At 42.5% G+C, this 144,179-nt stretch overlaps 1 protein-coding gene across 1 annotated transcript; it reads right to left on the reverse strand.

The window, feature by feature from the left end:
* Positions 1-8,535: 8,535 nt before the first annotated feature.
* LOC129835301 (uncharacterized) lies at positions 8,536-92,471 on the reverse strand. The gene is made up of 5 exons (XM_055900891.1): positions 92,114-92,471; positions 91,590-91,940; positions 9,005-9,142; positions 8,811-8,860; positions 8,536-8,692 (listed from the first exon to the last, which is right to left on the reverse strand). Exons 1-5 carry the CDS (start codon positions 92,463-92,465, stop codon positions 8,549-8,551), a joined length of 1,035 nt encoding a protein of 344 aa, XP_055756866.1. The 5' UTR covers positions 92,466-92,471; the 3' UTR covers positions 8,536-8,548.
* Between the last annotated feature and the right edge of the window lie 51,708 nt (positions 92,472-144,179).

Consider the following 144,179-nt stretch of genomic DNA (forward strand, 5'->3'; position numbering starts at 1 on the left):
CTCGCTGACGGCTCTGGACGCTCATGGCTCGCTGACGGCTCTGGACGCTCATGGCTGGCTGACGGCTCTGGACGCTCATGGCTGGCTGACGGCTCTGGACGCTCATGGCTGGCTGACGGCTCTGGACGCTCATGGCTGGCTGACGGCTCTGGACGCTCATGGCTGGCTGACGGCTCTGGACGCTCATGGCTGGCTGACGGCTCTGGACGCTCATGTCTGGTTGGCGGCTCTGGCAGATCCTGTCTGGTTGGCGGCTCTGGCAGATCCTGTCTGGTTGGCGGCTCTGGCAGATCCTGACTGACGACTGGCTCTAGCGGCTCCTGACTGACTATCGGCTCTGACGGCTCGGGACAGACGGGCGGCTCTAATGGCTCGGGAGAGACGGATGGCTCAGACGGCGCTGGGGAGACGGATGGCTCAGACGGCGCTGGGGAGACGGATGGCTCAGACGGCGCTGGGGAGACGGATGGCACAGATGGCGCTGCGGAGACGGATGGCTCAGACTGCTCCTGTCAGGCGGAAGGCTCTGACTGCTCCTGTCTGGCGGAAGGCTCTGTAGGCTCATGGCAGACGGGCAGCTTTGCAGGCTCATGGCAGACAGGCAGTTCATGCGCCGTTGGGCAGACGGCAGACTCTGGACGGCTGAGACGCACTGTAGGCTTGGTGCGTGGTGCCGGAACTGGAGGCACCTGACTGAGGACACGCACTTCAAGCCTAGTGCGGGGAGCAGGGACAGGGCACACTGACCTCTCGAAGCGCACTATATGCCTGGTGCGTGGTACCGGACTGAGGGCACGCACCTCAGGACGAGTGCGGGGAGAAACAACAGTGTGCACAGGACTTAGGAGACGCACAGGTGGCTTAGTGCGCGGTGCCGGAACTGGAGGCACTGGGCTGGAGACACGCACCATAGGGAGAGTGCGTGGAGGAGGAACAGGGCTCTGAAAACGCACTGGAAGCCTGGTGCGTAGTGTAGGCACTGGTGGTACTGGGCTGGGGCGGGGAGGTAGTGCCGGAAATACCGGACCGTGAAGGCGTACTGGCTCCCTTGAGCACCGAGCCTGCCCAACCTTACCTGGTTGAATGCTCCCCGTCGCCCGACCAGTGCGGGGAGGTGGAATAACCCACACCGGGCTATGTAGGCGAACCGGGGACACCATGCGTAAGGCTGGTGCCATGTAAGCCGGCCCGAGGAGACGCACTGGAGACCAGACGTGTTGAGCCGGCCTCATGACACCTGGCTCAATGCCCAATCTAGCCCTACCCGTGCGGGGAGGTGGAATAACCCGCACTGGGCTATGCACTCGTACAGGAGACACCGTGCGCTCTACTGCGTAACACGGCGCCTGCCCGTACTCCCGCTCTCCACGGTAAGCCTGGGAAGTGGGCGCAGGTCTCCTACCTGCCCTTGGCCCACTACCTCTTAGGCCCCCCCCAAGAAATTTTTGGGTGGTACTCACGGGCTTTTCGGGCTTCCGTGCTAGACGCGTCCCCTCATAACTCCGGTTCCCTTCTCCGGTTGCCTCTGCTCTCCTCAGTGCCTCCAGCTGTTCCCATGGGAGGCGATCCCTACCAGCCAGGATCTCCTCCCATGTGTAGCAACCTTTCCCGTCCAATACATCGTCCCAAGTCCATTCCTCCTTCTTTTTCTGTCCCTTACTCCGTTTACACCGCTGCTTGGTTCTGGAGATTTGGTGGGTGGTTCTGTAACGGTTGTTCTCCTCCTTTTCATCCGAAAAGGAGGAGTATTGAGGGAACCAAGGCGCAGCGGAGTTTGAACACATAATTTATTAAAGAAAACACGAACTTGACTAAACTAACAAAAACAACAAACGGTGTAGACAGACCTGAACGACGAACTTACATTTAAACACGAGAACGCACGAACAGGGAAAAATAGCCTACACATAAAATGACGATGTACAACACAAACCGAACAGTCCCGTATGGTGCGACAAACACTGACACAGGAGACAACCACCCACAACGAACACTGTGAAACCACCTACCTAAATATGACTCTTAATTAGAGGAACGCCAAACACCTGCCTCTAATTAAGAGCCATACCAGGCAACCCATAAACCAACATAGAAACAGAAAACATAGAATGCCCACCCAAACTCACGTCCTGACCAACTAACACATACAACAAACTAACAGAAATAGGTCAGGAACGTGACAGTAGAGTCCTTGTCCAGGTTAGTGACAGCTGTTCTGATGTCCAGAAGCTCTTTTCGTCATAGGAAACCGTGGTGGAAACATAATCTAAAAAAATATTAAGATCAGCTCCAAATAATACAAAAAATAGCACAATTGGTAAGGAGCCCGTATAATGTCCGCTATTCCCTCCAACGACATTCCACATCAACATCAGCATTATGCACTCAGCATTATGGAGATAGATTGGGGATAAGGACCTGTGATAGACTAGAGTCCTGTCCAGGGCTAGAGTCCTGTTCAGGGGTTGTACTTGGACATCAAGTTGCCTCCAGCTACAGAAACAGGATATAGGCTGCTGCTCCGTTCCGGCTCGCAAAAGCCAAGGCTCATGCTAGGCTACCTCCTTTTTACACCTAACTAGAAAACCTCCTGACTTCAGAGTCTGGAGGCTGTTTCATGATGTCGACACAATGCGTCAATAATGAATGGGGCTGTGATTTTTACTGGTAGGTTCTCCTCTGTCTTTCCCAGTCAAACACCCGCATGGACAGCCACACACAACCCCTTGTGTACCCTACAAGTGTACCCTACGTATTTGAAAGAAAACCAGGACATTTTGACCAGAACATTCAACAGTTACTGAAAAAGAACAACCCGGCTTTATGTGTTGGTCTGTGACCATCTGACAGCGCTCCCAGTTAGAGGGGAATAAGGCAGTCCAAGAGTTGACACACACAGGAGCTTTATTCACACACAAAGGAGATGTACATGGGGTTGGAAAGTGGGAAAGTGGCAGTGGTTCTTTAGTAGAAGGAAATGAAAGGTAATGAGTATACTGAACATACGATATCACAAGAGCTGTAATAACAGTAATACAGGAATATTTAAATGGCATATAATCCCTGAACATGTTTACAGGTTACAAGCTGTACAGAGGCAGCATACATAATGCAACAATAGCTAAATTAAAATATAGTCATGTCCTACAACTCACTTCGTGCATGCACACCATCCCACATGTCAAAAGACATGATTGAGTCCAGCTTTTGTTTTGAAGGACAGAGATGATCTTGCTGCTCTTTCTGTGACTGCTTGAAGGAGACTGAGAGGGGGAGGCAGGAGTGTGGGATCTGGGACCCAAGATGACACATTGTGATTGGCTGACCCCACAGTGTGATAAGGCCCAGGGCAACCAATCAGTTTGGCTTTGGCCAGAGGTGTGAGGGGCCAGTTTACGAGGAGTTAGAGAGTTACAGAGTTTGTCCCTGAGAGAGGTCTCTGAGAATGAGGTGGTGTGCTAAGAGTCACCTGCAGGGAATTCGTAACAGTTACAATACTCCAGATGACCCATAGGAGGTCTGTTGTGCATAGAGGTGGAAAGGGGTTGAGAGCATCATTCGTGTATATGGTGGAAATTCCTACAGAATGAACAAGTCTATTGTATATCAGTCTCATTCCCTATCATTCACATAAATATCCATTACTAACTGAAGTGTGTCACCATAGAGTTTAGTAGGGGTCAGGCATTTACCTGGCTGGGTAGGGCTCTTGGCTGTAGCCTGGATACACCTTCTTCTCTAAACTCTGTAAACTAATAATTACCATTCAATAATTAATTAAACCTATGATTTTATAAGTAATAAGATACTGTGTGGGTCTGCATGGCAGTGGTCTGTGTTTTTAATTGTGATGGACGTGAACAACGAAGAATGACAGCAACTGACTGACACCACATAGACATCCTGCTGAAAACCACAGAGTGTGTAGTAGGCCAGCAGGCCTGTCCAAAGCGTAGATACAGCGTCATTTTGAGCTCACAGCAGACCAAAGTGTTCAGATACCTGTGAACAGCTCACTGAGTGCATGATGTGAGGGTGTGTTTAGCATGGTAACAGTAGGTTGTCTCTGCAGAAGCCCTCTGGACAAACAGTCATACAGGCAGTGGTGGAAAAAGTAACCAATTGTCATACTTGAGTAAAAGTAAAGATACCTAAATAGAAAATGACTCAAGTTAAAGTCACCCAGTAAAATACTAATTGAGTAAAAGTCTAAAAGCATTTGGTTTTAATATTCTTAAGTATCATTATTAAATGTATTTGCTAAAATATACTTAAGTACCAAAAGTAAAATTAAAAGCATAAATCGTTTCAAATTCCTTATATTAAGCAAATATTTTTAATTTACGGATAGCCAGGGGCACACTCCAACATAATTTACAAACAAAGAATTTGTGTTCTGTGAGTCCGTGATTCCAACAGATCATAGGCAATAGGGATGACCATGTTCCTGTCCTATCAGGAATCAAAGCCAGATGCAGTAACAACATTTAATGTTCCAACAGGGACAAGCAGAAGACAGGTCAAGGCAGGCAGAGGAAGGCAGAGGTACAGGTCGGTGGGCAGGCAGAGGTACAGGTCGGTGGGCAGGCAGAGGTACAGGTCGGTGGGCAGGCAGAGGTACAGGTCGGCGGGCAGGCAGAGGTACAGGTCGGTGGGCAGGCAGAGGTACAGGTCGGTGGGCAGGCAGAGGTACAGGTCGGTGGGAAGGCAGAGGTACAGGTCGGCGGGCAGGCAGAGGTACAGGTCGGCGGGCAGGCAGAGGTACAGGTCGGTGGGCAGGCAGAGGTACAGGTCGGCGGGCAGGCAGAGGTACAGGTCGGTGGGCAGGCAGAGGTACAGGTCGGTGGGCAGGCAGAGGTACAGGTCGGTGGGCAGGCAGAGGTACAGGTCGGCGGGCAGGCAGAGGTACAGGTCGGTGGGCAGGCAGAGGTACAGGTCGGTGGGCAGGCAGAGGTACAGGTCGGTGGGCAGGCAGAGGTACAGGTCGGTGGGCAGGCAGAGGTACAGGTCGGCGGGCAGGCAGAGGTACAGGTCGGCGGGCAGGCAGAGGTACAGGTCGGCGGGCAGGCAGAGGTACAGGTCGGTGGGCAGGCAGAGGTACAGGTCGGTGGGCAGGCAGAGGTACAGGTCGGCGGGCAGGCAGAGGTACAGGTCGGTGGGCAGGCAGAGGTACAGGTCGGCGGGCAGGCAGAGGTACAGGTCGGTGGGCAGGCAGAGGTACAGGTCGGCGGGCAGGCTCAGGGGCAGGCGGGCACAGAATCCAGAAAACAGGCAAGGGTCAAAACCGGGAGGACTAGCAAAGAGAAATAGAAAGCAGGAGCAAGGGAAAAACATGCTGGTAGACTTGAAAACGTACAAGACGAACTGGCACAGAGAGACAGGAAACACAGGGATAAATACACAGGAGAAAACAAGCGACACCTGGAGGGGGTAGACACAATAACGAGACAGGTGAAACCGATCAGGGCGTGACATGTCCTGCTAAACAGAAAAAATTGAACAAATACTTTTGGCTGTCAGGAAAAATGAATGGAGTAAAATGTACATAATTGTCTTTAGGAATGTAGTGAAGTAAAAGTAAAAACGACACCCCCCAAAAACGACACTGCATAGAGGCATACTGTATGTACAGAACACAAGAACAGGAAGAATTCAATTTCAATTGGTATCAGTTGTTTAAGTTGTTGACACAGGATGCTGTAGAATGGTCTTGTAAGTAATTATCTTGAAGGTTTTACTTGTTTGTTGGTTTGTGGTTGTCTCACCACTTTGGATAGACCTGGGTTAAATAGTAGACGGTTTGTTTTCTCACACTTACTTTAGGTGCACTTGATTTATCTGGCCTCCATTGCGCCGGTCAAGCTAAACAAGTGTACCTAAAGAATTGGAAAGGAAACTAACACTATTTTGACCATGTCATTCAACAGTTACAATAATCCAGAAGACCAATAGGAGGTCTGTAGTGCACAGAGCATGTCTTGTCTTGTCATCTACAGTATACGAGTGAACAGGGGTGGAGCGTCATGAGTATATGTGGGGGATACACCTACAGAATGAAACAAGTACATTTTAGTCAGTCTTACATTCCCTCTATGTAAAGATAGTGAAAACAACAGTGACACTACATAGACATCCTGTTGAAAACCACACACACACAGAAACACAGAGAGCAGGTAGGAGGGTCCTGTGTGCACAAAGCCAGGAGGCCCACCTGACCAAAGCGTGGATATGGCCTTGTCTGAGGCTTACAGAAGACTACAGAGTACCTGTGAACTTGTTCACTGTGTGGGGGTGGGTGTGATTGACATGCTATCAACACAACTAAAAGAGGACAACACATTACAGAGGAGAGACTCTTGAATAAATAGGTTGTTTCCCATACTTGTTCAACTACACACTGGAACTCAATACAAAACTACACACAAACACGAGTCATTGTCTTCGTCATATAGAGATCACTCTGCTACCCATTTTATTTTGAGTGATTGTGTGGCTCCTCCTGGTAACTAAGCTACACTTTATAATAACTTAGTTGATGTTAGTAGTAATGATCCAGGGATGATGACTAACTAGCCTGTTTGATACAAGTGACTCTATGATGCTGAAATGGATTTATAACATGATACAGATGTGTAATATGTATGTAATAAATGTATATATTACCTTGTTATAGATTCTTCACAGCCACACAGTGTCTTTGTTGTGCCTTTATTGACAGATAATATGACTACACACATGAGCTATCATAGGAAAGTCCTTTTTCTATGATTCTTAGTGAACAATTTGAACATTTTGACAATTCTAAAAGTTTCTGCCAACTCTAAAGTTAAAGCAGTTATGGGGACTTCCATGTACCCTATTGAAAGAGAAATGAAGTGCAGTACATATACATATTCACATTTTGTATTGTTTGTGAAAACGTCTTAATTACAATGTGTACATTGTCATATTCAGAGTATATTTTCAAACTCATGAAGAGATTGAGTTGTGATCTTAGTGACATGGGTGTGTTGTGGTTTTGATGCACTGAGGTGTGTGAAGACAGTGTGAGGTGAGGACTGATGCTCATGGCTGGGGGTTAGAGATTAGTTTAGGGACGTCAGAACATCACAGAGATCTGATACAGGATACAGCTTAAAAAGGAGAGTTTGAGACAACTGAAGTGCTAGTCAATATACAGTTGAAGTCGGAAGTTTACAAACACCATAGCCAAATACATTTCAACTCAGTTTTACACAATTCCTGACATTTAATCCTAGTAAATGTCAAAATAATATTAGAGAGAGGATTTATTTCAGATTTTGTTTCTTTCATCACATTCCCAGTGGGTCAGAAGTTTACAGACACACAATTAGTATTTGGTAGCGTTGCCTTTAAATTGTTTAACTTGGGTCAAACGTTTCAGGTAGACTTCTACAAGCTTCCCACAATAAGTTGGGTGAATTTGTCCCATTCCTAGTGACAGAGCTGGTGTAACTGAGTCAGGTTTGTAGGCCTCCTTGCTTGCACATGCTTTTTCAGTTCTACCCAGAAATGTTCTATAGGATTGAGGTCAGGGCTTTGTGATGGCCACTCCAATCTCTTGACTTTGTTGTCCTTAAGTCATTTTGCCACAACTTTGGAAGTATGCTTGGGGTCACTGTCCATTTGGAAGACCCATTTGCGACCAAGCTTTAATTTCCTGACTGATGTCTTGAGATGTTGCTTCAATATATCCACATCATTTTTCTACCTCATGATGCCATCTATTTTGTGAAGTGCACCAGTCCCTCCTGCAGCAAAGCACCCCCACAACACGATGCTGCCACCCCCGTGCTTCACGGATGGGATGGTGTTCTTTGGATTCCAAGCCTCCCCCTTTTTCCTCCATCATAATGATGGTCATTATGGTCAAACAGTTCCATTTTTGTTTCATCAGACCAGAGGACATTTCTCCAAAAAGTACGATCTTTGTCCCATGTGCAGTTGCAAACCGTAGTATGGCTTTTTTATGGCAGTTTTGGAGCAGTGGCTTCATCCTTGCTGAGTGGCCTTTCAGGTTATGTCTATACAGGACTCGTTTTACTGTGGATATAGATACTTTTGTACCTGTTTCCTCCAGCATCTGCAAGTAATCTGTCTGTAAACAATTGTTGGAATGATTACTTGTGTCTTGCACAAAGTAGATGTCCTAACCGACTTGCCAGAACTATAGTTTGTCAACAAGAAATTTGTGGAGTGGTTGAAAAACAAGTTTTAATGACTTCAACTCAACTTTATGTAAACTTCCGTCTTTAACTGTAAAGTACTATGCACATCATGTAATCAGGTTGCATTGTCCATCCATGCAAACTTACCAGTATAACTTAAGAATATGAGCAAAATTCAAAGAATAAATCTAAATTACAGTGAATTCATGTTTTATGTGATCTAAAATGCACAACAGTATCACAACAGTAATGTAAAATGAGTTTGACAAAATACAAGCAATTGTAACACAATTATAATGATAAAAACACAGTGTGTAACAGAAAAGCAATGCAAGTCTTTAACGAGGTAAATCTATGTTTCAGTCCATGTTTTGGCACCTCACCCCAGAGTACTCCGTGTCTCTCTCCATGGCGATACTCTGTATCCGGGTCTTTGGCTTCTTGTGGATGACATTCAGAGCAGCGTAATGGACCGATGTGACTGTGTCATCATCTTCTTGATCCTAAGAGGAATAGCCAAACAAATTCCAAAGACATCAGGAAATGACCTGATAATTCTATAGAAGGAATTGTTCACACTTAATCAAAGTCATAGAATGGTTCACTATAAGGTCTGCATACCTGGTTATGAGAACTGGAGACTACCGGACCACTTGGCTGAGGATGCATTCCTTTTCGATAAACATGAAGGAATCATCAACATCATCATTATCATCATCAGTATACAATGAATCAACCCAGTGTCATGACTAAAACATGTAATGTATACTGCACCAGCAGTTTAAGCATATATTGTGGACAATGATACCGCTTACCTCTGGACAGCAGAGAGGTTTTCTTGGTCATCTTATACATAACACAACCAAGGACAAGGACAATGATGAGGATGACACACCGACCCAACGCTACACCCAGACAGTACACCAAGAGAACATGGTCCTCCTTACAACCATCTGTGGAAATACAGACAGTGATAGAGGAGACTCAGGACATTTTGTTCAAGCAGGCATAAAATGTTAGAACATTTTAGAAATGTCAGAAATATCACTAACAATCCAGCTTGGTCCCATTCCCAAACAGTATCTCCCAACATGTGACCACAGCACAGTAGTAAATCCAAACATCAGAGATGCTGAGGTTCCTCTTGGGGAGGTTGTAGACACAGCTCTGTGCAGGAGACTCAGCCTCAGGGCTCTTCTCACACTGATTACTCCTGTCTCCATTGGTGTAAATGATTCCTGGAGGGGATTCTCCTGAGAAATGTCTGAACCAATAGACACTGTGTTCTCCTGCACACGTCTCGGTGTGTACAGTTCAGAGTCACAGAGTCTCCTGGCTGGACTGACTCAGACACAGACTGCTAGAGCACAGTCATGTTTCTGGAACCTGAAACTGACAAAAAGGTCCATTAACCCATAGAATTTCTAGAATATCACGGCAGCAAGTGTTTTAACTGATGATTTGTTAAAATAAAATCTCATCTGATTTAGAGAATAGCTCATATTTACACCGTATATCTCTATATTCAGATTTAAAAAACAAACTTTCTCTTTAACCTCTACAATGATAATTGCCCTTTCTCCAAACTCCATCTTACTGTTATAAAAGCTTCCACAGTAGTATGTGCCTGAATCTGACAGCTGCATGTCTGAGATCCTTAGGTGGTCTTTTCTTGGCCATTTTCCACTGAGGAGTGAGGGTTACCCTTAAACTCATGATAGAATGTTGCAAACTTATTGACAGTTGAGAAGAGCTGAAGTTTATCTCCCAAGGTTTGCTTGTACCAAGAGAACAATACTGCCTTGTCACTTTCATGAAAGCAGTGCAAAAACATGGTGTCTCCAACATTGGCTGACATGAGACCACTCTCTTGAGGTATGGATGAAGCCTCAGTTCCAGCTAGCACATCAACTAGAGAACATGAAAACATATTAACTATGCTATAAGTTAGCCCAAATATAACTTTAGATTGTCAAAGTGTCTGTACAACAATAATTGGACATCACATACTGCAAGCACAGAAATATAAAAGATTGACTTACCCATCTCTACGAGAAGTGGAAATATCAGACACAGTTCGATCATCTTTAAAGTAGTCATCCACTTCACAACTTGGGTCTTGAGTGGAAAGACTCTACCCCTATGTACCGCACTTCTCATTCAGGCGCGCCCATGTCCTTCTCATGTGTATAGTATACCTCTGTCTCACAGATCATCCTGGCTGGACTGACTCAGAATAGTTGTTTTGTAGGTAGATTCTGATCGTTATAGATGTATTACAATTAAAGTACTTATTATTGAAGTTTGGCATCCCTTATTCTGTTTACTACAGTAGCTGTGATAAGAGATTGTGACCTTTTTGAAACATGCATGCTAGGACACTGTCATTCACTAAGGCTTCAATCACCATACAGCCACTTCACCTCACTAAAAACATCTATGGAGAAAACACAGCAAACACAATACAGTAGTCTTCTTTTAGTGATCTCTCATTCAGGATTTACACTCAGTAGAACAGATGGATAGAATACCCTCCCATGATATTGTTATTGAGTAGGTCCATGGTTCTAGTGTCCTAAACATCACACTTAAAATCAGGGTTTGTGTTTGACTAAGAACTACTGATCACTAAGTCAAATTACTTAATAAATATCTATTTGTGTATTTTCACAGATTTCAGGCGACTGTGAATAGATAAAGCTGCCTCATCAAGAGTTGGTTCACTGTTGGTTATTAAAATGGTTAACTTGAAGAGCAAGTGGAGTATAGACTAAGTTCAGTATGAGAGCGGTAACAGCTCTGAGACAGCCAGCTGAAAACCACAGAGAGAGAGAGAGAAAGAGAGATAGAGAAAGAGATGGGGAGAAAGAGGGAGAAAAAAACAGAGAGAGAGAGAGACAAGTGTCCTGTGTGCAATAGGCCAGCAGGCCCTAACGCTGTGTTAGCTACAAACCACAGAGTACCTGATAATTGGTTGCTGTGTATGTGAGGGGGTGTTAGTGGCATGAGAAGAGAAAAAAACTGTTCATCCCTACAACTTAACGTGGAACTTACACCGTTTAAACTACTTTGCAGAAATGAAGATGCTGGTTCCTGCAATCTGCAACTTTTACACAATTAAACCAAGGTTCTAATAAATGTTTGTTTTTGCTCCAACACTTTTTTGGTGACTACATGATTCCATATATGTTATTTCATAGTTTTGATGTCTTCACTATTATTTTACAATGTAGAAAATAGTACAAATAAAGATAAACCCTTGAATGAGTAGGTGTGTCCAAACTTTTAAACTTTTAACTGGTACTGTATGTGTGGCATTTGTTTTGATTTAGATAGGACCATCAACATGCACCTGTATGGAAACAGGGGCAGCGGGAAAAAACGACATGTCATCTATGCACTTAAATAGCGCATGGTGTCACGTTCCTGACCTGTTTTCCTTTGTTTTGTATTTGTTTTAGTTGGTCAGGGCGTGAGTTGGGTGGGTTGGTCTAGGTTTGATTTTCTATGTTGGGATTTTGTGTTCGGCCTGGTATGATTCTCAATCAGAGACAGCTGTCAATCGTTGTCCCTGATTGAGAATCATACTAAGGCAGCCTGGGTTTCACTTGTGTTTTGTGGGTGTTTGTTCCTGTGTCAGCGTTTGGGCCACACAGGACTGTTTCGGGTTAGTCACGTTTGTTGGTTTTTGTATTTTGTAGTGTTTGTTGTTTTTCCATTAAATAATGAACTCTTACCAATCCGCATCTTGGTCCGATCCATGCTCCTCCTCGTCTGAGGAGGAGAACGACTACGACAGCCGTTACACATGGAGGACGCTGTGGTTTATTTTCATGCCAGCCAGGTAGGCTATACTCTTGCTATAAAGAGTAGCAATGTGCTTAATATTAGGAAGTTGAGAAATAAATATAGTAGGCCTAACCTATAGAAAGCAGATGGGATCTTTGTATTTTTATTAGCTCCATCACTCTGTTTTCTCCTGCTATTTCATAGCCTATAGAAATGTTGTGCAACATGAGCTCATGGGCTCTCATGAAGTGTTTTATTTTATTTTTGATCACATTTACATTGATGTCAGAGTGATTAGAGGGACAATAGAGTGCTGATTACCAGTTAACAAGTTTGGTAGGCTACTAATGACCAGCAGCATCAGAGCTTGGAAAAGCCTAATTACAGTGACTAAACAGTCATGTGGAATTTGCCTGTGTGGCAGTAATACAGTCACCGCAACTCAAAAGTACCTAAGAAAGAAAAGTTTCTACCAAATGTGTGAAAGCATAACGTCTGTTTGTTTAGTTGTTGAGTGGAAACTACTGACCACAGAGATGTTTGTATGAGGTGTGTGTTGTTTTCCATCCCTGTTCACACCAGCGAGGTGACACTGACCACAGGTCGAGTATTATGTAACGTAGGCAGCGAATGCAACAGATGAGAGTCTGCAGAGCAGCAGGTCTATTGTTTATGGATACATTCACTCTGCATTCAAATACATCAAGGATGCACTATGACTGAAGGAGGCCTACAAGTGCTCAAAGTGTTCAAGATGTTGAATAGAACACATTTATTGTATTTTTGAACATAGCCCACTAAAGTATTGTTATTGTACTAAACAGCAGACGGCACAAGTCTAGTCTAGATGTAGGTTGGTTTTGGCCAGGTATAAACAGTTGAAGTCGGAAGTGTACATACACTTAGGTTGAACTCATTAAAACTAGTTTTTCAACAACTCCACACATTTCTTGTTAACAAACTATAGTTTGGGCAAGTCGGTTAGGACATCTACTTCGTGCATGATACAAGTCATTTTTCCAACAATTGTTTACAGGCAGATTATTTCACTATATCACAATTCCAGTGGGTCAAAAGTTTACATACACTAAGTTGACTGTGCCTTTAAACAGCTTGGAAAATTCCAGAAAATGATGTCATGGCTTTAGAATCTTCTGATAGGCTAATTGACATAATTTGTGTCAATTGGAGGTGTACCTGTGGATGTATTTCAAGGCCTACCTTCAAACTCAGTGCATCTTTGCTTGACTTCATGAGAAAATCTAAATAAATCAGCCAAGACCTCAGAAAAAAAATTGTAGAGTTCCACAAGTCTGGTTCATCTTTGGGAGCAATTTCCAAACGCCTGAAGGTACCACGTTCATCTGTACAAACAATGGTACGCAAGTGTAAACACCATGGGACCACGCAGTTGTCATACCGCTCAGGAAGGAGACGCGTTCTGTCTCCTAGAGATGAACGTACTTTGTTGCTGAAAGTGCAAATCAATCCCAGAACAACAGCAAAGGACCTTGTGAAGATGCTGGAGGAAAAAGGTACTAAAGTATCTATATCCACAGTAAAACGAGTCCTGTATCGACATAACCTGAAAGGCCGCTCAGCAAGGAAGAAGTCACTGCTCCAAAACGCCATAAAGAAGCCAGACAAAGATCGTACATTATAGAGAAATGTCCTCTGGTCTGATGAAACAAAAATAGAACTGTTTGGCCATAATGACCATTGTTATGTTTGGAGGAAAAAAGGGGGGGCTTGCAAGCCGAAGAACACCATCCTAACCGTGAAGCACGGGGGTGGCAGGATCATGTTGTGGGGGGCTTTTTTTCAATAGGAACTGGTGCACTTCACAAAATAGATGGCATCATGAGGTAGAAAAATTATGTGGATATATTGAAGCAACATCTCAAGACATCAGTCAGGATGTTAAAGCTTGGTCGTAAATGGGTCTTCTAAATGGACAGTGACCCCAAGCATACTTCCAAAGTTGTGGCAAAATGGCTTAAGGACAACAAAGTCAAGGTATTGGAGTGGCCATTGATTTGATTGGGGCAGAACTGAAAAAGCGTGTGCGAGCAAGGAGGCCCACAAACCTGACTGAGTTATACCAGCTCTGTCAGGAGGAATGGACCAAAATTCACCCAACTTATTGTGGGAAGCTTGTGGAAGGCTACCCGAAACGTTTGACCCAAGTTAAACAATTTAAAAGCAATGCTACCAAATACTAATTGAGTGTATGTAAACATCTGACCCACTGGAAATGTGATGAAAGAAACAAAAGCTGAAATAAATCATTCTCTCTACTATTATTCTGAGATTTGACATTCTTAAAATAAAGTGGTGATCCTAACTGACCTAAAACAGGGACTTTTTACTAGGATTAAATGTCAGGAATTGTGAAACTGAGTTTAAATGTATTTGGCTAAGGTATATGTAAACTTCCGACTTCAACTGTATAGTCTGGCGGTATGGATGGAAATAGATGTAATGACTGATTGGTGAGGATAGAGAGGGATAGTCTCATCCCCCAGTGTTAGTCTGAGAGGCCCAGAGATGTTCATCTCAGCAGGTCTCGCTCATCACGGAGCTGCTCCTCCCTGTCACTCACACCACAGGAAGTGATGAGTTCCTCTCTGGCCCCTCCGTTACCTCAGACCACAATCATATTCTCCTTATAAGGCGACTAGCTGCTTTTCAGAATAGGGGGCTGTGATCAATGCAGTCATGACAGGAAATACTAAAGGGGCGAATAACATCATCACAAACAAAATTGTGACTTTTTATTAAGTAATCAATGTAATACAATTGTCCTATGCTGGGTACTTTGTCCTTTACAGAGTGGAAGAGGGCTACGGTGGCCCTGAGGTACAATGTACAGAAACTACAGAGATATTTACTGATCTACATTTCAATACATTTGATTTAACTACACATTCAATATAGGAAGATTTAAACTTGTATTCAAAGATATGGCAAACCACTTGTCCTCCTCTCCATCCTCCACTTTGTCATCTTGTCGCAGCATACACTACATGGGGGTCTAGCTCTTTCTCTCTTCTTCTCTCCCTCTTCTTTTTCTTGGAGGTGAAATTCAGGGCAGCATAATTCAGTGCATTAGTATCTTGGTTCTGTACATTTGGAAACAACATGAAATACAATTATAAATTACACTGTTTCTGAATTGCTCATATTTTCAAAATAATGTCACTGAACAAATAGCATTTACCTGATCATTTTGTGGTTGTCGTTGCGAATCAGGTCCTGAATATGATATAAAACAGATGAGAGAAGATATCAACTGATTCCATTGTAGTGTTCACAATATAACTTTGAATGACTCTTTCAATTCTCAGTATATAGTATGTCAGGGGTAGGCAACCCTGTTCCTGCAGTGCCACAGGTATTGCAGGATTTTGTTCCAAATAAGCACCATACCTGCCCAACTGAGCTAATTGATCAGTTCAGTGATTGCCTAAATTGAACACAGGTTGGTTAAATCAAAAACATGAGGTGCAGCAGCACTACAGGACCAGGGTTGCCTACCCCTGCAGTACGTCATGTGAAACATTTTCACTTTGTAATTGTAGTTAATAGCCGGCCCCATATGAAATGGACTCCATACCTGTGTTTAGTCTGTTTGCATCTCTTCTGACCTTGAGGACCAGGATGAGGATGATTATCAATAGAACAGCAGTTACAACACCCAGGATCACAACCAATAGGAGGAGCTTCATGGTTCCAAATTCCTCTATTACAAACAGATTTCAATTTTAATCAGAACTTTACAAACTTTCACCCCATTTGCTACCAATTCAGAATGGAGCATTCTCAGATTGCTATAAGATGCTGTTATACTTTATTTCTATTCTGTGGTACTTTCATGGTACATCATATTAATTCATTTCTGAAAGATTCTCACTTAAAATTACAGAATGAACATACCTTCTTCATAGTGCACTGTAGAGTCCTTGTCATAATGGTTGTGACCTTAAGAACATTTAGGTGAGTTAAATATTCTACTGTTATTCAAACTGTTATACGATTGTATTGTATCTCCAACATAAGTCAAAAATATATCTGATACTTAAGATAAATGTTTGTGCATTTGGTGTCATAGCAGACAATTTATTGAAAAGATTACCTTGGACCTTCAGGACAGTCGCATTGGTGAAGATGAAATAGTTATCCAACATTCCACAGAAGTACAGACCAGAATCAGCTACATCCACCTCTGTGATTTCGAGAAAGGTAGTTCTATTGATGATTAACATTTTCATATGATTGCCCTGAAATCCATTTTGATGACTAACAGTTGGCAGAGAGCTCCACATTGACGTGATGCACAGGGGTTCTGAGCTGTTGACTTGCTTGAACCAGCCAACGTGTCCCGGTTTTTTAAGGACATTGATGCACTGCAGGGTGACATTTTCCCTCGAATGGACCACCATTAAGGGTGGTGGAGAGACAGACACAACATGGGTCAGATCTGAAAGAGAACAAAAGTTACGGGAGAGTTGTGAGTAAAACGTATTCTTCATGCACATTATATACACACCTAAACACAGGAACAACTATGTGAGAGACCAAATCTATTGACGAATCACAAAATCTGAACTGAAGACACAGTCACTTACAGAAGCCGTAGAGGACGAGAGCTGGTATATATATGCGTTCCATTCTGTGTTTAGATCTACACTGCCAGACCATGAATGAAGGACTGAATCTTCAAATAAGAGAGATGAAAGTAATTTGTGATTATGGGCGGAACCTAATGACAACCATAGCTGCATACAATTACCAAATAAAAATTATCTTATCACTAACCACTGATGTTCCACTCTCGTATTTGGTTTAATAGACAGAATGATAAGATATTTTAATTATTATATAGGTTCCCAGAATTATCAATTGTAAATACTCAGAATTGATTAAATGAATTAAATGAATTTCAACAGCGCCAGTTAGTCAAACATATTTAGTCAACTTTAATTTAATAACCTTTGAAAAAAGTCTGGACGACAGTAAGTATTCCAAATCCAAATAAACTCAGCAAAAAAATAAAAATCCTCTCACTGTCAACTGCGTTTATTTTGTGTAAATGTTTTTATGAATATGACATAATTCAATAACAGACATAAACTGAACAAGTTCCACAGACATGTGACTAACAGAAATGTAATGTGTCCCTGAAAAAAGGGGGGGTCAAAATCAAAAGTAACAGTCAATATCTCCTCCTCATGGACTGCACCAGATTTGCCAGTTCTTGCTGTGAGATGTTACCCCACTCTTCCACCAAGGCACCTGCAAGTTCTCGGACATTTCTGGGGGGAATGGCCCTAGCCCTCCCCCTCCGATCCAACAGGTCCCAGACCTGCTCAATGGGATTGAGATCCGGGCTCTTCGCTGGCCATGGCAGAACACTGACATTCCTGTCTTGCAGGAAATCACACACAGAACGAGCAGTATGGGTGGTGGCATTGTCATGCTGGGGGGTCATGTCAGGATGAGCCTGTAGGAAGGGTACCACATGAGGGAGGAGGATATCTTCCCTGTAACACACAGCGTTGAGATTGCCTGCAACGAAAGCAAGCTCAGTCCGATGATGCTGTGACACACCGCCCCAGACCATGACGGACCCTCCACCTCCAAATCAATCCCGCTCCAGAGTACAGGCCTCGGTGTAACGCTCATTCCTTCGACGATAAACGCAAATCCGACCATCACCCATGGTGAGACAAAACCACGACTCGTCAGTTAAGAGCACTTTTTACCAGTCCTGTCTGGTCCAGCGACGGTTGGTTTGTGTCCATAGGCGACGTTGTTGCCGGTGATGTCTGATGAGGATCTGCCTTACAACAGGCCTACAAGCCCTCAGTCCAGCCTTTCTCAGCCTATTGCGGACAGTCTGAGCACTGATGGAGTTATTGTGCGTTCCTAGGAGAGAGTTACACCCGGTAACCGAAGACGGACCGTCATCAGAGAACTCGCAATCCGGTCCACGCAGAGACCCCCATCGGAGACCTTCAACACGTAATTACATCAATATATGCTGACCCATAAGAGCAGCAGTTCGGGACAAGTTTGGTTTTAAAATAAGCATAGCTGACAAATTCATCCAAGTGTGTTTTTCTCTCATGCACTCTCACTCTCTCTCTTTCTCTACCTTTTGAAATCCTAATTTTGTGTAATACGTGTCATATTGTGTTGGCGCACTAGGGACCTGTTTTATCGTACTAAGTTCTAATCAATAGCCTAGACTGTGTGTTTGTGTTTGTGAATCGTATATTATCATTTTAGCTTTTAGCAAATAAATAATCAACTCAATTGGTGTGGTACGGACTTATTTGGTGAGACTCGGGTTTGTGCAGATTCACGGATTATGAGACGTTCAGAATGAGACTGTAGAGGAAATTGATTAATTAGTGACTGTTGTAAAATTGATATTATGATATTTTTTGAGTTAATTTGGGAAATAGAAACTCAATAAGGCTAAAACTTTCCCATGGTGCCCCAGATTAAAGAGTTAATATTTGCCTGATTCATTTAATCACGTAATTATAAACCGTTAATAATTCGACGTGCAGCAGTCGTCACATTAATCAATACAACGTCACGACAGCCTCATCTTCCTGGCATCTGGGAAACTAAGCCGGGTTGGGGTAAAACACCATCCTGTGTAGACAACCAAGGTGGCCTATGGGAAGGGTAGAAATCAAATCAATTGTATTTATATAGCCCTTCTTACATCAGCTGATATCTCAAAGTGCTGTACAGAAACCCAGCCTAAAACCCCAAACAGCAAGCAATGCAGGTGTAGAAGCACGGTGGCTAGGTAACACTCCCTAGAAAGGCCAAAACCTAGGAAGAAACCTAGAGAGGAACCAGGCTATGAGGAGTGGCCAGTCCTCTTCTGGCTGTGCCGGGTGGAGATTATAACAGAACATGGCCAAGATGTTCAAATGTTCATAATAATCACAGTAGTTTTTGAGGAAGCAGCAAGTCAGCACCTCAGGAGTAAATGTCAGTTGGCTTTTCATAGCCAATCATTAAGAGTATCTCTACCGCTCCTGCGGTCTCTAGAGAGTGATGATCTTAATCACTTACCTTTGAAATTACTGACTAATGACTGACTAAGCATTTTTTAGGGCCCAAATAAAATATCAGTTTTTTCATTTTGAGTTAGGCTCTCAGCCTAACAGTCAGTCAAGACTGTTGGGCTGACTGTTTCTGTATTGTAAGAATTAAAACTAGATTTATATTTAAAATATGCAACAATTACTTCATAAGTCCTTGGGCCTTCTGAGCTTCCCAATCCTTAAAGGGGAGTGGGTTGTTAAGACAACAATATCTATCCTCTGAAATTTTTTCTTTTTATTTTACCTTTATTTAACTAGGCAAGTCAGCTAAGAATAAATTCTTATTTTCAATGACGGCCTAGGAACAGTGGGTTAACTGCCTGTTCAGGGGCAGAATGACAGATTTGTACCTTGTCTGCTCGGGGATTTGAACTTGCAACCTTTCGGTTACTAGTCCAACGCTCTAACCACTAGGCTACCCTGCCACCCCAAAAATGGCTACCCTGCCGCCCCAAAAATGAAGGCCAGGCTTTGGCTAAATTCGGACCTTTAGTGCATTACATTTGAAAGCATAGATCTTAGAAGATAAACACAATAGTGTCATCCCAACAGGATGCTCAGCTCTGTCCATCCAGTCTCTTGTCATCTGAGTTAGGTCAAGCCACTACAGGGGAACTTATCCTATCTTCAGCATGTCATCGGTGCATACTGTGGAAACCTTGTAATCTGATGAAATGCTAAATGAGAACGCAGACTATACAATGCAACTCAGAAAGTAAATCAACTCATATGAGAAGTGTTGTTCTACAGAGGTAAACTGTTCCACTCAAGACACAGGTTTTGAAGAAGATGACAGCGATCAGGATGTTCACACCACTGTGCACATTTTTTATTCATGGAGAGATGGGTATGTTTTATTTGCTTTTAATATGACGGCATGTTCAATATATATATATTTTACTCAGCCACGTTCAGCCATAGCCTTCATCAGGGAGTACAATGAAACAATGTATTTTGATTGACACTCATAGACACATTCCAATCTTATATTTTAATGTATATATAACAGTTAATATATTTGTATAAGATGTCTTTTCTTTAGTTGTAGTTCATGCACGAGCTGGGACTGAGCCCTCAGCTATACAACAGGAGAGTGGTCTCATGTCAGCCAATGTTGGGGACACAGTGACTTTGCAGTGATTCTATGAAGCGGCGTGGCCATGCATTTCTCCTGGTACAAGTAACCCTTGGGAGAAAAACCTCAGGTCATCTCAACCATCTATCTAGAAGTATGACAAGGGTCCTACATTTTATCATGAGTTCAAGGGTAAACCTTGATTTTAAGTGGAAAGCGGCCAAGAAATAAATCCCCTCAGCATCTCAGACATGAAAAGCTCAGATTCAGCAATGTACTACTGTGGGAGCACTCACTCAAATGTGGTAGAATTTGGAAAAAGAACCATTATCAATAGAAAAGGGACAGTACTGAGAAGAAATGCTTTCAATATACTTAAATTTTTTCAGGGAAAATTTAGATAGATAAAGAGTAGTGATGAGTTAGCCTAAGAAAAAACTTTTTTTTAAAGTGTCTTACAGGAAATATCAGGTATTCTCACAATCTGATGATTCTCTCATTGAGTAAGAACACTTGCTATGGAGAAGTTGTAGAATGTTAACAGATTTAATGACATATTTAAACCCTCTTTTCAGATTCATGCTCCAACAGCAAGACAGTTGTAGAGCAGTTTGTGTCTGAGTCAGTCCAGCCAGGAGACTCTGTGACTCTGAACTGTACAATACACACTGAGACCTGTGCAGGAGAACACAGTGTCTATTGGTTCAGACATGGCTCAGGTAGGGGTGTGGTGGTCATGACATTTTTTCAGCAGGTGATTGTCAAGCTGGTCTCGCGTTAATTGACTATTAATTAACATAAACACATTTAGCATCTCCTGGCTTCCACGCATAGACCACAAGCCACTTATTCGGACCTTTCGGACATCTACATTTAAAAAATACTAATAAATCCATATAATATAGCCTACACCATTACAATAAATCCATTATTTATTTTGGACAAGTCTAAAGAAACATGATATTAAGAAAATTAAGTCTATTTCAGAAGAACAGAATAGCATACTCTGAGTTGTCCTTGTGTTGAGCCCTGATCTGTTTGCTACACAAGTTCATTTAGCAGACAAGATTTTCTTCAAATTCCGTGGCATTATTTTATATTATCGTACAGTATGAAAAATGCAATTGAAAATAGCTGAATGAATTAGAAAGGATATTTTCTCCAAACGATTTAAGGGAGCGTGCACATGCGGCTATTCTGTGTTGAGCGGTTAACAAAGAAACAAGTACTCCTATATGGTTAATTTGTAGTTATTTGTGTAACTTTAGCTTTTTGTTTTGATTTTTAACCCTTTCATGCGTGAGTTCCAAATATCTCTAACGGTCGCCCCAGCGTGAGTTTTTTTTATGCACGTGATATTAGAAAGTTCTCTCCATTCCAGAATGTGTTATGTAACAGTACATTTCATCCGCGCTGCCCTCAAACAAAAGCACGCAGCCTGTTTTTATTTGTCAATTTTAAATTATTTTCTAATAACAGTTTGAAATGAGGTGTGTTCCGCCTCATTCATTCACATAAAAGTAGTCATTTTTACTTTTGCGGACCAATACATTTTTTTGACATTTCTGACCCGGACAAAATTCCCCAAACACTTCTCAATTGTTTGTGCAGGACATCTACTCATCTGCCGTCCTGCATGCACGTGTTCATATTATTCCACCTGTCGCCTGCATCGAAATCAACGTTGCTTTCGTTACCAATAATACCTTTGGAAATGTGTGCGTTTCTATCAAAGTGCCTTATTACGTTATAATAGTTTCTGCATGTCGCTATGTCGTTTCTACTGTAGCATCATGTTTTTGTGTATATTCCTTATAACCGCGGACACGCGATGTAACGTTACTCATTTCATAACATTTATGGTGTTATACTCAATGCTTAGGTAGCTAGCTGCATTCTCCTATTAGCTCTGGAAAACAATGCTAATTGCGTCAGGGAAGTATTAGCATGTGTTGTATTTTGAAGCTACCCTGGCCTTATGACTCCCAAGTGGCACAGCGTCTCAGTGCTAGAGGCGTCACGCCAGACACCCATCTTCAAATCAAGACTGCGTTTCTATCAAAGTAAGTGCCTAATTACGTTATTGTGTCGTGTTATACAGTTTCTACTATAGCTCACTGTGTGAATGGAGCATAATATATTTGTATTTATTCCTTATAACCGCGGACACGCGAGGTAACGTTACTCATGTTACTCACCTTTTATGGTGTTATATTCAATCATGCTTATGTAGCTAGTTACATTATTCTATTAGTTCTGTAAAACAATGCTAAATGAGTCAGAAGTATTGGCATGTTGTATTTTGACGTTACCCTGGAAAAATTAAAAAATATCTTATACCACTTGGTCGTTTTCTGAGTGCATTCCACAAAGCTGTTTATCATCCACTGTCCCCATTTTGAGGTAATAGTCAAGCACGCAGTCTGGTTTCATGTTTCTTTGTCTGGTTTGTTTCTCTCTCCCGTCAGGTGGTCCACCTTCCCCGTGGCCGACATGGTTGCTGTATGGACAGTGGAGAGGACATGGACGTCTCGTTTGTCATGCCACTTTACTGCCAGCTGTTAACATTTCTTATTTTGTATAACGGGTCATTTAGGATGGTAGTAGCGTTGATGAAATGCAGTCATAGCAGCAGAACTAGAAAGCAGTCTTTACTGTCACCAGGAATGTATACATTTCACTAATTGTGGTTGTCCCCCACTCCTGGCTCTCTCTTATCCTGTAGCTCCAAGGCATAGCGATTGGTCTCTACTATGTCTCCCACCAGCTCCTCTGTCAGAAACAACTTGAAGCACTCTGCCTCAGTTGGAAATGGCAAGGGGCGTTGCACTCCAGACTGGGACTCATCAAAGCAAACAGCAGGGCCAGGAGGGGTGAAACACCAGGGCCAGGAGGGGTGAAACAGCAGGGCCAGGAGGGGTGAAATGACTGGTGGCCTTCCAGCTACCACAGAACTCCTGTACTTCATCCACTGTTGGTATGCCTCCATCACCACCAGCATCTTCAAAGGGAACTGGGACTTTGTCAGTGGACAAGGGAAATTCAGATTCAGGGTTCTCAATGGCTACAAGGTTGGGGGGCAGCTCCTCACTGTCACTGTCAGAATCTGATTCCTGACTTACAGACTCATTGTCAGAATTATAAAAAATCTCCAGAATTTCCACATTTGTTTGTTGTCTCCTTTTGAAAGACATTGCTAATGCTTCAGCTCATCTCACTAGCTACATACATAAACAACAACACTGAATGGTTTAGAGAGGGTACGTGGTTGACTGCCGGCACGCGCCACTTGCATCAATAAATCACTATCAGAAAATGTTTTGTGTGGCAATTATTTGTGTATTTACGGTTTTATTCACATGTTTTCAAATCTAGGTGACAAATCATGCATTCCGATTCTTGCACAGATTGTTATGGGCACATATTATGTGTGTAAAATACTTTTTTGAAGGTTGTACTGATTATGATGAGCTAAGCTAATTCCAGCTGTGTAGTCATGTTTGTTGACATTCAATGCATTCTGGGTTCACGTAATCGTCTGTTTGACCAAAGATGTTATAACAAAATGAGGTGAGTAAGAGTTCACTCGTTTTTTGAGGACTTCCGGAAATGAATGGTGGGATGTGAACGACGGTAGACGACACACCCCTTCAACATGCAAACTATAAACAGACCAAACTCATCTCCTCTTCTCTTATTATCTTCGGTTTCTGTGAGGGAAAAAATGCATGGCTGCGCGCTGAAACTAATCGTCGGATTACTTTCGATTTCTAAAAAGTGCTTTACCTAATTATTTTGATCAATGGTGTGCTCACCCGTGATGTGATTAATTATACATAGTAATTGCTATTAGCTAATTCATATTGTAGTTTATGTCAGCCGAGAGTTAGAAAATATGACTGCTTGTGTTGGGTCAATCTTTCCTCAGCGCTAGGACAAATGTAGCCTACATTTTTCCGGTTAGGATGATTGTGTTATGCTATATATTCTTCTGTGAATATCTGAACATTGAATCCAAAAATAAACTGCTCACATTCTGGACATAACTTTGTAAGGACTGTGTTTGTGTAAATAGTTTCTGAAAAAAGTGTGGCCAGCTCAAACGCTGATTGTTGCGTCATTCGAAACTGGCCATTCTAAATGAGCGTTCTAAATGAGTGTTCTAATCACACGGGTGTGATCGTACGCTTCAGGGACCACTGTAGAACGATCACACCCGTGTGATGGTACGTGTGAAAGGGTTAATACATTCTAAGGCTGCATAATACAACTCTAATGATGATTTGAAAAAACTCGCATGAACAGCATGAGCTCTGCTTTGTTTTTTGTGCAGGCTGTACACACTTCATTAGTCTCTCATTCACAATTTGAAGAGCACTTGATAATGCCTCGAATTTCCCGTCTGCATCTCTTTTGTGTGGCCGTATTGACCCCTAATAAAATCCATGCCTTTTGCGGCCAGTGGCCGTTGTGCACTTGGGCTGAGTTTAATAATTATAATTCCCTTCTCCCGTCTGCGTGCCGAAGCACCTCTCACTCACATGGCTTTCAGTCTTTCTTACATGCTACAAGTGAAGACATAAACATCGGGGACGCAGGCTCATCCTGACATCCTGCAGGCTCATCCTGACATGACTCTCCAGCATGACAATGCCACCAGCCATACTGCTCGTTCTGTGCATGATTTCCTGCAAGACAGGAATGTCAGTGTTCTGCCATGGCCAGCGAAGAGCCCGGATCTCAATCCCATTGAGCACGTCTGAGACCTGTTGGATCGGAGGGTGAGGGCTAGGGCCATTCCCCCCAGAAATGTCCGGGAACTTTCAGGTGCCTTGGTGGAAGAGTGGGGTAACATCTCACAGCAAGAACTGGCAAATCTGGTGCAGTCCATGAAGAGGAGATGCACAGCAGTACTTAATGCAGCTGGTGACCACACCAGATACTGACTGTTACTTTTGATTTTTTCAGGGACTTTTGATTTGTCTGTGGAACTTGTTCAGTTTATGTATGTTGTTGAATCTTATGGTCCTACAAATATTTACACATGTTAAGTATGCTGAAAATATACACAGTTGAAAGTGAGAGGACGGTTCTTTTTTTCTGAGTTTACTTTGAAGTTACTCTGGCTGCACTTTTTGACATGACTGTAAGTTAGCAGTAGTTGGCTAGCTAGCAAGCAAGGGTTAAGAACGTTGCCAGCCAGTTTTGCAATGGAACATTAGAACGAACGACTGGTTCGTGTCCATAGATACAGAACAAAAACCCTGAACCACCAGCCGGGCTTGGATAGCAACCCTAGATTTCTGTCGGGACTGTAAAAATTATGTTTTTAATGAAAATGTCAATTATTTGAATATGTTGGTAACTACATATTAATTAAGTGATAATGCTCTCGAAGCCGGTGTTTGGAGCATATATTGGCACGGTTTGCAACAACACCCATGCCAATATATCCTCCAAACACCGGCTTCTCTGGAATTATCACTAAATTAATAGATCATATATTTTCTATTAGGCATGACATTGATAAACTTTAGACATTGATACACTTTTTTTGCAGAGCTCTCCTCCACAAGATTGTCAGGAGAATGTTTGTTACTATCAGGATAACAATGATAACAACCAGAACCAATGATATGTAGTTCAGAAATTGAAAAATGTCACACCCTGATCTGTTTTACCTGTCTTTGTGATTGTCTCCACCTCCCTTCAGGTGTCGCCCATCTTCCCCATTATCCCCTGTGTATTTATACCTGTGTTCTCTGTTTCTCTGTTGCCAGTTCGTTTTTTCCCGTCAAGCCTACCAGCAGTTTTCCCTCTGTTCGTCTCTCGATTGTTCCTGTTTTCTAATTTTCCGGTTTTGACCTTTTCTGTCTGCCCTGACCCTGAGCCTGCCTGCTGTCTTGTACTTTACCCCACCTATCTGGATTACTGACCTCTGCCTACCCTGAACCTGAGCCTGCCTGCTGTCCTGTACCTTTGCCCCCACCTATCTGGATTACTGACCCATGCCTGCCCTTGACCTGTCTTTTGCCTGCCCCTGTTGGATTAATAAACTGTAGAGGGTAATAAATATATATATATTTTACCCTCTGTCGAAAGGGTTGTACCTGGAACCAAAAAGTTTTCTTGAAAGGGTTATAATATGGGGACAGCTGAAGAACCTTCTTCTTAAGGCTAGGGCAGTATCTGGATGACTGACGTGCCCAAAGTAAACTGCCTGTTACTCAGGCCCAGAAGCTAGGATATGCATATATATGGATAGAAAATACTCTGAAGTTTCTAAAACTGTTAAAATAATGTCTGTGAGTATAACATAACTGATATGGCAGGCGAAAACCCAAGGAGAATCCATCCGGAATTTGTTGTTGAGGTCACAGTCCATTCAAATGCTTGTCTATGGGATATTCAAAGGAATTCCTCCCAGATTGCAGTTCCTATGGTTTCCACTAGATGTAAAGAGTCTTTAGAAAGGGTTTCAGGCTTGTTTTTTGAAAAATTAGTTAGTAGTTGTAGTTTTTCAAGGTGGTGCTCATTTGGACTGTAGTCTTGTGGCATGCGTGGATGAGGGCGCACACTTTGTTATTTATCTCAGGTATTGAACATACTACATTCAGGCTTGAATTTGATAGTTTATTTACATATTAGGTTACCTGAGGATTGATTAGATACGTTGTTTGACTTGTTTGGAAGAAGTTTACCGGTAACTTTTGGGATTGCTTATTCTGCACGTTGAACGAGTGGAACGGGTGGATTACTGAATCAAATGCGCCAACTAAACTGACTTTTTTGGGATATAAAGAAGGACTTTATCGAACAAAATGACCATTTGTTGTGTAGCTGGGACCCTTGGGATTGCAAACAGAGGGAGATCTTCAAAGGGAACTGATTTATTTTATCGCTATTTCTGATTTTTGTGACGCATCTGCTGGTTTGGAAAATGTTTTAATGCTGGTGTATGTGGGGCGCTGTCCTCAGATAATCGCATGGAATGCTTTCGCCGTAAAGCCTAATTGAAATCTGACTAAGCGGTTGGATTAACAAGAAGTTAAGCTTTTAAACGATGCAATTTCACCGGATGTTGTCGAGGTGGGGCGCCAGCGGAACGCCTAGCCCAAAGAAGTTTTAAGGTTCTAGACAGCATCTTTTTTTGTTAGAGTGCACTACCTTTTACCAGGGCCAATAGGGCTCTGCTCAACAATGGGTCCCGGTCAAATGTAGAGCTCAATATTTGGAAGCACACTTGTCATTTGGTTGATGTTGTAGGTAGATAACGGTTTTAGAAAATGGCAACTAGACCTTGAAAGTGCATGTTCTTACTGAACCCTCCTGTCCTCCTAAACAATGAGGACATGAAAACCGTAGGCTAGAAGTGTAAGAGGTCAAATTACAGCTGAGACATTTTGTTATCAACTTCATCTGAATCTCTCTGTTCAGAACAAATACAGAAATTGAAAAAGTGCATGATGACCAAAAACATCACAAGGCTCAACACAGGCCTTAGAAACACAATGAGACAAATGATCTGCATTGGTATCAAACCATAACAACCCGTTAATGTCACACTAATAGATGAGATGTGAACTCAAAAGTACCTAAGAAAGAAAAGTTTATTACAAATATGTATGTTTGTTTAGTGGAAACTTCTGACCACAGAGATCTTTGTATGAGGTGTGTGTTGTTTTCCATCCTTGTTCACACCAGCGAGTTGACACTGACCACAGGCTGAGGATGTAGTGTCTGCAGCAAATGCATCAGATGAGAGTCTGCAGAGAGGATTGACACCTGCCTCTGTACACTCAACATTAGAGCAGTAGGTCTATTATTTATGGATGAATTCACTCTGCATGCAAATACATAATGGATGCACTATGACTGAAGTAGGCCTACAAGTGCTCCAAATGGTCTTTATGGTCTTTTTGAATATAGCACACTAAAGTATGGTTATTGTACTAAAAAGCAGATGGTGGTGTGCAGGTGTACCAAACCCCAGGTGTCCAACATACACCATCATTGTATATATCATGCATTCAATTCAATTCAACTGTATTATGGTTTAGATGTGGCAGAGAGAGCGAGAGACAGAGAGAGAGAGAGGTGTGATGGGAATAGACAGAGATAGAGAGATACGACCTATATATTATTATATTATTTAATGACCTATAAATTATATATTATATAATTTCACATTTGAAATGTCTTTATTATTTTGGAACTTTTGTAAGTGTAATGTTTACTGTTCATTTTTATTGTTTATTTCACTTCTGTTTGTTATCTATTTCACTTGCTTTGACAATGTTAACATATGTTTACCATGTCAATAAAGCCCCATTTAAATTGAAATGAGAGAGAGAGCGAGTGTTGTGAAGAGAACAGAGAGAGCGTGAGAGAGGGTGAAAGAGAGAGAGACAGAGAGAGATTTCAGTGTTGTGAGAGCTGAGAGCTCCAGGTCAGTCTCCCTGTGGTTCATGTTGCTCGTCTTCAGCAGAGAGAGATAATGAGATGAGTTTACCACAGTGGAAAATAACTAGGCCTAGCAGTGTCACCACACATTCAATTAACTTCAGCAAAACAAGTATGATAACAACAGTAAATAAGTATAATAGTGTTTGTCTTTGTTTGTACTCCTCCTACGTTGTGCACAACTTTCTAGTCCAGAACCTGGTGTAGCTTGGTTGTGGGTTTGGTCAGGTATTTTTAGTCTGGTGGTATGGATGTATGGAAAGAGATGTGTGGCCTGATTGGTTAGAAGAAGAGAGAGTGTGGTTTAGATGTGTAGAGAGAGAGAGTGGTACAAAGAGAACAGCGAGGGTGGGGGGGGGGGGGGGGGTTGAACAGAACAACAGATCAATCAGTGTGGTGAGAGCTGGGAGCTCCAGGTCAGTTTTTGTGTGTTTCAGGTTGCGCGTCTTCATCAGAGGAAGAGAGAACGAAATGAATTTACCACAGCGGAATATAAGTAGGCCTATCAGTGTCGCTATTATACACACCAAGTATCCCAAAAAATGTTTTCACTCAATTTTGGCACTCAATTTTGCACTCAAATTTGCACTCAATTTCCTTTTAAATATACAGTACAGTACACTACCACAAGTATTATGAGTTTGGTTAAAAGCTCCCCAGTTTCTGGCAGTTCGGTCCCAGTTTGTGTCCTAAATCTTATTTAATTTAACAGCAGATACTTATATAACAGCTGCAATATTGAGAGCATCCTGACTGGTTGCATCACTGCCTGGTATGGCAATTGCTCGGCCTCCGACCGCAAGGCACTACAGAGGGTAGTGCGTACGGCCCAGTACATCACTGGGGCTAAGCTGCCTGCCATCCAGGACCTCAACAGGCGGTGTCAGAGGAAGGCCCAAAAAATTTTCAAAAACCCCAGCCACCCTAGTCATAGACTGTTCTCTCTACTAAGTCTAGGACCAAAAGGCTTCTCAACAGCTTTTACCCCCAACTCATGAATAGTTAATCAAATGGCTACCTGGACTATTTGCATTGTGACCCCTCTTTACACTGCTGCTTCTCTCTGTTTACCATATATGCATTGTCACTTTAATTATACATTCATGTACACATAACCAGATTTGAGACTGGGATCTTCCAGCAGAACAATGACCCTAAGCATACTGCTAAAGCAACACTCAAGTGGTTTAAGGGGAACATTTAAATGTCTTGGAATGGCCTAGTCAAAGCCCAGAACTCAATCCAATTGAGAATCTGTGGTATGACTTAAAGTTTGATAAACACCAGTCGAACCCATCCAACTTGAAGGAGCTGGAGCAGTTTTGCCTTGAATAATGGGCAAAAATCCAAGTGACTAGATTAGCCAAGCTTACAGAGACATACCCCAAGAGACTTCCAGCTGTAATTGCTGCAAAAGGTGTCACTACAAAGTATTGCCTTTGGGGGGGGGGGGTGAATAGTTATGCATGATCAAGTTCATTTTTTTTGTCTTATTTCCTGTTTGTTTCACAATAAAACATAATTTGCATTTTCAAAGTGGTAGGCATGTTGTGTAAACCCCCCCCCCCCCCCCCCCCCCAAAAAAAAAATCCATTTTATTTCCAGGTTTTAAGGCAACAAAATAGGAAAAATACCAAGTGGGGTGAGTACCACTCTCCATATTTACAAGCATAGAAAATAGATAGTGAACGTTCCTAACTGGCCCGAGTTACAGTTTAGATTTAAATCTGCTTGAAAATCTATGGTAAGACCTGAAAATTGTTGGATAGAAATTAACAACCAATTAGACAGAGCTTGATGAATTTGAAAAATAATAATTGGCAAATGTTGCCCAATGCAGGTGTGGAAAGCTCTTAGTGACTTAACCAGAAATACTCACAGGTGTAATCGCTGCCAAAGGTGATTCTAACATGTATTGACTCAGGGGGTTGAATACTTAACGAATCAAGTTATGTTTGTGTTTATTTTTTTGGAAACTTTTTACAAATGTTAGAATTTTTCTCCGCTTTGACATTAAAGTACTTTGTGTAGACGTTAATAATAAAAAAAAGACAATTAAATCAATTTCTATCCCAATTTGTAACACAACAAAATGTGGAAAAAGTCAAGGGGTGTGAATACTTTCTGAAAGAACTGTACAACCCTCAGTGCATCAAAACCACACATGTTCTATCCACACCTCTATATCTGTATGATAAACACAAGACAAGACCTTTGCTACTCAATTAGATGTTCAAACTATATATGTAAAAAATACTAACAATGCTAAAAACATTTAAATTCCCAAAAGCATTCAACAAGTGGGAAATATGCACATACTTTAACTACAATTTAAAAAAAACTTTATTTATACATTTGTCAACTCTTCCTTCATGAAAATCACAGCTGACACATGCCCTCAAAACATAACTTCAGTCAGTATCAATGTTCACAGTGCTATGTATTAATGCTTACATACAACAGGTGCATATACAGTGCTTGGCGAAAGCAAGTTTCATACTACATATAGTCTATTGATATTGGCCTTAGCTTTATCTATTTCCTGGTGGTGTAGATGATGATGAAGATGGTCAGACAGCAGAAGAGAACTGCAGTTCTAATGATGGAGAGAAGGACCAGGATTCTCATCTGTGGATCAGCAACTGAAATGATACAAATTCTCAGGCTAGGTTTATATTAGATGCTCTTCATTTCTAATCTGTGGTATTTTCATGGTACATCATATCAATTCATTTCTGTTATATTCTCACTTAAAATTACAGAAAGAACATACCTTCTTCATAGTGCTCTGTAGGGTCCTTGTCATAATCTTTGTGACCTTTAGAACAATTAGGTGAGTTAAATATTCTACTGTTATTCAAACTGTTATACGATAGTATTGTATCTCCAACATAAATCAAAATATATCTGATACCTAGAATAAATGTTTGTGCATTTGGTGTCATAGCAGACAATTTATTGAAAAGATTACCTTGGACCTTCAGGACAGTCGCGTTGGTGAAGATGAAATAGTTATCCAACATTCCACAGAAGTACAGACCAGAATCAGCTACATCCACCTCTGTGATTTCGAGAAAGGTAGTTCTATTGGTGATGAACATTTTCATATGATTGCCATGAAATCCATTTTGATGATGATGAACAGTTGGCAGAGAGCTCCACATAGATGTGATGCACAGGGGTTCTGAGCTGTTGACTTGCTTGAACCAGCCAACGTGTCCCGTTTTTTTAAGGACATTGATGCACTGCAGGGTGACATTTTCCCCTGAATTGACCACCACTAAGTGTGGCGGAGAGACAGACACAACATGGGTCAGATCTGAAAGAGAATAAAAGTTACGGGAGAGTTGTGAGTAAAACGTATTCTTCATGCACATTATATACACACCTAAACACAGGAACAAATATGTGAGAGACCAAATCTACTGATGAATCACAAAATCTGAACTGAAGATACAGTAACTTACAGAATCCGTAGAGGACGAGAGCTGGTATATATATGTGTTCCATTCTGTGTTTAGATTTACACTGCCAGACCATGAAGGAAGGACCGAATCTTCAAATAAGAGAGATGAAAGTAATTTGTGATTATGGGCGGGACATAGAATGACAACCATAGCTGCAGATAATGACCACAGTTACAATTAATCTTATCTCAACCACTGATGTTCCACCCTTGTATTTGGTTTGATAGAGAGAATGATAAGATATTTTAATTATAGGTTGTGGTTTATCATCAGAATGGGTTGCAGAATTTCAAATAGTCAGAATTGATCAAACGTATTTCAAGAGACCAGTTAGTTAATTTTAAGATAATAACCTTGAAAAGGGTTTGGATGACAGTAAATAATATAAATCTAAATATGTTCTCACTGTGATATTCTCCTCACGGTTGGGTTTATTTATTGTTGAAGGCAGAAGGACCTCCTGGAGTGGCTAACTATTGGCTGGATTTGGTGGTGGTATGCCAATAGGGGGCACTCTTTTGACTACACCAATAGATCACTGAATTTAGGAACTCTTGCGATTCGCAGGAGCAGTGACTTGTTGTTCACCCATAGTATACCTGTAACGTATATGCCTGGGGTCAGAAAGCAGGTACAGAAGGTGAGTTTAATACTGAATAGACACAAAAGAACAGACATAGGAAGCTTACTGAACGTGAGACAAAACAAACAACACCTAACGACAACTGAATGACAACTGAAGACTAAATAAAGGGGGAGTAATCAGGGTATTGATAAAGTCTAGGTGTGCCTAATGCTCAGGTGTGCGTAATGATGGTTGCTAGGTGTGCCTATTGAAGGGTTGCCAGGGCTGGTGGTTAGTTAACCGGCAACAGTTTATTAAGGGAGACAGCCCGGTGGAGGAGTGACGACATGAGTTCTCGGCGTACTCCGTCCAAGGAAGGAACCCGAACCACTCCCCCTGCTTCCCCAGTTCCTGGTTGGTCCTCTCCACTTGCCTGTTGGACTGAGGCCGGCACCCGGTTGTATGGCTGACCGTGACCCCCAGCTTCCCCATGAAGGCTCTCCATACCCGTGACGTGAATTTGGGGCCACGGTCGGAGACGATGTCCTTCGGAAGACCATAGTGTTGGAAAACCTGCTGGAACAGTGCCTCAGCAACCTGGAGAACGGTAGGGAGACCAGAGAGAGGAATAAAATGCCAGGATTTAGAGAATCTGTCCACAACAACCAGAGCAGTGGTGAAACCATCAGACGAGGGAAGAACAGTAACAAAATCTATGGACAGATGTGACCAAGGCGGCTGAGGCACAGGAAGGGTAAGTAGTTTCCCTGCTGAAGCATGCCGGGGAGATTTGGATTGGGTACATAGGGCGCATGAGTTGATATATAGCAACATCCTGCGCCAAGGTGGCCACCAGTAATTCTCTGAGAGGGATTGGATGGTGCGCATGATACCTGGGTGTCCAGCGGCGAGGGATGTAAATACCCAGGTTAACAGCCGATCTTTCCCCCCCATGGGGACGTAGATGCATTCTGGAGGGCAGGTAGTAGGAGCGGGTTCCCTCTTCAGAGCTTGGAGGATGTCCACATCTACATCCTAAAACACTGGGCCAATAATACGGGAGGACCGATTGATGGGCTGGTGGGCACTTATAGGCCTCTCAACCAGCGTAGAACCACAGGGTATGGGGAAGCAGGTCGTCCGACATCCTGGTCCCCGGGCGGTGATTTTCATGCTCGTCCATTATATGGTGGGGTTGTAATGTTGGAGCCCCAGGACGCCAAGGATTACCTTGTGTATGGGTGCGGTGGTGATGAAGAAGAAGGCTTTCCTGGTTCATGAGTCCCATGGTGAGGGTGAGTGGTGCGGTTATGTGCGTAATTGTGCCGGATCCCAATGGTCGTGTATCAAGGGTTGAGTGGCGAGGTGGACACCGGCGGTCCCGGAGAAGGTTATCCAGACAGATGGCCAAATAGATGAGACCGTCCAAGGATATGTTGTCATCTCGACATGTCATCTGTGTCTGGACCTGTGTCTGGACCTCCTTGCGCAGTCCACTGCGGAATAGAGAGTGGAAGGCTGGGTAGGCTGGTGGGCTGGCTCACTGTGACAACCCGTGGTAGGACCCTTTGATAGCCAGTCAAACTCACATCAAAGGGTGTGAGTTTGACAGGCCCGTGATGCTGAAAGGACAGCGACCGTAATACCAGCTCACTCCATGTAGGAGAGCGCACACTTTCTGTAAAACACATAGACTGATAGAAAGACAGCAGTCACACACAGCATGATGTTATAGAATAAGCAGTCCATTCATTAGGACATAATGAGCCAATAGGTCCCAATCATAAGATCACAAAAACACAACCATTAGGCTAAACATTTACCAATCGAAATGTACAACTATTTCTTCCCATTGCAAACATCATTATCATATTAAGCAGACACACTAACAAGCGATCTAATGGTTAAATGCAACAATGTTTCTAACTCATAGCACATTATTTTCAAACAGATAGCTAACAACAGCAAGCTGGCTGAAATAAAATAACTGTTCCACGCACAAGGTGATGATCATTTTGAAACAACTTCTTGTTCAAAGTTCATCTTGAAAAACGATTTAGCATCAACATCCTCTTTGGTAACACATGCTAAAGGAGCAACCGCCACAAACTATCCTACAACAAAAACTAGCTAGCTTAGACTGTGGGAAAACTACTGCTCGCTATTGCGTAGAGACCTGACGGCCTTCAAGAAAGGCAGAAGTTTCCAGACGTTTTTGTAAAAATGTGACTCGTTTTGGGAAACTAGGTGCCTTACTACTTCACAATAGAAGCATATGAAAGTAAACCATTTTTTACATCAAAAGGCTTTTTTTTGGCGGACATGCCTTCTGGAACATGAGAACTTTCATGTGCCTTAATAACAAACTTGTATGCCATCTGTAAATACGAAATAAAAAGGTTACATTACGAGTCGAGTTTGTTTAGCCACGGAAAAAGACTGTAATCTTCCCACTAGCCATGATTCGTCTGAGATAATGGATAGGCTGGACCTGCCGAGAGATGATTTTGGATTGGTCTGCCATGTAGCACTCTTCTGTCTATAATTTGAGCTGCTCAGTATGTGTAGGTAATCTTTTCTAACACATTGTTTTTTTTACTATATAACAAACAACTTTGATATTGTTGCTAATGCTCCACTTTCTGGAGGAACGAGCTTTGGAATCAGTGGAATGCCTGGTGGAAGCAGAGTATGATAGCTCAGGAGATGGAGAAATTTCAGGCGTTTGATTATGCAGAGGGAGTTGAAAAGAGAAAACACAAAGACTGTTGTATAAAACACTTGTCTCCGGATTATATCTTCAAACTACGGGCAACCATGACATCCATGACAGGGAGGGAGAAGCTTTCATCCATGCATACGGGTAAGAAAGTCTGGCTAGCTACATTTTCAGATATTATACATTTCTAATTTTGTCAGAAAGTAGTTTTCATCGCAAGTTAAAGCATACTGTTAGCTAGCTAATGTTACGTATATGATCTGTGTAGTAATATTATTCAGAGCCATTTCCATTGCTAGTTATAGCCTAATGTTAGCTAGCTAGATAACATTGAATCTAGTTGGTTAGCTTTAACTACCTAGATTCATGCAGGGTAGTAATATTATGAGTTGGGATTATGGTTCATTATATAGCTATCTAGCTGGCTTCATGTGTAAACGAAAGACTCCACTATGCAAGTAACCATTTCACTGTGCCGTTTACACCTTCTGTATCCTGTGCATGTGACAAATAAACCTCCATTTTATTTGATATAGTGTGTGTTTACCGGAGACAGCAATGTGAAGAACAACATGACCTGCACCAAAGTCAAATAGGGATATAACTTTAGGCCAGCGAGACAGTGACCAAGTTCTAAAATTCTTTAGTATAATGCCTTGCTTTTATTTAGTCACACTCACCACCTTAAGCGATTTTCTGTAAATAGCTCGCCATTAACTTGTAAATTAGGATCTTGTTGTAATTGTTTAATCGGGTAACAATTAAACATAGTTAGTTGATTAAATAAATATGTCATCAGATTAATGTAAGTCAAGCCACGACAGTGGAAACTTCTGACCACAGAGATCTTTGAATGAGGTGTTTGTTGTTATCCATCCCTGTTCATAGCAGCGAGGTGACACTGACCACATGCCGAGTTGTTATCCATCCCTGTTCATAGCAGCGAGGTGACACTGACCACAGGCCGAGTTGTTATCCATCCCTGTTTATACCAGCGAGGTGACACTGACCACAGGCCGAGTTGTTTTCCATCCCTGTTTATACCAGCGAGGTGACACTGACCACAGGCCGAGTTGTTATCCATCCCTGTTCATAGCAGCGAGGTGACACTGACCACAGGCCGAGTTGTTATCCACCCCTGTTCATAGCAGCGAGGTGACACTGACCACAGGCCGAGTTGTTATCCATCCCTGTTCATAGCAGCGAGGTGACACTGACCACAGGCCGAGTTGTTATCCATCCCTGTTCATACCAGCGAGGTGACACTGACCACAGGCCGAGTTGTTTTCCATCCCTGTTCATAGCAGCGAGGTGACACTGACCACAGGCCGAGTTGTTATCCACCCCTGTTCATAGCAGCGAGGTGACACTGACCACAGGCCGAGTTGTTATCCACCCCTGTTCATATCAGCGAGGTGACACTGACCACAGGCCGAGTTGTTATCCATCCCTGTTCATACCAGCGAGGTGACACTGACCACAGGCCGAGTTGTTATCCATCCCTGTTCATACCAGCGAGGTGACACTGACCACAGGCCGAGTTGTTATCCATCCCTGTTCATAGCAGCGAGGTGACACTGACCACAGGCCGAGTATGTAACGTCTGCAGCGAATGCATCAGATGAGATTCTGCAGAGCATTGACACCTGCCTCTGTAAACTCAACATTACAGCAGTAGGTCTATTGTTTATGGATGAATTCATTGTGCATGCAAATACATCATGGATGCACTATGACTGAAGTAGGCCTACAAGTGCGCCAAAGTGTTCAATATGTTGTCACGGCTCCTCCTCTGCAGTGCAGGGGGCGGTTCCTCCTGCAGGCAGAGGAGGGTCGTTAAGTGATTGGAGCCACCTGGGCTCAGGGTATAAAACTAATCACCTCTCCCTCTCTTGCTCTCTCTCTCTCTCTGCTCCTCCAGGTATGCTCATGATTTGTTTGTTCCTTTTTAGTTTTGCATAGTTTTCACTCAGTCATGTTCACACACACATATTCATGCACCCATGCACTTTACATACACCTTACATTATGATACATCCACACCTCATTCCTGTTTCTTAGTTTAAGTTAATAGTTTGTTTAATAATAAAGAACACTTTTAAATTGGCCTATACCTGTTGTTCGTGTCCCCTCATTTTTGTCACAGGCTATGAGCCGGCTTGTGACAATGTTGAATACACCTAATTTGTTGTATTTTTAAACGTAGCCCATAGGTTATTGTACTAAACAGCAGATGGCACAAATCTAGTCTAAAACCTGGGGTAGTTTTGGTTAAGGTCAGGTATTTATAGTCTGGCGTTATGGATGGAAACAGATGTGAGGCCTGATTGGTGAGAAGAGAGTGTGTGGTTTAGATGTGCAGAGAAAGAGAGAGAGACAGAGAGTGAGAAAGAGAGAGAGCGAGAGAAAGAGAGAGAGAGAAAGAGAGAGAGATGTCAACATTATACACACATTATTTTTTTATTGGTTATTTCCCTTTAAATATACAATACAGTACATTACCGTAAGTATTATGAGTTTTGTTAAAAGGGCCCCAGTTTGTGGCAGTTTTGTTGCAGTTTGTCTCCTTATTATAATCATATTTACACATAATGAGACATATTTCCCCAGGGCTATGTCATCTTTCATTAAAAAATATGGTACAATTCTGGGAATCTATTCTATAGTTGTTCTTTAAAAAAAACATTTATTCCATTATATCTCAGGCAAATGTCATGAGAGGCCCAGTGATGTTCACCTCAGCAGGTCTCATTCAACACTGAGCTGCTCATTCCTGTCACTCACACTTCTGGAAGTGATGCATTGCTCACTGGCCACTCCTACTCTACCTCAGACTCTAACCACGATGGCTGTCAAAAGGGGATTTTTGACAACTTGAAATAGGGGGACAGAGCACAACAACAGTCAATTATAAAACAACTATTCAGTGTATTACATTAGTTCTTCATCAGTGCTACACTGAAATCAACATGAAAACATTTAGACATGATCTTGTGGCAGTGTACACAACATGTTTCATCTCCATTATTAGACCTTTAGCTGTTTTCATATTCCTTGTCCTCTTCTGACTGAATCTCAACGCTGTGTAGTTTAGAGAGTCTGGGTCCTGTCCCGGATCATGTAGAAAACATACTGTATAATAAGATTACACAAATCAATCAAATAAAAAAATAATATATACAATCTAAAAGATAGCTTAATCTAAGTACTGTAATCTTTAGGTCATGTACACAAATCAAGTAAATATAACAGTTTATTCTCCTTGGCTATTTTGTGGTTGGTGTTGAGCCTCGATATCTGAATAAGTAAAGAATAATTTCAGTCAGTACACAAACATTCATGCAAACTTTTTGTCAGAGAGAAATATCCCAAGAATGTGTGCTTGTGGTTTGCTTTCAATTTACACTGTTTACCAAACATTACAAACAAGTTCATGGATTCTACAAGGTGTCGCAAGCGTTCCACAGGGATGCTGGCCCATGTTGACTCCAATGCTTCCCACAGTTGTGTCAAGTTGGCTGGATGTCCTTTGGGTTGTGGACCATTCTGGATACACACGGGAAACTGTTGAGCATGAAAAACCCGCGCGGCAGTTCTTGACACTCAAACCGGTGAGCCTGGAACCTATCACCATACCCCGTTCAAAGGTATTGAAATATTTAGTTTTGCCCATTCACCCTCTGAATGGCACACCAGAGGTCTCTTCACAGTCCCCAAGTCTAGAACAGACTATGGGAGATGCACAGTACTACATAGAGTTATGAATGCATGGTACTCTATTCCACATCAAGAAAGCTGTCAAATAAGATTTAAAAAACAAATAAGAATACACCTTATGGAACAGCGGGGACTTTGAAGAGACACACACAGGCACAGACACACACATACACACATGATAACATACTCACTATACACACTCTGGTAGTAGAGTAGTGGCCTGAATGTGTTGTGAAATCTATTGTGAATTGTAATGTCTTTCTCTCTGCATTGTTGGGAAAGTCCCGTGAATAAGCATTTCACTGTTAGTCTACACCTGTTGTTTACTGTCTGGGAACGGGACCAAGCTGGATGTTGAAGGCAGCTTACATTTCTTAACCTATATGCTGTTATTAGAAAGACATTAACATTACAGTTAATGATTGATAACACGTTTTCAGCTGCTGCCCAACGCACTATAGTGGAGTGATACAGTATATTTAATATCTTTCAGATGATGACGTTGATCCATAGATGACAATCCTGGTCCTTCTCTCCGTCATAAGAACTGGAGTTCTCCTCTGCTGTCTGACCATCTTCATCATCATCTACACCACCAGGAAATAGATCAAGCTAAGGCCAATGTCAATAGATTAAATATAGTATGTTACTTGCTTTCACCAAATCCCTGTGTATTCACTTATTGTATAACCTGTCTAGGATCAGCGTGGCGCTAGCGGCACACCCCCCCCCCCCCCCCACTGAAAAACCAGTGCCGCGAAATTCCAAAAATTTTTTTTTTAAATATTTAACTTTCACACATTAAAGTCCAATACAGCTAATGAAAGACACAGATCTTGTGAATCCAGTCAACATGTCCGATTTTTAAAATGTTTTACAGGGAAGACACAATATGTAAAGATGTACATCTATTACCTAAAAACACATTAGCATAATCCACCATCTTTTATTTGTCCACCAACACCAGTAGCCATCACCAATTCGGCTAAACTAAGATATTTATAGCCCCTAACCAACAAAAAAACTCATTAGATGACAGTCTGATAACATATTTATGGTATGGGATAGGTTTTGTTAGAAAAAAGTGCATATTTCAGGTAGATGGCATAGGTTACAATTGCACCCACCGTCACAAATGGAATAGAAAAACTACTTAGAGCAACGTGTTTACCTACTTACTAATCATCAAACATTTCGTAAAAATACACAGCATACATGAATCGAAAGACACAGATCCTGTGAATACAGACAATATTTCAGATTTTCTAAGTGTCTTACAGCGAAAACACAATAAATGACACAATAAATGACACTCCTGTAACATCACATTACAACATGCATATACAGTTTGATCGAAAATGTTTATATTTAGCCACCAAAATCATGGTTAGACAATGTGAAATGTAGACAAGCTGGTCAGAAAATGTCCTTGCGCCACTTAGACAGTGATCTACTCTTATACATAAATACTCATAAACGTGACTAAAAAATATAGGGTGGACAGGGATTGATAGACAATTTAATTCTTAATACAATTGCGTTATTACATTTTTTAATTTATCCTTACTTTTCAATACAGTTTGCGCCAAGCGAAGCTACGTCAAAAAACATGGCGTCCTAAGCCACTAAAATGTTTCGACAGAAACACGATTTATCATAATAAAAATGTCCTACCTTGAGCTGTTCTTCCATCAGTATCTTGGGCAAAGGATCCTTTCTTGGGAGAAATCGTCTTTTGGTGGAAAGCTGTCCTCTTGCCATGTGGAAATGCCAACTGCGTTCGGGATGAACTGAAAAGCGTGCCCAACTATTCACATCGTTTCAAAAATAAATGTCCCAAAATCGCACTAAACGGATATAAATTGCTATAAAACGCTTTAAATTAACTACCTTATGATGTTTTTAACTCCCATAACGAGTAGAAACATGACCCGAGTAATATTACCCCCTTCACTAATGCTTGGAAAAGGTGCGGGCCGGTGTCCTCTAGGCGCATGACGCAGCTCCAAAAGAATGACTAGCCTCAGGGTTTTTTCATTTGTAGGGCCTGTGAACGCGCAATCGACCCCATTGGAATCGTCATCACGTAAAGGCATCCAGGGGAAGACGTAAGAAGTGTCCGTATAGTCATAGCAATATCAGTGCCCTTTTAACTGACTTCAGAACAGTGGCCAACATTTCTGAAATCTGAATCCATGTCAGGGAAATTGCTGTAGAATGGGCTCTGTTCCACTTAGAGACAAAATTTCAACTCCTATAGAAACTATAGACTGTTTTCTATCCAATAATAATAATAATATGCATATTGTACGATCAAGGATTTTGTGGGAAGCCGTTTCAAAAATTACCCAATTAGCATAAATAGTCTAAACAGCGCCCCCATCCCCAACAGGATAAGCATGAATGAATAGCTCTGTGAACATTGATACTGACTGAAATTGTTCTGTTTGAGTGAATGGGTCAGAGGTTTTCATGAAGGAAAATAGTTGACCAAACTATTTAGATGACACCCAATCTGAATCTGCACTTTGTACTCTTGTTGAATACTTTAGGTTATGGGAAAGGCTATTAAGCTTGTTTGTATTCTTCACAAACTTTGCACATCTAACTGAGCAGCAGGGGTCTGGTGTTTATCATCCAGATGAACGGATGAAGAGAGGTGTGAAAAATAATGTGTGGTTTTGATGCACTGAGAGGTGTTGTGAGAGCTGAAGGCCAGTCTTCCTGTTGTGCTGGTTGTTTGTCTTCAGCAGAGAGAGGGTGACACATGATATGTCTATTGTCTCCATCTCACATTATAGTCAACCGCCCCTCAAATCACCCACGCGTTTCTACTTACACATGTTACATGGTGGAAAATTGACCAAGTTCTTTTTAGCAAGATCTCTTAGAAAATAAGGTTCTACCTAGAACCTAAAAGGGATATTCGGCTGTCCCATAGGAGCACCCTTTGCAGAACCCTTTTTCGTTCCATGTAGAACATTTTCAACAAATAAAATGTGTTGGTTGGGTGGGCAGAGAGAGACAGAGAGATAGAGAGAGATCCCCCAGTGTTAGTCTGAGAGGCCCAGTGATGTTCACCTCAGCAGGTCTCACTCATCACTGAGCTGCTCCTCCCTGTCACTCACACCACAGGAAGTGACGCGCTCCTCACTGGCCCCTCCTCTACCTCAGACTCCAATCATATTCTCCTTATAAGGCAACTAGCTGCTTTTCAGAAAAGGGGGCTGTGATCAGTGCAGTCATGACAGGAAATACTAAGCGGCGAATAACATCATGACAAACAACAATTTGACAGTTTTGATTAAACTCTAATTTTATTAAGTAATCAATGTAATACAATTGTCCAATGCTGGATACTTTGTCCTTTACGGCCAACTTATTAAAGAATAACCAAATCACTAATAAGCACAACAGAGAACTAAGCTAAGAGAGGCCAAAAGAGGCAACTACTCCTCTGTGGCCATTAAACAGTTGTGGTTTGAGTCTAACTCCCCCTCTCTAACCACCTCTGTACCACTGAGCTGTGTGGCCTAACAGAGTGGAGGAGGGCTACAGTGACCCTGAGGTACAACGCACAGAAACTACAGAGATATTTACATTTCAATACATTTGATTTAACTACACTGTCACGTTCCTGACCTGTTTTCCTTTGTTTTGTATTCATTTTAGTTGGTCAGGGCGTGAGTTGGGTGGGTTTGTCTATGTTTGTATTTCTATGTGGGGTTTTGTGTTCGGCCTGGTATGATTCTCAATTAGAGACAGGTGTGTATTGTTTGTCTCTAATTGAGAGTCATACAAAGGCAGCCAGGGTTTCACTGGTGTTTTGTGGGTGTTTGTTCCTGTGTCCTCACAGGACAGTTGAAGGTTAGTCACGTTTGTTGTTTTGTAGTTTGTAGTGTCTTGTTTGCTGTTTTTCATTAAAAGATGGCTTATTTCCCTCAATCCGCATCTTGGTCCTATCCATGCTCCTTCTCGTCTAAGGGGGAGAACAACATTGACTGCCTTTACAGAAACACCCACCACAACAGGACCAAGCGGATTGAGGAGAGAGAAAAGGAACTACAGCAATGGGGAAAAGAGGAATGGACTTGGGAGGAGATTCTGGACGGAGAAGGACCCTGGGCACAGCCAGTGGAGTGTCGCCGCCCCAAAGCGGAACTGGAGGCAGCGAAAGCGGAGAGGCGGCATTATGAGGCGCTTGCAAGGCAGAGTGGCTGGAAACCCGAGAGGCTCACCCAAAAATTTCTTGGGGGGGGGCTAAAGGGGAGTGTGGCGAAGCCGGGTTGGATACCTGAGCCAACTCCCCGGGCTTGCCGTGGAGTAAGAGGGCGTCGTACTGGTCAGACACCGTGTTATGCGGTGAAGCGCACGGTGTCCCCAGTACGCGTGCTTAGCCCAGTGCGGGCTATTCCACCTTGCCGCACTGGGAGGGCTAGGTTGGGCATCGAGCCGGATGCCATGAAGCCGGCCCAACGTATCTGGCCTCCAGTACGTCTCCTCGGGCCGGCGTACATGGCACCAGCCTTACAGGTGGTGTCCCCGGTTCGCCTGCATAGCCCAGTGCGGGCTATTCCACCTCGCCGCACTGGCAGGGCTACGGGGTCCATTCAACCTGGTAAGGTTGGGGAGGCTCGGTGCTCAAGAGCACGTGTCCTCCTTCACGGTCCGGTATATCCGGCGCCACCTTCCCACCCCAGCTCAGTACCACCAGTGCCTACACCACGCACCAGGCTTCCAGTGCAGCTCCAGAGCCCTGTTCCTCTTCTACGTACTCTCCCTATGGTGCGTGTCTCCAGCCCGGTGCCTCCAGTTCCGGCACCACGCACCAAGCCTCCTGTGCGTCTCCAGAGCCCTGGACGCACTGTTCCTTCTCCCCGCACTCGCCCTGAGGTGCGTGCCCTCAGCCCGGTACCTCCAGTTCCGGTACCACGCACCAGGCCTAGAGTGCGCCACGAGAGTCCAGTGTGCCCTGTTCCTGTTCCCCGCACTCGCCCTGAGGTGCGTGCCCTCAGCCCGGTACCTCCAGTTCCGGTACCACGCACCAGGCCTATAGTGCGTCTCAGCCGGCCAGAGTCTGCCGTCTGCCCAGCGGTGCCTGAACGGCCCGTCTGCCCAGCTCCGTCTGAGCCATCTGTCTGCCCAGCTCCGTCTGAGCCATCTGTCTGCCCAGCTCCGTCTGAGCCATCTGTCTGCCCAGCGCCGTCTGAGCCATCTGTCTGCCCAGCGCCGTCTGAGCCATCTGTCTGCCCAGCGCCGTCTGAGCCATCTGTCTGCCCAGCGCCGTCTGAGCCATCTGTCTGCCCAGCGCCGTCTGAGCCATCTGTCTGCCCAGCGCCGTCTGAGCCATCTGTCTGCCCAGCGCCGTCTGAGCCATCTGTCTGCCCAGCGCCGTCTGAGCCATCTGTCTGCCCAGCGCCGTCTGAGCCATCTGTCTGCCCAGCGCCGTCTGAGCCATCTGTCTGCCCAGCGCCGTCTGAGCCATCTGTCTGCCCAGCGCCGTCTGAGCCATCTGTCTGCCCAGCGCCGTCTGAGTCATCCGTCTGCCACGAGCCATTAGAGCCGCCCGTCTGTCCCGAGCCAGTAGAGCCGTCCGTCAGTCAGGAGCCGCTAGAGCCGTCCGCCAGTCAGGAGCCGCCAGAGACGCCCGCCAGTCAGGAGCCGCCAGAGACGCCCGCCAGTCAGGAGCCGCCAGAGACGCCCGCCAGTCAGGAGCCGCCAGAGACGCCCGCCAGTCAGGAGCCGCCAGAGACGCCCGCCAGACAGGAGCTGCCAGAGACGTCCGACAGTCCGGAGCTGCCCTACAGTCCGGAGCTGCCCTACAGTCCGGAGCTGCCCTACAGTCCGGAGCTGCCGTACAGTCCGGAGCTGCCCTACAGTCCGGAGCTGCCCTACAGTCCGGAGCTGCCCTACAGTCCGGAGCTGCCCTACAGTCCGGAGCTGCCCTACAGTCCGGAGCTGCCACTCAGCCCGGACCTGCCGGAGTCCCTCAGCCAGGACCTGCCGGAGTCCCTCAGCCAGGACCTGCCGGAGTCCCTCAGCCAGGACCTGCCGGAGTCCCTCAGCCAGGACCTGCCGGAGTCCCTCAGCCAGGACCTGCCGGAGTCCCTCAGCCAGGACCTGCCGCCCCTTATCCCGGTGCTGGTCCTTATCCCGGTGCTGCCCCTTGTCCCGGTGCTGCCCCTTGTCCCGGTGCTGCCCCTTGTCCCGGTGCTGCCCCTTGTCCCGGTGCTGCCCCTTGTCCCGGTGCTGCCCCTTGTCCCGGTGCTGCCCCTTCATTTAGGTGGGGTTAGTGGGAGGGTGGTCATTGGGAGGGGGATAAAGAAGCGGGGATTGATTATGGTGGGGTGGGGACCTCGTCCACCGCCAGAGCCGCCACCGTGGACAGACGCCCACCCAGACCCTCCCCTAGACTTTGTGCTGGTGCGCCCGGAGTTCGCACCTTAAGGGGGGGGTTCTGTCACGTTCCTGACCTGTTTTCCTTTGTTTTGTATTCATTTTAGTTGGTCAGGGCGTGAGTTGGGTGGGTTTGTCTATGTTTGTATTTCTATGTGGGGTTTTGTGTTCGGCCTGGTATGATTCTCAATTAGAGACAGGTGTGTATTGTTTGTCTCTAATTGAGAGTCATACAAAGGCAGCCAGGGTTTCACTGGTGTTTTGTGGGTGTTTGTTCCTGTGTCCTCACAGGACAGTTGAAGGTTAGTCACGTTTGTTGTTTTGTAGTTTGTAGTGTCTTGTTTGCTGTTTTTCATTAAAAGATGGCTTATTTCCCTCAATCCGCATCTTGGTCCTATCCATGCTCCTTCTCGTCTAAGGGGGAGAACAACATTGACTGCCTTTACATACACATTCAATATAGGAAGATTTAAATTGGATTCAAAGATATGGCAAACCACTTGTCCTCCTCTCCATCCTCCACTTTGTCATCTTGTAGCAGCATACACTACATGGGGGTCTAGCTCCTTCTCTCTTCTTCTCTCCCTCTTCTTTTTCTTGGAGGTGAAATTCAGGGTGGCATAATTCAGTGCATCAGGATCTTGGTTCTGTACATTTGGAAACACCATGAAATAGAATTATAATTTAAACTGTTTCTGAATTGCTCATATTTTCAAAATAATGTCACTGAACAAATAGCATTTACCTGATCATTTTGTGGTTGTCGTTGCGAGTCAGGTCCTGAATATGATATAAAACAGAGATGAGAGAAGATATCAACTGATTCCATTGTAGTGTTCACAATATAACTTTTAATGACTCTTTCAATTTTCAGTATATAGTATGTCAGGGGTAGGCAGCCCTGTTCCTGGAGTGCCACAGGTATTGCAGGATTTTGTTCCAAATAAGCACCACACCTTCCTAACTAAGCTAATTGATCAGTTTGGTGATTTCCTAAATTCAACACACCTGGTCTTCCAGGTCGGTTAAATCAAAAACATGATGTTGCTACGGCACTACAGGACCAGGGTTGCCTACACCTGCAGTACGTCATGTGAAACATTTTCTATGTGAGTGTAGTTAATAGCCGGCCCCATATGAAACGGGCTCCATACCTGTGTTTAGTCTGTTTGCATCTCTTCTGACCTTGAGGACCAGGATGAGGATGATTATCAATAGAACAGCAGTTACAACACCCAGGATCACAACCAGTAGGAAGAGCTTCATGGTTCCATCTTCCTCTCCTACAAAACAGATTTCAATTAGAATCAGAACTATACAAACTTTCACCCCGTTTGCTACCAATTCAGAATGGAGAATTCTCAGATTGCTATAAGATGCTGTTATACTTTATTTCTATTCTGTGGTACTTTCATGGTACATCATATTAATTCCTTTCTGAAAGATTCTCACTTAAAATTACAGAATTAACATACCTTCTTCATAGTGCTCTGTAGGGTCCTTGTCATAATCTCTGTGACCTTTTGAACGATTAGGTGAGTTAAATATTTATGGTTATTCAAACTGTAATATGATAGTATTGTATCTCTAACATTTAGCCAAAATATATCTGATACCTAGAAAAATGTTTGTGCATTTGGTGTCATAGCAGACAGTTTATTGAAAATATTACCTTGGACCTTCAGGACAGTTGCGTTGGTGAAGATGAAATAGGTATCCGACATTCCACAGAAGTACAGACCAGAATCAGCTACATCCACCTCTGTGATTGTGAGAAAGATAGTTCTATTGGTCAATAACATTTTCATATGATTGACCTGAAATCCATTTTGATGATGAACAGTTGGCACTGAGCTCCACATAGATGTGATGCACAGGGGTTCTGAGCTGTTGACTTGCTTGAACCAGCCAACTTGTCCTGGGGTTTTAAGGACATTGATGCACTGCAGGGTGACATTTTCCCCTAGTGTGGCGGAGAGACAGACACAACATGGGTCAGATCTGAAAGAGAACAAAAGTTACGGGAGAGTTGTGAGTAAAACGTATTCTTCATGCACATTATATACACACCTAAACACAGGAACAACTATGCGAGAGACCAAATCTATTGATGAATCACAAAATCACAAGAACTCTTGCGATTGGCAGGAAAAGTGACTTGTTGTTCACCCATAGTATACCTGTAACATATACGCCTGGGGTCAGAAAGCAGGTACAGAAGGTGAGTGAGTTTTATACTGAACAGATACAAAAGAACAGTACTGAACGTGAGAGAAACGTGAGAGAAAACCTATAGCTGATGACTAAATAAAGGGGGAGTAAACCGGGTATTGATAAAGTCTTGGTGTGCCTAATGATGGGGCGAGGCTGTGCATAATGATGGTTGCCAGGATCGGTGGTTAGTAAACTAGCGACATAGAGCCCCAGAGCGGTGGTGCGGGAGTAGACGAGTCAATACCTTAAAGGCAGTGGCGAACCATGGCTATTGGACCTAGGCCTTAAGAGGTGGAAAACTATTTTCCTTAACATTGTACCAAACTCAAAAATCAAGAAAAACTGAGACAGCACCCACACTAACGTTAGCAGCAGCAACAGCCATATTGCTTACACTACCACCTAAATCACCTAAAGCAGGGGTGTCAAACTCATTCCACGGAGGGCCTAGTGTCTGCAGGTTTTTGGTTTTTCCTTTCAATAAAGCCCTAGACAACCAGGTGTGGGGAGTTCCTAACTAATTAGTGATGTTAATTCATCAATCAAGTACAAGGGAGGAGCGAAAACCCGCAGACACTCGGCCCCCCGTGGAATGAGTTTGACACCTGTGACCTAAAGAGACAACAGTGACATCACATGATGTGCGTTTCACAGGCTAGTGATGCTGAAATGACAGCGACTGTAATACCTACCAGCTACAGCTAATGGGGATCCTAATAAAATACCCCAAAAAATACCAAATACCAAGCTCACTCCATGTAGGAGAGTGCACATTTAAAATACATAAGGGCTGATAGAAAGACAGCAGTCACACACAGCATGATGTCAAAGAATAATCAGACCATTCACTCTGATATAATATCCAGTAGGTCCCAATCATAAGAACACATAAACGCATTTCCCTATCCTAATGTACAACTATTACTTCCCATTGCAAACATTGTTAGCAAATTAAGCACACACACTAACCAGTGATTTAAAGGTTAAATGCAACAATGTTTCACTTTCATAACACACACTAGTCTACAACAAACACTAGCTAGCTTAAACTGATGGTAAAACTACTGCTCGCTATGATTCGAATCATGATTCGAGAAAGGCGGAAGTTTCCATATGTTATTGTAAAAATGTGACTTATTTCAGGAAACTAGGCGTTTGTTGCGCATCACTACATCCCAAGAGAAGCATTTGAAAGTCAATTTTTTTATAAATCAAAATGTTTTTTGGGGGCAGACATGCCTTCTGGAACATGTGAACTTTCATGTCCCTTAATAGCAAACTTGTATGCCATCTGTAAATACGAATAAACATTTTAAATTACGAGCCTAGTTTGTTAAGACACGGAAAAAGACAGTAATCTTCCGACTAGACATGATTCGCTGAGATAATGGATGGGTTGGACCTGCCGAGAGATGAGTTCGGATTGGTCTGCCATGTAGCAACCTTCTGTCTATTATTTGAGCTGCTCAGTATGTGTGGGTAATCCTTTCTAACACATAATTATTTTTACAATATTACAAAGAACTGTGATAATGTTGCTAATGCTCTCCACTCTTGACTCACTTTCTGGAGGAACGAGTTTTGAAATCAGTGGAATGCCCGGTAGAAGCAGAGTATGATAGCTCAGGAGATGGAGAAAATGTGGGCATTTGATTATGCAGAGGGAGTTGAAAAGAGAAAACACAAAGGGTGTTGTATAGACACTTGTCTCCGGATTATATCTTCAAACTAAGCGCAACCATGGCATCCGTGACAGAGAGGGAGAAATGTTCATCCATGCATATATTTAAGAGAGTCTAGCCAGCTACATTTTCAGATATCATACGTTTCTAATTTTGTCAGAAAGTAGTTCTCATTGCAAGATAAAGCATACTGTTAGCTAGCTAGCTAATGTTACCTGGCTGGCTGGCTGGCTCTCTAGCTAACGTTACGAATATGATCTGTGTAGTAATGATATTTTCTGTCTCAGAGCCATTTGCATTGCTAGTTATAGCCTAATGTTAGCTAGCTAGCTAACATTTAATCTAGTTGGTTAGCTTTAGCTACCTGTAGATTCATACAGGGTTGTAACATTATTAGTTGGGATTATGGTTCATTATATAGCTATCTAGCTGGCTACATGTGTAAACAAAAGACTCCACTATACAAGTAACCATTTCACTGTATTACGACACAAGGCGAGACCCAGATGCAGACACAGGAGGCAGATGGTTTGAGCGCTGGTATTTATTATAATACAAGGGATAGACAAAAGGCAGGTCGGGGACAGGCAAGCATTCATAGCCAGGGCAGAGTCCAAAACGGTACAGGGTGGCAGGCAGGCTCGAGGTCAGGGGCAGGCAGAGTGGTCAGGCAGGCGGGCTCAGAGTCAGGGCAGGCAAGGGTCAGAACCAGGAGGATGAGGAAAAAGAGAGACTGGGAAAACCAGGAGCTGAGAGAAAAACGCTGGTTTACTTGGCAAACAAAACGAACTGGCACAAACAGACAGAAAACACAGGTATAAATACACAGGGGATAAGTGGGGAAGATGGGCGACACCTGGAGGGGGGTGGAGACGAGCACAAGGACAGGGGAAACAGATCAGGGTGTGACACACTGTACCGTTTACACCTTCTGTGTCCTGTGCATGTGACAAATTAACGTATATTTTATTTGATATAGTGTGTGTTTACCAGAGACGGTAATGTGAAGAACAACATGACCTGCACCAAAGTCAAATTAGGATATAGGAGACAGCGTCCAATTTCTAAAAATCTCCTGTATAAGACCCTGCTTTTAGAACCGTAAGCTATTTTCTGTAATTAGCTCGCCATTAACTTGTAAATAATGATCTTGTTGTGATTTTCCTGAAATAATAAATACAAATTAGTTAAAGTTAAAACGTTGTCAGCTATATGATATGGTCATTATTTGGGTAGGTGCTCTCTTGTAGGTGTACTAAAACATTCAAGGGACATTTTCTCAAAAGTAGGGTTACAAGTTTAGCAACTTTCAAAGCAGAATTACTTTCCCATTGTTCCTCAACTGTAGTGAATGATATACCATTTTCTAGCTCTGAGTATCTACTTTTATCCAATGTAAAAATCACAATTTCAAATGTTGCTGCATAAGACCGAATCGAGCCTGTCGGGCACAAATGGTCCCACCCATTACAAGTCAAAATGTGATTGGTTGATTCCACTTAAACTCCAACATTCTGCTCTAATACGGTTGAATGGCAGATGCCTTCTATCGAGCTTCTGAGGGTCTTGTCAATGGTGAGCTATCTAGTCACATTTATCAGTGCAGAGACCACGAAAGAAAAATCATGATTGGATCTTTTTCAAATATTATTGAAAAGATGAAATAGAAATGAAAATGATATTCATATAAAAAATCTACAACAATTATTTTATAAATCCTTAAGCCTTCTCTAAAGGCGTAGGCCTTGACCTTTCCTTACTGCCTAAAGGGGAATGGATTGTTAACTTCTCTAGGATAGTTGGGACGGTAGCGTCCCACTTGGCCAAAATCCTGAAAAAATGTAGCGAGCCAATTTCAAATATATTACTATAAAAATCAATCTTTCATGATATCACCCACCCCCGTGAGCACAGACATGATCTGGCGTCATGGAATAGCCCTTTTCAACTGTTACAAATAAAAAACCCTCCTGAGGAAATCCTCTTCAGACCACGCGTACCTCGGTCAGCTGAGGGTGCAAAGGTTTGAGTTTAGACTAAGCAAACCCGCAGCGTGAGCTGTGATTGCGAATAGCTGTTGAATTTCTAACCATACCACTTGGAGCATTGGCTACACGGCTGGATATTGTTCAACTCTGACACTATCGATCCCTACAGAATAAGAGCAAATCTTAGATAATAAATACTAGTCTGCAGCTAGAAATTATGTCAACCTGGGACGCGAAGACCGGCAACCGCCGAAACATCTAATCTATGAGAACATTTTCTGAATGGTACTCTGAAGTATCCATCCTAACCACGAAAGAATTTGATCTTCAGGGAGACAGAGAGAGACGCTCGGACGAACTCTCCAAAAGACAGACGGACGATTCCAACAGAGATCATGGCGATACACTAGGCGTAAATATATATATATATTGATTGCAATTATTCCCAAATGAGTGAGCGTTCATGTGCAAAGGATTAGCATTTCAATTAATATATTTATCAACTGTGTAGTGACTCCTTTTGTCTTTCCCGCCCTTTTCAGTCCACACCCACTTCCCTTTGTCCACCAAGCCGTCATATCGGTTTAGCCCACTAGGGAACCTCCCTTATCATTTCCTTGTAACCATAACTGTTGTTTGTTTATTCATTTCTGTGATTATTTAGTTAGTAAATAAATGATTAAGACAATTGGTGTATGGAGGGTTCATAGTAAAGGCTAGGTTCGTGCAGATAACCAACAATTTACGACGTTTGGAATGAGACTAACGTGAGGTAAAGAATAATTAATTAATAAGAAGACTAATTGATCAGATATTAAAATATCTGAAGAGTTATATTAGGAAAATTATAACTTTGGAATCTGAAGATTTTCCTTGGTTCCCAACTTCCTAGTTAATTACATTTACATGATTAGTTTAATCACGTAATAATAATTACAGAGAATTTATTTGATAAAATAACAGTTTTCACTTTAATGATGCCAAAGACACGACACTGTTGAGCATGAAAAACCCAGCAGCGTTGCAGTTCTTGATGCACTCAAACCGGTGCGCCTGGAACCTATTACCATACCCCGTTCAAAGGCTCTTAAATATTTTGTCTTGCCCATTCACTCTCTGAATGGCACACCAGAGGTCTCTTCACAGTCCCCAAGTCCAGAACAGACTATGGGAGGTGCACAGTACTACATAGAGCCACTACTACCTGCTACTCTATTCCACGTCAAGTAACTGACACAAGCAGTAAAATTTGATTTAAAAAACAGATAAAAATACACCTTATGGAACAACGGGGCCTTTAAGAGACACACACAGGCACAGACATACACACACACGATAACATACTCACTATACACACACGCACACATGGATTTTGTGTTGTAGATATGTGGTAGTAGAGTAGTGGCCTGAGGGCACATACTTAATGTGTTGTGAAATGTTTTGTAATGTTTTTAACATTGTATATTACTGCCTTAATTTTGCTGGGCCCCAGGAAGAGTAGTTGCTGCCTTGGCATAATAATAAATACAAATACAACTAATAAACTAATGAATACAAATACATACACAACCCATGTCTCAATTGTCTCAAGGTTAAAGATCCTCCTTTAACCTGTCTCGTTACCTTCATCTACACTGATTGAAGTGGATTTGACAAGTGACATCAAGGGATCATAGCTTTCACCTGGATTCACCTGGTCAGTCTATGTCATGGAAAGAGCAGGTATTTTAAAGGCTTTGTGCACTCAGTTCATAGTCTAATAATCTGAGATATTCACCTTTATTGTGTGTGTTTGCATCTTGTCTGATCTTGAGGACCAGGATGAGGATGACTATCAGGTGAACAGTAGTCACAACACCAAGGATCATTGATGTTTCTTGATTTTCTCCTACAGGGCCAATAGTTATTTTAATATGTCCTATTAGATTCAATTTAATCAATTTGTGGTCCTTTAATGACAGAGTTAAAGATTTTGCGATTTTGAAAAAAAAAAAAAAATGGTTTTGCATCTACATGGATAGAAAAAAAGCCACTGTTTTTAGATGACTAGTTTTTCTCATGTCCGTTGTGCCCAATAACATCAGGATTAGTAGAATAAATAAGTAGTTAAAAAAAATTATAATGATAAAAAATATGGCCAGCAATGGCTTGACTAAATAACCAAAATTGCTTAAATAAGAAAATCAAATTATTGATGAGAGAATAGTCAGATACAGCCAGCAGCATACCACCCTGCATACCACTGCTGGCTTGCTTCTGAAGCTAAGCAGGGTTGGTCCTGGTCAGTCCCTGGATGGGAGACCAGATGCTGCTGGAAGTGGTGTTGGAGGGCCAGTAGGAGGCACTCTTTCCTCTGGTCTAAGAAATATCCCAATGCCCCAGGGCAGTGATTGGGGACACTGCCCTGTGTAGGGTGCCGTCTTTCGGATGGGACGTTAAACGGGTGTCCTGACTCTCTGAGGTCATTAAAGATCCCATGGCACTTATCGTAAGAGTAGGGGTGTTAACCCCGGTGTCCTGGCTAAATTCCCAATCTGGCCCTCAAACCATCATGGTCACCTAATAATCCCCAGTTTACAATTGGCTCATTCATCCCCCTCCTCTCCCCTGTAACTATTCCCCAGGTCGTTGCTGCAAATGAGAACCTGTTCTCAGTCAACTTACCTGGTAAAATAACGGTAAAAAAAAACAAAACTGATAATTGGCACATAAACTATGGCTTAGCTGGAAGATCAGTGTATCCAAGATCCAAGAGGTTGAGAGTTCAAATCCCAGTTCAGGACATGTTGAATAATAAGTATTGTGTAAATAATAATGCACAATGTATATCAACGTGTGTCAAATATGTACGTTTAAAACACTGTGTGTGAGTAACTATTTGCACAGCCTCATTTAGTTAGGATGCCCAACTAATAATTTATAGTTGAATTAATTTATGAGACAAGTTGAGCAAACACATCCTTTTAAATTGACTGAAGTTGGAGATAAATTGGGGCTAACTCCTTTTTTTGGGGGGAAAAACTGAAAAGTTGAGCAAACTAAAAGGAGCTGGACACTAATCTGGATGCTCCAAAAAATCCTGCTATGCCCTCCGACGAACCATCAAATCATCAATACAGGACTAAGATCGAATCCTACTACACCAACTCTGACGCTCGTTGGATTTGAAATGGCTTGCTAGCTATTAAGGATTGCAAAGGGAAACCCAGCCGCATGCTTCCCAGTGACGCCAGCCTACCAGACGTGCTAAATGCCTTCAAATGCTCGCTTCAAGGCAAGCAACACTGGACGACTGTTATCACGCTCTCCGTAGCCGATGTGAGTAAGACCTATAAACAGGTTAACATTCACAAGGCCGCAGGGCCAGACGGATTACCAGGATGCGTACTCAGACCACCCTGGAGCCGCTCCAATTCACACATCACCAAAACAGATCTATAGCTGAACCAATCTCTATTGCTCTCCACACTGCCCTATCCCGCCTGGACAAGAGGAACACCTATGTGAGAATACTGTTCATTGACTACAGCTCAATGTTCAACACCATAAAGCCCTCCAAGCTCATCACTAAGCTAAGGACCTGACTGCAAGGCGCTATGCAAACCAAGCTGATCATTAAGCTAAGGACCCAACTGCAAGATATATTGAAGTGCGTACGGCTCAGTACATCACTGGGGCCGAGCTACCTGCCATCCAGGACCTCTATACCAGGCTGTGACAGAGGAAGGACCTACATTTTTTTTTAAAGACTCTAGCTACCCAAGTCATAGACTGTTCTCTTTGCTACTGCACGGCAAGCAGTATCGATGAACCATGTCTGGAGCCAACAGGACCCTGAACAGCTTCTACCCCAAGCCATAAGACTACCATAGTTAAATATGAAGGAAAATAGTTGACGAAACTATTGCGATTACATCCAATCTCTACTTTATACTCTTGTTGAATACTTTAGGTTATGGGAAAGCTTAGCTTGTTTGTATTCTTCACATACTTTGCACATCTAACTGAGCAGCAGGGGTCTGGAGTTTATCATCCAGATGAACGGATGAAGAGAGGTGTGAAAAGAGCGTGTGTGGTTTTGTTGCACTGAGCGGTGTGGTGAGACCTGAAGGCCAGTCTTCCTGTAGTGCAGGTTGTTTGTCTTCAGCAGAGAGAGGGTGATGCATAAAATGTCTACTGTCTCCATCTCACAATACTGTCAACCGCCCCTCAAATCACCCACGCATTTCTACTTACACATGTTACGTAGTGTAAAAGTGACCTGGTTATTTTGAGCAGGCACACTCTTAGAAAATAAGGTCCTACTAGAACCCAAAAGGGTTATTTGGCTGTTCCATAGGAGCACTCTTTGAGGAACCCTTTTTGGTTCCAGGTAGAACATTTTAAACAAATAAAATGTGTTGGGTGGGTGGGCACAGAGACCGAGAGACAGACAGAGACAGAGACACCCCCCAGTGTTAGTCAGAGGCCCAGTGATTTTCCCCTCAGCAGATCTCACTCATCACTGAGCTGTTCCTTCCTGTCACTCACACCACAGGAAGTGATGCATTCCTCACTGGCCCCTCTACCTCAGACCCCAATCATATTCTCCTTATAAAGGCAAATAGTTGCCTTTCAGAATAGGGGGCTGTGATCGGTGCAGTCAAGACAGGAAATACTAACGGGCAAATAACATAAGCAATCTTGTGACAGTTTTGATGAAACAAATTTTATTAAGTAATCAATGTAATAAAATTGTCCTATGCTAGGTACTTGTTCTTTACGACCAACTAAACACAGAGATCTAAACTAATTTAAACAGACTAAACTGTTGTGGTTTGAGTCTAACTCCCCCTCTCTGACCACCTCTGTACCACTGAGCTGTGTGGCCTAACAGAGTGGAAGAGGGCTACAGAGGCCCTGAGGTACAACGCACAGAAACTACAGAGATATTTACTGATTTATTTTTAATACATTTGATTTAACTACACATACAATATAGGAAAATTTAAACGTGTATTCAAAGATATGGCAAACCACTTGTCCTCCTCTCCATCCTCCACTTTGTCATCTTGTAGCAGCATACACTACATGGGGGTCTAGCTCCTTCTCTCTTCTTCTCTCCCTCTTCTTTTTCTTGGAGGTGAAATTCAGGGTGGCATAATTCAGTGCATCAGTATCTTGGTTCTGTACATTTGGAAACACCATGAAATAGAATTATAATTTAAACTGTTTCTGAATTGATCATATTTAAAAATAAAAATAAATTAATCACTGAACAAATAGCATTTACCTGATCATTTTGTGGTTGTCGTTTTGAGTCTGGTCCTGAATATGATATAAAACAGAGATGAGAGAAGATATCAACTGATTCCATTGTAGTGTTCACAATATAACTTTTACTGACTCTTTCAATTCTCAGTATATAGTACGTCAAGGGTAGGCAGCCCTGTTCCTGGAGTGCCCCAGGTATTGCAGGATTTTGTTCCAAATAAGCACCACACCTTCCAAACTTAGCTAATTTATCAGTTCAGTGATTGACTAAATGGAACACACCTGGTCTTCCAGATTTGTTAAATTAAAACATGAAGTGCCTGTGGAACTCCAAGACAAAGGTTGCCTACCCCTGCAGTATGTCATGGGAAACATTTTCATTTTGTAAGTGTAGTTAATACCCGGTCCCATATGAAACGGGCTCCATACCTGTGTTTAGTCTGTTTGCATCTCTTCTGACCTTGAGGACCAGGATGAGGATGATTATCAATAGAACAGCAGTTACAACACCCAGGATCACAACCAGTAGGAAGAGCTTCATGGTTCCATCTTCCTCTCCTACAAAACAGATTTAAATTAGAATCAGAACTATACAAACTTTCACCCCGTTTGCTACCAATTCAGAATGGAGCATTCTCAGATTGCTATAAGATGCTGTTGTACTTTATTTTTATTCTGTGGTACTTTCATGGTACATCATATCAATTCATTTCTGAAAGATTCTCACTTAAAATTACAGAATGAACATACCTTTGTCATAGTGCTCTGTAGGGTTCTTGTCATCTTTGTGACCTTTAGAACAATTAGGTGAGATAAATATTCTACTGTCATTCAAACTGTTATACGATAGTATTGTATCTCCAACAGAAGTCTAAATATATCTGATACTTAGGATAAATGTTTGTGCATTTGGTGTCATAGCAGACAATTTATTGAAAAGATTACCTTGGACCTTCAGGACAGTTGCGTTGGTGAAGATGAAATAGTTAACCAACATTCCACAGAAGTACAGACCAGAATCAGCTACATCCACCTCTGTGATTGTGAGAAAGATAGTTCTATTGGTGATTAACATTTTCATATGATTGCCATGAAATCCATTTTGATGATGAACAGTTGGCAGAGAGCTCCACATTGACGTGATGCACAGGGGTTCTGAGCTGTTGACTTGCTTGAACCAGCCAACGTGTCCCGTTTTTTTAAGGACATTGATGCACTGCAGGGTGACATTTTCCCCCGAATGGACCACCATTAAGGGCGGAGGAGAGACAGATACAACATGGGTCAGATCTGAAAGAGAACAAAAGTTACGGGAGAGTTGTGAGTAAAACATATCCACATTATATACACACCTAAACACAGGAACAACTATGTGAGAGACCAAATCTATTGACGAATCACAAAATCTGAACTGAAGACACAGTCACTTACAGAAGCCGTAGAGGACGAGAGCTGGTATATATATGCGTTCCATTCTGTGTTTAGATCTACACTGCCAGACCATGAATGAAGGACTGAATCTTCAAATAAGAGAGATGAAAGTAATTTGTGATTATGGGCGGGACCTAATGACAACCATAGCTGCATACAATTACCAAATAAAAATTATCTTATCACTAACCACTGATGTTCCACTCTCGTATTTGGTTTAATAGACAGAATGATAAGATATTTTAATTATTATATAGGTTCCCAGAATTATCAATTGTAAATACTCAGAATTGATTAAATGAATTAAATGAATTTCAACTGCGCCAGTTAGTCAAACATATTTAGTCAACTTTAATTTAATAACCTTTGAAAAAAGTCTGGACGACAGTAAGTATTCCAAATCCAAATAAACTCAGCAAAAAAAGAAACATCCTCTCACTGTCAACTGCGTTTATTTTGTGTAAATGTGTAAATGTTTTTATGAATATGACATAATTCAATAACAGAGACATAAACTGAACAAGTTCCACAGACATGTGACTAACAGAAATTGAGCAATGTGTCCCTGAAAAAAGGGGGGGGGGGGGGTCAAAATCAAAAGTAACAGTCAATATCTCCTCCTCATGGACTGCACCAGATTTGCCAGTTCTTGCTGTGAGATGTTACCCCACTCTTCCACCAAGGCACCTGCAAGTTCTCGGACATTTCTGGGGGGAATGGCCCTAGCCCTCCCCCTCCGATCCAACAGGTCCCAGACCTGCTCAATGGGATTGAGATCCGGGCTCTTCGCTGGCCATGGCAGAACACTGACATTCCTGTCTTGCAGGAAATCACACACAGAACGAGCAGTATGGGTGGTGGCATTGTCATGCTGGGGGGTCATGTCAGGATGAGCCTGTAGGAAGGGTACCACATGAGGGAGGAGGATATCTTCCCTGTAACACACAGCGTTGAGATTGCCTGCAACGAAAGCAAGCTCAGTCCGATGATGCTGTGACACATCGCCCCAGACCATGACGGACCCTCCACCTCCAAATCAATCCCGCTCCAGAGTACAGGCCTCGGTGTAACGCTCATTCCTTCGACGATAAACGCAAATCCGACCATCACCCATGGTGAGACAAAACCACGACTCGTCAGTTAAGAGCACTTTTTACCAGTCCTGTCTGGTCCAGCGACGGTTGGTTTGTGTCCATAGGCGACGTTGTTGCCGGTGATGTCTGATGAGGATCTGCCTTACAACAGGCCTACAAGCCCTCAGTCCAGCCTTTCTCAGCCTATTGCGGACAGTCTGAGCACTGATGGAGTTATTGTGCGTTCCTAGGAGAGAGTTACACCCGGTAACCGAAGACGGACCGTCATCAGAGAACTCGCAATCCGGTCCACGCAGAGACCCCCATCGGAGACCTTCAACACGTAATTACATCAATATATGCTGACCCATAAGAGCAGCAGTTCGGGACAAGTTTGGTTTTAAAATAAGCATAGCTGACAAATTCATCCAAGTGTGTTTTTCTCTCATGCACTCTCACTCTCTCTCTTTCTCTACCTTTTGAAATCCTAATTTTGTGTAATACGTGTCATATTGTGTTGGCGCACTAGGGACCTGTTTTATCGTACTAAGTTCTAATCAATAGCCTAGACTGTGTGTTTGCGTTTGTGTTTGTGAATCGTATATTATCATTTTAGCTTTTAGCAAATAAATAATCAACTCAATTGGTGTGGTACGGACTTATTTGGTGAGACTCGGGTTTGTGCAGATTCACGGATTATGAGACGTTCAGAATGAGACTGTAGAGGAAATTGATTAATTAGTGACTGTTGTAAAATTGATATTATGATATTTTTTGAGTTAATTTGGGAAATAGAAACTCAATAAGGCTAAAACTTTCCCATGGTGCCCCAGATTAAAGAGTTAATATTTGCCTGATTCATTTAATCACGTAATTATAAACCGTTAATAATTCGACGTGCAGCAGTCGTCACATTAATCAATACAACGTCACGACAGCCTCATCTTCCTGGCATCTGGGAAACTAAGCCGGGTTGGGGTAAAACACCATCCTGTGTAGACAACCAAGGTGGCCTATGGGAAGGGTAGAAATCAAATCAATTGTATTTATATAGCCCTTCTTACATCAGCTGATATCTCAAAGTGCTGTACAGAAACCCAGCCTAAAACCCCAAACAGCAAGCAATGCAGGTGTAGAAGCACGGTGGCTAGGTAACACTCCCTAGAAAGGCCAAAACCTAGGAAGAAACCTAGAGAGGAACCAGGCTATGAGGAGTGGCCAGTCCTCTTCTGGCTGTGCCGGGTGGAGATTATAACAGAACATGGCCAAGATGTTCAAATGTTCATAATAATCACAGTAGTTTTCGAGGAAGCAGCAAGTCAGCACCTCAGGAGTAAATGTCAGTTGGCTTTTCATAGCCAATCATTAAGAGTATCTCTACCGCTCCTGCGGTCTCTAGAGAGTGATGATCTTAATCACTTACCTTTGAAATTACTGACTAATGACTGACTAAGCATTTTTTAGGGCCCAAATAAAATATCAGTTTTTTCATTTTGAGTTAGGCTCTCAGCCTAACAGTCAGTCAAGACTGTTGGGCTGACTGTTTCTGTATTGTAAGAATTAAAACTAGATTTATATTTAAAATATGCAACAATTACTTCATAAGTCCTTGGGCCTTCTGAGCTTCCCAATCCTTAAAGGGGAGTGGGTTGTTAAGACAACAATATCTATCCTCTGAAATTTTTTCTTTTTATTTTACCTTTATTTAACTAGGCAAGTCAGCTAAGAATAAATTCTTATTTTCAATGACGGCCTAGGAACAGTGGGTTAACTGCCTGTTCAGGGGCAGAATGACAGATTTGTACCTTGTCTGCTCGGGGATTTGAACTTGCAACCTTTCGGTTACTAGTCCAACGCTCTAACCACTAGGCTACCCTGCCACCCCAAAAATGGCTACCCTGCCGCCCCAAAAATGAAGGCCAGGCTTTGGCTAAATTCGGACCTTTAGTGCATTACATTTGAAAGCATAGATCTTAGAAGATAAACACAATAGTGTCATCCCAACAGGATGCTCAGCTCTGTCCATCCAGTCTCTTGTCATCTGAGTTAGGTCAAGCCACTACAGGGGAACTTATCCTATCTTCAGCATGTCATCGGTGCATACTGTGGAAACCTTGTAATCTGATGAAATGCTAAATGAGAACGCAGACTATACAATGCAACTCAGAAAGTAAATCAACTCATATGAGAAGTGTTGTTCTACAGAGGTAAACTGTTCCACTCAAGACACAGGTTTTGAAGAAGATGACAGCGATCAGGATGTTCACACCACTGTGCACATTTTTTATTCATGGAGAGATGGGTATGTTTTATTTGCTTTTAATATGACGGCATGTTCAATATATATATATATATATATATATATATATATATATATATATATATATATATATATATATATATATATATTTTACTCAGCCACGTTCAGCCATAGCCTTCATCAGGGAGTACAATGAAACAATGTATTTTGATTGACACTCATAGACACATTCCAATCTTATATTTTAATGTATATATAACAGTTAATATATTTGTATAAGATGTCTTTTCTTTAGTTGTAGTTCATGCACGAGCTGGGACTGAGCCCTCAGCTATACAACAGGAGAGTGGTCTCATGTCAGCCAATGTTGGGGACACAGTGACTTTGCAGTGATTCTATGAAGCGGCGTGGCCATGCATTTCTCCTGGTACAAGTAACCCTTGGGAGAAAAACCTCAGGTCATCTCAACCATCTATCTAGAAGTATGACAAGGGTCCTACATTTTATCATGAGTTCAAGGGTAAACCTTGATTTTAAGTGGAAAGCGGCCAAGAAATAAATCCCCTCAGCATCTCAGACATGAAAAGCTCAGATTCAGCAATGTACTACTGTGGGAGCACTCACTCAAATGTGGTAGAATTTGGAAAAAGAACCATTATCAATAGAAAAGGGACAGTACTGAGAAGAAATGCTTTCAATATACTTAAATTTTTTCAGGGAAAATTTAGATAGATAAAGAGTAGTGATGAGTTAGCCTAAGAAAAAACTTTTTTTTAAAGTGTCTTACAGGAAATATCAGGTATTCTCACAATCTGATGATTCTCTCATTGAGTAAGAACACTTGCTATGGAGAAGTTGTAGAATGTTAACAGATTTAATGACATATTTAAACCCTCTTTTCAGATTCATGCTCCAACAGCAAGACAGTTGTAGAGCAGTTTGTGTCTGAGTCAGTCCAGCCAGGAGACTCTGTGACTCTGAACTGTACAATACACACTGAGACCTGTGCAGGAGAACACAGTGTCTATTGGTTCAGACATGGCTCAGGTAGGGGTGTGGTGGTCATGACATTTTTTCAGCAGGTGATTGTCAAGCTGGTCTCGCGTTAATTGACTATTAATTAACATAAACACATTTAGCATCTCCTGGCTTCCACGCATAGACCACAAGCCACTTATTCGGACCTTTCGGACATCTACATTTAAAAAATACTAATAAATCCATATAATATAGCCTACACCATTACAATAAATCCATTATTTATTTTGGACAAGTCTAAAGAAACATGATATTAAGAAAATTAAGTCTATTTCAGAAGAACAGAATAGCATACTCTGAGTTGTCCTTGTGTTGAGCCCTGATCTGTTTGCTACACAAGTTCATTTAGCAGACAAGATTTTCTTCAAATTCCGTGGCATTATTTTATATTATCGTACAGTATGAAAAATGCAATTGAAAATAGCTGAATAAATTAGAAAGGATATTTTCTCCAAACGATTTAAGGGAGCGTGCACATGCGGCTATTCTGTGTTGAGCGGTTAACAAAGAGACAAGTACTCCTATATGGTTAATTTGTAGTTATTTGTGTAACTTTAGCTATTTGTTTTGATTTTAATACATTCTAAGGCTGCATAATGCAACTCTAATGATGATTTGAAAAAACTCGCATGAACGGCATGAGCTCTGCTTTTTTTCTTGTGCAGGCTGTACACACTTCATTAGTCTCTCATTCACAATTTGAAGAGCACTTGATAATGCCTCGAATTTCCCGTCTGCATCTCTTTTGTGTGGCCGTATTGACCCATAATAAAATCCATGCCTTTTGCGGCCAGTGGCCGTTGTGCACTTAGGCTGAGTTTAATAATTATACTTCCCTTCTCCAGTCTGCATGCCGAAGCACCTCTCACTCACATGGCTCTCAGTCTTTCTTACAGGCTACAAGTGAAGACAGAAACATCGGGGACGGAGGCTCATCCTGACATCCTGCAGGCTCATCCTGACATGACTCTCCAGCATGACAATGCCACCAGCCATACTGCTCGTTCTGTGCATGATTTCCTGCAAGACAGGAATGTCAGTGTTCTGCCATGGCCAGCGAAGAGCCCGGATCTCAATCCCATTGAGCACGTCTGAGATCTGTTGGATCGGAGGGTGAGGGCTAGGGCCATTACCCCCAGAAATGTCTGGGAACTTTCAGGTGCCTTGGTGGAAGAGTGGGGTAACATCTCACAGCAAGAACTGGCAAATCTGGTGCAGTCCATGAAGAGGAGATGCACAGCAGTACTTAATGCAGCTGGTGACCACACCAGATACTGACTGTTACTTTTGATTTGTTCAGGGACTTTTGATTTGTCTGTGGAACTTGTTCAGTTTATGTATGTTGTTGAATCTTATGGTCCTACAAATATTTACACATGTTAATTAAGTATGCTGAAAATATACACAGTTGAAAGTGAGAGGACGGTTATTTTTTTCTGAGTTTACTTTGACGTTACTCTGGCTGCACTTTTTGACATGACTGTAAGTTAGCAGTAGTTGGCTAGCTAGCAAGCAAGGGTTAAGAACGTTGCCAGCCAGTTTTGCAATGGAACATTAGAATGAACGACTGGTTCGTGTCCATAGATACAGAACAAAAACCCTGAACCACCAGCCGGGCTTGGATAGCAACCCTAGATTTCTGTCGGGACTGTAAAAATGATGTTTTTAATGAAAATGTCAATAATTATTTGAATATGTTGGAAACGTCATATTAATTAAGTGATAATGCTCTCGAAGCCGGTGTTTGTAGCATATATTGGCACGGTTTGCAACAACACCCATGCCAATATATCCTCCAAACACCGGCTTCTCTGGCATTATCACTTAATTAATAGATCATATATTTTCTATTCGGCATGACATTGATAAACTTTAGACATTGATACACTTTTTTTTGCAGAGCTCTCCTCCACAAGATTGTCAGGAGAATGTTTGTTACTATCAGGATAACAATGATAACAACCAGAACCAATGATATGTAGTTCAGAAATTGAAAAATGTCACACCCTGATCTGTTTTACCTGTCTTTGTGATTGTCTCCACCCCCCCTCCAGGTGTCGCCCATCTTCCCCATTATCCCCTGTGTATTTATACCTGTGTTCTCTGTTTCTCTGTTGCCAGTTCGTTTTTTCCCGTCAAGCCTACCAGCAGTTTTTCCTCTGTTCGTCTCTCGATTGTTCCTGTTTTCTAGTTTTCACGGTTTTGACCTTTTCTGTCTGCCCTGACCCTGAGCCTGCCTGCTGTCTTCTACTTTACCCCACCTATCTGGATTACTGACCCATGCCTGCCCTTGACCTGTCTTTTGCCTGCCCCTTTTGGATTAATAAACTGTTGTTAATTCGACGTTGTCTGCATCTGGGTCTTACCTGAAATGCGATAAAAATCCATACAATAACAATTAAATTATAAGGTTGCAGACCAGAAACACAAACATCTAAAAATCTGAAATTGGAAAGATATTTTCTACTCAATATTTTTTCTGTCTTCCAATCTCTTCCCATTTCTACACTGACCTTGAAACATGAGAGCACCAGTTACAAAAATAGCATTCAGTATACCAGAATATTCCACAGTGATACAATCCAACAAGCAAACGCTAGCAAGTGAAGTTCACCAACTACAATACCTCTCTTGCCAATTGGCCTGGACCCTTTGTCGACACGGAACCCTGCCGATCCATCACAACTGGTTTGCTGACGTATTTTGGCCGATGTGTTCTCAACCGGCCTTTGCGTTGTTGATGTCGGTGAGAACCCAGCTACTAGCCCCGGCCCGCTAGCTGTCTGAGCGCCGTGTCTCCCGCTTGCCTAGCGTAGTGACGACTGCCGAGCAGCTCCCTGTTTCGTCCATTGCTGCTTATTGGACCCTATGATCACTCGGCTACACAGCTGATGCCTAATGGACTGTTCATTAACATGGTACTTCATTTTGTTTATCTGTCGGCCCCAGCCTCGAACTCAGGCCCTGTGTGTAGCTAATTGACCCTCTCTGCCCAGTCATTGCCATTTAACCCTTATTGTTGTCTAAGCTGTTTGCCAGTTGTTGTCTTAGCCCTCCCAATCAACACCTGTGATTGCTTTATGCCTCCCTCTAATGTCAATATGCCTTGTATTCTGTTGTTTAGGGTAGCTTTCATTGCTTTGTTTTACTGCGGAGCACCCAGTCAAGCTCTACATGCCTCGGTTAGCTCCCTTGTCCCACCCCCCACAATTGCGGAGACCACACCTTAACTGGCTCTACAGGTTCTACAGCTGCACCATTGAAAGGATCCTGACTGGTTGCATCACTGCCTGCTATGGCAACTGCTCAGCCTCCGACTGTAAGGCACTACAGAGGGTAGTGCGTACGGCCCAGTACATCACTGGGGCCAAGCTTCCTGCCATCCAGGACCTCTATACCAGGCGGTGTCAGAAGAAGGCCCTAAAAATTGTCAAAGACTCCAACCACCATAGTCATAGACTGTTCTCTCTGCTACCGCATGGAAGTGGTACCGGAGCGGCAAGTCTAGGTTCAAGAGGCTTCTAAACAGCTTCTATCTCCAAGCCATAAGACTCCTGAACATCTAATCAAATGGCCACCCAGACAATTTGCATTGCCCCACCCCCTCTTTTACACTGCTGCTACCCTCTGTTGTTATCATCTATGCATAGTCACTTTACTAACTCTACCTACATGTATATATTACCTCAACTAACCGGTGCCCCCGCACATTGACTCTGTGCCGGAACCCCCACTTGTAGTCTCTCTAATGTAGTCTCTCTAATGTTATTTTACTGCCACTCTTTAATTACTTGTTACTTTTATTTCTTATTCTTTTTCATATATATTTCTTTAACTGCATTATTGGTTAGGGGCTTGTAAGTAAGCATTTCACTGTAAGGTCTACACCTGCTGTATTCGGCGCATGTGACTAATACGATTTGATATATATATATATATATATATATACACTGCTCAAAAAAATAAAGGGAACACTTAAACAACACAATGTAACTCCAAGTCAATCACACTTCTGTGAAATCAAACTGTCCACTTAGGAAGAAACACTGATTGACAATACATTTCACATGCTGTTGTGCAAATGGAATAGACAAAAGGTGGAAATTATAGGCAATTAGCAAGACACCCCCAATAAAGGAGTGGTTCTGCAGGTGGTGACCACAGACCACTTCTCAGTTCTGCGCCAACTAAACTGACTTTTTGGGGATATAAAGAAGGACTTTATCGAACAAAATGACCATTTGTTGTGTAGCTGGGACCCTTGGGATTGCAAACAGAGGGAGATCTTCAAAGGGAACTGATTTATTTTATCGCTATTTCTGATTTTTGTGACGCATCTGCTGGTTTGGAAAATGTTTTAATGCTGGTGTATGTGGGGCGCTGTCCTCAGATAATCGCATGAAATGCTTTCGCCGTAAAGCCTTTTTGAAATCTGACAAAGTGGTTGGATTAACAAGAAGTTAAGCTTTTAAACGATGCAATTTCACCGGATGTTGTCGAGGTGGGGCGCCAGCGGAACGCCTAGCCCAAAGAGGTTTTAAGGTTCTAGACAGCATCTTTTTTTGTTAGAGTGCACTACCTTTTACCAGGGCCAATAGGGCTCTGCTCAACAATGGGTCCCGGTCAAATGTAGAGCTCAATATTTGGAAGCACACTTGTCATTTGGTTGATGTTGTAGATAGATAACGGTTTTAGAAACAGTTAACTAAGCCTTGAAAGTGCATGTTCTTACTGCACCCTCCTGTCCTCCTAAACAATGAGGACATGAACACCGTAGGCTAGAAGTGTAAGAAGTCAAATTACAGCTGAGACATTTTGTTATCAACTTCATCTGAATCTCTCTGTTCAGAACAAATACAGAAATTGAAAAAGTGCATGATGACCAAATATATCACAACACTCATCACAGGCCTTAGAAACAAAATGAGTCAAATTATCTGTATTGGTATCAGACCATAACAACCCGTAAATGTCACACTAATAGATGAGGGGTGAACTCAAAAGTACCTAAGAAAGAAAAGTTTATACCAAATATGTATGTTTGTTTAGTGGAAACTTCTGACCACAGAGATCTTTGTATGAGGTGTGTGTTGTTTTCCATGCTTGTTCACACCAGCGAGTTAAAACTGACCACAGGCCGAGGATGGAGTGTCTGCAGCAAATGCATCAGATGAGAGTCTGCAGAGAGGATTGACACCTGCCTCTGTACACTCAACATTAGAGCAGTAGGTCTATTATTTATGGATGAATTCACTCTGCATGCAAATACATAATGGATGCACTATGACTGAAGTAGGCCTACAAGTGCTCCAAATGGTCTTTATGGTCTTTTTGAATATAGCACACTAAAGTATGGTTATTGTACTAAAAAGCAGATGGTGGTGTGCAGGTGTCCCAAACCCCAGGTGTCCAACATACAGTATCATTGTACATCATGCATTCAATTAAATTCAACTGTATTATGGTTTAGATGTGGCAGAGAGAGCGATAGAGAGAGAGAGAGAGAGAGAGAGAGAGAGAGGTGTGATAAGAATAGAGAGAGATAAGAGAGATACGACCTATATATTATTATATTATTTAATGACCTATAAATTATATTTTATATAATTTCACATTTGAAATGTCTTTATTATTTTGGAACTTTTGTAAGTGTAATGTTTACTGTTCATTTTTATTGTTTATTTCACTTCTGTTTGTTATCTATTTCACTTGCTTTGACAATGTTAACATATGTTTACCATACCAATAAAGCCCCATTTAAATTGAAATGAGAGAGAGAGCGAGTGTTGTGAAGAGAACAGAGAGTGCGCGAGAGAGCGTGAGAGAGAGAGAGACAGAGAGAGATTTCAGTGTTGTGAGAGCTGAGAGCTCCAGGTCAGTCTCCCTGTGGTTCATGTTGCTCGTCTTCAGCAGAGAGAGATAATGAGATGAGTTTACCACAGTGGAAAATAACTAGGCCTAGCAGTGTCACCACACATTCAATTAACTTCAGCAAAACAATTATGATAACAACAGTAAATAAGTATAATAGTGTTTGTCTTTGTTTGTACTCCTCCTACGTTGTGCACAACTTTCTAGTCCAGAACCTGGTGTAGCTTGGTTGTGGGTTTGGTCAGGTATTTTTAGTCTGGTGGTATGGATGTATGGAAAGAGATGTGTGGCCTGATTGGTTAGAAGAAGAGAGAGTGTGGTTTAGATGTGTAGAGAGAGAGAGTGGTACAAAGAGAACAGCGAGGGTGGGGGGGGGGGGGGGGGGGGGTTGAACAGAACAACAGATCAATCAGTGTGGTGAGAGCTGGGAGCTCCAGGTCAGTTTTTGTGTGTTTCAGGTTGCGCGTCTTCATCAGAGGAAGAGAGAACGAAATGAATTTACCACAGCGGAATATAAGTAGGCCTATCAGTGTCGCTATTATACACACCAAGTATCCCAAAAAATGTTTTCACTCAATTTTGGCACTCAATTTTGCACTCAAATTTGCACTCAATTTCCTTTTAAATATACAGTACAGTACACTACCACAAGTATTATGAGTTTGGTTAAAAGCTCCCCAGTTTCTGGCAGTTCGGTCCCAGTTTGTGTCCTAAATCTTATTTAATTTAACAGCAGATACTTATATAACAGCTGCAATATTGAGAGCATCCTGACTGGTTGCATCACTGCCTGGTATGGCAATTGCTCGGCCTCCGACCGCAAGGCACTACAGAGGGTAGTGCGTACGGCCCAGTACATCACTGGGGCTAAGCTGCCTGCCATCCAGGACCTCAACAGGCGGTGTCAGAGGAAGGCCCAAAAAATTTTCAAAAACCCCAGCCACCCTAGTCATAGACTGTTCTCTCTACTAAGTCTAGGACCAAAAGGCTTCTCAACAGCTTTTACCCCCAACTCATGAATAGTTAATCAAATGGCTACCTGGACTATTTGCATTGTGACCCCTCTTTACACTGCTGCTTCTCTCTGTTTACCATATATGCATTGTCACTTTAATTATACATTCATGTACACATAACCAGATTTGAGACTGGGATCTTCCAGCAGAACAATGACCCTAAGCATACTGCTAAAGCAACACTCAAGTGGTTTAAGGGGAACATTTAAATGTCTTGGAATGGCCTAGTCAAAGCCCAGAACTCAATCCAATTGAGAATCTGTGGTATGACTTAAAGTTTGATAAACACCAGTCGAACCCATCCAACTTGAAGGAGCTGGAGCAGTTTTGCCTTGAATAATGGGCAAAAATCCAAGTGACTAGATTAGCCAAGCTTACAGAGACATACCCCAAGAGACTTCCAGCTGTAATTGCTGCAAAAGGTGTCACTACAAAGTATTGCCTTTGGGGGGGGGGGTGAATAGTTATGCATGCTCAAGTTCATTTTTTTTGTCTTATTTCCTGTTTGTTTCACAATAAAACATAATTTGCATTTTCAAAGTGGTAGGCATGTTGTGTAAACCCCCCCCCCCCCCCCCCCCCCAAAAAAAAAAATCCATTTTATTTCCAGGTTTTAAGGCAACAAAATAGGAAAAATACCAAGTGGGGTGAGTACCACTCTCCATATTTACAAGCATAGAAAATAGATAGTGAACGTTCCTAACTGGCCCGAGTTACAGTTTAGATTTAAATCTGCTTGAAAATCTATGGTAAGACCTGAAAATTGTTGGATAGAAATTAACAACCAATTAGACAGAGCTTGATGAATTTGAAAAATAATAATTGGCAAATGTTGCCCAATGCAGGTGTGGAAAGCTCTTAGTGACTTAACCAGAAATACTCACAGGTGTAATCGCTGCCAAAGGTGATTCTAACATGTATTGACTCAGGGGGTTGAATACTTAACGAATCAAGTTATGTTTGTGTTTATTTTTTTGGAAACTTTTTACAAATGTTAGAATTTTTCTCCGCTTTGACATTAAAGTACTTTGTGTAGACGTTAATAATAAAAAAAAGACAATTAAATCAATTTCTATCCCAATTTGTAACACAACAAAATGTGGAAAAAGTCAAGGGGTGTGAATACTTTCTGAAAGAACTGTACAACCCTCAGTGCATCAAAACCACACATGTTCTATCCACACCTCTATATCTGTATGATAAACACAAGACAAGACCTTTGCTACTCAATTAGATGTTCAAACTATATATGTAAAAAATACTAACAATGCTAAAAACATTTAAATTCCCAAAAGCATTCAACAAGTGGGAAATATGCACATACTTTAACTACAATTTAAAAAAAACTTTATTTATACATTTGTCAACTCTTCCTTCATGAAAATCACAGCTGACACATGCCCTCAAAACATAACTTCAGTCAGTATCAATGTTCACAGTGCTATGTATTAATGCTTACATACAACAGGTGCATATACAGTGCTTGGCGAAAGCAAGTTTCATACTACATATAGTCTATTGATATTGGCCTTAGCTTTATCTATTTCCTGGTGGTGTAGATGATGATGAAGATGGTCAGACAGCAGAAGAGAACTGCAGTTCTAATGATGGAGAGAAGGACCAGGATTCTCATCTGTGGATCAGCAACTGAAATGATACAAATTCTCAGGCTAGGTTTATATTAGATGCTCTTCATTTCTAATCTGTGGTATTTTCATGGTACATCATATCAATTCATTTCTGTTATATTCTCACTTAAAATTACAGAAAGAACATACCTTCTTCATAGTGCTCTGTAGGGTCCTTGTCATAATCTTTGTGACCTTTAGAACAATTAGGTGAGTTAAATATTCTACTGTTATTCAAACTGTTATACGATAGTATTGTATCTCCAACATAAATCAAAATATATCTGATACCTAGAATAAATGTTTGTGCATTTGGTGTCATAGCAGACAATTTATTGAAAAGATTACCTTGGACCTTCAGGACAGTCGCGTTGGTGAAGATGAAATAGTTATCCAACATTCCACAGAAGTACAGACCAGAATCAGCTACATCCACCTCTGTGATTTCGAGAAAGGTAGTTCTATTGGTGATGAACATTTTCATATGATTGCCATGAAATCCATTTTGATGATGATGAACAGTTGGCAGAGAGCTCCACATAGATGTGATGCACAGGGGTTCTGAGCTGTTGACTTGCTTGAACCAGCCAACGTGTCCCGTTTTTTTAAGGACATTGATGCACTGCAGGGTGACATTTTCCCCTGAATGGACCACCACTAAGTGTGGCGGAGAGACAGACACAACATGGGTCAGATCTGAAAGAGAATAAAAGTTACGGGAGAGTTGTGAGTAAAACGTATTCTTCATGCACATTATATACACACCTAAACACAGGAACAAATATGTGAGAGACCAAATCTACTGATGAATCACAAAATCTGAACTGAAGATACAGTAACTTACAGAATCCGTAGAGGACGAGAGCTGGTATATATATGTGTTCCATTCTGTGTTTAGATTTACACTGCCAGACCATGAAGGAAGGACCGAATCTTCAAATAAGAGAGATGAAAGTAATTTGTGATTATGGGCGGGACATAGAATGACAACCATAGCTGCAGATAATGACCACAGTTACAATTAATCTTATCTCAACCACTGATGTTCCACCCTTGTATTTGGTTTGATAGAGAGAATGATAAGATATTTTAATTATAGGTTGTGGTTTATCATCAGAATGGGTTGCAGAATTTCAAATAGTCAGAATTGATCAAACGTATTTCAAGAGACCAGTTAGTTAATTTTAAGATAATAACCTTGAAAAGGGTTTGGATGACAGTAAATAATATAAATCTAAATATGTTCTCACTGTGATATTCTCCTCACGGTTGGGTTTATTTATTGTTGAAGGCAGAAGGACCTCCTGGAGTGGCTAACTATTGGCTGGATTTGGTGGTGGTATGCCAATAGGGGGCACTCTTTTGACTACACCAATAGATCACTGAATTTAGGAACTCTTGCGATTCGCAGGAGCAGTGACTTGTTGTTCACCCATAGTATACCTGTAACGTATATGCCTGGGGTCAGAAAGCAGGTACAGAAGGTGAGTTTAATACTGAATAGACACAAAAGAACAGACATAGGAAGCTTACTGAACGTGAGACAAAACAAACAACACCTAACGACAACTGAATGACAACTGAAGACTAAATAAAGGGGGAGTAATCAGGGTATTGATAAAGTCTAGGTGTGCCTAATGCTCAGGTGTGCGTAATGATGGTTGCTAGGTGTGCCTATTGAAGGGTTGCCAGGGCTGGTGGTTAGTTAACCGGCAACAGTTTATTAAGGGAGACAGCCCGGTGGAGGAGTGACGACATGAGTTCTCGGCGTACTCCGTCCAAGGAAGGAACCCGAACCACTCCCCCTGCTTCCCCAGTTCCTGGTTGGTCCTCTCCACTTGCCTGTTGGACTGAGGCCGGCACCCGGTTGTATGGCTGACCGTGACCCCCAGCTTCCCCATGAAGGCTCTCCATACCCGTGACGTGAATTTGGGGCCACGGTCGGAGACGATGTCCTTCGGAAGACCATAGTGTTGGAAAACCTGCTGGAACAGTGCCTCAGCAACCTGGAGAACGGTAGGGAGACCAGAGAGAGGAATAAAATGCCAGGATTTAGAGAATCTGTCCACAACAACCAGAGCAGTGGTGAAACCATCAGACGAGGGAAGAACAGTAACAAAATCTATGGACAGATGTGACCAAGGCGGCTGAGGCACAGGAAGGGTAAGTAGTTTCCCTGCTGAAGCATGCCGGGGAGATTTGGATTGGGTACATAGGGCGCATGAGTTGATATATAGCAACATCCTGCGCCAAGGTGGCCACCAGTAATTCTCTGAGAGGGATTGGATGGTGCGCATGATACCTGGGTGTCCAGCGGCGAGGGATGTAAATACCCAGGTTAACAGCCGATCTTTCCCCCCCATGGGGACGTAGATGCATTCTGGAGGGCAGGTAGTAGGAGCGGGTTCCCTCTTCAGAGCTTGGAGGATGTCCACATCTACATCCTAAAACACTGGGCCAATAATACGGGAGGACCGATTGATGGGCTGGTGGGCACTTATAGGCCTCTCAACCAGCGTAGAACCACAGGGTATGGGGAAGCAGGTCGTCCGACATCCTGGTCCCCGGGCGGTGATTTTCATGCTCGTCCATTATATGGTGGGGTTGTAATGTTGGAGCCCCAGGACGCCAAGGATTACCTTGTGTATGGGTGCGGTGGTGATGAAGAAGAAGGCTTTCCTGGTTCATGAGTCCCATGGTGAGGGTGAGTGGTGCGGTTATGTGCGTAATTGTGCCGGATCCCAATGGTCGTGTATCAAGGGTTGAGTGGCGAGGTGGACACCGGCGGTCCCGGAGAAGGTTATCCAGACAGATGGCCAAATAGATGAGACCGTCCAAGGATATGTTGTCATCTCGACATGTCATCTGTGTCTGGACCTGTGTCTGGACCTCCTTGCGCAGTCCACTGCGGAATAGAGAGTGGAAGGCTGGGTAGGCTGGTGGGCTGGCTCACTGTGACAACCCGTGGTAGGACCCTTTGATAGCCAGTCAAACTCACATCAAAGGGTGTGAGTTTGACAGGCCCGTGATGCTGAAAGGACAGCGACCGTAATACCAGCTCACTCCATGTAGGAGAGCGCACACTTTCTGTAAAACACATAGACTGATAGAAAGACAGCAGTCACACACAGCATGATGTTATAGAATAAGCAGTCCATTCATTAGGACATAATGAGCCAATAGGTCCCAATCATAAGATCACAAAAACACAACCATTAGGCTAAACATTTACCAATCGAAATGTACAACTATTTCTTCCCATTGCAAACATCATTATCATATTAAGCAGACACACTAACAAGCGATCTAATGGTTAAATGCAACAATGTTTCTAACTCATAGCACATTATTTTCAAACAGATAGCTAACAACAGCAAGCTGGCTGAAATAAAATAACTGTTCCACGCACAAGGTGATGATCATTTTGAAACAACTTCTTGTTCAAAGTTCATCTTGAAAAACGATTTAGCATCAACATCCTCTTTGGTAACACATGCTAAAGGAGCAACCGCCACAAACTATCCTACAACAAAAACTAGCTAGCTTAGACTGTGGGAAAACTACTGCTCGCTATTGCGTAGAGACCTGACGGCCTTCAAGAAAGGCAGAAGTTTCCAGACGTTTTTGTAAAAATGTGACTCGTTTTGGGAAACTAGGTGCCTTACTACTTCACAATAGAAGCATATGAAAGTAAACCATTTTTTACATCAAAAGGCTTTTTTTTGGCGGACATGCCTTCTGGAACATGAGAACTTTCATGTGCCTTAATAACAAACTTGTATGCCATCTGTAAATACGAAATAAAAAGGTTACATTACGAGTCGAGTTTGTTTAGCCACGGAAAAAGACTGTAATCTTCCCACTAGCCATGATTCGTCTGAGATAATGGATAGGCTGGACCTGCCGAGAGATGATTTTGGATTGGTCTGCCATGTAGCACTCTTCTGTCTATAATTTGAGCTGCTCAGTATGTGTAGGTAATCTTTTCTAACACATTGTTTTTTTTACTATATAACAAACAACTTTGATATTGTTGCTAATGCTCCACTTTCTGGAGGAACGAGCTTTGGAATCAGTGGAATGCCTGGTGGAAGCAGAGTATGATAGCTCAGGAGATGGAGAAATTTCAGGCGTTTGATTATGCAGAGGGAGTTGAAAAGAGAAAACACAAAGACTGTTGTATAAAACACTTGTCTCCGGATTATATCTTCAAACTACGGGCAACCATGACATCCATGACAGGGAGGGAGAAGCTTTCATCCATGCATACGGGTAAGAAAGTCTGGCTAGCTACATTTTCAGATATTATACATTTCTAATTTTGTCAGAAAGTAGTTTTCATCGCAAGTTAAAGCATACTGTTAGCTAGCTAATGTTACGTATATGATCTGTGTAGTAATATTATTCAGAGCCATTTCCATTGCTAGTTATAGCCTAATGTTAGCTAGCTAGATAACATTGAATCTAGTTGGTTAGCTTTAACTACCTAGATTCATGCAGGGTAGTAATATTATGAGTTGGGATTATGGTTCATTATATAGCTATCTAGCTGGCTTCATGTGTAAACGAAAGACTCCACTATGCAAGTAACCATTTCACTGTGCCGTTTACACCTTCTGTATCCTGTGCATGTGACAAATAAACCTCCATTTTATTTGATATAGTGTGTGTTTACCGGAGACAGCAATGTGAAGAACAACATGACCTGCACCAAAGTCAAATAGGGATATAACTTTAGGCCAGCGAGACAGTGACCAAGTTCTAAAATTCTTTAGTATAATGCCTTGCTTTTATTTAGTCACACTCACCACCTTAAGCGATTTTCTGTAAATAGCTCGCCATTAACTTGTAAATTAGGATCTTGTTGTAATTGTTTAATCGGGTAACAATTAAACATAGTTAGTTGATTAAATAAATATGTCATCAGATTAATGTAAGTCAAGCCACGACAGTGGAAACTTCTGACCACAGAGATCTTTGAATGAGGTGTTTGTTGTTATCCATCCCTGTTCATAGCAGCGAGGTGACACTGACCACATGCCGAGTTGTTATCCATCCCTGTTCATAGCAGCGAGGTGACACTGACCACAGGCCGAGTTGTTATCCATCCCTGTTTATACCAGCGAGGTGACACTGACCACAGGCCGAGTTGTTTTCCATCCCTGTTTATACCAGCGAGGTGACACTGACCACAGGCCGAGTTGTTATCCATCCCTGTTCATAGCAGCGAGGTGACACTGACCACAGGCCGAGTTGTTATCCACCCCTGTTCATAGCAGCGAGGTGACACTGACCACAGGCCGAGTTGTTATCCATCCCTGTTCATAGCAGCGAGGTGACACTGACCACAGGCCGAGTTGTTATCCATCCCTGTTCATACCAGCGAGGTGACACTGACCACAGGCCGAGTTGTTTTCCATCCCTGTTCATAGCAGCGAGGTGACACTGACCACAGGCCGAGTTGTTATCCACCCCTGTTCATAGCAGCGAGGTGACACTGACCACAGGCCGAGTTGTTATCCACCCCTGTTCATATCAGCGAGGTGACACTGACCACAGGCCGAGTTGTTATCCATCCCTGTTCATACCAGCGAGGTGACACTGACCACAGGCCGAGTTGTTATCCATCCCTGTTCATACCAGCGAGGTGACACTGACCACAGGCCGAGTTGTTATCCATCCCTGTTCATAGCAGCGAGGTGACACTGACCACAGGCCGAGTATGTAACGTCTGCAGCGAATGCATCAGATGAGATTCTGCAGAGCATTGACACCTGCCTCTGTAAACTCAACATTACAGCAGTAGGTCTATTGTTTATGGATGAATTCATTGTGCATGCAAATACATCATGGATGCACTATGACTGAAGTAGGCCTACAAGTGCGCCAAAGTGTTCAATATGTTGTCACGGCTCCTCCTCTGCAGTGCAGGGGGCGGTTCCTCCTGCAGGCAGAGGAGGGTCGTTAAGTGATTGGAGCCACCTGGGCTCAGGGTATAAAACTAATCACCTCTCCCTCTCTTGCTCTCTCTCTCTCTCTGCTCCTCCAGGTATGCTCATGATTTGTTTGTTCCTTTTTAGTTTTGCATAGTTTTCACTCAGTCATGTTCACACACACATATTCATGCACCCATGCACTTTACATACACCTTACATTATGATACATCCACACCTCATTCCTGTTTCTTAGTTTAAGTTAATAGTTTGTTTAATAATAAAGAACACTTTTAAATTGGCCTATACCTGTTGTTCGTGTCCCCTCATTTTTGTCACAGGCTATGAGCCGGCTTGTGACAATGTTGAATACACCTAATTTGTTGTATTTTTAAACGTAGCCCATAGGTTATTGTACTAAACAGCAGATGGCACAAATCTAGTCTAAAACCTGGGGTAGTTTTGGTTAAGGTCAGGTATTTATAGTCTGGCGTTATGGATGGAAACAGATGTGAGGCCTGATTGGTGAGAAGAGAGTGTGTGGTTTAGATGTGCAGAGAAAGAGAGAGAGACAGAGAGTGAGAAAGAGAGAGAGCGAGAGAAAGAGAGAGAGAGAAAGAGAGAGAGATGTCAACATTATACACACATTATTTTTTTATTGGTTATTTCCCTTTAAATATACAATACAGTACATTACCGTAAGTATTATGAGTTTTGTTAAAAGGGCCCCAGTTTGTGGCAGTTTTGTTGCAGTTTGTCTCCTTATTATAATCATATTTACACATAATGAGACATATTTCCCCAGGGCTATGTCATCTTTCATTAAAAAATATGGTACAATTCTGGGAATCTATTCTATAGTTGTTCTTTAAAAAAAACATTTATTCCATTATATCTCAGGCAAATGTCATGAGAGGCCCAGTGATGTTCACCTCAGCAGGTCTCATTCAACACTGAGCTGCTCATTCCTGTCACTCACACTTCTGGAAGTGATGCATTGCTCACTGGCCACTCCTACTCTACCTCAGACTCTAACCACGATGGCTGTCAAAAGGGGATTTTTGACAACTTGAAATAGGGGGACAGAGCACAACAACAGTCAATTATAAAACAACTATTCAGTGTATTACATTAGTTCTTCATCAGTGCTACACTGAAATCAACATGAAAACATTTAGACATGATCTTGTGGCAGTGTACACAACATGTTTCATCTCCATTATTAGACCTTTAGCTGTTTTCATATTCCTTGTCCTCTTCTGACTGAATCTCAACGCTGTGTAGTTTAGAGAGTCTGGGTCCTGTCCCGGATCATGTAGAAAACATACTGTATAATAAGATTACACAAATCAATCAAATAAAAAAATAATATATACAATCTAAAAGATAGCTTAATCTAAGTACTGTAATCTTTAGGTCATGTACACAAATCAAGTAAATATAACAGTTTATTCTCCTTGGCTATTTTGTGGTTGGTGTTGAGCCTCGATATCTGAATAAGTAAAGAATAATTTCAGTCAGTACACAAACATTCATGCAAACTTTTTGTCAGAGAGAAATATCCCAAGAATGTGTGCTTGTGGTTTGCTTTCAATTTACACTGTTTACCAAACATTAAAAACAAGTTCATGGATTCTACAAGGTGTCGCAAGCGTTCCACAGGGATGCTGGCCCATGTTGACTCCAATGCTTCCCACAGTTGTGTCAAGTTGGCTGGATGTCCTTTGGGTTGTGGACCATTCTGGATACACACGGGAAACTGTTGAGCATGAAAAACCCAGTTCTTGACACTCAAACCGGTGAGCCTGGAACCTATCACCATACCCTGTTCAAAGGTATTTAAATATTTAGTTTTACCCATTCACCCTCTGAATGGCACACCAGAGGTCTCTTCACAGTCCCCAAGTCTAGAACAGACTATGGGAGATGCACAGTACTACATAGAGTTATGAATGCATGGTACTCTATTCCACATCAAGAAAGCTGTCAAATAAGATTTAAAAAACAAATAAGAATACACCTTATGGAACAGCAGGGACTTTGAAGAGGCACACACAGGCACAGACACACACATACACACATGATAACATACACACTATACACACTGATAGTAAAGTAGTGGCCTGAATGTGTTGTGAAATCTATTGTGAAATGTAATGTCTTTCTCTCTGCATTGTGGGAAAGTCCCGTGAATAAGCATTTCACTGTTAGTATACACCTGTTGTTTACTGTCTGGGAACGGGACCAAGCTGGATGTTGAAGGTAGCTTACATTTCTTAACCCATATGTTATTATTAGAAAGACATTAACATTACAGTTAATGATTAATTAACACGTTCTTGGCTGCTGCCCAACGCACTATAGTGGAGTGATACAGTATATTTAATATCTTTCAGATGGTGACGTTGATCCACAGATGACAATCCTGGTCCTTCTCTCCATCATAAGAACTTGAGTTTTCTTCTGTCTAACCATCATCATCTACACCACCAGGAAAAAGATAAAGCTAAGGCCAATATCAATAGACTATATGTAGTATGTTACTTGCTTTCACCAAATCCCTGTCTATTCACTTATTGTATAAGCATGAATGAATAGCTCTGTGAACAGTGATACTGACTGAAATTGTTCTGTTTGAGTGAATGGGTCAGAGGTTTTCATGAAGGAAAATAGTTGACCAAACTATTTAGATGACACCCAATCTGAATCTGCACTTTGTACTCTTGTTGAATACTTTAGGTTATGGGAAAGGCTATTAAGCTTGTTTGTATTATTCAAAAACTTTGCACATCTAACTGAGCAGCAGGGGTCTGGTGTTTATCATCCAGATGAACGGATGAAGAGAGGTGTGAAAATAATGTGTGGTTTTGATGCACTGAGAGGTGTTGTGAGAGCTGAAGGCCAGTCTTCCTGTTGTGCTGGTTGTTTGTCTTCAGCAGAGAGAGGGTGACACATGATATGTCTATTGTCTCCATCTCACATTATAGTCAACCGCCCCTCAAATCACCTACACGTTTCTACTTACACATGTCACGTAGTGTAAAAGTGACCTGGTTATTTTGAGCAGGCACACTCTTAGAAAATAAGGTCCCTTTTTGAACCCTTGGTTCCAGGTAGAACATTTTCAACAAATAAAATGTGTTGGGTGGGTGGGCACAGAGACCGAGAGACAGACAGAGACAGAGACACCCCACAGTGTTAGTCAGAGGCCCAGTGATTTTCACCTCAGCAGATCTCACTCATCACTGAGCTGTTCCTCCCTGTCACTCACACCACAGGAAGTGATGCATTCCTCACTGGCCCCTCTACCTCAGACCCCAATCATATTCTCCTTATAAAAGGCAAATAGTTGCTTTTCAGAATAGGGGGCTGTGATCGGTGCAGTCAAGACAGGACATACTAACGGGCAAATAACATAAGCAATCTTGTGACAGTTTTGATGAAACAAATTTTATTAAGTAATCAATGTAATAAAATTGTCCTATGCTAGGTACTTGTTCTTTACGACCAACTAAACACAGAGATCTAAACTAATTTAAACAGACTAAACTGTTGTGGTTTGAGTCTAACTCCCCCTCTCTAACCACCTCTGTACCACTGAGCTGTGTGGCCTAACAGAGTGGAAGAGGGCTACAGTGACCCTGAGGTACAACGCACAGAAACTACAGAGATATTTAATGATCTACATTTCAATACATTTGATTTAACTACACATTCAATATAGGAAGATTTAAACTTGTATTCAAAGATATGGCAAACCACTTGTCCACCTCTCCATCCTCCACTTTGTCATCTTGTCGCAGCATACACTACATGGGGGTCTAGCTCTTTCTCTCTTCTTCTCTCCCTCTTCTTTTTCTTGGAGGTGAAATTCAGGGTGGCATAATTCAGTGCATCAGTATCTTGGTTCTGTACATTTGGAAACACCATGAAATAGAATTATAATTTACACTGTTTTCTGAATTGCTCATATTTTTTAAAAAATTCACTGAACAAATAGCATTTACCTGATCATTTTGTGGTTGTCGTTGCGAATCAGGTCCTGAATATGATATAAAACAGAGATGAGAGAAGATATCAACTGATTCCATTGTAGTGTTCACAATATAACTTTTAAATAACTCTTTCAATTCTATGTATTTAGTATGTCAGGGGTAGGCAGCCCTGTTCCTGGAGTGTCCCAGGTATTGCAGGATTTTGTTCCAAATAAGCACCATACCTTCCCAACTTCCTAACTAAGCTAATTGATACATGGAACACACCTGGTCTTCCAGATTTGTAAAATTAAAACATGAAGTGCCTGTGGAACTCCAAGACCAGGGTTGCCTACCCCTGCAGTATGTCATGGGAAACATTTTCACTATGTAAGTGTAGTTAATACCCGGTCCCATATGAAACGGGCTCCATACCTGTGTTTAGTCTGTTTGCATCTCTTCTGACCTTGAGGACCAGGATGAGGATGATTATCAATAGAACAGCAGTTACAACACCCAGGATCACAACCAATAGGAAGAGCTTCATGGTTCCATCTTCCTCTCCTACAAAACAGATTTAAATTAGAATCAGAACTATACAAACTTTCACCCCGTTTGCTACCAATTCAGAATGGAGCATTCTCAGATTGCTATAAGATGCTGTTGTACTCTATTTTTATTCTGTGGTACTTTCATGGTACATCATATTAATTCATTTCTGAAAGATTCTCACTTAAAATTACAGAATAAACATACCTTTGTCATAGTGCTCTGTAGGGTTCTTGTCATAATCTTTGTGACCTTTAGAACAATTAGGTGAGATAAATATTCTACTGTCATTCAAACTGTTATACGATAGTATTGTATCTCCAACAGAAGTCAAAATTATATCTGATACTTAGGATAAATGTTTGTGCATTTGGTGTCATAGCAGACAATTTATTGAAAAGATTACCTTGGACCTTCAGGACAGTCGCGTTGGTGAAGATGAAATAGTTATCCAACATTCCACAGAAGTACAGACCAGAATCAGCTACATCCACCTCTGTGATTTCGAGAAAGGTAGTTCTATTGGTGATGAACATTTTCATATGATTGCCATGAAATCCATTTTGATGATGAACAGTTGGCAGAGAGCTCCACATAGATGTGATGCACAGGGGTTCTGAGCTGTTGACTTGCTTGAACCAGCCAACGTGTCCCGTTTTTTTAAGGACATTGATGCACTGCAGGGTGACATTTTCCCCTGAATTGACCACCACTAAGTGTGACGGAGAGACAGACACAACATGGGTCAGATCTGAAAGAAAACAAAAGTTACGGGAGAGTTGTGAGTAAAACGTATTCTTCATGCACATTATATACACACCTAAACAGTCACAACTATGTGAGAGACCAAATCTATTGATGAATCACAAAATCTGAACTGAAGATACAGTCACTTACAGAATCCGTAGAGGACGAGAGCTGGTATATACCTGCGTTCCATTCTGTGTTTAGATCTACACTGCCAGACCATGAAGGAAGGACCGAATCTTCAAATAAGAGAGATGAAAGTAATTTGTGATTATGGGCGGGACATAGAATGACATTCATAGCTGCAGATAATGACCACAGTTACAATTAATCTTATCTCAACCACTGATGTTCCACCCTTGTATTTGGTTTGATAGAGAGAATGATAAGATGTTTTAATTATAGGTTGTGGTTTATCATCAGAAAGGGTTGCAAAATTTTAAATAGCCAGAATTGATCAAACGTATTTCAAGAGACCAGTTAGTTAATTTTAAGGTAATAACCTTGAAAAGGGTCTGGATGACAGTAAATATTCCAAATCTAAATCTGTTCTCACAGGGAGAATTCCCTCACTGTTGTGTTCATTTATTTTAGTGGGCTTTAGGACCTCCTGGAGTGGGTAACTATTGGCTGGCATTGGTGGTGGTTGGCCAATAGGGGGAACTCTTCTTACTGCACCTATAGATCGATGAATTTAGGAACTCCTGCGATTGCCAGGAGCAGTGGCTTGTACTTCACCAATAGTATACCTTAAAGGCAATGGCTTACCATGGCTTTTGGACCTAGACCTTCAGAGGGGTAAAAAATCTTCCAAAACATCGTACAAAACTCAAAATCAAGATAAACAGAGACAGCACCCGCACTAACGTTAGCAGCAACAACAGCCATATTGCTTACAAAATCTATGGTAGCCTAACACCATCACTATCACCAAAACAGACAACAGTGACACATAAAGGATGTGAGTTTGACAGGCCCGTGATGCTGAAAGGACAACGGCCGTAATAACAGCTCACTCCATGTAGGAGAGTGCACGTCCTGTAAAACACATAGACTGATAGAAAGACAGCAGTCACACACAGCATGATGTTATAGAATAAGCAGTACATTCATTAGAACATAATAAGCCAGTAGTTTCCAATCATAAGATCACAAAAACACAACCATTAGGCTAAACATTTACCAATCGAAATGTACAACTATTACTTCCCATTGCAAACATCGTTATCACATTAAATACACACACTAACCAGTGATCTAAAGGTTAAATACAACAATGTTTCACACGCATAACACATTATTTTCAAACAGATAGCTAACAACAGCAAGTGAGCTGCAATAAAAAAAACACTCACCAGATGATGATCATTTGAAACAACTTCTTGTTGAATGTTAATCTTCAAAAGGATGAAGCTAACAATCTTGGTGTTTAAACTCACAGCAGCATAGTTCAACAGATCCCTCTCTTGGTGCTGTGTGAGAAGTGGAGTCATAAACAAGACATTATACTGGTTACATCCACTACATGAACCATTTTGATATGGCGTGAAATTATGTGCTAAAGTTTACCTGATTGACTAGTGGGGTTGGTGATTTATCAGTTGATTCTTCAGGTTAAAAACATAAAGTACAAAATTAAATTAAGTGCAGTACACAAGAAATCTTATTGAAACGGAACACGGTACACCTTCCTAATATTTAGTTGCACCCCCTTGTGTGGCACCAAACCGGTGCGCCTGTCACCTACTACCATGCCTCGTTCAAAGGCACTTAAATCTTTTGTCTTGCACATTCACCTTCTGAATGGCACACATATACACAATCCATGTCTAAATTGTCTAAAGACTTAAAAATCCTTCTTTAAACTTTCTCCTCCCTTCATCTACACTGATTGAAGTGGATTTAACAGATGACATCAATAAGGGATCATAGCTTTCACCTGGTCAGTCTATGCCATGGAAAGAGCAGGCGATTCTAATGTTTTGTATATTTGAATATTTTCCTTTCACATGAAGACATCTTCAAACATTACTGTGAAACATGACACAACAGTTAGACTGTTAGTAAGTATTAATATGCACGTTCTGGACCTTTAGGCCCTCTGGTTCTTTCCATGCATATCTCCCATGGCAGTATGTTTGATGCAAGCAGTGCAAGAACCGTAGGATTCAGGGGGAAATTATACTCTGAAACCAAAGGTTTTGATGATTTAACTGTTTTATTGTAGGAATATCAGGTAATAGTAAAATGTCTCTTACCATGCAGGTTACAAATATGCCTCCTATTAAACTCTGGAGTGGTAAATTGGTGAAATAGGTGAAAGAAAGTAGAGAAGTTTATTATATACCGCAATATACATGTATGAATTGTATCAATAAAGGTGTACATCCTATAAGCAGAGAAATATATAAGTGTGACTTACCCATCACCCTAAGAAGTGGAAGTATCATACACAGTGCCATGATCTTCTTTGATGTTGTCATCCTCTTTACTAACTGTGTCTTAAGTGGAAAAAGTCTACCATGTAGACAACACTTCTACAATGGGCTTATTGGTGATTGGTCGGACTGGACACGTGCAATTTTTGTAAATGCATTATTCAGCTCACCATGGTCTAACTGAAAACCACTCATATAATCAATGTTTAAAGTGGACCAATGCTTATTTTATAGGATATTTTGTGCAGGTTGGGTGAACAACATTTTTTGTGTTTTGATGACGATTGTGTAGATCAAATCAAATCAAATCAAATTGTATTTGTCACATACACATGGTTAGCAGATGTTAATGCGAGTGTAGCGAAATGCTTGTGCTTCTAGTTCCGACAATGCAGTAATAACCAACAAGTAATCTAACCTAACAATTCCACAACTACTACCTTAGACACACACGTGTAAAGGGATAAAGAAAATGTACATAAAGATATATGAATGAGTGATGGTACAGAACGGCATAGGCAAGATGCAGTAGATGGTATAGAGTACAGTATATACATATGAGATGAGTAATGTAGGGTATGTAAACATAAAGTGGCATAGTTTAGAGTGGCTAGTGATACATGTATTACATAAAGATGGCAAGATGCAGTAGATGATAAAGAGTACAGTATATACATATACATATGAGATGAGTAATGTAGGGTATGTAAACATTATATTAAGTGGCATTGTTTAAAGTGGCTAGTGATACATTTTTACATCATTTCCATCAATTCCCATTATTAAAGGGGCTGGAGTTGAGTCAGTATGTTGGCAGCGGCCGCTAAATGTTAGTGGTGGCTGTTTAACAGTCTGATGGCCTTGAGATAGAAGCTGTTTTTCAGTCTCTCTGTCCCTGCTTTGATGCACCCGTACTGACCTCGCCTTCTGTTTGATAGCGGGGTGAACAGGCAGTGGCTCGGGTGGTTGTTGTCCTTGATGATCTTTATGGCCTTCAAGGGATATCGGGTTGTGTAGGTGTCCTGGAGGTCAGGTAGTTTGCCCCCGGTGATGCGTTGTGCAGACCTCACTACCCTCTGGAGAGCCTTACGGTTGTGGGCAGAGCAGTTGCCGTACCAGGCGGTGATACAGCCCGACAGGATGCTCTCGATTGTGCATCTGTAGAAGTTTGTGAGTGCTTTTGGTGACAAGCCAAATTTCTTCAGCCTCCTGAGGTTGTGGGTGGGTGGATGGACCAATTGAGTTTGTCCGTGATGTGTACACCGAGGAACTTAAAACTTTCCACCTTCTCCACTACTGTCCCGTCGATGTGGATAGGGGAGTGCTCCCTCTGCTGTTTCCTGAAGTCCATAATCATCTCCTTTGTTTTGTTGACATTGAGTGCGAGGTTATTTTCCTGACACCACACTCCGAGGGCCCTCACCTCCTCCCTGTAGGCCGTCTCGTCGTTGTTGGTAATCAAGCCTACCACTGTAGTGTCGTCCGCAAATTTGATGATTGAGTTGGAGGCGTGCATGGCAGTGTTGAGGATCAGCGGGGTGGAGATGTTGTTACCTACCCTCACCACCTGGGGGCGGCCAGTCAGGTAGTCCAGGACCCAGTTGCACAGGGCGGGGTTGAGACCTAGGGTCTCGAGCTTGATGACGAGTTTGGAGGGTACTATGGTGTTAAATGCTGAGCTGTAGTTGATGAACAGCATTCTCACATAGGTATTCCTCTTGTCCAGATGGTTTAGGGCAGTGTGCAGTGTGGTTGCGATGGCGTCGTCTGTGGACCTATTGGGTCGGTAAGCAAATTGCCGTGGGTCTAGGGTGTCGGGTAGGGTGGAGGTAGGGTCTCTCAAAGCACTTCATGATGACGGAAGTGAGTGCTACGGGGCGGTAGTCGTTTAGCTCAGTTACCTTAGCTTTCTTGGGAACAGGAACAATGGTGGCCCTCTTGAAGCATGTGGGAACAGCAGACTGGGATAAGGATTGATTGAATATGTCCTTAACCTGTTGGGGATGGGGGCGCTGTTTAGACTACTTATGCTAATGTGGCTAATTTTTTAAACGGCTTCCCACAAAATCCTTGATCGTACAATATGCATATTATTATTATTATTGGATAGAAAACAGTCTATAGTTTCTATAGGAGTTGAAATTTTGTCTCTAAGTGGAACAGAGCCCATTCTACAGCAATTTCCCTGACATGGAGTCAGATTTGAGAAATGTTGGCCACTGTTCTGGAGTCAGTTAAAAGGGCACTGTCGTTGCTATGACTATACGGACACTTCTTACGTCTTCCCCTGGATGCCTTTACGTGATGACGATTCCAACGGGGTCGATAGCACGTTCACAGGCCCTACAAATGAAAAAACCCTGAAGCTAGTCATTCTTTGGGAGCTGCGTCATGAGCAAAGTGGACACCGGCGCGCACCTGTTCCAAGCGTTAGTTTAGCCTGTTATATTTCTCCGGTCATCTTTTCACTCGTTATAGGAGTTAAAAACATCATAAGGTAGTTAATTTAAAGCGTTTTATAGCAATTTATATCCGTTTAGTGCGATTTTGGGACATTTATTTTTGCAACGATGTGAAAAGTTGGGCACGCTTTTCAGTTCATCCCGAACGCAGTTGACTTTTCCACATGGCAAGAGGACAGCTTTCCACCAAAAGACGATTTCTCCCAAGAAAGGATCCTTTGCCCAAGATACTGATGGAAGAACAGCTCAAGGTAGGACATTTTTATTATGATAAATCGTGTTTCTGTCGAAACATTTTAGTGGCTTAGGACGCCATGTTTTTTGACGTAGCTTCGCTTGGCGCAAACTGTATTGAAAAGTAAGGATAAATTAAAAAATGTAATAACGCAATTGTATTAAGAATTAAATTGTCTATCAATCCCTGTCCACCCTATATTTTTTAGTCACGTTTATGAGTATTTATGTATAAGAGTAGATCACTGTCTAAGTGGCGCAAGGACAAATTCTGACCAGCTGAGTTACATTTCACATTGTCTAACCATGATTTTGGTGGCTAAATATAAACATTTTCGATCAAACTCTATATGGATTGTGTAATATGATGTTACAGGAGTGTCATCTGAAGAATTCTGAGAAGGTTAGTGAAAAAATTAATATATTTTTGGCGATGTTGACGTTATCGCCCACTTTGGCTAGAATCAATGCTGGGCTGCTATGTGCTATGTGCTATGCTAATATAACGATTTATTGTGTTTTCGCTGTAAGACACTTAGAAAATCTGAAATATTGTCTGTATTCACAGGATCTGTGTCTTTCGATTCGTGTATGCTGTGTATTTTTACGAAATGTTTGATGATTAGTAGTTAGGTAAACACGTTGCTCATTGTAATTATTCTAGTCCATTTGTGATGGTGGGTGCAATTGTAAACTATGCCATATACCTGAAATATGCACTTTTTTCTAACAAAACCTATCCCATACCATAAATATGTTATCAGACTGTCATCTAATGAGTTTTTTTGTTGGTTAGGGGCTATAAATATCTTAGTTTAGCCGAATTGGTGATGGCTACTGGTGTTGGTGGACAAATAAAAGATGGTGGATTATGCTAATGTGTTTTTAGGTAATAGATGTACATCTTTACATATTGTGTCTTCCCTGTAAAACATTTTAAAAATCGGAAATGTTGACTGGATTCACAAGATCTGTGTCTTTCATTAGCTGTATTGGACTTTAATGTGTGAAAGTTAAATATTTAAAAAAAATATTTTTTTTGAATTTCGCGGCACTGGTTTTTCAGTGGGGGGGGGGGGGGGTGCCGCTAGCGCCACGCTGATCCTAGACAGGTTAAACACATCAGCGAGCTGGTCTGCGCATGCTCTGAGGACGCGGCTGGGAATGCCGTCTGGGCCTGCAACCTTGCGAGGGTTAACACGTTTAAATGTTTTACTCACCTCGGCTGCAGTGAAGGAGAGCCCGCAGGTTTTGGTAGCGGGCCGTGTCAGTCTCACTGTATTGTCCTCAAAGCTAGCAAAAAAGTTATTTAGTCTGTCTGGGAGCAAGACATCCTGGTCCGTGACGGGGCTGGTTTTCTTTTTGTAATCCGTGATTGACTGTAGACCCTGCCACATACCTCTTGTGTCTGAGCTGTTGAATTGCGACTCCACTTTGTCTCTATACTGGCACTTAGCTTGTTTGATTGCCTTGCGGAGGGAATAGCTACACTGTTTGTATTCGGTCATGTTTCCGGTCACCTTGCCCTGGATAAAAGCAGTGGCCAGTTTCACGCGAATGCTGCCATCAATCCACGGTTTCTGGTTTGGGAATATTTTAATCGTTGCTGTGGGTACGACATCGTCAATGCACTTTCTAATGAACTCGCTCACCGAATCAGCGTATTTGTCAATGTTGTTGTTGGACGCAATGCAGAACATATCCCAATCCATGTGATCGAAGCAGTCTTGAAGCGTGGAATCAGATTGGTCGGACCAGCGTTGAACAGACCTGAGCGCGGGAGCTTGCTGTTTTAGTTTCTGTTTGTAGGCTGTAAGCAACAAAATGGAGTCGTGGTCAACTTTTCCGAAAGGAGGGTGGGGGAGGGCCTTATATGCGTCGCGGAAGTTAGTATAACAATGGTCCAAGATTTTACCAGCCCTGTTAGCACAATCGATATGCTGATAGAATTTAGGGAGTTTTGTTTTCAGATTAGCCTTGTTAAAATCCCCAGCTACGATGAATGCAGCCTCAGGGTGTGTGGTTTCCAGTTTACATAAAGTCAGATAAAGTTCGTTCAGGGCCATCGATGTGTCTGCTTGGGGGGGAATATATACGGCTGTGATTATAATCGAAGAGAATTCCCTTGGTAGATAATGTGGTCGATATTTGATTGTGAGGAATTCTAAATCAGGTGAACAGAATGACTTGAGTTCCTGTATGTTGTTATGATCACACCACGTCTCGTTAATCATAAGGCATACACCCCCGCCCCTCTTCTTACCAGAAAGATGTTTGTTTCTGTCGGTGCGTGAAGAAACCAGCTGGCTGTACCGACTCCGTTAGCGTCTCTCGAGTGAGCCATGTTTCCGTGAAGCAAAGAACGTTACAATCTCTGATGTCTATCTGGAATGTTACCCTTGCTCGGATTTCATCAACCTTGTTGTCAAGAGACTGGACATTGGCGAGTAGTATGCTAGGGAGTGGAGCGCGATGGGCCCGTCTCCGAAGCCTGACCAGAAGACCGCTTCGTTTGCCCCTTTTACGGCGACGTTGTTTAGGGTCACCGGCTGGGATCAGATCCATTGTATTGGGTGGAAGGCAAAACACAGGATCCGCTTCGGGAGAGTCATATTCTGGTTGTAAAGATGGTGAGTTGACGTTGCTCTTATATTCAGTAGTTCCTCCTGACTATGTGATGAAACCTAAGATTACCTGGGGTACCAGTGTAAGAAATAACACATAAAAAAATAAAATACTGCATGAGTGCATGAGTGGGTTGATTTAGCATGGTGACAGTAGGTTGTCTCTGCAGAAACCCTCTGGATAAACATTCATACAAACATACTGTATATACAGAACACAAGAGAAGGAATAATTCTATTTTAGTCCGTATCAGTTGTTCAAATAGATATTTATTCATTCAAAAAGAAGGTGCATTCTGTACACAGGGATTTTAGGAGGTCAGTTCAATCAATTAACACATACAGCATAATGATGGATGATGATGATCAATTGAATTAGAAGTCGCAGGCTAATATTTTTCAAATGCACCACGAGCAACAAAGCAATCTCAATGAATCATCATTTACAATGCATAGCAATGATGCAGTATCTCCTACTACTCCAAAACCCATCTCTAGTCTATTGACACTGGTCTTATCTTTATCTATTTCCTGGTGATGTAGATGATGATGAAGATGATCAGACAGCAGAGGAGAATTCCAGTTCTTATGATGGAGAGAAGGACCAGGATTCTCATCTGTGGATCAACACCACAATCTGAAATAATAAAATTGCTCTTTAAATGCCATAGACTTGTAATGAACACGATAGGAGAGAGAGCTGTTTTCAAGCGCAGAGCGCAGCAGGTGTTTATTGGAAGGAACCATGGGAGGAGGCAGGTACCTGGGTCCAGGGGCAGGCTGAAGGTCATACACGGTTGGTACAAAATGGCAACAGTACAGACAGGGAATAGGCAAAAACTATCATACACGGGAGGAGCGCAGGACGAGAAAAACCAGCGCTCCGAAAGAAGTTTGTCTCCAAACAAACAATACCTCACAGTGATGGGGTGCAAGGAACTGAACTAAATAGTGTGAGATGATGACATGCAGGTGTGTGAACAGGTGATTAGAATTCCGGTGATTGGGATCTGGAGAGTGAGCTGGAAAGTGGGCTGCGTTCCGGGATCTAAGTGTTTGGGAGTGTGAGTTACAAGACTGACCAGGTCAAAGCTATGATCTCGTATTGATGTAATTTGTTAAATCCACTTCAATCAGTGTAGATGAAGGGGAGCAGACAGATTAAAGAAGGATTCTTGAAACAATTGACACATGGATTGTGTGATTCAGAGTGTGAGCGGGCAAGACAAAATATTTAAGTGCCGAATGGGATATGGTAGTAGATGCCAGGCGCACCGGTTTGTGTCAAGAACTGCAATGCTGCAGGGTTTTTCACGCTCAACAGTTTCCTGTGTGTATCAACAATGGTCCACCACCCAAAGGACATCAAGCAAACTTGAGACATCTCTGGGAGGCATTGGAGTCAAGATGGGCCAGCATCCCTGTGGAACGCATTCAACACCTTGTATAGTCCATGCACCGACTAATTGAGGCTGTTCTGAGGGCAAAAGGGGGAGGGGAGTAGGGGTGAAATTTAGGAAGATGTTCCTAATGTTTGGTATACTCAGTGTATACTGAATCCCTCCACTATGTTGCTACGGTCAGTAGTCGATACCGCAAATCAATAATTAACCGAAATGTTTGTGTTTTTAATAATAGCATATACATTAGGAAATGTAGTCTACCTTCAACATCCAGCTTGGTCCCGTTCCCAAACAGCATCTCCCCACATGAGGCCACAGCGCAGTAGTAAGTCCCAGCATCAGAGAGGCTGAGGTTCCTCTTGGGGAGGTTGTAGACACAGCTCTGTGTAGGAGACCCTGCCTCAGGGCTCTTCTCACACTGATCACTACTGTCTCCATGGGTGTAAATTATTCCTGGACGGGATTCTCCTGAGCCATGTCTGAACCAATAGACCCTGTGTTCACCTGCACAGGTCTCAGTGTGTATTATACAGTTCAGAGTCACAGAGTCTCCTGGCTGGATTGACTCAAACACAGGCTGCTGAAGTATAGTCATAGTTCTGCAATCTGATCCTGACAAGAAGGCCAAAAAAAACAATTTAATCTCTCCAGAAAACCCTGTGGCAAGTGTTGTAACTCAACATTTATTCAATAAAGATCTCATCTGAGAATACATCATATTTACACTGTATATCTGTATTTTCTGATTTACAAAAAGTAAATAATAATAATAACTTTCTCTTTACCTTTTATGATGAGAATGACTCCTTTTCCGAATTCCAAATTGTTTCCATAAGAACTTCCACAGTAGTATGTGCCTGAATCAGAGAGTTCCACATCTGCGATCATTAGATTATTTTTCCCTTGGCCACCTTCCACTGAGAAGCGAGGGTTATTCTTAAACTCCTGGTAAAATGTTGCATTCTTGTCCAACTTATAGATGGTCGAGATGAGCTGAGGAATATTTTCAAAAGTTTGCTTGTACCAAGAGAACATTACTCCCACGTCGCCTCTGTTGAAGCAGACAAAAACCACTGTGTCTCCAACGTTGGCTGACATGAGACCATTCTTCTGACTGATGGATGAGGACTCAGTCATAACTACCCCATGAACTAGAGAACAAGAAAATATGTTAGCTGTTACATACCTCAATTACAACTTTGGATTGTCATAGTGTCCGTAGAACAATAATGGGATACTTTATGTCTCCAAATCAAGAAATATAAAATGTATAAGATTGACTTACCCATCTCTACGAGAAGTGGAAATATCAGACACAGTGCGATCATCTTTAAAGTTGTCAGCTCTTCACAACTTGGGTCTTGAGTGGAAAGAGTCTACCCATGTAGACAACACTTCAACAATGGAGTTACAGGTGATTGGTCGAACTGGACCACGTCATTTTTGTTGATGCCTCATTCAGGCATGACTGTGGTCTTTACGTGTATCTTTTACAGTTCAGAGTCCCAGAATTGTTCTACAGGTAGAATCTCATAGTTTAGGTTCGTACAAATTGAGCACACATTTTTGAAGCACGATTTCCCTCAATCTTTATCACTGCAGCTACTTTGTTGTCTAAGAGACTCAAATGTGTGACCTGTTTTGAACGTGCATGCTATGACACTGTCATCACTAGTGCTTCTATCAGTCACTTTACCTCACTAAAGACATCTATGAAGACAATATGACAAACACAGCTTATACAATACAGTATTTTTATTCTAGTGATCTCTCATTCAGTATTTACACTCAGTAGAACAGATGGATAGAATGCCCTCCTATGATATTGTTATTGAGTAGGTCCATGGTTCTCGTGGCCTAAAATCACACTGATTGAGAATACTGTACTGATCTCTATGTCAAATTACCTAATACATAGCTCATTGTGTTTTTTCACACATTTCAGTTGACTTGGTATTGCTAAGCTGCCTCCTTAAAATAGTTAGTTTGCTGTTGCTAAAATGGTCAGCTTGAAGGGTAAGTAGTTGTCACGGTTCATGAATCCACTGCCTCACTCTCTCTTTTCTCTCTCTCTCTCTCTCTCTCTCTCTCCTGTGTTTGTGTGGGCGTGGTTCCCAATCTTGGCCTGATTGTCTGCGCCAGCTGGAATTAATTATCTTCCCCTTTATATGTTCTGTAACCTGTGTTTCTTGTTGTCAGATCGTTGTTTCTTCCCTGAGGTTGTGTCGTGTGTCAGTGCTCATTCTCTCTCAGCCCTTGTGGGGATTATCTGCTGTGCTCCTTCCTACCCAGCCGGACTCACTCCCTTGGATTTCTCAGCACGCTATCATCAGAGGATGTGCCCTAGGCCCTGGGTTGGATTCTGTCTGAGTATATTCTGTCTGTCCTGTGGATACTGTAAACTATTTTCATTAAACCATCGTTGCTTGCATCTTGCATCCGCCTCTGCATTGTGACAGAACGATCTGACCCTATCATGGATGCAGCGAGTTCAACGAGTCTGACCGAATTCATTTCCCGCAGTATCACGAGAATGGACCAACAAGAGGAGAACATCTCCAGCACAGGTCGGGCAGTACAAGCCATGGCGACGCAGGTATCCCAGCTGACCCAACAATTACAACATCTGAAGGGTCTCGCTGCGCCACCTACACCGGCAGTTCCACACGCCCCGCCAGAGCTGGATTCTCAGCTAGAGCCACGACTACCGACACCAGAGGGTTATTCAGGTGATCCGGACTATTGTAGAGCTTTTCTTACGAGATGTTCCATGCATTTCTCATTGCAGCCACGGACCTTCAACCGTGAACAGTCTAAGGTAGCATTCGTACTCACACTGCTATCAGGCAAAGCAGCTCTTTGGGGAACGGCGGTGTGGGCGAACCAGGACCCATGCTGCACCTCTTTCCAGACACTCTCCGAGGAGATGAGAAGGGTCTTCGATCGGGCCGTGGCGGGTAGGGAGGCGGCCAGACTACTCGCTGACCTTCGCCAAGGAGACCGTTCAGTATCGGAATACTCCATCCAATTCCGCACTCTGGCCGCAGAGTGTCAGTGGAACGAGGAGGCGCAGTGGGACATGTTCCTGCATGGGCTGGGGGACCGGATCCAGAAGGAGATCTATGTTCTGGACCTTCCCAGGAGTTTAAATGGACTAGTGGAACTAGCCTTGAGGGTCGATGCTCGTCTGAGTCGTATTGGCCACCGAGCATGCCCTAACAGACCGTATAACGACACGGAGGGCTGGCATACCAGCGGCGGGAACACGGTCAGTTCAGCCTCCGCTCACGAACCCATGCAGCTGGGGAGAGCTCGCCTCTCCCGGGAGGAGAGGGAGAGGCGGAGATCACAAGGACTCTGTCTCTACTGTGGTAGAGCGGGCCACTTTATCCACTCCTGCCCGGTAAAAGATCAGGCCCGGTAGTAAGTATGAGGCTACTATCGGGTGGTGTCACCACAGAGAAGACCTCATCATCTACTCTCCTCCCGGTAAGACTAAGATGGGCCACCCACACGCACGACACCCAAGCTTTACTGGACTCAGGAGCAGAGGGTAATTTCATGGACTTCAAGCTCGCTCACAAGCTCCAGATTCCTATCACCTCACTCACGCACAAGATATCCGTCAACGCTCTCAATGGTCAAGAACTCCCCAACATATCTCACACCACTGAACCTATCACACTCATCACTTCTGGCAATCACACTGAGACACTATCATTTCTACTCATGGACTCACCCCTTGCACCATTAGTTCTCGGCCACCCTTGGCTCACCCAACACAACCCCAGAGTTGACTGGGGTCATAACTCTATATCCATGTGGAGTAACAAGTGTCTTGAGTCCTGTTTAGTGTCTGCTTGTTCATCTGTGTCTGATTCTGTGTTTCTAGAGGAGGCAGTGGATTTGTCTAACGTGCCCGTTGAATACCTCAACCTGAAGGAGGTGTTCAGTAAGTCCCGTGCTGCTTCTCTTCCTCCGCATCGTCCCTATGACTGTGCAATAGAATTATTGCCAGGTGAGTCTCCGCCTAAAGGCAAGTTATATTCACTCTCTGTTCCTGAGAGGGAGGCTATGGAGAGATACATCTCTGATTCTCTGGCATCTGGATTCATTCGTCCTTCCTCTTCTCCAGCGGGGGCGGGGTTCTTCTTTGTGGGGAAGAAGGACGGATCTCTGCGTCCTTGCATTGATTACCGTGGGTTGAAAAACATCACAGTGAAGAATACCTATCCCTTACAGTTGATGTCCTCAGCCTTTGAAAGGTTACAGGGAGCATCCGTGTTCACTAAGTTGGATTTACGTAATGCATATCATTTGGTTCGCATAAGGAGGGGGGACGAATGGAAGACCGAGTTTAACACCCCCAGAGGGCACTTTGAATATTTGGTCATGCCTTTTGGGCTATCCAACTCCCCAGCGGTTTTCCAGGCACTCGTCAATGACGTGCTGAGAGATATGATTGATCAGTTCATATATGTTTACCTGGATGACATACTGATTTTTTTCTTCTTCTCTCCAGGAACACGTTCAGCACGTCAGACGAGTGCTCCAGAGGTTGTTGGAGAATGGACTTTTTGTCAAGGCGGAGAAATGCATTTTTCATGCACAATCCGTTCCATTCCTAGGTTACATCGTCTCGACTGAAGGTATTCGCATGGATCCTGACAAGATTAAGGCTGTGGTGGAGTGGCCAAGCCCAGATTCCCGTAAGGCCCTACAGAGGTTTCTGGGATTCGCCAATTTCTACCGGCGTTTTGTTCGCAACTTTAGCCAGATAGTCGCTTCCCTTACCGCCTTAACCTCCCCCAGAGTGACGTTCAGGTGGACCGATACAGCCGAGGCTGCATTCGTCAAACTCAAGAGCCGCTTTGTTTCGGCCCCCATCCTCATAGCTCCCGATCCCTCGCGTCAGTTCGTGGTGGAGGTGGACGCTTCAGAGGTGGGGGTAGGTGCGGTACTTTCCCAACGTGCCGCATCTGACAACAAGATGCACCCTTGCGCGTTCCTTTCCCATCGGTTATCACCTGCGGAACGCAACTACGACATTGGCAACAGAGAGTTGTTGGCAGTAAAGTTAGCATTGGAGGAGTGGCGCCATTGGTTAGAGGGTTCGGGGGTACCTTTTATAGTTTGGACCGATCACAAGAATTTGGAATATATCAGAACAGCCAAGAGACTCAACTCCAGGCAGGCGCGGTGGGCACTCTTTTTCGGACGTTTTGACTTCTCTCTCTCGTATCGCCCGGGTTCCAAGAATGTCAAACCCGATTCCCTTTCTCGTATTTTTGACCATTCCGAACGCCCATCCACTCCCGAGTGCATCCTACCCAGGACCCTAGTGGTCTCCACACTTATATGGGAGGTTGAATCGAGGGTCAGAACGGCCTTAGAAGGGGTAACGCCTCCGCCCGGTTGTCCGCCTAATCGGTTGTTTGTGCCGGAGGGGTGTCGGTCCGATGTTATTCGGTGGGGGCATTGCTCCAACGTAGCGTGTCATCCAGGAGTCAGCCGTACTAGCTTTTTAGTGAAGCAACGCTTTTGGTGGCCGCTGATGGCTCGTGACATTCACAGTTTTGTCTTGGCTTGCTCGGTTTGTGCCACTGGGAAGAGTTCTAATCGACCCCCAGATGGGTTACTCCAACCGCTGTCGGTCCCTTCGAGACCCTGGTCCCACATCGCGCTAGATTTTGTTACCGGTCTCCCGCCCTCCCAGGGCAAGACGGTTGTTTTGACTGTGGTGGACCGGTTCTCGAAGGCGGCTCATTTTATTCCCTTGCCTAAATTACCATCTGCCAAGGAAACAGCGGTAACGGTCGTGGATCATGTCTTTCGCTTACATGGCCTGCCGATGGACGTAGTTTCTGACCGTGGGCCCCAATTTGTGTCCAAGTTTTGGCAGGAGTTTTGTAGGTTACTGGGAGCAAGTGTCAGTCTTTCTTCAGGGTTTCATCCCCAGAGCAACGGTCAAACGGAGAGGGCCAACCAAGATTTGGAGAGAGTGTTGCGATGTTTGGTTTCTAAGAACCCCTCTTCCTGGAGTCAACAACTCTCTATGGTTGAGTACACTCACAATTCGTTGCCAGTGGCAGCCACGGGTCTCTCTCCATTTGAGTGTAGTTTAGGTTACCAGCCACCTATCTTTCCCAGTACAGAGTCCGAGGTCACTGTTCCCTCCGCTCACGCTTTCATCCAGAGGTGCCGTCACGTATGGAGCAGAGCCCGTGAGACTCTCCTCCGGGTGGGGGCGCGCACCAAGGCTAAGGCCGATCGCCACCGGTCGAAGCCTCCGGTATACGTTGTTGGACAAAGAGTGTGGCTTTCCACGAAGAACATTCCACTCCGATCCGTTTCTAACAAGCTTGCCCCCAAATTTATCGGGCCGTTCAGGGTCACCAGGATCATTAGTCCGGTGGCGGTCCGGCTCAAGCTTCCTCCGGCGTATAGGAGAATTCATCCTACCTTCCATGTGTCCAAGATAAAACCGGTGTTTCAGGCACGCATTAACCCGCCGGTCCCGGTTCCCCCGCCGCCACGACTTGTTGATGGGGAGACCACCTTTTCTGTCAATCGGATTTTGAACTCGAGAAGGAGGGGACGCGGATTCCAGTACCTGGTAGACTGGGAGAGTTACGGTCCGGAGGAGAGAAGTTGGGTACCCGCTAGGGACATTCTGGATCACTCCCTTATCGATGATTTCAATCGACAGGTAAATTTGTCTGGGAACGCCAAGAGGCGTTCCTAGGGGGGGGTATTGTCACGGTTCATGAATCCACTGCCTCACTCTCTCTTTTCTCTCTCTCTCTCTTTCTCTCTTCTCTCTCTCTCTCTCTCTCTCTCTCTCTCTCTCTCTCTCTCTCTCCTGTGTTTGTGTGGGCGTGGTTCCCAATCTTGGCCTGATTGTCTGCGCCAGCTGGAATTAATTATCTTCCCCTTTATATGTTCTGTAACCTGTGTTTCTTGTTGTCAGATCGTTGTTTCTTCCCTGAGGTTGTGTCGTGTGTCAGTGCTCATTCTCTCTCAGCCCTTGTGGGGATTATCTGCTGTGCTCCTTCCTACCCAGCCGGACTCACTCCCTTGGATTTCTCAGCACGCTATCATCAGAGGATGTGCCCTAGGCCCTGGGTTGGATTCTGTCTGAGTATATTCTGTCTGTCCTGTGGATACTGTAAACTATTTTCATTAAACCATCGTTGCTTGCATCTTGCATCCGCCTCTGCATTGTGACAGTAGTATAGCCTACAGTATGAGAGAACTGAGAGTTCTGAGACATCCGGCTAAAAACCACAGAAAGAGAAAAAGAGAGAGAGAGATAGAGGGAGAGTAAAGAGCAGAGACAGAGCGAAATAAGGATATTGCCTGCAATAGGCCAGCAGGCCCTAACAAAGCGTAGATACATCCTCATCTTGTGTTCATCACAGACCACAAAGTACCTGGAAAGAAGTTGCTGTGTGTGTGATGGGGTGTTAGTGGCATGAGAACAGAAAACACTTTTCAACACTACAACTTCAAGAGGGCCCAAATAAATACATTAAAATTGCTTTGTCTTGATTATTGTTGAACACTTTATTAATCTTATCACAAGCAAGTCAATGTCAAATGGCAGAGAAGCAATGCATTTGTAACGGCTGTCTCTCTCCTCATCCTCGGACGAGGTGAGGAGAGAAGGATCTTCAGACCAAAACGCAGCTTGAGGGAAATAAGCCATCTTTATTATAACAACGATAAAGATGGCAACACGAAACGAAACAAAACACTTTAACAAGCTTACAAAATAACAAAACGACGTTGACGCAACCTGAACATAAACTTACATAACTAAACATAAACTTACGTACAGGAAACAGACGACATCGAAACGAAACAAACAAACGCTACAGTCCTATGTGGTACGAACATACATACAGACACAGGAGACAATCACCCACAAACAAACAGTGAGAATGCCCTACCTAAATATGACTCTTAATTAGAGGCAAACGCAAACCACCTGCCTCTAATCAAGAGCCATACCAGGCAAACCAAAACCAACATAGAAACAGATAACATAGAATGCCCACCCAACCTCACGTCCTGACCAACTAACACACAAAAACTAACATAAATAGGTCAGGAACGTGACAGTACCCCCCCCACAAGGTGCGAACTCCGGACGCACCAGCACAAAGTCTAGGGGAGGGTCTGGGTGGGCATCTAACCACGGTGGTGGCTCAGGCTCCGGGCGCGGTTCCCACCCCACCATAATCCATCCTAACTTCCTCCCTCCAAGAATGTCCACCCTCTTTTTTCCCCCACACAATTCTCTTAATAATATACCTAATAAGGATAACACCGGGACAGAGAGATAAATCAAGATAGAGGGATAGATAAGAATATAGAGGTAGATGAAGATAGAGAGGGAGATCAGGATAGAGGGGCAACTCCGGACTGAAAGGCAGCTCCGGACAGAGAGACAGCTCTGGACTGATGGGCAGTTCTGGGTATCTAGCCTTTTCAGGCTGAAGGGCAGCTCATGGCTGACTGACGACTCTCGACGCTCATGGCAGGCTGACGGCTCTCGACGCTCATGGCAGGCTGACGGCTCTCGACGCTCATGGCAGGCTGACGGCTCTCGACGCTCATGGCAGGCTGACGGCTCTCGACGCTCATGGCAGGCTGACGGCTCTCGACGCTCATGGCAGGCTGACGGCTCTGGCTGCTCATGGCAGGCTGACGGCTCTGGCTGCTCATGGCGCTCTGACGGCTCTGGCTGCTCATGGCGCTCTGACGGCTCTGGCTGCTCATGGCGCTCTGACGGCTCTGGCTGCTCATGGCGCTCTGACGGCTCTGGCTGCTCATGGCTCGCTGGCGGCTCTGGCAGATCCTGTCTGGTTGGCGGCTCTGGCAGATCCTGTCTGGTTGGCGGCTCTGGCAGATCCTGTCTGGTTGGCGGCTCTGGCAGATCCTGTCTGGTTGGCGGCTCTGGCAGATCCTGTCTGGCTGACGGCTCTGTAGGCTCATGGCAGACGGGCGGCTTTGCAGGCTCATGGCAGACGGGCGGCTTCGCAGGCTCCTGGCAGACGGATGGCTCAGATGGCGCTGGGGAGACGGATGGCTCAGATGGCGCTGGGGAGACGGATGGCTCAGATGGCGCTGGGGAGACGGATGGCTCAGATGGCGCTGGGGAGACGGATGGCTCAGATGGCGCTGGGGAGACGGATGGCTCTGGCCGGATACGGTACACTGTAGACCTGGTGCGTGGTGCCGGAACTGGAGGCACCGTGCTAATGACAAGCACCTTCCTACTAGTGCGGGGAGCAGGGACAGGGCACACTGTATTCTCAAAGCCTACTCTATCCCTGATGCGTGGTACCGGCACTGGTGACGCCGGGCTGAGGACAAGCACATCAGGATTAGTAGGGGGAGAAGATACAGTTTGTACAGGGCTCTGGAGACGCACTGGTAGCTTAGTGCGTGGGCCCGGAACTGGAGGCACCGGGCTAGATACACGCACTACAGGGAGAGTGCGTGGAGGAGGAACAGGGCTCAGGATACGCACTGGTAGCCTAGTGCGTAGTGTAGACACTGTAGGTACTAGGCTGGGGCGGGGAGGTGGTGCCGGAAATACCGGACCGTGGAGGCGTACTGGCACTCTTGAGCATTGAGCTTGCCCAACCTTACCTGGTTGAATACTCCCGGTTGCCCGACCAGTGCGGGGAGGTGGAATAACCCGCACCGGCCTATGTAGGCGAACCGGGGAAACCATGCGTAAGGCAGGTGCCATGTATGCCGGCCCGAGGAGACGCACTGGAGACCAGACGCGTTGAGCCGGCCTCATGACACCTGGCTCAATACTCAATCTAGCCCTACCAGTGCGGGGAGGTGGAATAACCCGCACTGGGCTATGCACTCGTACAGGAGACACCGTGCGCTCTACTGCGTAACACGGCGCCTGCCCGTACTCCCGCTCTCCACGGTAAGCCTGGGAAGTGGGCGCAGGTCTCCTACCTGCCCTTGGCCCACTATCTCCTAGCCCCCCCCCAAGAAATTTTTGGGAATTACTTACGGGCTTTTTTGGCTTCCGTGCCAGACGCGTTCCCTCATAGCTCCGGTTCCTCTCTCCGGTAGCCTCCGCTCTCCCCAGTGCCTCCAGCTGTTCCCATGGGAGGCGATCTCTACCAGCTAGGATCTCCTCCCATGTGTAGACACCTTTTCCATCCAAAACATCGTCCCATGTCCATTGCTCCTTTCTCTCCTGTCCCTTACTCCGTTTCGTTTTCCCTTGCCGCTTGGTCTTAGCGTGGTGGGTGATTCTGTAACGGCTGTCTCTCTCCTCATCCTCGGACGAGGTGAGGAGAGAAGGATCTTCAGACCAAAACGCAGCTTGAGGGAAATAAGCCATCTTTATTATAACAACGATAAAGATGGCAACACGAAACGAAACAAAACACTTTAACAAGCTTACAAAATAACAAAACGACGTTGACGCAACCTGAACATAAACTTACATAACTAAACATAAACTTACGTACAGGAAACAGACGACATCGAAACGAAACGAAACAAACAAACGCTACAGTCCTATGTGGTACGAACATACATACAGACACAGGAGACAATCACCCACAAACAAACAGTGAGAATGCCCTACCTAAATATGACTCTTAATTAGAGGCAAACGCAAACCACCTGCCTCTAATCAAGAGCCATACCAGGCAAACCAAAACCAACATAGAAACAGATAACATAGAATGCCCACCCAACCTCACGTCCTGACCAACTAACACACAAAAACTAACATAAATAGGTCAGGAACGTGACAGCATTTAATTATTAGTAGCTACAGTTACAATAACAAAGCTAATACAGGTAATGAAGAGCTCATTCATTTTAATGGACATCTGTTTTATTGTTCTGCTGTCTGATCCCAGAGTACACCTTCTCTTCCATGTTGCTTCTCTGTCTTCTAGACCTCTTTTCCTTGTTACTCAGATTCAGAGCTACCTGTGGAGGCTCCTCAAATGATGAAGGGGAGGACCATCCTCCTCAGTAAATTTCATGAATATAAAAAAGTTGAATCATTAAAAAGTTATACTTTTTTGATAACACTATTCTAAATATAATCACGTCACCAAATAATTGATTAAAACATACTATTTTGCAATGAAGGTCTACCGTAGCCTCAACAGCACTCTGTAGGGTAGCAACATGGTGTAGACGTAGGACAGCTAGTTTCCGTCCTCCTCTGGGTACATTGACTTCAATTCAAAACCTAGGAGGCTCATGGTTCTCACCCTCTTCCATAGACTTAAACAGCAATTATGACAACTTCCATAGGACGTCCTCCAACCTATCAGAGCTCTTGCAGCATAAACTGACATGTTGTCCACCCAATGAAAGGATCAGAGATTGATTCTGGTACTGGAAGCGTAAGCTACAGCTAGCTAGCACTGCATTGCATAAATGTGCTGAGTAGTTGACTGAAAGAGAGAGAAAGACAATAGTTTAACCTGTTGGGGATGGGGGCGCTGTTTAGACTATTTATGCTAATTGGCTAATTGGGTAATTTTTTTCCTTGATCGTACAATATGCATATTATTATTATTATTGGATAGAAAACAGTCTATAGTTTCTATAGGAGTTGAAATTTTGTCTCTAAGTGGAACAGAGCCCATTCTACAGCAATTTCCCTGACATGGAGTCAGATTTGAGAAATGTTGGCCACTTTTCTGAAGTCAGTTAAAAGGGCACTGTCGTTGCTATGACTATACGGACACTTCTTACGTCTTCCCCTGGATGCCTTTACGTGATGACGATTCCAACGGGGTCGATTGCACGTTCACAGGCCCTACAAATGAAAAAAACCTTTAGCTAGCAAGTCTTTTCTTGCTGCGTAACGCGCGTGGAAGACACCGACCCTCTCCTGTTCCAAGCGTTAGTTTAGCCTGTTATATTTCTCCGGTCATCTTTTCACTCGTTATAGGAGTTACAAACATCATAAAGTAGTTAATTTCAAAGCGTTTTATAGCAATTTATATCCGTTTAGTGCGATTTTGGGACATTTATTTTTGCAACGATGTGAAAAGTTGGGCACGCTTTTCAGTTCATCCCGAACGCAGTTGACATTTCCACATGGCAAGAGGACAGCTTTCCACCAAAAGACGATTTCTCCCAAGAAAGGATCCTTTGCCCAAGATACTGATGGAAGAACAGCTCAAGGTAGGACATTTTTATTATGATAAATCGTGTTTCTGTCGAAACATTTTAGTGGCTTAGGACGCCATGTTTTTTGACGTAGCTTCGCTTGGCGCAAACTGTATTGAAAAGTAAGGATAAATTAAAAAATGTAATAACGCAATTGTATTAAGAATTAAATTGTCTATCAATCCCTGTCCACCCTATATTTTTTAGTCACGTTTATGAGTATTTATGTATAAGAGTAGATCACTGTCTAAGTGGCGCAAGGACATTTTCTGACCAGCTGAGCTACATTTCACATTGTCTAACCATGATTTTGGTGGCTAAATATAAACATTTTCGATCAAACTGTATATGCATGTTGTAATGTGATGTTACAGGAGTGTCATCGGAAGAATTCTGAGAAGGTTAGTGAAAAAATTAATATCTTTTGGCGATGTTGACTTTTATCGCTCACTTTGGCTAGAATCAATGCTGGGCTGCTAATTGCTATGTGCTAAGCTAATATAACGATTTATTGTGTTTTCGCTGTAAGACACTTAGAAAATCTGAAATATTGTCTGTATTCACAGGATCTGTGTCTTTCGATTCGTGTATGCTGTGTATTTTTACGAAATGTTTGATGATTAGTAGTTAGGTAAACACGTTGCTCATTGTAATTATTCTAGTCCATTTGTGATGGTGGGTGCAATTGTAAACTATGCCATCTACCTGAAATATGCACTTTTTTCTAACAAAACCTATCCCATACCATAAATATGTTATCAGACTGTCATCTAATGAGTTTTTTTGTTGGTTAGGGGCTATAAATATCTTAGTTTAGCCGAATTGGTGATGGCTACTGGTGTTGGTGGACAAATAAAAGATGGTGGATTATGCTAATGTGTTTTTAGGTAATAGATGTACATCTTTACATATTGTGTCTTCCCTGTAAAACATTTTAAAAATCGGAAATGTTGACTGGATTCACAAGATCTGTGTCTTTCATTAGCTGTATTGGACTTTAATGTGTGAAAGTTAAATATTTAAAAAAAATATTTTTTTTGAATTTCGCGGCACTGGTTTTTCAGTGGGGGGGGGGGGGGGGTGCCGCTAGCGCCACGCTGATCCTAGACAGGTTAACAGTTTTGAGCAAATACATTTCTAGCAAAATGAAGGAGAAGCAAGAGAGAGTTGGAAAGAGATGTTGTCCTTTTTTCACTTTCACTTACTTATCTAGCAAATGCAACTAGCTAGTTTAGCCCACTGAAACACCCTGCTCAAACAGAGGGATGCTATGTTAGCTAGCTGGCTATGACTATCCAACACAACACTGGAACTCTTCCAAGTCAAGGTAAGTCCAAGTCAGGCCCTACACCCAAACAAGGGCACTGCGTTCATCCACCTCTGGCCTGCTCGCCTCCCTACCTCTGAGGAAGTACAGTTCCCGCTCAGCCCAGTCAAAACTGTTCGCTGCTCTGGCACCCCAATGGTGGAACAAACTCCCTCACGACGCCAGGTCAGCGGAGTCAATCACCACCTTCCTGGAGACACCTGAAACCCCACCTCTTTAAGGAATACCTAGGATAGGATAAAGTAATCCTTCTAACCCCCCCCCCCTTAAAAGAGTAGATGCACTATTGTAAAGTGGTTGTTCCACTGGATATCATAAGGTGAATGCACCAATTTGTAAGTCGCTCTGGATAAGAGCGTCTGCTAAATGACTTAAATGTAATGTAAATGTAAGCTTTTGATTTTCCTAATTCATTGCCAAGTGTAAGTGCTAAACTGCTAACTGACTGCCCACTGTAATGTTACTGCATGATTGTAGCAGGTTTACTAACACTTTAGTTAAATTAGCTATGTTGACTATGACGTTACTTTAGCTAATATGCTGACAACGATGTAGGCTGTGTGTAGCGGTTATGATATGGTTTGGCTTTGAACGTTTTTTTCATCTGGTCACATACAGATGATGTGTTGTGTATTGAAGTCCACAAGCAAAGGGATGATGTGAGAGGATGGGGAGATCAAGAAGAAATACAACTAGGCTGTTATGAAAGTGAACTGGGTTTTTGAGTGATCAGGGGTGTATTCATTACATTCTGTTGAAAAACATTTCTTAAACGGAAGCGAATGGATCAAAAAGGTGTTAAACATACGTGGATTTGCTCAATAGAGACTCTTGTTTGCAACTGTTGTACTAATGATTAAGTATATATCAGCTGATGCAGGTAATATGTGTGGAAGGAGGAATTGAATGTGCCGATATGTGGCACTGTCTGTCACCTCAACTGTTTCTCTCAACCCGTGTGCACCTACGTTGTAAACTTTAATTCATAGGCTTGTGTAGCAACCTCATTTTTTAACTTTTATTTAACTAGGCAAGTCAGTTAAGAAAAAAATATTATTTACAATGATAACCTACCCAGCCAAACCCTCCCCTGACACGGACCACTGTGTGCCTCCCTATGAGACTCCCGATCGTGATAAAGACCAAACCAGGTTCTGTAGTGACACCTCTAGCATTGTGATGCAGTGTCTTAGACCACTGCGCCACTCGGGAGCAGCTAAGGGAAAATTCAAGTAACATGTAGTCGCATTAACGTATTGTTGTTACATTGAACTGGGTGAATGGAATATGCTGGAGCAAAGTCATGTTTCTGGACCCTGAAACTGACAGAAATGTAAATTATCCCACAGATTTTCTAGAATATCACGGTTGCAAGTGTTCTAACATATGAATTGTTAAATTAAAACCAGTTTTGATGAAGATAATATCTCATATTTACACCGTATATCTCTAAATTCAGATTTAACTTTCTAATTTTTCTTTCTTCAATTTCATGGTATCCAATTAGTAGTTACAGTCTTGTCTCATCGCTGCAACTCCCGTTCGGACTCGGAAGAGGCAAAGGTCGAGAGTCGTGCATCCTACGAAACACAACCCAACCAAGCCGCACCGCTTCTCGACACAATGCCCACTTAACCCGGAAGCCAGCTGCACCAATGTGTCGGAGGAAACACTGTACACCTGGTGACCGCGTCAGCATGCACTGCGCCCGGCCCACCATAGTAGTCGCTAGTATGCGATGGGACAAGAACATCCCTGCCGGACAAACACTCCCCTAACCCGGACAAAACTGGGCCACTTGTGTGCTGCCCCATGGGTCTCCCGTTCGTGCCCGGCTGCGACGGAGCCTGGACTCAAACCCAGAATCTCTAGTGGCACAGCTAGCACTGCGATGTAGTGCCTTACATCACCATGCCACTTGGGAGAACCACGATTTAACTTTATCTTTACCTTTCACTATTATAATGGCTCCTTCTCCAAACTCCATGTTATTGCTATCAGAGCTCCCACAGTAGTATGTGCCTGAATCTGACAGCTGCATGTCTGAGATCCTTAGGTCATTATTTCATTGCCCATTTTCCACTGAGAAGCGAGGGTTATCCTGAAACTCACTTTAGAATGTTGCGTTCCTTTCAAACGTTAAGACAGTTGAGAAGAGCTGAAGTTTATCTCCCAAGGTTTTCAGGTACCAAGAGAACAATACAGCCATGTTGCTGGGCTCCCGAGTGGCGCGGGGGTCCAAGGCACTGCATCTCAGTACTATATGGGTCTCTACTGACACCCTGGTTCAAATCCGGGCTGTTTCACAACTGGCTGTGATTGGGAGTCCTATAGGGTGGTGGACAATTGGCTCAGCGTCATCCGGTGTAGGCCATCATCGTAAATAAGAATTTGTTCTTTACTGACCTGCCTAGTTAACCTGTCTAGGATCAGCGTGGCGCTAGCGGCACACCCCCCCCCCCCCCACTGAAAAACCAGTGCCGCGAAATTCAAAAAAAATATTTTTTTAAAATATTTAACTTTCACACATTAAAGTCCAATACAGCTAATGAAAGACACAGATCTTATGAATCCAGTCAACATTTCCGATTTTTAAAATGTTTTACAGGGAAGACACAATATGTAAAGATGTACATCTATTACCTAAAAACACATTAGCATATTCCACCATCTTTTATTTGTCCACCAACACCAGTAGCCATCACCAATTCGGCTAAACTAAGATATTTATAGCCCCTAACCAACAAAAAAACTCATTAGATGACAGTCTGATAACATATTTATGGTATGGGATAGGTTTTGTTAGAAAAAAGTGCATATTTCAGGTAGACTTCATAGTTTACAATTGCACCCACCATCACAAATGGACTAGAATAATTACAATGAGCAACGTGTTTACCTAACTACTAATCATCAAACATTTCGTAAAAATACACAGCATACACGAATCGAAAGACACAGATCCTGTGAATACAGACAATATTTCAGATTTTCTAAGTGTCTTACAGCGAAAACACAATAAATCGTTATATTAGCTTAGCACATAGCAATTAGCAGCCCAGCATTGATTCTAGCCAAAGTGAGCGATAAAAGTCAACATCGCCAAAAGATATTAATTTTTTCACTAACCTTCTCAGAATTCTTCCGATGACACTCCTGTAACATCACATTACAACATGCATATACAGTTTGATCGAAAATGTTTATATTTAGCCACCAAAATCATGGTTAGACAATGTGAAATGTAGACAAGCTGGTAAAGAAAACGTCCTTGCGCCACTTAGACAGTGATCTACTCTTATACATAAATACTCATAAACGTGACTAAAAAATATAGGGTGGACAGGGATTGATAGACAATTTAATTCTTAATACAATTGCGTTATTACATTTTTTAATTTATCCTTACTTTTCAATACAGTTTGCGCCAAGCGAAGCTACGTCAAAAAACATGGCGTCCTAAGCCACTAAAATGTTTCGACAGAAACACGATTTATCATAATAAAAATGTCCTACCTTGAGCTGTTCTTCCATCAGTATCTTGGGCAAAGGATCCTTTCTTGGGAGAAATCGTCTTTTGGTGGAAAGCTGTCCTCTTGCCATGTGGAAATGTCAACTACGTTCGGGATGAACTGAAAAGCGCGCCCAACTTTTCACATCGTTGCAAAAATAAATGTCCCAAAATCGCACTAAACGGATATAAATTGCTATAAAACGCTTTAAATTAACTACTTTGTGATGTTTGTAACTCCTATAACGAGTGAAAAGATGACCGGAGAAATATAACAGGCTAAACTAACGCTTGGAACAGGAGAGGGTCGGTGTCTTCCACGCGCGTTACGCAGCAAGAAAAGACTTGCTAGCTAAAGGTTTTTTTCATTTGTAGGGCCTGTGAACGAGCAATCGAGCCCGTTGGAATCGTCATCACGTAAAGGCATCCAGGGGAAGACGTAAGAAGTGTCCGTATAGTCATAGCAACGACAGAGCCCTTTTAAATGACTTCAGAAAAGTGGCCAACGTTTCTCAAATCTGACTCCATGTCAGGGAAATTGCTGTAGAATGGGCTCTGTTCCACTTAGAGACAAAATTTCAACTCCTATAGAAACTATAGACTGTTTTCTATCCAATAATAATAATAATATGCATATTGTACGATCAAGGATTTTGTGGGAAGCCGTTTAAAAAATTAGCCACATTAGCATAAATAGTCTAAACAGCGCCCCCATCCCCAACAGGTTAAATAAAGGTAACATTTTATGAAAGCAGTGCAAAATAACTGTGTCTCCGACATTGGCTGACACAATACCACTCTTTTGACATATCGATAAAGACTCAGTTCCAGCTTGCACATCAAATCAAACTTAATTGGTCACATACACATGGTTAGCAGATGTTATTGCGAGTGTAGCAAAATTCTTATGCTTCTAGATCCGACAATGCAGCAGTATCTAACAGGTAATGTCTAACATTTCCACAACAAAACCTAATACACACAATCTAGTAAAGGAATGGGATGAGAATATACACAGTTGAAGTCTGAAGTTTACAACCACCTTAGCCAAATACATTTAAACTCAGTTTTTCACAATTCCTGACATTTAATCCTACTAAAAATTCCCTGTATTAGGTCAGTTAGGATCACCACTATAATTTAAGAATGTGAAATGTCAGAATAATAGTAGAGAGAATGATTTGTTTCAGCTTGTATTTCTTTCATCACATTCCCAGTGGGTCAGAAGTTTACATACACTCAATCCGTATTTGGTAGCAATGCCTTTAAATTGTTTAATCGTTTCGGGGAGCCTTCCACAAGCTTCCCACAATAAGTTGGTGAATTTTGGCCCATTCCTCCTGACAGAGCTGGTGTAACTGAGTCAGCTTTGTAGGCCTCCTTGCTCGCACACGCTTTTTCAGTTCTGCCCACACATTTTCTATGGTATTGAGGTCAGGGCTTTGTGATGGCCACTCCAATACCTTGACTTTGTTGTCCTGAAGCCATTTTGCCACAACTTTGGAAGTATGCTTGGGGTCATTGTCCATTAGGAAGACCAATTTGCGACCAAGCTTTAACTTCCTGACTGATGTCTTGAGATGTTGCTTAAATATATCCACATAATTTTCCCGTTCTCATGATGCCACCTATCTTGTGAAGTGCACAAGTCCCTCCTGCAGCAAAGCACCCCCACAACATGATGCTGCCACCCCCGTGCTTCACGGTTGGGATGGTGTTCTTCAGCTTGCAAGCCTCACTCTTTTTCCTCCAAACATAACGATGGTCATTATGGCCAAACAGTTATATTTTTGTTTCATTAGACCAGAGGACATTTCTCCAAAAAGTACGATCTTTGTCCCCATGTGCAGTTGCAAAGCGTAGTCTGGCTTTTTTATGTCGGTTTTGGAGCAGTGGCTTCTTCCTTGCTGAGTGGCCTTTCAGGTTATGTCGATATAGGACTTGTTTTATTGTGGATATAGATACTTTTGTACCTGTTTCCTCCAGCATCTTCACAAGGTCCTTTGCTGTTTTTCGGGGGTTGATTTGCACTTTTTGCACCAAAGTACGTTCATCTCTAGGAGACAGAACGCATCTCCTTCCTGAGCGATATGACGGCTGCGTGGTCCCATGGTGTTTATACTTGCTTACTATTGTTTGTACAGATGAACGTGGTACCTTCAGGTGTTTGGGGATTGCTCCCAAGGATGCACCAGACCACAATTTTATTTCTGAGGTCTTGGCTGATTTCTTTTGATTTTCCCATGATGTACAACAAAGAGGCACTGAGTTTAAAGGTAGACCGTGAAATACATCCACAGGTACACCTCCAATTGACTCAAAATACGTAAATTTTCCTATCAGACGCTTCTAAAGCCATGACATAATTTCTGGAATTTTCCAAGCTGTTTAAAGGCCCAGTCAACTTAGTGTATGTAAACTTCTGACTCACTGGAATTGTGATAGAGTGAATTATAGGTGAAATAATCTGTCTGTAAACAATTGTTGGAAAAAATACTTGTGTCATGCACAAAGTAGATGTCCTAACCGACTTGCCAAAACTATAGTTTGTTAACAAGAAATTTGTGGAGTGGTTGAAAAACGAGTTTTAATGACGTACCACTTACCTGTCCAGCTTGGTCCTGTTTCTAACCTGACAAGAAAGTCTATATGTCAGTAAAGTCTACATGTCAGTTTCCTATACAGTGATATCTGATTATATAAATACTTACCTCTTGTTCAAGACAGAGTATCATGTGAGCATTTTTCGTACATCATGTTCAATTATCTATAAGTGACTTTGCTGAGCTTCACAATCAATTTGAGATATTTTCAAATGATTTGGACATGATGTGAAAAATACTAATATCGGTACCATAACTTTAATGCCACAAATGCTAAAATAGTAGCATTTGGAAACAGTTCCAGGGAAACTAAACCAAATCATGGATTGCTGTCATACCTTGTCCATAGACTGCTTATAGGGTAAGGAAACCAAAATGTGATTTTGTAAATTAAAGTGGACCAATGCTTACTGTGCACGATATGTTGTGAAGGGTGTGTGAAGCATAGAGACTTTTTGGTGTCTAGATGATCAATTAAATGAACCATTGTATAATTTTCTAGCACCGGTTGGATAAAGAACGTACAATACTGAGGTTGCAGTGTGAAAACAGATGCATTTCCTTCAGTAAACACGATATGAAATGAAGAAATTGTTATCTGGCAAACAATACATTTTCAAACAGAGTACAAACAGTAACGAGCTACAGTTACAATACATGGACCTGTATAGGCTCTTGGTCTGAAACTCAGTCATCTTCCTTAGACTTGGCCCAACCCCATGTAACAGTTACAGTACTCCTGATGACCTATAGGAGGTCTGTTTGGTTTACAACAGGTCTTGATATGTACCAGGGGGAACAGTGATAGAGCATCATGAGTTATATGGGGGAATAACGTACACTACAGAATGAAACAAGTCTACTTTATGTCAGTCTCATTACCTATCATTCACAGAATCATGCTCTAACTGAAGCGTAACACCTGTCAGTTTAGTATGAGTGTAACGGTTAACTGGCAAGACCTTCTGGCTGCAGCCTGGGATAAATAGATACATCTTATTTAGACACTATAAGCTAATGATTGTAGTCCAATAATGAATTCAACCTGGCCTTCTATTCAGTTTAGGTGATAATATACTGTGTGGGTCTTACATGTCAGTGGACTGTGTTGCTAATTGTCATTGTTGTCAACAACAATGAGAGAAAACAGTGACACCCCACAGACATCCTGCTGAAAACCACATAGAGACAGGGTGTGTAGAAGGCTTTCACGACTGTCCAAAGCATAGTAGTGGCCTCGTATTGTGCAGGAGACCTGCGAACAGCTAACTGTGTGCATGCATGGGTGGTTGTGTTTAGCATGGTAACACCCACGTTTTGTGTCAGTTTAAATCTTCCCTTTGCAAGCTCTCTGCACACACATTCATTCATATGCACATACAGTATGTACACAAGAGAACGAAAAAGTATATTTTAGTCAGTATCTGTTAAAATAAGCCATATACAAGGTCACAGCCATTAATAAAAACAATACAATATGAAACAACTCAGCAATCTCAAAAAAATATAATTTCCAATACACAGTGATGATATATACATCAGTTACTGCAAAACCCATCTGCACTCTACGGACATTGGCCTTAGCTTGATCTATTTCCTGATGAGGTAGATGGTGATGAAGATGGTCAGGAGATGTTCTTATGATGGAAAAAAGGACCAGGATTTTCATCTGTGGATCAGAGTGACCACACTCAACATCCAGCTTGGTCCCGTTCCCAAACAGTATCTCCCCACATGAGGCCACAACACAGTAGTAAGTCCCAGCATCAGAGAGGCTGAGGTTCCTCTTGGGGAGGTTGTAGACACAGCTCTGTGTAGGAGACCCAGCCTCAGGGCTCTTCTCACACTGATCACTCCTGTCTCCATGGGTGTAAATGATTCCTGGATGGGATTCTCCTGAGCCATGTCTGAACCAATAGACACTGTGATCTCCTGCAGAGGTCTCATTGTGTATTGTACAGTTCAGAGTCACAGAGTCTCCTGGCTGGACTGACTCAGACACAGACTGCTGAGTAAGATGATGGTTCCTGGAATCTACATTGAGCTCTGCTCAATTATTGCATCCTGGTCAAATGTAGAGCTCAATATTTGGAAGCACACTTGTCATTTGGTTGATGTTGTAGGTAGATAACGGTTTTAGAAAATGGCAACTAAACCTTGAAAGTGCATGTTCTTACTGCACCCTCCTGTCCTCCTAAACAATGAGGACATGAAAACCGTAGGCTAGAAGTGTAAGAGGTCAAATTACAGCTGAGACATTTTGTTATCAACTTCATCTGAATCCCTCCGTTCAGAACAAATACAGAAATTGAAAAAGTGCATGATGACCAAAGACATCACAACACTCAACACAGGCCTTAGAAACACAATGAGACAAATGATCTGCATTGGTATCAGACCATAACAACCCGTAAATGTCACACTAATAGATGAGGGGTGAACTCAAAAGTATCTAAGAAAGAAAAGTTTATACCAAATATGTATGTTTGTTTAATTGGAAACTTCTGACCACATAGATCTTTGTATGAGGTGTGTGTTGTTTTCCATCCCTGTTCACACCAGAGAGTTGACACTGACCACAGGCCGAGGATGTAACGTCTGCAGCAAACGCATCAGATGAGAGTCTGCAGAGAGGATTGACACCTGCTTCTGTACACTCAACATTAGAGCAGTAGGTCTATTATTTATGGATGAATTCACTCTGCATGCAAATACATAATGGATGCACTATGACTGAAGTAGGCCTACAAGTGCTCCAAATGGTCTTTATGGTCTTTTTGAATATAGCACACTAAAGTACAGTTATTGTACTAAACAGCAGTTGGCAGTGTGCAGGTGTCCCAAACCCCAGGTGTCCAACATACACTATCATTGTATATATCATGCATTCACTTAAATTCAACTGTATTATGGTTTAGATGTGGCAGAGAGAGAGATAGAGAGAGGTGTGATGAGAATAGAGAGAGATAAGAGAGATACGACCTATATATTATTTTGAATAAGACATGATTTTTAATTAAACAAAACACGAACGAACACTTGAAATACAAAACAAATAAACGATGTAGACAGACCTGAAACGACGAACTCACATGAAACACGAAGAACGCATGAACACGAAAACTGCCTACATAAAACGAACGAACAAACAAAACCGAAACAGTCCCATGTGGCGTAACATAACACATACACTGACACAGGAGACAACCACCCATAACAAACAGTGTGAAAACACCTACCTTAATATGACTCTCAATTAGAGGAAACGCCAAACACCTGCCTCTAATTGAGAGCCATACCAGGCAACCCTTAAACAAACATAGAAACAGAAAACATAGACTGCCCACCCAAACTCATGTCCTGACCAACTAACACATACAAAACTAACAGAAACAGGTCAGGAACGTGACACAGTCGAACCCATCCAACTTGAAGGAGCTGGAGCAGTTTGCCTTGAATAATGGGCAAAAATCCAAGTGACTAGATGAGCCAAGCTTACAGAGACATACCCCAAGAGACTTCCAGCTGTAATTGCTGCAAAAGGTGTCACTACAAAGTATTGCCTTTGGGGGGGTGAATAGTTATGCACGCTCAAGTTCAGTTTTTTTTGTCTTATTTCCTGTTTGTTTCACAATAAAACATAATTTGCATTTTCAAAGTGGTAGGCATGTTGTGTAAATCCCCCCCCCCCCCCAAAAAAAAAAAATCCATTTTATTTCCAGGTTTTAAGGCAACAAAATAGGAAAAATACCAAGTGGGGTGAGTACCACTCTCCATATTTACAAGCATAGCAAATAGATAGTGAACGTTCCTAACTGGCCCGAGTTACAGTTTAGATTTAAATCTGCTTGAAAATCTATGGTAAGACCTGAAAATTGTTGGATAGAAATTAACAACCAATTAGACAGAGCTTGATGAATTTGAAAAATAATAATTGGCAAATGTTGCCCAATGCAGGTGTGGAAAGCTCTTAGTGACTTAACCAGAAATACTCACAGGTGCAATCGCTGCCAAAGGTGATTCTAACATGTATTGACTCAGGGGGTTGAATACTTAACGAATCAAGTTATGTTTGTGTTTATTTTTTTGGAAACTTTTTACAACTGTTAGAATTTTTCTCCGCTTTGACATTAAAGTACTTTGTGTAGACGTTAATAATAATAAAAAAGACAATTAAATCAATTTCTATCCCAATTTGTAACACAACAAAATGTGGAAAAAGTCAAGGGGTCTGAATACTTTCTGAAAGAACTGTACAACCCTCAGTGCATCAAAACCACACATGTTCTATCCACACCTCTATATCTGTATGATAAACACCAGACAGACCTTTGCTACTCAATTAGATGTTCAAACTATGTATGTAAAAAATACTAACAATGCTAAAAACATTTAAATTCCCAAAAGCATTCAACAAGTGGAAAATATGCACATACTTTAACTACAATTTAAAAAAAAACGTTATTTATACATTTGTCAACTCTTCCTTCATGAAAATCACAGCTGACACATGCCCTCAAAACATAACTTCAGTCAGTATCAATGTTCACAGTGCTATGTATTAATGCTTACATACAACAGGTGCACATACAGTGCTTGGCGAAAGCAAGTTTCATACTACATATAGTCTATTGATATTGGCCTTAGCTTTATCTATTTCCTGATGAGGTAGATGATGATGAAGATGGTCAGACAGCAGAAGAGAACTGCAGTTCTAATGATGGAGAGAAGGACCAGGATTCTCATCTGTGGATCAGCAACTGAAATGATACAAATTCTCAGGCTAGGTTTATATTAGATGCTCTTTATTTCTAATCTGTGGTATTTTCATGGTACATCATATCAATTCATTTCTGTTATATTCTCACTTAAAATTACAGAAAGAACATACCTTTGTCATAGTGCTCTGTAGGGTTCTTGTCATAATCTTTGTGACCTTTAGAACAATTAGGTGAGTTAAATATTCTAATGTTATTCACTGTTATACGATAGTATTGTATCTCCAACATAAATCTAAATATATCTGATACCTAGAATAGAATAGAATACATGTTTGTGCATTTGGTGTCATAGCAGACAATTTATTGAAAAGATTACCTTGGACCTTCAGGACAGTCGCGTTGGTGAAGATGAAATAGTTATCCGACATTCCACAGAAGTACAGACCAGAATCAGCTACATCCACCTCTGTGATTGTGAGAAAGGTAGTTCTATTGATGATTAACATTTTCATATGATTGACCTGAAATCCATTTTGATGATGAACAGTTGGCAGAGAGCTCCACATAGACGTGATGCACAGGGGTTCTGAGCTGTTGACTTGCTTGAACCAGCCAACGTGTCCCGGGGTTTTAAGGACATTGATGCACTGCAGGGTGACATTTTCCCCTGAATGGACCACCATTAAGTGTGGCGGAGAGACAGACACAACATGGGTCAGATCTGAAAGAGAATAAAAGTTACGGGAGAGTTGTGAGTAAAACGTATTCTTCATGCACATTATGTACACACCTAAACACAGGAACAACTATGTGAGAGACCAAATCTACTGATGAATCACAAAATCTGAACTGAAGATACAGTAACTTACAGAATCCGTAGAGGACGAGAGCTGGTATATATATGCGTTCCATTCTGTGTTTAGATTTACACTGCCAGACCATGAAGGAAGGACCGAATATTCAAATAAGAGAGATGAAAGTAATTTGTGATTATGGGCGGGACATAGAATGACAACCATAGCTGCAGATAATGACCACAGTTACAATTAATCTTATCTCAACCACTGATGTTCCACCCTTGTATTTGGTTTGATAGAGAGAATGATAAGATATTTTAATTATAGGTTGTGGTTTATCATCAGAATGGGTTGCAGAATTTCAAATAGTCAGAATTGATCAAACGTATTTCAAGAGACCAGTTAGTTAACTTTAAGGTAATAACCTTGAAAAGGGTCTGGATAACAGTAAATAATATAAATCTAAATATGTTCTCACTGTGATATTCTCCTCACGGTTGGGTTTATTTATTGTTGAAGGCAGAAGGACCTCCTGGAGTGGCTAACTATTGGCTGGATTTGGTGGTGGTATGCCAATAGGGGGCACTCTTTTGACTACACCAATAGATCACTGAATTTAGGAACTCTTGCGATTCGCAGGAGCAGTGACTTGTTGTTCACCCATAGTATACCTGTAACGTATATGCCTGGGGTCAGAAAGCAGGTACAGAAGGTGAGTTTAATACTGAATAGACACAAAAGAACAGACATAGGAAGCTTACTGAACGTGAGACAAAACAAACAACACCTAACGACAACTGAATGACAACTGAAGACTAAATAAAGGGGGAGTAATCAGGGTATTGATAAAGTCTAGGTGTGCCTAATGCTCAGGTGTGCGTAATGATGGTTGCTAGGTGTGCCTATTGAAGGGTTGCCAGGGCTGGTGGTTAGTTAACCGGCAACAGTTTATTAAGGGAGACAGTCCGGTGGAGGAGTGACGACATGAGTTCTCGGCGTACTCCGTCCAAGGAAGGAACCCGAACCACTCCCCCTGCTTCCCCAGTTCCTGGTTGGTCCTCTCCACTTGCCTGTTGGACTGAGGCCGGCACCCGGTTGTACGGCTGACCGTGACCCCCAGCTTCCCCATGAAGGCTCTCCATACCCGTGACGTGAATTTGGGGCCACGGTCGGAGACGATGTCCTTCGGAAGACCATAGTGTCGGAAAACCTGCTGGAACAGTGCCTCAGCAACCTGGAGAACGGTAGGGAGACCAGAGAGAGGAATAAAATACCAGGATTTAGAGAATCTGTCCACAACAACCAGAGCAGTGGTGAAACCATCAGCCGAGGGAAGAACTTTAACAAAATCTATGGACAGATGTGACAAAGGCGGCTGAGGCACAGGAAGGGTAAGTAGTTTCCCTGCTGAAGCATGCCGGGGAGATTTGGATTGGGTACATAGGGAGCATGAGTTGATATATAGCAACATCCTGCGCCAAGGTGGCCACCAGTAATTCTCCGAGAGGGATTGGATGGTGCGCATGATACCTGGGTGTCCAGCGGCGAGGGATATAAATACCCAGGTTAACAGCCGATCTTTCCCCCCCATGGGGACGTAGATGCATTCTGGAGGGCAGGTAGTAGGAGCGGGTTCCCTCTCCAGAGCTTGGAGGATGTCCACATCTACATCCTAAAACACTGGGCCAATAATACGGGAGGACCGATTGATGGGCTGGTGGGCACTTATAGGCCTCTCAACCAGCGTAGAACCACAGGGTATGGGGAAGCAGGTCGTCCGACATCCTGGTCCCCGGGCGGTGATTTTCATGCTCGTCCATTATATGGTGGGGTTGTGATGTTGGAGCCCCAAGCATTACCTTGTGTATGGGTGCGGTGGTGATGAAGAAGAAGGCTTTCCTGGTTCATGAGTCCCACGGTGAGGGTGAGTGGTGCGGTTATGTGCGTAATTGTGCCGGATCCCAATGGTCGTGTATCCAGGATTCAGTGGCGAGGTGGACACCGGCGCTCCCGGAGAAGGTTATCCAGACAGATGGCCAAATAGATGAGACCATCCAAGGATATGTTGTCATCTCGACATGTCATCTGTGTCTGGACCTGTGTCTGGACCTCCTTGCGCAGTCCACTGCGGAATAGAGTGTGGAAGGCTGGGTAGGCTGGTGGGCTGGCTCACTGTGACAACCCGTGGTAGTACCCTTTGATAGCCAGTCAAACTCACATCAAAGGGTGTGAGTTTGACAGGCTCGGGATGCTGAAACGACAGCGACCATAATTCCTACCAGCTCACTCCATGTAGGAGAGCGCACACTCTCTGTAAAACACATAGACTGATAGAAAGACAGCAGTCACACACAGCATGATGTTATAGAATAAGCAGTCCATTCATGAGGACATAATAAGCCAGTAGGTCCCAATCATAAGAACAAAAAAACACAACCATTAGGCTAAGCATTTCCCAATCGAAATGTACAACTATTACTTCCCATTGCAAACATCGTTATCACATTAAGCACACACACTAACAAGCGATCTAATGGTTAAATGCAACAATGTTTCTAACTCATAGCACATTATTTTCAAACAGATAGCTAACAACAGCAAGCTGGCTGAAATAAAAAAAACTGTTCCAAGCACCAGATGATGATCATTTTGAAACAACTTCTTGTTCAAAGTTCATCTTTAAAAATGATTTAGCATCAACATCCTCTTTGGTAACACATGCTAAAGGAGCAACCGCCACAAACTATCCTACAACAAAAACTAGCTAGCTTAGACCGTGGGAAAACTACTGCTCGCTATTGCGTAGAGACCTGACGGTCTTCAAGAAAGGCAGAAGTTTCCAGACGTTTTTGTAAAAATGTGACTCGTTTTGGGAAACTAGGTGCCTTACTACTTCACAATAGAAGCATATGAAAGTAAACAATTTTTTACATCAAAAGGCTTTTTTTTGGCGGACATGCCTTCTGGAACATGAGAACTTTCATGTGCCTTAATAACAAACTTGTATGCCATCTGTAAATACGAAATAAAAAGGTTACATTACGAGTCGAGTTTGTTTAGCCACGGAAAAAGACTGTAATCTTCCCACTAGCCATGATTCGTCTGAGATAATGGATAGGCTGGACCTGCCGAGAGATGATTTTGGATTGGTCTGCCATGTAGCAGACTTCTGTCTATAATTTGAGCTGCTCAGTATGTGTAGGTATTCTTTTCTAACACATTGTTTTTTTTACTATATAACAAACAACTTTGATATTGTTGCTAATGCTCCACTTTCTGGAGGAACGAGCTTTGGAATCAGTGGAATGCCTGGTGGAAGCAGAGTATGATAGCTCAGGAGATGGAGAAATTTCAGGCGTTTGATAATGCAGAGGGAGTTGAAAAGAGAAAACACAAAGACTGTTGTATAAAACACTTGTCTCCGGATTATGTCTTAAAACTACGGGCAACCATGACATCCATGACAGGGAGGGAGAAGCTTTCATCCATGCATACGGGTAAGAAAGTCTGGCTAGCTACATTTTCAGATATTTTTAATTTCCAATTTTGTCAGAAAGTTGTTTTCATTGCAAGTTAAAGCATACTGTTAGCTAGCTAACATTACGTATATGATCTGTGTATTAATATTATTCAGAGCCATTTCCATTGCTAGTTATAGCCTAATGTTAGCTAGCTAGATAACATTGAATCTAGTTGGTTAGCTTTAACTACCTAGATTCATGCAGGGTAGTAACATTATGAGTTGGGATTATGGTACATTGTTTAGCGATCTAGCTGGCTACATGTGTAAATGAAAGACTCCACTATGCAAGTAACCATTTCACTGTGCCGTTTACACCTTCTGTATCCTGTGCATGTGACAAATAAACCTCCATTTTATTTGATATAGTGTTTGTTTACCGGAGACAGCAATGTGAAGAACAACATGACCTGCACCAAAGTCAAATTAGGATCTAACTTTAGGCCAGCGAGACAGTGACCAAGTTCTAAAATTCTTTAGTATAATGCCTTGCTTTTATTTAGTCAAACTCACAATCTTAAGCGATTTTCTGTAAATAGCTCGCCATTAACTTGTAAATTACGATCTTGTTGTAATTGTTTAATCGGGTAACAATTAAACATAGTTGGTTGATTAAATGAATATGTCATCAGATTAATGTAAGTCAAGTCACGACAGTGGAAACTTCTGACCACAGAGATCTTTGAATGAGGTGTTTGTTGTTATCCATCCCTGTTCATAGCAGCGAGGTGACACTGACCACAGGCCGAGTTGTTTTCCATCCCTGTTCATAGCAGCGAGGTGACACTTACCACAGGCCGAGTTGTTATCCACCCCTGTTCATAGCAGCGAGGTGACACTGACCACAGGCCGAGTTGTTATCCATCCCTGTTCATAGCAGCGAGGTGACACTGACCACAGGCCGAGTTGTTTTCCATCCCTGTTCATAGCAGCGAGGTGACACTGACCACAGGCCGAGTTTTTATCCATCCCTGTTCATAGCAGCGAGGTGACACTGACCACAGGCCGAGTTGTTTTCCATCCCTGTTCATAGCAGCGAGGTGACACTGACCACAGGCCGAGTTGTTTTCCATCCCTGTTCATAGCAGCGAGGTGACACTGACCACAGGCCGAGTTGTTTTCCATCCCTGTTCATACCAGCGAGGTGAAACTGACCACAGGCCGAGTTGTTATCCATCCCTGTTCATAGCAGCGAGGTGACACTGACCACAGGCCGAGTTGTTTTCCATCCCTGTTCATACCAGCGAGGTGACACTGACCACAGGCCGAGTTGTTTTCCATCCCTGTTCATAGCAGCGAGGTGACACTGACCACAGGCCGAGTTGTTTTCCATCCCTGTTAATACCAGAGAGGTGACACTGACCACAGGCCGAGTTGTTTTCCATCCCTGTTAATACCAGAGAGGTGACACTGACCACAGGCCGAGTTGTTTTCCATCCCTGTTCATAGCAGCGAGGTGACACTGACCACAGGCCGAGTTGTTTTCCATCCCTGTTCATAGCAGCGAGGTGACACTGAACCACAGGCCGAGTTGTTATCCATCCCTGTTCATAGCAGCGAGGTGACACTGACCACAGGCCGAGTTGTTTTCCATCCCTGTTAATACCAGCGAGGTGACACTGACCACAGGCCGAGTTGTTATCCATCCCTGTTCATACCAGCGAGGTGACACTGAACCACAGGCCGAGTTGTTATCCATCCCTGTTAATACCAGCGAGGTGACACTGACCACAGGCCGAGTTGTTTTCCATCCCTGTTCATAGCAGCGAGGTGACACTGAACCACAGGCCGAGTTGTTATCCATCCCTGTTAATACCAGCGAGGTGACACTTACCACAGGCCGAGTTGTTTTCCATCCCTGTTCATAGCAGCGAGGTGACACTGACCACAGGCCGAGTTGTTATCCATCCCTGTTCATACCAGCGAGATGACACTGACCACAGGCCGAGTTGTTTTCCACCCCTGTTCATAGCAGCGAGGTGACACTTACCACAGGCCGAGTTGTTTTCCATCCCTGTTCATAGCAGCGAGGTGACACTGACCACAGGCCGAGTTGTTTTCCATCCCTGTTCATAGCAGCGAGGTGACACTGGCCACAGGCCGAGTTGTTTTCCATCCCTGTTCATAGCAGCGAGGTGACACTGACCACAGGCCGAGTTGTTTTCCACCCCTGTTCATAGCAGCGAGGTGACACTGACCACAGGCCGAGTTGTTATCCACCCCTGTTCATAGCAGCGAGGTGACACTGACCACAGGCCGAGTTGTTATCCATCCCTGTTCATAGCAGCGAGGTGACACTGACCACAGGCCGAGTTGTTTTCCATCCCTGTTCATAGCAGCGAGGTGACACTGACCACAGGCCGAGTTGTTATCCATCCCTGTTCATAGCAGCGAGGTGACACTGACCACAGGCCGAGTTGTTATCCATCCCTGTTCATAGCAGCGAGGTGACACTGACCACAGGCCGAGTTGTTTTCCACCCCTGTTCATAGCAGCGAGGTGACACTGACCACAGGCCGAGTTGTTTTCCACCCCTGTTCATAGCAGCGAGGTGACACTGACCACAGGCCGAGTTGTTTTCCATCCCTGTTCATACCAGCGAGGTGACACTGACCACAGGCCGAGTATGTAACGTCTGCAGTGAATGCATCAGATGAGATTCTGCAGAGCAGAATCTGCCTCTGTACACTCAACATTACAGCAGTAGGTCTTTTGTTTATGGATGAATTCATTGTGCATGCAAATACATCATGGATGCACTATGACTGAAGTAGGCCTACAAGTGCGCCAAAGTGTTCAATATGTTGAATACACCTAATTTATGGTATTTTTAAACATAGCCCATAGGTTATTGTACTAAACAGCAGATGGCACAAATCTAGTCTAAAACCTGGGGTAGTTTTGGTTTTGGTCAGGTATTTATAGTCTGGCGTTATGGATGGAAAGAGATGTGAGGCCTGATTGGTGAGAAGAGAGTGTGTGGTTTAGATGTGCAGAGAAAGAGAGAGAGACAGAGAGTGAGAGAGAGAGAGCGAGAGAAAGAGAGAGAGATGTCAACATTATACACACATTATTTTTTTATTGGTTATTTCCCCTTAAATATACAATACAGTACATTACCGTAAGTATTATGAGTTTTGTTAAAAGGGCCCCAGTTTGTGGCAGTTTTGTTGCAGTTTGTCTTCTGTCTTCTCCTTATTTTAATCATATTTACACATAACGAGACATATTACCCCAGGGCTATGTCATCTTTCATTAAAAAATATGGTACAATACTGGGAATCTATTCTATAGTTGTTCTTTAAAAAAAAACATTTATTCCATTATATCTCAGGCAAATGTCATGAGAGGCCCAGTGATGTTCACCTCAGCAGGTCTCATTCAACACTGAGCAGCTCCTTCCTGTCACTCACACTACAGGAAGTGACACTTTGCTCACTGGCCCCTCCTACTCTACCTCAGACTCTAACCATGATGGCTGTCAAAAGGGGATTTTTGACAACTTGAAATAGGGGGACAGAGCACAACAACAGTCAATTATAAAACAACTATTCAGTGTATTACATTAGTTCTTCATCAGTGCTACACTGAAATCAACATGAAAACATTTAGACATGATCTTGTGGCAGCGTACACAACATGTTCCATCTCCATTATTAGACCTTTAGCTGTTTTCATATTCCTTGTTCTCATCTGACTGAATCTCAACGCTGCGTAGTTTAGAGAGTCTGGGTCCTGACCCGGATCCTGTAGAAAACATACTGTATAATATGATTACACAAATCAATCAAATAAAAAAAATATATATACAATCTAAAAGATAGCTTAATCCAAGTACTGTAATCTTTAGGTCATGTACACAAATCAAGTAAATATAACAGTTTATTTTACTTGGCTATTTTGTGGTTGGTGTTGAGCCTCGATATCTGAATAAGTAAAGAATCATTTCAGTCAGTACACAAAAATTCATGCAAACTTTTTGTCAGAGAGAAATATCCCAAGAATGTGTGCTTGTGGTTTGCTCTCAGTTTACACTGTGTACCAAACATTACAAACAAGTTCATGGATTCTACAAGGTGTCGAAAGCGTTCCACAGGGATGCTGGCCCATGTTGACTCCAATTCTTCCCAGGTGTGTCAAGTTGGCTGGATGTAATTTGGGGTGTGGTCCATTCTTGATACACACGGGAAACTGTTGGGCATGAAAAACCCTGCAGCGTTGCAGTTCTTGACACTCAAACCGGTGAGCCTGGAACCTATTACCATACCCCGTTCAAAGGTATTGAAATATTTTGTTTTGCCCATTCACTCTCTGAATGGCACACCAGAGGTCTCTTCACAGTCCCCAAGTCTAGAACAGACTATGGGAGATGCACAGTACTACATAGAGTTATGAATGCATGGTACTCTATTCCACATCAAGAAAGCTGTCAAATAAGATTTAAAAAACAAATAAGAATACACCTTATGGAACAGCGGGGACTTTGAAGAGACACACACAGGCACAGACACACACATACACACATGATAACATACGCACTATACACACTCTGGTAGTAGAGTAGTGGCCTGAATGTGTTGTGAAATCTTTTGTGAATTGTAATGTCTTTCTCTCTGCATTGTTGGGAAAGTCCCGTGAATAAGCATTTCACTGTTAGTCTACACCTGTTGTTTACTGTCTGGGAACGGGACCAAGCTGGATGTTGAAGGTAGCTTACATTTCTTAACCCATATGCTGTTATTAGAAAGACATTAACATTACAGTTAATGATTGATAACACGTTTTCAGCTGCTGCCAAACGCACTATAGTGGAATGATACAGTATATTTAATATTTTTCAGATGGTGACGTTGATCCATAGATGACAATCCTGGTACTTCTTTCCGTCATAAGAACTGGAATTCTCCTCTGCTGTCTGACCATCTTCATCATCATCTACACCACCAGGAAATAGATCAAGCTAAGGCCAATGTCAATAGATTAAATATAGTATGTTACTTGCTTTCACCAAATCCTTGTGTATTCACTTATTGTATAAGCATGAATGAATAGCTCTGTGAACATTGATACTGACTGAAATTGTTCTGTTTGAGTGAATGGGTCAGAGGTTTTCATGAAGGAAAATAGTTGACCAAACTATTTAGATGACACCCAATCTGAATCTGCACTTTGTACTCTTGTTGAATACTTTAGGTTATGGGAAAGGCTATTAAACTTGTTTGTATTCTTCACAAACTTTGCACATCTAACTGAGCAGCAGGGGTCTGGTGTTTATCATCCAGATGAACGGATGAAGAGAGGTGTGAAAATAATGTGTGGTTTTGATGCACTGAGAGGTGTTGTGAGAGCTGAAGGCCAGTCTTCCTGTTGTGCTGGTTGTTTGTCTTCAGCAGAGAGAGGGTGACACATGATATGTCTATTGTCTCCATCTCACATTATAGTCAACCGCCCCTCAAATCACCCACGCGTTTCTACTTACACATGTTACATGGTAAGAAAAGTGACCAAGTTCTTTTTAGCAAGATCTCTTAGAAAAAAAGGTTCTACCTGGAACCTAAAAGGGATATTCGGCTGTCCCATAGGAGCACCCTTTGCAGAACCCTTTTTCGTTCCATGTAAAACATTTTCAACAAATAAAATGTGTTGGTTGGGTGGGCAGAGAGAGACAGAGAGAGAGATAGAGAGAGATCCCCCAGTGTTAGTCTGAGAGGCCCAGTGATGTTCACCTCAACAGGTCTCACTCATCACTGAGCTGCTCCTCCCTGTCACTCACACCACAGGAAGTGACGCGCTCCTCACTGGCCCCTCTACCTCAGACTCCAATCATATTCTCCTTATAAGGCAACTAACTGCTTTTCAGAAAAGGGGGCTGTGATCAGTGCAGTCATGACAGGAAATACTAAGCGGCGAATAATATCATGACAAACAACAATTTGACAGTTTTGATTAAACTCTAGTTTTATTAAGTAATCAATGTAATACAATTGTCCTATTCTGGATACTTTGTCCTTTACGGCCAACTTATTAAAGAATAACCAAATCACTAATAAACACAACAGAGAACTAAGCTAAGAGAGGCCAAAAGAGGCAACTACTCCTCTGTGGCCATTAAACAGTTGTGGTTTGAGTCTAACTCCCCCTCTCTAACCACCCCTGTACCACTGAGCTGTGTGGCCTAACAGAGTGGAAGAGGGCTAAAGAGGCCCTGAGGTACAATGCACAGAAACTACAGAGATATTTACATTTCAATACATTTGATTTAACTACACATTCAATATAGGAAGATTTAAATTGGATTCAAAGATATGGCAAACCACTTGTCCACCTCTCCATCCTCCACTTTGTCATCTTGTAGCAGCATACACTACATGGGGGTCTAGCTCCTTCTCTCTTCTTCTCTCCCTCTTCTTTTTCTTGGAGGTGAAATTCAGGGTGGCATAATTCAGTGCATCAGGATCTTGGTTCTGTACATTTGGAAACACCATGAAATAGAATTATAATTTAAACTGTTTCTGAATTGCTCATATTTTCAAAATAATGTCACTGAACGAATAGCATTTACCTGATCATTTTGTGATTGTCGTTGCGAGTCAGGTCCTGAATATGATATAAAACAGAGATGAGAGAAGATATCAACTGATTCCATTGTAGTGTTCACAATATATTCTCAGTATATAGTATGTCAGGGGTAGGCAGCCCTGTTCCTGGAGTGCCACAGGTATTGCAGGATTTTGTTCCAAATAAGCACCACACCTTCCTAACTAAGCTAATTGATCAGTTCGGTGATTTCCTAAATTCAACACACCTGGTCTTCCTGGTCGGTTAAATCAAAAACATGATGTTTCTACGGCACTCCAGGACCAGGGTTGCCTACCCCTGCAGTACGTCATGTGAAACATTTTCTATGTAAGTGTAGTTAATAGCCGGCCCCATATGAAACGGGCTCCATACCTGTGTTTAGTCTGTTTGCATCTCTTCTGACCTTGAGGACCAGGATGAGGATGATTATCAATAGAACAGCAGTTACAACACCCAGGATCACAACCAATAGGAAGAGGCTCATGGTTCCATCTTCCTCTCCTACAAAACAGATTTCAATTAGAATCAGAACTATACAAACTTTCACCCCGTTTGCTACCAATTCAGAATGGAGCATTCTCAGATTGCTATAAAATGCTGTTGTACTTTATTTTTATTCTGTGGTACTTTCATGGTACATCATATTAATTCATTTCTGAAAGATTCTCACTTAAAATTACAGAATTAACATACCTTCTTCATAGTGCTCTGTAGGGTCCTTGTCATAATCTTTGTGACCTTTTGAACGATTAGGTGAGTTAAATATTTATGGTTATTCAAACTGTAATATGATAGTATTGTATCTTTAACATTTAGCCAAAATATATCTGATACCTAGAATAAATGTTTGTGCATTTGGTGTCATAGCAGACAGTTTATTGAAAATATTACCTTGGACCTTCAGGACAGTCGCGTTGGTGAAGATGAAATAGTTATCCGACATTCCACAGAAGTACAGACCAGAATCAGCTACATCCACCTCTGTGATTGTGAGAAAGATAGTTATATTGGTCATGAACATTTCCATATGCTTGACCTGAAATCCATTTTGATAATGAACAGTTGGCACTGAGCTCCACATAGACGTGATGCACAGGGGTTCTGAGCTGTTGACTTGCTTGAACCAGCCAACTTGTCCCGGGGTTTTAAGGACATTGATGCACTGCAGGGTGACATTTTCCCCTGAATGGACCACCACTAAGTGTGGCGGAGAGACAGACACAACATGGGTCAGATCTGAAAGAGAACAAAAGTTACGGGAGAGTTGTGAGTAAAACGTATACTTCATGCACATTATATACACACCTAAACACAGGAACAACTATGTGAGAGACCAAATCTATTGAAGAATCACAAAATCTGAACTATAGATACAGTAACTTACAGAATCCGTAGAGGACGAGAGCTGGTATATATATGCGTTCCATTCTGTGTTTAGATTTACACTGCCAGACCATGAATGAAGGACTGAATCTTCAAATAAGAGAGATGAATGTCATTTGTGATTATGGGCGGGACATAGTGTGACAACCATCGCTGCATACAATGACCACAGATAAAAACATATCACTTATCACCAACCACTGATGTTAAACTCTTGCATTTGTTTTGATAGAGAGAAATATACGATTTTTTACTTGTAGAGTGTAGTTTATCATCATAGAGATTTGCAGACTTTTAAATAGTCAGAATTGATCAAATGTATGTCAAAAGAACAGTTGGTCAAACATATTTAGTCCATTTTAAAGTAATAATATTTGAAAAGGGTCTGGACGACAGTAAATATTCTAAATCTAAATCTGTTCTCACTGTGAGATTCTCCTCACGGTTGGGTTTATTTATTGTCGTGGGCGGAAGGACCTCCTAGAGTGGCTAACTTTTGGCTGGAATTGGTGGTGGTTTGCCAATAGGGGGCACTCTTTTGACTACACCAATAGATCACTGAATTTAGGAACTCTTGCGATTGGCAGGAGCAGTGACTTGTTGTTCACCCATAGTATACCTGTAACATATACGCCTGGGGTCAGAAAGCAGGTACAGAAGGTGAGTTTTATACTGAACAGATACAAAAGAACAGTAATGAACGTTAGAGAAAACCTATAGCTGATGACTAAATAAAGGGGGAGTAAACTGGGTATTGATAAAGTCTTGGTGTGCCTAATGATGGGGCGAAGGTGTGCATAATGATGGTTGCCAGGATCGGTGGTTAGTAAACCAGCGACATAGAGCCCCAGAGCGGTGGTGCGGGAGTAGACGTGACAATACCTTAAAGGCAGTGGCAAACCATGGCTATTGGACCTAGGCCGTGTAGTAATAATATTTTCTGTCTTCGAGCCATTTGCATTGCTAGTTATAGCCTAATGTTAGCTAGCTAGCTAACATTTAATATAGTTGGTTAGCTTTAGCTACCTGTAGATTCATACAGGGTAGTAACATTATTAGTTGGGATTATGGTTCATTATATAGCTATCTAGCTGGCTACATGTGTAAACAAAAGACTCCACTATGCAAGTAACCATTTCACTGTATTACGACACAAGGCGAGACCCAGATGCAGACACAGGAGGCAGATGGTTTGAGCTCTGGTATTTATTATAATACAAGGGATAGACAAAAGGCAGGTCGGGGACAGGCAAGCGTTCATAGCCAGGGCAGAGTCCAAAATGGTACAGGGTGGCAGGCAGGCTCGAGGTCAGGGGCAGGCAGAGTGGTCAGGCAGGCGGGCTCGGAGTCAGGGCAGGCAAGGGTCAAAACCAGGAGGATGAGGAAAAAGAGAGACTGGGAAAACCATGAGCTGAGAGAAAAACGCTGGTTTACTTGGCAAACAAAACAAACTGGCACAAACAGACAGAAAACACAGGTATAAATACACAGAGGATAAGTGGGGAAGATGGGCGACACCTGGAGGGGGGTGGAGACAAGCACAAGGACAGGTGAAACCGATCAGGGTGTGACACACTGTACCGTTTACACCTTCTGTGTCCTGTGCATGTGACAAATAAACCTATATTTTATTTGATATAGTGTGTGTTTACCAGAGACGGTAATGTGAAGAACAACATGACCTTCACCAAAGTCAAATTAGGATATAGGAGACAGCGTCCAATTTCTAAAAATCTCCTGTATAAGACCCTGCTTTTAGAACAGTAAGCTATTTTCTGTAATTAGCTCGCCATTAACTTGTAAATAATGATCTTGTTGTGATTTTATTTTCCTGAAATAATAAATACAAATGAGTTAAAGTTAAAACGTTGTCAGCTTTATGATATGGTCATTATTTGGGTAGGTGGGTAGGTGGGTAGGTGCTCTCTTGTAGGTGTACTAAAACATTCAAGGGACATTTTCTCAAAAGTAGGGTTACAAGTTTAGCAACTTTCAAAGCAGAATTACTTTCCCATTGTTCCTCAACTGTAGTGAATGATATACCATTTTCTAGCTCTGAGTATCTACTTTTATCCAATGTCAAAATCACAATTTCAAATGTTGCTGCATAAGACCGAATCGAGCCTGTCGGTAACAAATGGTCCCACCCATTACAAGTCAAAATGTGATTGGTTGATTCCACTTAATCCAACATTCTGCTCTAATACCGTTGAATGGCAGATGCCTTCTATCGAGCTTCTGAGGGCCTTGTCAATGGTGAGCTATCTAGTCACATTTATCAGTGCAGAGACCACGAAAGAAAAATCATGATTGGATCTTTTTCAAAATTATTGAAAAGATGAAATAGAAATGAAAATGATATTCATATAAAAAATCTACAACAATTATTTCATAAATCCTTAAGCCTTCTCTAAAGGCGTAGGCCTTGACCGTTCCTTACGGCCTAAAGGGGAGTGGGTTGTTAACTTCTCTAGGATAGGTGGGACGGTAGCGTCCCACATGGCCAAAATCCTGAAAAAATGTAGAGAGCCAAATTCAAATATATTACTATAAAAATCAATCTTTCATGAAATCACACATGAAAGACACCAAATTAAAACTACACATGTTGTGAATCCAGCCAACATGTCTGATTTCAAAAAGTATTTACGGGGAAGGAAAACCAAACAATTATGTTAGCTCAGTACATAGCCACAGAAAAACACAGCCATTTTCCCAGCAAAAAATGGTAGTAACAAAAAACAGAAATAGAGATAAAATTAATCACTAACCTTTGAACATCTTCATCAGATGACACTCATATGACATCATGTTACGCAATACATTTATGTTTTGTTCGATAATGTGCATATTTATATCCACAAATCTCGGTTTACATTGGCGCCATGTTCAGAAATGCCTCCAAAATATCCGGAGTAATTACAGAGAGCCACGTCAAATAACAGAAATACTCATCATAAACTTTGATGAAAGATACATGTTTTACATATAATTAAAGATACACTTGTTCCTAATGCAACCGCTGTGTCAGATTTTTAAAAAACTTTACGTAAAAAGCACACCATGCAATAATCTGAGACGGCGCTCAGATAGTAACAATATTTCTCCGCCATGTTGGAGTCAACAGAAATACGAAATTACATCATAAATATTCCCTTACCTTTGATTATGTTCATCAGAATGCACTGCCAGGAATCCTAGTTCCACAATAAATCGTGTTTTGTTCGATAATAATTATGTCCAATTAGCTAATTTTACTAGCATGTGTAGTACACGTGTCCAAACGCTCGCGCAGGTGCAGGCAAACGTCGGACGAAAACTTCAAAAAGTTATATTCCAGGTCGAATAAACTGGTCAAACTTAGTAGAGAATCAATCTTCAGGATGTTGTTATCATTTATATCAATAAGGTTCCAACCGGATAATTATTTTCTGTCTCTATAAGTAATGGAACGCAAGACGATATAATGAGGAAAGCGCAAGCGTCTGCCAGACCACTGACTCATTCCCCTCCCATCCGGGCCCACAACACAGTGATTGACTAAATGGAACACACCTGGTCTTCCAGATTTGTTAAATTAAAACATGAGGTGCAGCAGCACTACAGGACCAGGGTTGCCTACCCCTGCAGTATGTCATGGGAAACATTTTCACTATGTAAGTGTAGTTAATACCCGGTCCCATTTGAAATGGGCTCCATACCTGTGTTTAGTCTGTTTGCATCTCTTCTGACCTTGAGGACCAGGATGAGGATGATTATCAATAGAACAGCAGTTACAACACCCAGGATCACAACCAATAGGAAGAGCTTCATGGTTCCATCTTCCTCTCCTACAAAACAGATTTCAATTAGAATCAGAACTATACAAACTTTCACCCCGTTTGCTACCAATTCAGAATGGACAATTCTCAGATTGCTATAAAATGCTGTTATACTTTATTTCTATTCTGTGGTACATTCATGGTACATCATTTTAATTCATTTCTGAAAGATTCTCACTTAAAATTACAGAATAAACATACCTTTGTCATAGTGCTCTGTAGGGTCCTTGTCATAATCTTTGTGACCTTTAGAACAATTAGGTGAGATAAATATTCTACTGTCATTCAAACTGTTATACGATAGTATTGTATCTCCAACAGAAGTCAAAATTATATCTGATACTTAGGATAAATGTTTGTGCATTTGGTGTCATAGCAGACAATTTATTGAAAAGATTACCTTGGACCTTCAGGACAGTCGCGTTGGTGAAGATGAAATAGTTATCCAACATTCCACAGAAGTACAGACCAGAATCAGCTACATCCACCTCTGTGATTTCGAGAAAGGTAGTTCTATTGGTGATTAACATTTTCATATGATTGCCATGAAATCCATTTTGATGATGAACAGTTGGCAGAGAGCTCCACATAGATGTGATGCACAGGGGTTCTGAGCTGTTGACTTGCTTGAACCAGCCAACGTGTCCTGTTTTTTTAAGGACATTGATGCACTGCAGGGTGACATTTTCCCCTGAATGGACCACCACTAAGTGTGGCGGAGAGACAGACACAACATGGGTCAGATCTGAAAGAGAACAAAAGTTACGGGAGAGTTGTGAGTAAAACGTATTCTTCATGCACATTATATACACACCTAAACACAGGAACAACTATGTGAGAGACGAAATCTATTGAAGAATCACAAAATCTGAACTGAGGATACAGTCACTTACAGAATCCGTAGAGGACGAGAGCTGGTATATACATGCGTTCCATTCTGTGTTTAGATCTACACCGCCAGACCATGAATGAAGGACTGAATCTTCAAATAAGAGAGATGAATGTCATTTGTGATTATGGGCGGGACATAGTGTGACAACCATCGCTGCATACAATGACCACAGATAAAAACATATCACTTATCACCAACCACTGATGTTAAACTCTTGCATTTGGTTTGATAGAGAGAAATATAAGATTTTTGACTTGTAGAGTGTAGTTTATCATCATAGAGATTTGCAGACTTTTAAATAGTCAGAATTGATCAAATGTATTTCAAAAGAACAGTTGGTCAAACATATTTAGTCCATTTTAAATTAATAACATTTTAAAAGGGTCTGGACGACAGTAAATATTCTAAATCTAAATCTGTTCTCACTGTGAGATTCTCCTCACGGTTGGGTTTATTTATTGTCGTGGGCGGAAGGACCTCCTAGAGTGGCTAACTATTGGCTGGAATTGGTGGTGGTTTGCCAATAGGGGGCACTCTTTTGACTACACTAATAGATCACTGAATTTAGGAGCTCTAGTGATTGGCAGGAGCAGTGACTTGTTGTTCACCCATAGTATACATGGGTGACATTCATAGCTGACATAGAATGACATTCATAGCTGCAGATAATGACCACAGTTACAATTAATCTTATCTCAACCACTGATGTTCCACCCTTGTATTTGGTTTGATAGAGAGAATGATAAGATGTTTTAATTATAGGTTGTGGTTTATCATCAGAAAGGCTTGCAGAATTTTAAATAGCCAGAATTGATCAAACGTATTTCAAGAGACCAGTTAGTTAATTTTAAGGTAATAACCTTGAAAAGGGTCTGGATGACAGTAAATATTATAAATCTAAATCTGTTCTCACAGGGAGAATTCCCTCACTGTTGTGTTCATTTATTTTAGTGGGCTTTAGGACCTCCTGGAGTGGGTAACTATTGGCTGGCATTGGTGGTGGTTGGCCAATAGGGGGAACTCTTCTTACTGCACCTATAGATCGATGAATTTAGGAACTCCTGCGATTGCCAGGAGCAGTGGCTTGTACTTCACCAATAGAATACCTTAAAGGCAATGGCTTACCATGGCTTTTGGACCTAGGCCTTCAGAGGGGTAAAAAATCTTCCAAAACATCGTACCAAACTCAAAATCAAGATAAACAGAGACAGCACCCGCACTAACGTTAGCAGCAACAACAGCCATATTGCTTACAAAATCTATGGTAGCCTAACACCATCACTATCACCAAAACAGACAACAGTGACACATAAAGGATGTGAGTTTGACAGGCCCGTGATGCTGAAAGGACAGCGACCGTAATACCAGCTCACTCCATGTAGGAGAGCGCACACTTTCTGTAAAACACATAGACTGATAGAAAGACAGCAGTCAAACACAGCATGATGTTATAGAATAAGCAGTCCATTCATTAGAACATAATGAGCCAGTAGGTCCCAATCATAAGATCACAAAAACACAACCATTAGGCTAAACATTTACCAATCGAAATGTACAACTATTACTTCCCATTGCAAACATCGTTATCATATTAAGCACACACACTAACCAGTGATCTAAAGGTTAAATACAACAATGTTTCACACGCATAACACATTATTTTCAAAGAGATAGTTAACAACAGCAAGTGAGCTGCAATAAAAAAAACACTCACCAGATGATGATCATTTGAAACAACTTCTTGTTGAATGTTAATCTTCAAAAGGATGAAGCTAACAATCTTGGGGTTTAAACTCACAGCAGCATAGTTCAACACGTCCCTCTCTTGGTGCTGTGTGAGAAGTGGAGTCATAAACAAGACATTATACTGGTTACATCCACTACATGAACCATTTTGATATGGCGTGAAATTATGTGCTAAAGTTTACCTGATTGACTAGTGGGGTTGGTGATTTATCAGTTGATTCTTCAGGTTAAAAACATAAAGTACAAAATTAAATTAAGTGCAGTACACAAGAAATCTTATTGAAACGGAACACGGTACACCTTCCTAATATTTAGTTGCACCCCCTTGTGTGGCACCAAACCGGTGCGCCTGTCACCTACTACCATGCCTCGTTCAAAGGCACTTAAATCTTTTGTCTTGCACATTCACCCTCTGAATGGCACACATATACACAATCCATGTCTAAATTGTCTAAAGACTTAAAAATCCTTCTTTAAACTTTCTCCTCCCTTCATCTACACTGATTGAAGTGGATTTAACAGATGACATCAATAAGGGATCATAGCTTTCACCTGGTCAGTCTATGCCATGGAAAGAGCAGGCGATTCTAATGTTTTGTATATTTGAATATTTTCCTTTCACATGAAGACATCTTCAAACATTACTGTGAAACATGACACAACAGTTAGACTGTTAGTAAGTATTAATATGCACGTTCTGGACCTTTAGGCCCTCTGGTTCTTTCCATGCATATCTCCCATGGCAGTATGTTTGATGCAAGCAGTGCAAGAACCGTAGGATTCAGGGGGAAATTATACTCTGAAACCAAAGGTTTTGATGATTTAACTGTTTTATTGTAGGAATATCAGGTAATAGTAAAATGTCTCTTACCATGCAGGTTACAAATATGCCTCCTATTAAACTCTGGAGTGGTAAATTGGTGAAATAGGTGAAAGAAAGTAGAGAAGTTTATTATATACCGCAATATACATGTATGAATTGTATCAATAAAGGTGTACATCCTATAAGCAGAGAAATATATAAGTGTGACTTACCCATCACCCTAAGAAGTGGAAGTATCATACACAGTGCCATGATCTTCTTTGATGTTGTCATCCTCTTTACTAACTGTGTCTTATGTGGAAAAAGTCTACCATGTAGACAAAACTTCTACAATGGGCTTATTGGTGATTGGTCGGACTGGACACGTGCAATTTTTGTAAATGCATTATTCAGCTCACCATGGTCTAACTGAAAACCACTCATATAATCAATGTTTAAAGTGGACCAATGCTTATTTTATAGGATATTTTGTGCAGGTTGGGTGAACAACATTTTTTGTGTTTTGATGACGATTGTGTAGATCAAATCAAATCAAATCAAATTGTATTTGTCACATACACATGGTTAGCAGATGTTAATGCGAGTGTAGCGAAATGCTTGTGCTTCTAGTTCCGACAATGCAGTAATAACCAACAAGTAATCTAACCTAACAATTCCACAACTACTACCTTAGACACACACGTGTAAAGGGATAAAGAAAATGTACATAAAGATATATGAATGAGTGATGGTACAGAACGGCATAGGCAAGATGCAGTAGATGGTATAGAGTACAGTATATACATATGAGATGAGTAATGTAGGGTATGTAAACATAAAGTGGCATAGTTTAGAGTGGCTAGTGATACATGTATTACATAAAGATGGCAAGATGCAGTAGATGATAAAGAGTACAGTATATACATATACATATGAGATGAGTAATGTAGGGTATGTAAACATTATATTAAGTGGCATTGTTTAAAGTGGCTAGTGATACATTTTTACATCATTTCCATCAATTCCCATTATTAAAGGGGCTGGAGTTGAGTCAGTATGTTGGCAGCGGCCGCTAAATGTTAGTGGTGGCTGTTTAACAGTCTGATGGCCTTGAGATAGAAGCTGTTTTTCAGTCTCTCTGTCCCTGCTTTGATGCACCCGTACTGACCTCGCCTTCTGTTTGATAGCGGGGTGAACAGGCAGTGGCTCGGGTGGTTGTTGTCCTTGATGATCTTTATGGCCTTCAAGGGATATCGGGTGGTGTAGGTGTCCTGGAGGTCAGGTAGTTTGCCCCCGGTGATGCGTTGTGCAGACCTCACTACCCTCTGGAGAGCCTTACGGTTGTGGGCAGAGCAGTTGCCGTACCAGGCGGTGATACAGCCCGACAGGATGCTCTCGATTGTGCATCTGTAGAAGTTTGTGAGTGCTTTTGGTGACAAGCCAAATTTCTTCAGCCTCCTGAGGTTGTGGGTGGGTGGATGGACCAATTGAGTTTGTCTGTGATGTGTACACCGAGGAACTTAAAACTTTCCACCTTCTCCACTACTGTCCCGTCGATGTGGATAGGGGAGTGCTCCCTCTGCTGTTTCCTGAAGTCCATAATCATCTCCTTTGTTTTGTTGACATTGAGTGCGAGGTTATTTTCCTGACACCACACTCCGAGGGCCCTCACCTCCTCCCTGTAGGCCGTCTCGTCGTTGTTGGTAGTCAAGCCTACCACTGTAGTGTCGTCCGCAAATTTGATGATTGAGTTGGAGGCGTGCATGGCAGTGTTGAGGATCAGCGGGGTGGAGATGTTGTTACCTACCCTCACCACCTGGGGGCGGCCAGTCAGGAAGTCCAGGACCCAGTTGCACAGGGCGGGGTTGAGACCTAGGGTCTCGAGCTTGATGACGAGTTTGGAGGGTACTATGGTGTTAAATGCTGAGCTGTAGTTGATGAACAGCATTCTCACATAGGTATTCCTCTTGTCCAGATGGTTTAGGGCAGTGTGCAGTGTGGTTGCGATTGCGTCGTCTGTGGACCTATTGGGTCGGTAAGCAAATTGCCGTGGGTCTAGGGTGTCGGGTAGGGTGGAGGTAGGGTCTCTCAAAGCACTTCATGATGACGGAAGTGAGTGCTACGGGGCGGTAGTCGTTTAGCTCAGTTACCTTAGCTTTCTTGGGAACAGGAACAATGGTGGCCCTCTTGAAGCATGTGGGAACAGCAGACTGGGATAAGGATTGATTGAATATGTCCTTAAACACATCAGCGAGCTGGTCTGCGCATGCTCTGAGGACGCGGCTGGGAATGCCGTCTGGGCCTGCAACCTTGCGAGGGTTAACACGTTTAAATGTTTTACACACCTCGGCTGCAGTGAAGGAGAGCCCGCAGGTTTTGGTAGCGGGCCGTGTCAGTCTCACTGTATTGTCCTCAAAGCTAGCAAAACAGTTATTTAGTCTGTCTGGGAGCAAGACATCCTGGTCCGTGACGGGGCTGGTTTTCTTTTTGTAATCCGTGATTGACTGTAGGCCCTGCCACATACCTCTTGTGTCTGAGCTGTTGAATTGCGACTCCACTTTGTCTCTGTACTGGCACTTAGCTTGTTTGATTGCCTTGCGGAGGGAATAGCTACACTGTTTGTATTCGGTCATGTTTCCGGTCACCTTGCCCTGGATAAAAGCAGTGGTTTGCGCTTTCAGTTTCACGCGAATGCTGCCATCAATCCACGGTTTCTGGTTTGGGAATGTTTTAATCATTGCTGTGGGTACGACATCGTCAATGCACTTTCTAATGAACTCGCTCACCGAATCAGCGTATTTGTCAATGTTGTTGTTGGACGCAATGCAGAACATATCCCAATCCATGTGATCGAAGCAGTCTTGAAGCGTGGAATCAGATTGGTCGGACCAGCGTTGAACAGACCTGAGCGCGGGAGCTTGCTGTTTTAGTTTCTGTTTGTAGGCTGTAAGCAACAAAATGGAGTCGTGGTCAACTTTTCCGAAAGGAGGGTGGGGGAGGGCCTTATATGCGTCGCGGAAGTTAGTATAACAATGGTCCAAGATTTTACCAGCCCTGGTAGCACAATCGATATGCTGATAGAATTTAGGGAGTTTTGTTTTCAGATTAGCCTTGTTAAAATCCCCAGCTACGATGAATGCAGCCTCAGGGTGTGTGGTTTCCAGTTTACATAAAGTCAGATAAAGTTCGTTCAGGGCCATCGATGTGTCTGCTTGGGGGGGAATATATACGGCTGTGATTATAATTGAAGAGAATTCCCTTGGTAGATAATGTGGTCGATATTTGATTGTGAGGAATTCTAAATCAGGTGAACAGAATGACTTCAGTTCCTGTATGTTGTTATGATCACACCACGTCTCGTTAATCATAAGGCATACACCCCGCCCCTCTTCTTACCAGAAAGATGTTTGTTTCTGTCGGTGCGTGAAGAAACCAGCTGGCTGTACCGACTCCGTTAGCGTCTCTCGAGTGAGCCATGTTTCCGTGAAGCAAAGAACGTTACAATCTCTGATGTCTATCTGGAATGTTACCCTTGCTCGGATTTCATCAACCTTGTTGTCAAGAGACTGGACATTGGCGAGTAGTATGCTAGGGAGTGGAGCGCGATGGGCCCGTCTCCGAAGCCTGACCAGAAGACCGCTTCGTTTGCCCCTTTTACGGCGACGTTGTTTAGGGTCACCGGCTGGGATCAGATCCATTGTATTGGGTGGAAGGCAAAACACAGGATCCGCTTCGGGAGAGTCATATTCTAGTTGTAAAGATGGTGAGTTGACGTTGCTCTTATATTCAGTAGTTCCTCCTGACTATGTGATGAAACCTAAGATTACCTGGGGTACCAGTGTAAGAAATAACACATAAAAAAATAAAATACTGCATGAGTGCATGAGTGGGTTGATTTAGCATGGTGACAGTAGGTTGTCTCTGCAGAAACCCTCTGGATAAACATTCATACAAACATACTGTATATACAGAACACAAGAGAAGGAATAATTCTATTTTAGTCCGTATCAGTTGTTCAAATAGATATTTATTCATTCAAAAAGAAGGTGCATTCTGCACACAGGGATTTTAGGAGGTCAGTTCAATCAATTAACACATACAGCATAATGATGGATGATGATGATCAATTGAATTAGAAGTCACAGGCTAATATTTTTCAAATGCACCACGAGCAACAAAGCAATCTCAATGAATCATCATTTACAATGCATAGCAATGATGCAGTATCTCCTACTACTTCAAAACCCATCTCTAGTCTATTGACACTGGTCTTATCTTTATCTATTTCCTGGTGATGTAGATGATGATGAAGATGATCAGACAGCAGAGGAGAATTCCAGTTCTTATGATGGAGAGAAGGACCAGGATTCTCATCTGTGGATCAACACCACAATCTGAAATAATAAAATTGCTCTTTAAATGCCATAGACTTGTAATGAACACGATAGGAGAGAGAGCTGTTTTCAAGCGCAGAGCGCAGCAGGTGTTTATTGGAAGGAACCATGGGAGGAGGCAGGTACCTGGGTCCAGGGGCAGGCTGAAGGTCATACACGGTTGGTACAAAATGGCAACAGTACAGACAGGGAATAGGCAAAAACTATCATACACGGGAGGAGCGCAGGACGAGAAAAACCAGCGCTCCGAAAGAAGTTTGTCTCCAAACAAACAATACCTCACAGTGATGGGGTGCAAGGAACTGAACTAAATAGTGTGAGATGATGACATGCAGGTGTGTGAACAGGTGATTAGAATTCCGGTGATTGGGATCTGGAGAGTGAGCTGGAAAGTGGGCTGCGTTCCGGGATCTAAGTGTTTGGGAGTGTGAGTTACAAGACTGACCAGGTCAAAGCTATGATCTCGTATTGATGTAATTTGTTAAATCCACTTCAATCAGTGTAGATGAAGGGGAGCAGACAGATTAAAGAAGGATTCTTGAAACAATTGACACATGGATTGTGTGATTCAGAGTGTGAGCGGGCAAGACAAAATATTTAAGTGCCGAATGGGATATGGTAGTAGATGCCAGGCGCACCGGTTTGTGTCAAGAACTGCAATGCTGCAGGGTTTTTCACGCTCAACAGTTTCCTGTGTGTATCAACAATGGTCCACCACCCAAAGGACATCAAGCAAACTTGAGACATCTCTGGGAGGCATTGGAGTCAAGATGGGCCAGCATCCCTGTGGAACGCATTCAACACCTTGTATAGTCCATGCACCGACTAATTGAGGCTGTTCTGAGGGCAAAAGGGGGAGGGGAGTAGGGGTGAAATTTAGGAAGATGTTCCTAATGTTTGGTATACTCAGTGTATACTGAATCCCTCCACTATGTTGCTACGGTCAGTAGTCGATACCGCAAATCAATAATTAACCGAAATGTTTGTGTTTTTAATAATAGCATATACATTAGGAAATGTAGTCTACCTTCAACATCCAGCTTGGTCCCGTTCCCAAACAGCATCTCCCCACATGAGGCCACAGCGCAGTAGTAAGTCCCAGCATCAGAGAGGCTGAGGTTCCTCTTGGGGAGGTTGTAGACACAGCTCTGTGTAGGAGACCCTGCCTCAGGGCTCTTCTCACACTGATCACTACTGTCTCCATGGGTGTAAATTATTCCTGGACGGGATTCTCCTGAGCCATGTCTGAACCAATAGACCCTGTGTTCACCTGCACAGGTCTCAGTGTGTATTATACAGTTCAGAGTCACAGAGTCTCCTGGCTGGATTGACTCAAACACAGGCTGCTGAAGTATAGTCATAGTTCTGCAATCTGATCCTGACAAGAAGGCCAAAAAAAACAATTTAATCTCTCCAGAAAACCCTGTGGCAAGTGTTGTAACTCAACATTTATTCAATAAAGATCTCATCTGAGAATACATCATATTTACACTGTATATCTGTATTTTCTGATTTACAAAAAGTAAATAATAATAATAACTTTCTCTTTACCTTTTATGATGAGAATGACTCCTTTTCCGAATTCCAAATTGTTTCCATAAGAACTTCCACAGTAGTATGTGCCTGAATCAGAGAGTTCCACATCTGCGATCATTAGATTATTTTTCCCTTGGCCACCTTCCACTGAGAAGCGAGGGTTATTCTTAAACTCATGGTAAAATGTTGCATTCTTGTCCAACTTATAGATGGTCGAGATGAGCTGAGGAATATTTTCAAAAGTTTGCTTGTACCAAGAGAACATTACTCCCACGTCGCCTCTGTTGAAGCAGACCAAAACCACTGTGTCTCCAACGTTGGCTGACATGAGACCATTCTTCTGACTGATGGATGATGACTCAGTCATAACTACCCCATGAACTAGAGAACAAGAAAATATGTTAGCTGTTACATACCTCAATTACAACTTTGGATTGTCATAGTGTCCGTAGAACAATAATGGGATACTTTGTGTCTCCAAATCAAGAAATATAAAATGTATAAGATTGACTTACCCATCTCTACGAGAAGTGGAAATATCAGACACAGTGCGATCATCTTTAAAGATGTCAGCTCTTCACAACTTGGGTCTTGAGTGGAAAGAGTCCACCCATGTAGACAACACTTCAACAATGGAGTTACAGGTGATTGGTCGAACTGGACCACGTCATTTTTGTTGATGCCTCATTCAGGCATGACTGTGGTCTTTACGTGTATCTTTTACAGTTCAGAGTCCCAGAATTGTTCTACAGGTAGAATCTCATAGTTTAGGTTCGTACAAATTGAGCACACATTTTTGAAGCACGATTTCCCTCAATCTTTATCACTGCAGCTACTTTGTTGTCTAAGAGACTCAAATGTGTGACCTGTTTTGAACGTGCATGCTATGACACTGTCATCACTAGTGCTTCTATCAGTCACTTTACCTCACTAAAGACATCTATGAAGACAATATGACAAACACAGCTTATACAATACAGTAGTTTTATTCTAGTGATCTCTCATTCAGTATTTACACTCAGTAGAACAGATGGATAGAATGCCCTCCCATGATATTGTTATTGAGTAGGTCCATGGTTCTCGTGGCCTAAAATCACACTGATTGAGAATACTGTACTGATCTCTACGTCAAATTACCTAATACATAGCTCATTGTGTTTTTTCACACATTTCAGTTGACTTGGTATTGCTAAGCTGCCTCCTTAAAATAGTTAGTTTACTGTTGCTAAAATGGTCAGCTTGAAGGGTAAGTAGTATAGCCTACAGTATGAGAGAACTGAGAGTTCTGAGACATCCGGCTGAAAACCACAGAAAGAGAAAAAGAGAGAGAGAGATAGAGGGAGAGTAAAGAGCAGAGACAGAGCGAAATAAGGATATTGCCTGCAATAGGCCAGCAGGCCCTAACAAAGCGTAGATACATCCTCATCTTGTGTTCATTACAGCCCACAAAGTACCTGGAAAGAAGTTGCTGTGTGTGTGATGGGGTGTTAGTGGCATGAGAACAGAAAACACTTTTCAACACTACAACTTCAAGAGGGCCCAAATAAATACATTAAAATTGCTTTGTCTTGATTATTGTTGAACACTTGATTAATCTTATCACAAGCAAGTCAATGTCAAATGGCAGAGAAGCAATGCATTTAATTATTAGTAGCCACAGTTACAATAACAAAGCTAATACAGTTAATGAAGAGCTCATTCATTTTAATGGACATCTGTTTTATTGTTCTGCTGTCTGATCCCAGAGTACACCTTCTCTTCCATGTTGCTTCTCTGTCTTCTAGACCTCTTTTCCTTGTTACTCAGATTCAGAGCTACCTGTGGAGGCTCCTCAAATGATGAAGGGGAGGACCATCCTCCTCAGTAAATTTCATGAATATAAAAAAGTTAAATCATTAAAAAGTTATACTTTTTTGATAACACTATTCTAAATATAATCACGTCACCAAATAATTGATTAAAACATACTATTTTGCAATGAAGGTCTACCGTAGCCTCAACAGCACTCTGTAGGGTAGCAACATGGTGTAGACGTAGGACAGCTAGTTTCCGTCCTCCTCTGGGTACATTGACTTCAATTCAAAACCTAGGAGGCTCATGGTTCTCACCCTCTTCCATAGACTTAAACAGCAATTATGACAACTTCCATAGGACGTCCTCCAACCTATCAGAGCTCTTGCAGCATAAACTGACATGTTGTCCACCCAATGAAAGGATCAGAGATTGATTCTGGTACTGGAAGTGTAAGCTACAGCTAGCTAGCACTGCATTGCATAAAATGTGCTGAGTAGTTGACTCAAAGAGAGAGAAAGACAATAGTTTAACAGTTTTGAGCAAATACATTTCTAGCAAAATGAAGGAGAAGCAAGAGAGAGTTGGAAAGAGATGTTGTCCTTTTTTCACTTTCACTTACTTATCTAGCAAATGCAACTAGCTAGTTTAGCCCACTGAAACATCCTGCTCAAATAGAGGGATGCTATGTTAGCTAGCTGGCTATGACTATCCAACACAACACTGGAACTCTTCCAAGTCAAGGTAAGCTTTTGATTTTCCTAATTCATTGCCAAGTGTAAGTGCTAAACTGCTAACTGACTGCCCACTGTAATGTTACTGCATGATTGTAGCAGGTTTACTAACACTTTAGTTAAATTAGCTATGTTGACTATGACGTTACTTTAGCTAATATGCTGACAACGATGTAGGCTGTGTGTAGCGGTTATGATATGGTTTGGCTTTGAACGTTTTTTTGTATTCATTACATTCTGTTGAAAAACATTTCTTAAACGGAAGCGAATGGATCAAAAAGGTGTAAAACATACGTGGATTTGCTCAATAGAGACTCTTGTTTGCAACTGTTGTACTAATGATTAAGTATATATCAGCTGATGCAGGTAATATGTGTGGAAGGAGGAATTGAATGTGCCGATATGTGGCACTGTCTGTCACCTCAACTGTTTCTCTCAACCCGTGTGCACCTACGTTGTAAACTTTAATTCATAGGCTTGTGTAGCAACCTCATTTTTTAACCTTTATTTA

Source organism: Salvelinus fontinalis, chromosome 36 (genome assembly GCF_029448725.1).
Source record: "Salvelinus fontinalis isolate EN_2023a chromosome 36, ASM2944872v1, whole genome shotgun sequence".
NCBI classification, from domain to species: domain Eukaryota; kingdom Metazoa; phylum Chordata; class Actinopteri; order Salmoniformes; family Salmonidae; genus Salvelinus; species Salvelinus fontinalis.

Coding starts and splice junctions, on each gene's coding strand:
- LOC129835301 (XM_055900891.1), bottom strand. CDS start 92,465: ATGACTGAGTCCTCATCCATCAGTCAGAAGAATGGTCTCATGTCAGCC. Junction 8,861..9,004: donor AACCTCTCTGCTGTCCAGAG/GTAAGCGGTATC, acceptor TTTATCGAAAAG/GAATGCATCCTCAGCCAAGT. Junction 8,693..8,810: donor TCTCCAGTTCTCATAACCAG/GTATGCAGACCT, acceptor TATTCCTCTTAG/GATCAAGAAGATGATGACAC.